The 126,019-nt window shown below is 39.5% G+C and overlaps 1 protein-coding gene, 1 non-coding gene and 3 pseudogenes across 5 annotated transcripts; 1 reads left to right on the top strand and 4 right to left on the bottom strand.

Moving 5' to 3' along the window:
- Nucleotides 6,252-7,141, top strand: PONPYGV1R-PS1878 (vomeronasal 1 receptor ponPygV1R-ps1878 pseudogene; annotated as a pseudogene).
- Nucleotides 8,847-9,956, bottom strand: LOC100447380 (tricarboxylate transport protein, mitochondrial-like; annotated as a pseudogene).
- A 9,735-nt stretch (nt 9,957-19,691) lies between these two features.
- Nucleotides 19,692-68,968, bottom strand: LOC100447016 (zinc finger protein 736-like). 3 transcript variants are annotated; one of them, XR_008514487.2, is made up of 9 exons: nt 63,688-68,968; nt 58,824-58,933; nt 58,124-58,245; nt 57,791-57,983; nt 57,203-57,392; nt 53,899-54,024; nt 37,524-37,650; nt 36,922-37,017; nt 29,145-36,403 (listed from the first exon to the last, which is right to left on the bottom strand). XR_008514487.2 is itself a non-coding variant. In XM_063717281.1 (7 exons), the coding sequence occupies exons 4-7, from the start codon at nt 53,932-53,934 to the stop codon at nt 22,574-22,576; spliced, it is 672 nt and encodes a 223-aa protein (XP_063573351.1). In that variant the 5' UTR covers nt 53,935-54,024; nt 57,203-57,392; nt 57,791-57,983; nt 58,124-58,728; the 3' UTR covers nt 19,692-22,573. The 3 variants fall into 3 exon arrangements, 1 of the variants encoding a protein (XP_063573351.1); XR_008514489.2 differs by having other exon boundaries at nt 58,124-58,180; nt 58,824-68,968; XM_063717281.1 differs by lacking the exons at nt 29,145-36,403; nt 58,824-58,933; nt 63,688-68,968 and adding an exon at nt 19,692-22,986 and having other exon boundaries at nt 58,124-58,728.
- A 15,059-nt stretch (nt 68,969-84,027) lies between these two features.
- LOC100446280 (uncharacterized) lies at nt 84,028-121,109 on the bottom strand. 2 transcript variants are annotated; one of them, XR_010137750.1, is made up of 4 exons: nt 120,854-121,071; nt 105,657-105,957; nt 102,808-102,998; nt 84,028-89,098 (listed from the first exon to the last, which is right to left on the bottom strand). It is a non-coding gene; the product is annotated as an uncharacterized LOC100446280 (transcript). The 2 variants fall into 2 exon arrangements; XR_010137749.1 differs by lacking the exon at nt 84,028-89,098 and having other exon boundaries at nt 97,399-102,998; nt 120,854-121,109.
- On the bottom strand, nt 97,621-98,101 carry PONPYGV1R-PS1877 (vomeronasal 1 receptor ponPygV1R-ps1877 pseudogene; annotated as a pseudogene).
- Nucleotides 121,110-126,019: the final 4,910 nt, after the last annotated feature.

Consider the following 126,019-nt stretch of genomic DNA (forward strand, 5'->3'; position numbering starts at 1 on the left):
TCATCTGATCTTCCAGGCAGGGATGTTGCTGCTTTCTTTAGAGAGGCTGGGCTCTGCCTTTTGCCACATGCAGATGAGTGTCAGCTGTGGTGGTGTCAGTTGGTAGGGTCAGCCTAGCCACAGACCCTGAAATGCATGATAAGGTGCCAGGAATGGTGGACTGGGCTAGGCAGTCTCCCAGTCTTCAGGCTTCTACATGGCCCTCTATACAGCATGAATGAGTCCTGGAGGTCCTTGACCTGAACTGGGCCAATGAACTTGTCCTCAGGTCTTCAGGGTGCAGGTGTTGACTGTGACATGGAGAAGCAGGCTGGTCCCTAGGTCACCAGCAGAACTCTCAGGCAGGGCCAAGCAGAGCACTCAGATGGTGGGAGCTCAAGGGCAGATCATAGGCCTGTGAGGGCTGGGCTCGCAGAAAGGCTCCAGATCATGGCTAAAATCATTACATTGGAGGAGGGCAGCTGTGCTGTTGGCCTGTCCCAGGGAAGGCAGGGCCCCCTCAGGGAGAGCAGTGGAGGCAGGCAGACGCTGGGCACATTGTCCACCCACATTTTTCTCCTACAGGAGCAGCAGCAATATCCTTCATTGAGATGTGTGACAGTACCTGGTCAACCATTGCCTGCCTGGCCCAGCAGTGGCCGTGGCAGTGGCAGCAGTGGTGATGACAGTGGGGGCCCCAGGACAGAATGCAGACCTCTGCAAGGCTGGAATCTCAGAAGACCACTGGGCAGCAGCCAAAATTCCTGGGTGCAGGCAGAGCAGCTGTGCTCCAGGGCTGTCACTGGTGACCCTTGCCCCCACTCCATTGGTGGGTGCAGTGAAGAGTGACTTCTGGGGGCATGTGGTCCACTCACACTTCCCTCTTGCAGAGCCAGCCGTGGATTTCACTGCTGGGTGCATGAAGGTGCCCAGGCTCCATGCTTTCTTGCAAGCCTGGTGGCAGCAGTGGTAGTGGCCACTGTGACTGCAAGGGGAGCCTCAGGGACTATCACTTGCCTCTGGGAGCTGAGCTCTCAGAATAACACTGGGCCAGAGCCAAAATGCTCAGGCAGGAACATGTCAGCTGCACTGTGTGCCAGGCCCTGTCTAGTGGGACTCACTTATCTCACAAATCTCTAAGCCTCTGTTTATTTTTCTTCAAACTTTTATATTTTCCTCAGACTGAATAATTTCTATGGCTCTGTCTATATTTCTTCAGTTTCTAATCAGCTGAGAAGCTCAGCAGTATTTTTTTATTTTGTTATCTTTCTATTTAATTATTTTATAATTTCTATTTCTCTACCAAGGTTCGATGTCTGTTCATTCATTATGAGGATTTGTTTATCTCTTTGAACATATTTATTATTGCTGCATTCAAATCCTTGTCTTCTAATTGCAGCATCTCGGATATCTTGAGGATCATTTCTACTGCCTGTTTTTTATCTTGCGTATTGGTGATACTGTCCTGTTTCTTCATACATCTTCTACATTTTAAGGTTATGTGCTAGAAACTATAAATGACAGCTGTAGAGATTTTGGATTCCATTGTGTTTTTTTGAAGAGTACTGTTATATTTCTAGGATGGAGTTAACTTGGCTGGACTCAACTCCAATCCCCATATCCCCTACAGTGGACCAAGCTAAAATTATCATTCAGTTCTTACCCTTATCATGTCATATGTATTACACATAGGGATGTCTGTATATTACTACATATAATATTTTATCAAGAATTTATGTTTTCTGTGAGTGTATTAGTTCCACAAGTTATTCCACCCTTACTTGAAGACAGAAACTGAATGCTGTTTGCTTTTTGAAGTTTTAATAAATGGGATTAGATAGTATGCATATTTTTAATCTGGTTGAATTTATGCAACATTATATTTGTGATGTTTATCCATCTCATTGCATGTACATATAATTTGTTTATTAATCAGCAATAATAAATTTGGTAATATTATATAAAAATAAAAAATGTCTGAAGTTATGATTATTCTTTAACTTTGGTTTTATTGATGAGGAGTGAGCCCAGACAATGCACCTGGGCAATATTACTGAAGAAAATGAGCTCACTCATTACCAAGTTTAGGACCCAGCTGCTGCTACTCTACTTTTCCAGGAATTAGGTAAGTTCAGTTTTCGCTTTGGTGACTTCCATTTCTACCAATCCCAGAGCCTACTGTCTTACTTCTACAGGTGACATGACAGTAATAAGTCCAGAAAGAAATGAAATGACAGCATTTATTCTTTATACCCATGTCTCAGGGACAAAAATTCATATACACAGAATGACTCCAAGACAAACCTCGGTATCTGTTTCTCAGCTTCATTACTGATGAGTACCCAAGACTCAGGTGGAAAGTTGGAGGAGGCAGAATTTTATCAATGAGGTCTGTAATTTTCTCATGATTTTGCTCTCATATCTCATTGAATTATAACTAACTGGTAGGTGTTTCTACATATCATATGTTATGAAAACATAAACTTAAAGATTTGTGTAAGAAAATGTGTAATTTTGTAATGTTATACTCTACTTGCAGTTTTATTTGACTACTTCTCATTTTACAACAAATTGTGTGTTTATGAAAATTTTTATCTTGACACTAAAATATGAACTAATTTATAATGATTTGATAGTATTTTAATTTTAATTTAATTTTATTTATTTTTTTTTTGTGACAAGGTCTCGCACTGTCACCCAGGCTGGAGTGCAATGGCTCGATCCTGGCTCACTATAACCTCTGCCTCCTGGGTTCAAGCGATTCTCCTGCAAGTAGCTGGGACTACAGGCAGCCGCCACCGCACCCGGCTAATTTTCTAACTTTTTGTATTTTTAGTAGAGACGGGGTTTCACTATGTTGGCCAGACTGGTCTAGAACTCCTAACCTCATGATCCGCCCGCCTTGGCCTCCCAAAGTGCTGGGATTACAGGAGTGAGCCACCACACCTGGCCATATTTTTATTTTGTTAAGTTTGAAGATACTTTAATATATCTCTAATACTTAAGAACTGTTTGAATAATTATGTGATAAAACAAAATTTTAAAATATTTTACAATAATGATATTTTAGCAAATGGCCATAAGGAACATTATGTTTAATTGTACTAGAGTAATTGCTAATAAACAGGTCAGTTTTTTTTTCTACCACAAAACTATCTGAAAACATTACCTTCTTCTGTGTCTGTTATAACTCTGTCAAGTGACTGAATACCTTGTATGCATGGAGGCTGGTGATATTAAGAATGATTTCAAAAATTTTCTTTTCTTTTTTTTTTTTTCCCGAGATGGAGTCTTGTTCAGTCACCCAGGCTGGAGTGCAATGGCATGATTTCGGCTCACTGCAACCTCCGCCTCCCGGGTTCAAGGGATTCTCCTGTCTCAGCCTCCCAACTGGCTGGGATTACAGGCATGCACCACCATGCCTGACTCATTTTTACATTTTTAGTAGGCACAGGACTTCACCATGTTGGCCAGGCTGGTCTCGAACTCTTGACCTCGTGATCTTCCCGCCTCGGCCTCCCAAAGTGCTGGCATTAAAGGCATGAGCCACCAAATCTGGCCCCAATATTTTCTTAAGTTCAGTTTAATATTTTGTGTTTTGTAAATAGTCTAAAACTCATAAAATGTTTTATGTATTAGCTTGTATGAGATTGTTTAGTGTTGAAAGAATAATAATTTGCAAACTTGAATGACAGTATTTCCTCATAAAAATTATCCTTGAAACTTAGTAACTCTTTTTCTCAAATTTTCAAATCTTGCTTAGCTCAACAAAACACGTATTTACAAAAAGTGACAAGTGTATTATAATTTAAATGTTTGAATTCACAAGTTAATGTTTTCTGACTTCAGTAGGCTTACTGCCTTCTAGTGTCTATATGTTCTAAAATGGAAGACAGAGATGATGAAATTAGGATACTATTAAAAACAAAAAGGAATAAAATAATGATGATAGAAATTGTCCATTTGTGGCTCATGTGGGCATCAAACCTTAAAAAACTTTATTAGTAGAAAACTCCTCTGTTCCTGAACACAAGACAATTTTAAGTTTGTCTTTAAATATTTCGTGTTAAGAGCTCTACATTTCATGTAGAGGAGAAATGTCTGAGATGATGAGTCTGAACCGATCTTGCTCAGGGTTTCTGAGCAAGAAGGACATGCCCTCCATTCCTTTCCTAATACAATATTTTACACAGTTCACATGACTCTCATCTTCTTGTTACTTTGATACACACAGGTGTGATGGTAAAAGACGTCCATGACTTTAGAGAAAAAAGGTGTTCTATTTTGCTCATATGTTTTGGGTTTTGTGGTCAGAAAAATGTACTTGCACACAGGATGTTAAGGTTTCCAAAAATTTGTAGCACAAGATTTGTGATGAAGCCCCTCCAGTGTTTTTCTGTCTGCTACCTCTGCAGCCACGCTTCTGCCTAGGCTTTTCTTACATGAGCTGAGAATAAAATGTCTGGAGATCATGAATGCTGTTAGTAAGCATTGTGCTTTCAGCTGCACCTTACTCTAAGTTAAATTTCCAGTGAGTAGTAGGTGCATTTCAGTTTGTCAATGGTATCTGGAACTTGTCATAATAATTATTTTACCATTTGTACATTATACAAACGATTTTCCTGGAAGTGTTCGAGCTGGGAAAGATTATCCCCTTTCCTGACGATGCTAGCTGTGTTTCTCAGGTTGCCAACTATTGTCACTGAAAACAAACCTTCCTCATTCCGAAGAGATCATCTGCAATTCTCACAATCACTTTGTGCTGTTGATGAATGGTCATATGTTTTATAATGCAGCTCATAGAATATGGTGAAAGTGATGATAAATATGACACTTTGATTACTATAATAAACAAAACATAGGATGCTATTTTGTGATCTATATTCATACTTAAATGTATGTCAGGCAGAATGCAAAGACCTATATTAAAATGAGATCACTCATGAAGTAATACAATGCTAAATATTAAATAGTATTATAAAAATGAGGAAATGGGTTTTATCAAACTTTATATTGTTCAACATAACATTTTCTAATGCAAAACAGCATTGGATTTGTATTGTGCCTTTTTGTCTTACTTTACAATTTTTATTCAGACATCAGATCTTAGCCCATAAAGTCTATGATGAGTCTGTGATGCCTGTTCTATTTAGTGGTGTTGTTTTCTCTAACATTTCTGTGACTGTGCACATGACGTAGGGTTTCTACTACTAAAAACTAAGATGAAGTGAGAATAAGGAAGATGAACTTGATCTGCATTATCTGTCTCTAAGAGTTCTCAGGACCTTCACCCTAAGTCCAAGGACAAACTCACTGCTCCTAGCAATCTGAGGGGTAAATTCAGATTTGCACATATTGATGGTGTTAGATAGGACCCAATTCTTTTCTACTTTCAAACAACCCATATGACTTCTGTGAGTTTTTCTTCTGTTCAATTTCTCCCAAGTCTATGTAATGTTTTTGGATGTCATGATTATTTCTTTGGTGAGGTTGTGAGATTCATAAAATAAACATACAGGGCAAAAAAAGTTTAAAATTTAAAAAGACAAGAAAAACTTTTTTAGTATAAAGTACTTAGATTCTTAAGTATATGTTAGAACCGTAGTCCTCCCCAGTCCAGGCTCAGCACCAATGCCCTCCAGCATCTCACTGGAGAAGGAGGCCAAATGAAGATCTGGCAGAAACACACCTTTTTTAATAAGCAGCTGAAATTATAATAGAGAAATTGTCCTGCATTATCAAAGTAGGCCCTACACAATTGCAAGTGTATTTAAATGAGGGAGAAAGGAGAACAATTGTCAGAGTACTATGATATAAGATCCACTTAATGGGTCATTTTTTCCAAAATGCTTTTGGTTATTCTTCCTCTATTAGCATAAAATTTACTTCAGTTCACTTGCAGAAACACACCTGATTTATTTTTACATGCACTCACTATTCTTTGTCATCAACATTGAATAAAGGAAAGTAAAAACTTAAAGTTTTCTAAATGAATGTTTCTTAGGCAGTATAGGAGTATAGATAATGTGACTATACCTCTAATTGTTCACATGTGGGTGCTTGATGCATTGTATTAATAATTGGGTGTATAAAATAATTTCCAGGCCATATTTTTAAGAAATTATATGAGATACTCAAGATTAATCAAGATAAATGATTGGAATTAAAATAATGCTGGTGATAATTTTTACTATGGAATAAATAACATTGATGATGGGAGTTTTATTTGTTTTTCTTTCAGATATATAAAATGCTTCCTATTTTCCATTAAGATGAACACATTTGCTACCTATATTATCATTAAAAATGTGTTCTTTTCCCAAGTTGGTATTGGAGTCTCAGCCAATGCCTTCCTCCTTTTCTTCTGCATTTTCACAGTTCTTGTGGATCACAGGCTTAAGCCTACTGACCAGACTACCAGTCACTTGGCCTTTGTCCATATCATGATGCTGCTCACCATTGTGTTATTGTGTCTGAAGACATTTTTGAGTCACTGAATTTTCAAAATGACTTTAAGTGTAAGATGCTTTTCTACACGAACAGGGTGATGAGGGACCTCTCCTTCTGCACCACCTGCCTCCTGAGCGTGCTCCAGGCTGTCACCATCAGGCCCAGCAGGTCCTGGTCTGTAAGGATTAAGTAGAAATTCACATGTTACATCTTTCACTCCTTCTTCTTCCTATGGGTTCTCAGTTTGTCTCTCAGAAGTAACCTGCTCTCCTCCACTGTGGCTTCTTCTAGTGGGACCAAGACCGATGTGCTAAGTATTAGTAAATACTGCTCACTTTCTTCCATAAGCTACATCATCCGGAGCCTGTCTTTCATGCTGCCACTGCTTACAAATGTCTTCTTTGTAGCAATCACATTGCTCTGAAGTGCATACATGGTGATTCTCTTGTCCAGGCATCAGAGATGATTCCAATACCTTCACAGCACCAGCCTCTCTCCAAGAGCCTCCCAAGAGAAAAGGGCCACCCAGACCATCCTGCTGCAGGTGAGTTGCTTTGTGGTCATGCAATGGATGGACCTCATCATCTCATCCTCCTCAACCCTGTTATGGGCTTGTGACTCAGTCATCGTGGGCTTCCAGAGGCTTGTGGGTAATTCCTATTTCACTGTTAGCCCTTTTATACTAATTAGTTCTGATAAAAGAATAATCTAAATTTTGCATAATGTGCAATATAAATATCACAGATTTTAACTAAATTATGAAAATAATTACCTGAAAAATAGATTTTTGACATCAAATTATTCAAGAAACAGATAATTTGATATATAATTTGATTATACTTTTATTTCATCTAAATGCTTTTGAAACCTATGCTGCCAAGGACTTGGTGATTTCTTTAGTTCCATGTCCAGCATCATAGTCTCCTGTGTCCACGAGTTCCTTATCTTTAATTTTGGTTCCCTAAACTTTATATAACAGAACTTTTCTATTTTCTGGAAGTGTACACTTAAGATACTCCCATTGGTAAATAAAATTTCTCTCTCTCTTTTTTTTTTTTTTTTTTTTTTTTTTAAGATGGACTCTAGCTCTGTCACCCAGGCTGGAGTGCAGTGGCACTATCTTGGCTCACGGCAATCTCTGTCTCCCAGGCTCAAGTGATTCCCTTGCCTCAGCCTCCTGAGTAGCTAGGATTATAGGCACGCGCTACCATGCCAGACTAATTTTTGTATTTTTAGTATAGATGGGGTTTCACCGTGTTGGCCAGACTGGTATCAAACTCCTGGTGATCCACCCACCTCAGCCTTCCAAAGTGCTGGTATCACAGGTGGGAGCCACCGTGCCCACGTTTACCATTATTTGAAGGTAGTTTTGTTTACCATTATTTATTAAAAATATGCTATCTATGTATCCATGTTCATGCCTGGCTTTTAATTTTAGAAGTTGGTAAATAATTATTTTATTAGTGAGATTTATTATTTGTATGAATTCAAGTGAAATAGTTGTGCTCTATTCCTTGTCATTCTATTATTTACATATGGATAATTACATTCATATTGCTATTATTTTGTTTCTCTTTATTTTATTTGTTATATTCATTCTGCTCAAGATTCCTGTTCACTAATCCAGTTCTCTAATTCTCTAATCAACTCAGCCTAATTTTATATTTAACTCACATCTTGTATATGAAATTTGCTTAAATTATTTATTTCTATTTGTCTCTTTTCAAAATGTGCCTGCTCAGTTTAGTTTCCTGCTCTTCCAAAATTATTGTTTTTTGAGACAGAGTCTCACACTGTTGCTTAGGCTGGAGTGCAGTGGTGCAATCTTGGCTCACTGCAACCTCTGCCTCCCAGGTTCAAGCGATTCTTATGCCTCAGCCTGCCAGGTAGCTGGGATTACAGGGGCTTGCCATCACATCCAGCTAATTTTCGTATTTTTAGTAGAGATGGGGTTTCACAATGTTGGCCAGGCTGGTATCGAACTCCTGATCGCAAGTGATCCGCCTGCCTCAGCCTCCCAAAGTGCTGGATTACAGGCGTGAGCCACCATGCCCGGTCTCAAAATTATTTTGATATTCTATTTTCTCCATTTGTTTTTACCTTAACATTTAAAATATATTTCCAATATGCAAAGTTTATGTGATGTCTAATTTCTTCTGACCCCTTTTCCTCATAACTTATTTTCTTCTGTGCTTCATAATTTTCCATTTTTTTCAACGGGATTTGGTTTATTCTGCCTTGGCAGGGTGGTCCTGAGAGTCGTGGGTGCCACCCTGTCCTGGGCCAACAGAAGCCCAGAGGGCCAATTAAGGCCAATGGTGGGTGAAGGTGGGGGGTGCAGCCCCTTGAATGCAGTGAAAACAGGCCGAGGCCTGGAGGCAGCTGTGATAGGCTAGGGCAGGGTGGAAGGCACCGGACTAGGACCGGGTCAGACCTACAGAGCCAAGGACCAAGGCCACACAAGTACCCCCGGCAGGCGGGGCGCAGTGTCACATGACACAGAACATGAAACACAGGCCCAGGCTCACAGTAAGCACATGGACAACTGGGCACAGATTCCCAGGCCAGATGGACAGCCAGCCATGGCTGGGCCAGACAAGTGTACACAGTGGTGGTGTCACACACAGACCACAGGGAAGACATGGCACTATAGGACACAGGGACTTGACGCCGCAATGCACACAGCAGGCCGCAGAGCTCAAGGGATGTGGGAAGGGGACTTTTGGTACTTCTGCCTTGGAATCCTGTGAGACAAGGGTGGCGGCCACTCTGGAGGTGCCTGGAGCGTCCCCTCGCAGCCCCTCTGGGCTTAGTCGGCTTCCACACTTTGTTGAGCGGCTTCACCACCTCATTGTAGATGCTAAATGCTATGGCCACATCCAGGCAGACCCAGTCAGTGACTGGCGGGGGGCAGTGCCCTTGTGAAGGCATTGAGCCCCTCCTTCCTCGGGATCTGCAGCTGCATTCCACTGTTCCGGTGTTTGTGCACTTCCACGCCCCGCATCCGGGTCTCGATCCTGTCCAGAGGGGCGTTTCCGAAGACGCTGTCTGCGCCCACAATGGCTCAGAAGACCCCAATGATCAGCGGGTTCATGGGTTTGTCCCTTTGGTATCAGTTGCTGCGGGGAGGTCAGGACGAAGAAGCAATGGCCTGGTTCCAGCCCTGCTTCAGCGTGGAGGCCGTGAGGCCCTGGTAAATCCCCTCAGCTCTTGTTCCCGCACAATCTCCCTAACCCCAAAGAATTCTCTGTTCTTGGGTTTGGGGAGGTCTGGTCGTGGATGAACTTCACTTTGATGGTCTCCATGGGAGGGACAACCACCACGGCCTCGGCCACGCCGGCGCCCAGGCCGCACAGCAGCCCGCGCCTGCTGTTTAGCAGTCCCTGGGCATCCCGCATCTGGGTGCCGAGGAACTCCAACGTCCTGAACCTGACGCTGCCTCGGGGATGGAGCCGCAGAGCAGGGAGTTGAGACCGTGGTCCAGGCCCAGGAAGCTGTGGCTGTGACTGTGCCCCACAGGCCGCCATGCCCGGTACCTGGCGGGGGCGAGTGCTCGTCGGTCCTCACGTGCTCGGTGGGAAACGGAATATAGGTGTAGATGCCGCTGGCCAGGCCGCCTGCCGTGATCGCCTTCCCCGGGAGCGTCCCCTAGGCCTTCCCGGACTCGGCACGGCCATGGCGGGCGGGAGGGGTGACGCCCGGCATTGCCTCGGTCCGAGCCTCCTGAACTCCCCGCTCCGACCTTAATTTGGTTTTGACACAAATAAAGATCTCACAAAAACATAAAATGGGATGTTTTGGCTTGTAATTTTTGTTGAAAGCAATAGTATTGTTGCATAGGATAGTGTATTTGGGGTAAATAGGTTATTATAATTTTTTTCATCAGCCCACTGACATTGATAGAGGGTAGTTTTTAGGTTATTGATGAGCAGTTTTCCGTTAGATATGCCTTAGGGTAGAGGTTTGTGGTAACAGTTGAGAGGTAGGCCAGGATTACGGCAGCAATATCCTTCTGAGAACCAGGGGATTCAAATCCTTCTCACGATACTTTGCTAGTATGGCCCCGGTTTGCTGTGCCTTCCCTTTATGCTGCTTACCAGAGATGGTCCCTCGCACTTGGCCTAGCTATAATATGTTCCACTGTTCTTTTTATTCTGTGCTTCTTAGCCTGGTAGCAGGGGTGAGGGAATGAGGAGATATCCGATGTTCTGAGGAAGCCTCACACTCAGCACTGTGAACTGGGATGTGAGGTTACTGCCCTTCACAGTTTCCTGCCCCTCCTGTAGGTGCAATGCCAGGACAAGAGCACATTCCCGTCCTTCCCCCAGTGGTAGAAAGGCTCCTGGTCCATGTTCCTAGCTTCTAGTTGAAGTGGGAGTGGGTCTGCAACAGTGCCCTGTAAATTAATGCTTTAGTTTCTTTATGGGAGATGTATCTGGGCAGAGACGTGGGTGTTGACCTTGTTTCTCCACCATCAGCTACAATGAGTTTTTTCACAGTTTCCTCTGGCTCAGGTTTGGATGCTCTTTCCCTGCAGATCCGGCCTTGTTGTTCTATAGGAGAGGTGGGAAAGCTATGTCTCCAGAGCTGTAGCAGTGGGTGGGATAGTGGTCCCTCCCTATCAGCACCGTGAGGGAAGCATTCTCAAGATTGTACCCCACCCTCCCTGACAGGCCTTGTAGGGTTCCTAGAAAAATTATCCACAAAGGTGTAAACCCTATGTCTGTAGACTCCAGGATTTCTCATTCCCCTTCACCCACCCACCCACACACAGCCACCAGGAACTAGTTCAAAAGTCCTGCTTTGATTTTACTAGTTTCCATGGTCTTCCAGGTACACATGAAAGCCTGGGGCCTGTGTGACCTGCAGGCTCCTGCATGCCTTGATGTTGGGTTTGTCGTCTCCTCTGTGACCTCAGTCCTCCAAAGGGCTCAGAACAAGCCATTCATTCATTTGCATTTTCTCCAGCTTTTTTGTTTGTTTATTGTAGAAGCAACTCTGTCAGGTCTCTACATCTATAAACTTAACTCAGAAACTAATATTTCTAAATACATTTCTTTCCTATCATACTTTCAGTGCTGCTCTACCTATGCTAATTGTTCTTCAGTATTTTTCTTGTTTGTATGTCTTTATTTTAAAACCAGGTTTAATTCCTTCTTAAACTAATTTGTAACTTTTCTATTTTCTTCCATTTCATTTATTTCCCTCTGTGACTTTAATTCTTTTCAGACATTTAAAGCATTGATGCATAATTCCAGTGTAGGAGGTCAGATTATACACTGACATTTCTCCTTGACCACGGTGATAACACTTCAGCCCTGATGACAGTTATACCTGAAGCCAGAGCCACTCTTGACATGTATTTATTTTACTATTCAATAAAAATTAACTCATCATGAACTGTATTTTATTAATATTTGTAGGCTTTATGGACCTGAAAATACAACAAATAAAAACCAAATTACATGACCTCAGGGGGTACAATTTTTTTGATTAAAACATTTTTGTCTTTCTGTCATTTGCAACCTGGAGTGATCACCTTGAAATAGGAACCAGAGTTGAAACTAAAGTAGTAGATGTTGGTGAGATTTGATGGCTAAGAACATAGAGCTCATTTTGTAATTGAAAGGGAAATAAGAATATGTGTCACCAGTTCCATATGATCACAATGCATGTGGAATAATCATAATGGCAACAAGTGACTTACATTTTGAGAGAGAATAATTGGAAATAAAATGACCAAGTATAAAGCTGACCCAAGGGCTGGGTGCGGTGGCTCATGCTTGTAATCCTTTGGGAGGCCGAGACAGGTGGATCACCTGAGGTCAGGAGTTTGAGACCAGCCTGGCCAATACGGTGAAACCCCATCTCTAATAAAAATGCAAAAAATTAGCCAGGCGTGGTGGTGGGCGCCTGTAATCCTGGCTACTTGGGAAACTGAGGCAGGAGACTCGCTTGAACCCGGGAGGTGGAGGTTGCAGTGAGCCAAGATTGTGCCACTGCACTCCAGCCTGGGAGACAGGGTGAGACTCAGTCTCAAAAGATAAATGAATGAATGAATGAATGAATGAATGAATAAATAAATAAATAAAGCTGACCCAGTCTGACTTGGATCACTGTCTTTAACATATATCTGCAATACTCATATAGGCAGTGTATAAATAACTTGTCAGCAATATTATTAATGCCCAGGTTCTTCTTGAATTTTCAGGGTTTGGTTTCTCCAGTAGTGAGTGTGTTACTGAGAAAAGGGGCTTACTATCCAATGCACTAAAGTCGATACTATGACACTGAATTTTTCTTTTTAGAAACAAAAAAAGCTTTTTGTTGTAATTTTTGTTTTGTTCTAAAATGTTTTTATTTCAATATCCTTTAGGGTACAAGAGATTTTTGGTTAAATGGATGAATTATATAGTGGTGAATTCTGAGATTTTAGTGCACCCATCACCTGAGTAGTACACATTGTACCCAATAGGTAGTTTTTTGTCTCTCATCCACCTCTCACCCTCCCCTTCTGAGTCTCCAAAGCCCGTTATATCACACCGTATGCCTTTGTATACTCATAGCTTAGCTCCCACTTATAAGTGAGAACATATGGTATTTGATTTTCCATTCCTGAGTTAGTATAATGGCCTCCAGCTTCATTCAAGTTGCTGCAAAGGACATTTTATTTCTTTTTATGGCTGAGTAGTATTCTATGTGTATGTATATCACATTTTCTTTATCCAATCATTGGTTGATGGGCATTTAGGTTGGTTTTCTATCTTCACAGTTGTAAATTGTGCTGCAATAAACATATGTGTGCATGTGTCTTTTTCATATAATGATTTCTTTTCCTTTGAGTAGATACCCAGTAGAAGGATTGCTGGTAAATCTACTTTTAGTTCTTCATACTGTTTTTCATAGAGGTTGCGCTAATTTACATTCCTACCAGCAGTGTATAAGCGTTCCCTTTTCACCACATCCACACCATGTGTTGTTTTTTTACTTCTGATAATGGTCATTCTTACAGGAGGTGCAAGGTGGCATCTCATTGTGATTTTAATTTGCATTTCCCTGATGATTAGTGGTGTTGAGCATTTTTTCATATGTATATTGGCCATTGTATATCCTCCATAAAGTCTCGGCTTACAAGATCAATGTACCCTGTTGGTACATTGTACCAACACCAAGCTGAGAATCAAATCAAGAACTCAATCTCTTTTACAATAGCTGTAATAAAATTAAATAACTAATATTATACTTAACCAAGGAGGTAAAATATCTCTACAAGGAGAACTACAAAACACTGCTGAAAGAAACCATATGTGGCACAGACAAATGGAAATACATCTCATGCTCATGGATTGGAAGAATCAATATTGTGAAAGTGACTATACTGTCCAAAGCAATCTGTGGATTCAGTGCAATTCCCATCAAAATACCAATATCATTTTTCATAGAATTAGAAACCAAAATTTTAAAATTCATATGGAACCAAAAAGCAGCCCAAATAGCCAAAGCAATTCTAAGCAAAAAGAACAAATCTGGAGGCATCACATTACTGCCATTCAAATTATACTACAAGACTGTAGTTACCAAAACAGCATGGCACTAGTATAAAACTAGGCACATAGGCCAATGAAACAGAATCAAGAAAACAGAAATAAGCCAAATACTTACAATTAACTAATATTTGATAAAGCATACATGAATATGAATTGGAGAAAGAAGCCTCTCTTTAATAAATGGTGCCAGGAAAACTAGCTGGCCACATGTAGAAGAATAAAGCTGGATTATTATCTCTCACCTTATACTCAAATCAACTCAAGATAGATCAAGGACTTAAATCTAAGACCTGAAATCATAAACATTCTAGAAGATGACCAGGGGGTGGGGTAGGGGGTGCTCTTCTGAACATTAGCCTAGACAAAGAATTCTTGACTAAGAGCCCGAAAACAAATGCAAATAAATAAAACCTTATTTAAAAGCTTCTGCATAGCAAAAAAAATAATCAGAGTAAACAGAAAACCCATAGAATGGAAGAAAATATTTGCAAACTATGCATCCGACAAAGAACTAGTATCCAGAATCTACGAGGAACTAAAGCAAATCAGCAGAAAAAAATAATTCCATCAAGAAGTGGGCAAAAGGCAGAAATATATATTTTTATTTTTATTTGACTCATAAGTAGACAGGAGTCCATATCTTTCTCTCTGTGTAGGCCTCAAGCCAGTATTTTTACTAGAAAAGGTTCAGAAATTGGATTTGGAGATGAATTGGTGATTGGTGGAAGGAAAGGGGAGGCCTGGAAAGTCCTTGAGCATGCACAGTTATCTTTTCATACTACATCATGGGTTGTATGTCAAATTCAGGGGGAGTTAGTATAAAACATTTGATTGAAATTTGGGCTGTGATGTTAGCAAGCTTGTTCTGTGCAAACTCCAGCCACCTTGGTTCCAACCGTTTTCAGTTAGTTTTTTCTTGATATCACAAGTGGAGGGAGTTCAGCATTTCAGAAAGTTTTTTCCTTTCTTATCTGCTATCCTGCAAACTCAAGAATACCTGTTAGTCATTGGTTTCTTACTCTTTGGGGCACAATTTCAGTTTCAGCTTTTCAGCACGTTTTCTCTGTTATCTGCTATCCTGTAAGCCCAAGAATTTAGTCATATACTTAACTATTTGGGGTATGGTTTCATCTGCAGCCTCCCTGCCCTAGGTACAAAATCTGCCCAGGATTTTGGGCCCCAATAGGGCAGAGTCTGTCACTGGAAGAGCCATGGGATGGGGCCTTTATGGGTAATGGTGGAACACTCGCCTCAGTAAAAGTCTGTCCCCTAACATGGGTCTGGGCAAGAAGGGACCTCATCAACTCAGTCTTCAGCTGTGGTCACTGTGGGACCCACCAGACATGTGGGGACCCCAGTCTGGGAGTGGGGAGCCCTCTGCCCTCAGACATTTGTGGACAATAAAGGAGCCCTGGAGGAATGGCTGGCAGGCGAAGGTGCCCTTCCCATTGGTCAGGAACAGGGGCTCCTTCTGCATGGCCCTCTCTGTCCCATCCTCTGGAGGCATCATTCTCCCTCTGCCCTGAGTGGTCCCTGAAGGAACAGTGTCTCTGGGTGTTCTTGAGGACCACACCACTAGAGCTCATTTGCTTCCTTCTGGTAACCTGGGCAAATGAAGCCCCTTCCTGTACTGACAGCCCAGAACTGGGGAATCTGTTGTCCCTTTAACTAAGACATGATCTCCATGAATACAGAGGCTGGTTTGGAATCAACAGATCATTTCCCCTAAACCAAACATTTTCTCACTCAACTGGTTTTATCTCTTAAGCTGATTCACCAGCCACAGGGAGCTTTGAGTAGACCAAAGCTGTCATGAGATTTCTTTTCTTCAGAAAACTGGGCATTTTGTGGTCCCTGAATGATCCCAGGAGGCTGATCATATAGAGGTCTCTGGCCCTTGACCCCACTGTGCCTCCAGGTGCCCAGAACAGCCCATCATAGGCCCTTTCCCCTTGGGAGGTGGACATTGTTCATCCTCCTGAAGCAAGCATGTGCCCACCTTGGCACATTTGAAGACAACAGACCTTGCTGTCCAGGCCCCCCGTTCTCATACCCTCAGGCAGGAACCCACTCTTGGACAGGGGCAGAGACTCCAGAGACCCTGGTGGGGGGAGAAGACTGGGTCTGGGCTTTTGTTCCTGGTGGTAGAACATGGTCACCTTGCTGGCTTTTGAGACCCAGGCAGGACCCTGGTTTGGGGTGTTCTCTGAAGTTCTCAAATGCAGTGTAATATTTTTTTTTCTTGCAGGTTGGACATGGAGGAGGATGTGGATACCCTCTTACCCAGAATCAAGGGGAACATTATTGCCAAGTATGAGTGGGTACAGGACAGGCTGCTCCTTCGAAGGGGCAGAGGGATCACCACTCCTTCTGTGCTGTAGTCAGAGAGTCCTGGGCCCACTTGGGACAAAGGGCGGGGAAGGGCCGCACACACCCCCATGCCTCTACACTCCTCTGCTTGGCCCCCCTCACCCTGACCCCTCTGCACTGCAGGGATGCCAGGCCAGGGTGCCAGTGGACATAGGGCAGGAAGATTCTTTAATCTAGAAAATCAGCAATTATCTCCAGATTCTGTAGTGTGTCTTCTGTCTCCCGAGCCCCCACTCCCAGCAATCTCATCTCAGTGATAGATTTTATTTTGAGAAAGGCCTCTCTGAGGAAGGACATGTCTCAAGTGCACCTCCTTCCCAGGACTGGAACTCCTCCCCAGGTGTCCTGCAAATCCAGCCCAAGGTCAGTGTTATGCCAGAGCTGAGTATCCCACTGTGGGGGAGAGCCCGGCCTAAAGTGTGCTCTCTTAAAAAAAAGGAATTTTTTTTATTACACTTTAAGTTTTAGAAAAACAAAAAGGAAATTGAAGTCAATGACTGCAGAAAATTTGGGAAAATTACATCTCTGCGGAAATTGAACAACACACTCCTAAATAACCATAATATCAAAATAAAATAATTGGATAATATTTTCAGATAAATAATAATAAAACAACATATTAAAACTTATGAGATGCAGCAAAAACCTGCTCAGATAAATTTATAGCAATAAACACCTATATTAAAAATGAACAACTATAACTTAAAATCAATAAACTAATATTTGGCACAAACATGTAAAGACAAATTAAATACTACACATCAAAACTGGAGGAAAAATATCAGTTGGAAAATACAAGTCATGTGGAATAGGAAGACTGGAGAATAAAATGCCTGGGGATAAGGGTTCTGAAAACTGTCCACATATTTCTAAGAATCTAGAAGCCCATATGCCTGCTCAGGACTAGGCACGGGTAAGATCAGTGTTCGGAAAAGCTCTAAGGAGATCTTAGATCTGCTTCACCCTCGAATATGGTTTGGCTCTGTGATCCAACCCAAATCTCATCTCAAATTATAATCCCCACGTGTTGAGGGAAAGAAGTGATTGAATTATGGTGTGGTTTTTCCCATGCTGTTCTCAAGATAGTGAGTGAACTCTCACAAGATCTGCTGGTTTTATAAATGGTAGTTTTTTCTGTTCTCTCACTCTCTCTCCTGCCACCTTGTGAAGGGGGTACTTGCTTCTCCTCCACTTTCTGCCATGATTGTGAATTTCCTGAGGCCACCCAGTCATGCAGAACTGTGAGTCAGTTAAACCTATTTCTTTTATGAATTACCCCATCTCAGGCATTTCTTTATAGCAGCGTGAGAACAAACTAATACACATTCAAACCCAGCATAAACGGGGAAAAAAAAAGGAAAAGATCTAATTTTCCTGGTTTGTAAGCTGAGCTGCAATAATTAAGACGTTTTGGGCAAGCAAGCATTTGAGAAAATCTCCGTCAAATTACTAGCTCATAAGATAATGAAACAGAGGCTTTTATTCCATACACAACAAAGAACACAATATTTACAAAAATATCTCTGAAAAGTCATTAAACAAATATAAATAGTCATGAGAAACAAAAACCCAAAGGATTAAAAATATGATTTCAAAGTTACCATATTATAATATCAAAATGTAGTTTTCAAAACAGCAAAACACAAGGCAGGCAAAAAAATATCACTCATTAACAAGATAACAAATTAAAAGAAACAGTCCTAGAGATATCCTAGACATTGAAAGACATTAAAAAGTCTTTAAATCAACGGACTTAAATATGCTGAAAAAGAGAGTAAACCATAAGAAAGAAAAAAAATTGGGAAAATGATGTCTCATCAAATAGAAAGTATCAATAGAGATAGCAATTATAAAATAAACAAAACATTCTGAATTCAAAAATTAAAATCAATGAAAGAAAAAATTTTAACAGAAAGCCTCTACAGCAGAATGAGTAGAAAGAAAAAAAAGAGAAAAGAATTAGCAAAGTTTAGTCTGTTCAATTTTAATGATTTAGACTGACTAGGAGAAAGAGAATTAAGAAAAATTAGAAGGCCCCAAGATACTAATGACAAATCATTACAATACCATCACAAGGATTATGGAAAATCAAAGAAGAGGGAGATAGTAAAATAATCAGAAAAAAAAATTGAAGGAATAGTGGCTGAAAAATTTCTAAACATGATAAAACTCATGAATCTACACATCCAAAAATATAACTGAGCTCAAAATTATCTACCCTCAAAGACCTCCACCAAAGACACATTACAATCAAACTTTCAAAAGTTACAGACAAAAAAAAAAGAATCTTAAAAATAGTAATAGAGAAAAGGCCCATCACATACAAAGATATCATAGTAAAATTAACAGCTAATTTCTTGCTAGAAAAAAGTCATGAGACAGCAGGATGACATATTTAAAGTGATAAAATTTAAAAAAAAACAACAAAGAAGTCTATTTCCAGCAAACTGTTCTTCAAAGACAAATGAGATATCAACACATTTCTATATTTTAAAAAAATTATACAGAATTTCTCACTAATAGATCCACTCTGCAATACATGATAAAGACTATCTTTTTGGCTGAAATAAAAGCACACACTATGAAGTAACTTAATGCCATATTAAAAGAACAAATAACACCAGTAAAAGTAAATATACACAAAAATTAAAATGCCACTAAGAAAATATTTTTATTTCATAACATTTCATCTTCTAAAATTCTTTTATATATGATTCAGAAGACTAATGCATAAAAGTAGCTATAAATCTGTGTTAATTTCAGACAATGCATAATTATATAAGCTGGAAACACATATAGTTGCAGAAACAAATCTGTGTGGAGTCAACTGTTTTAATAAAACCAAATTTCAAGTGGTATTGATTTATTATACATGGGCATACATTCATGAGATTAGTTATAATCCTTAATCACTAAAACAATAACTTTAAATAGTCAAAAAGGAATTTAAAAGGGCATAAAAACTGTAGACTTGAAAAATATCAACAGAATAAAAATGTCAGTAATAGACTAAATTTGAAAAAGATATATGACAGAAAAATAAGTAGCAAAATGATAGAATAGAATCTTTTTAAAATACTTTAAATAGACATAAACTGTACAATTACAACGCAAACATTGACAGAATGGTTTAAAAAATGTAAATATAATCCAACTTTGTTATCTACAAGAGACTCATTAGTTTCCTCTTTAGGTCGTTAAGTAAAAGAATTCACAATAGCAAAGACTTGGAACCAACCCAAATGTCCAACAATGACAGACTGGATTAACAAAATGTGGCATATATACACCATGGAATACTATGCAGCCATAAAAAATGATGAGTTCATGTCCTTTGTAGGGACATGGATGAAATTGGAAATCATCATTCTCAGTAAACTATCGCAAGAACAAAAAACCAAACACCACATGTTCTCACTCATAGATGGGAATTGAACAATGAGAACACATGGACACAGGAAGGGGAACATCACACTCTGGGGACTGTTGTGGGGTGGGGGGAGGGGGGAGGGATAGCATTAGGAGATATAACTAATGCTAAATGACGAGTTAATGGGTGCAGCACACCAGCATGGCACATGTATACATATGTAACTAACCTGCACATTGTACACATGTACCCTAAAACTTAAAGTATAATAATAATAAAAAAAAAGTAAAAAAAGAAAAAGAAAAAAAGAATTCCAAAAGATACTTTATACAAACAGTAGCCAAAAGAGCTGGGGTGGCTATACTTCAGCAAAATAAATATTAAGACAAAAGTGTTACAAGTGACAAATGAGGACATTATATATTGAAGAAATGTAAACCTATCAATAAGACATAACAATTGTAAATATGTATGCACCCAACAAAGATCCCAACATATGAAACAAAAAGACAGTTAATGACAGAAGTAGAAAGTTATACAGATTTGTTGACCTAAATGTACCAACTAGACCTAGCAGTCAAATACAAGTACATTTCTTCAAAAAGAAATTAATTTGGTTTTCAGATTTTGTGAATTGTTTTTCAGAAATTAATTTAGCAATCTTATTCTACGGAATGCTTATTTTTTAAAAGCCATTATTTTAAACTTTGCATAATATCACACTCAATTCAATGTTTCTAGTATATTTATCATTATAAAACCATAAAAGAATAACTTTAAACTATTTCCACTTTCATCAATAGACCATGATGAATCTACTCTCAGACTCTATTGATTTGCCTTTTATGAATATTTTTAAAAAACTACACTCTTGTAGTATAACTAACATTTTCTCTCTATACAATGGTACATTTGGCCATATTTCAAGCTGGTTTCTTTCACTTACCGTAATTTATTTGAGATAGTCTATTCTTCCTTTCATTATGTATTAGGAAATGTATTTAGGAGAGAAAAACAGAAACTACCTATGTTGCTTCATATTTTGGCCTCTTTTTCTTTTCCTTAGAAATGTTAAGTCAACTACTAGCAAAAATACTAATTAAGCATTAAGAATTATAAAGTTGGCCGGGCATGGTGGCTCATGCTGAGAAGCCAAGGCAGGTGTATCACTTGAGGCCAAGACTCTGAGAACAGCCTCGCCAGCATAGTGAAATGCTGTTTCTACTAAAAATACAAAAATTAGCTGGCATGGTAGTGTGTGCCTGTAATCCCAGCTACTCATAAGGCTGGTGCATGAGAATCTTTCAAACACAGGAGGTACATGTTGCAATGAGTCAAGATCATACTATTACACTCCAGCCTGGGTGAGAGAGTAAAACTGTCTCAAAAACAAACAAACAAACAAAAAAAACAGTTAAATGAGATCTAGGATTTGGTAACACAATAGAGTCAACAGTTAACAATAATTCATTGTATGTTTCAAAATAGCTAAAAGAGAAAATTTGGAATAAATACTTGAGCTGATGAATATCCCAATTACTAAGCTTTATTACACATTGTATGCTTATATGAAAATATTACATGTACCCTGCGTATATGTACAATTGTTACATATCCATCAAAATTAAAAATAGGCCAGGCATGGTGGCTCATAGGATTTGTCACATAGGATCTGCCACAGTCTTCACATTTCTAGGGTTTCTCTCCAGTATGATTTCTCTTATGTTTTGTAACGTCTGAGGACCACCCATAGGCTTTGCCACATTCTTCACATTTGTAAGGTCTCTCTCCAGTATGAATTCTCTTATGTTCAGTAAGTACTGAGAACCACCTACAGATTTTGCCACATTCTTCACATTTGTAAGGTCTCAGAATAGTATGAATACTCATGTTGAGTAAGTTCTGAGAAGTTTTTAAAGGCTCTACCACACTCTTCACATTTGTATAGTTTCCCTCCAGTATGGATTCTCTTGTGTTTAATAAGGTTTGAGGAGCGGGTAAAGGCTTTGCCACATTCTTCGCATTTGTAAGGTCTCTCTCCAGTATGAACTCTCTTATGTTTAGTAAGGTCTGAGAAGCTATTAAAGGCTCTGCCACATTCTTCACATTTGTAGGGCTTCTCTCCAGAATGAATTCTCTTATGTTTAGTAAGCTCTGAGAAGCACCTACAGACTGCCACATTCTTCACATTTGTAGGGTTTCTCTCCAGTATGGATTATCTTGGTTGAATAAGGTTTGAAGAGCAGCTAAGGGCTTTGCTACATAATTCACACTGGTAAGGTCTCTCTCCAGTATGGATTCTCTTGTGTTCAATAAGGGTTGAGGAGTGGCCAAAGACTTTGCCACATTTTTCACATTTGTAAGGTTTCTCTCCAGTATGAATTCTCTTATGTTTAGTAAGTTCTGAGAAGCTTATAAAGGCTCTCCACATTCTTCACATTTGTAGGGTTTCTCTCCAGAATGAATTCTCTCGAGTAAGCTCTGAGAAGCACCTACATATTTTGCCACATTCTTCACATTGGTAAGGTCTCTCCATAGTATGAATTCTCTTATGTTGAATAAGGCCTGAGAGGCTTTTAAAGGCGCTGCCACATGCTTCGCATTTGCAGGGTTTCTCTCCAGTAGGAATTCTCTTGCGGTGTCTAATTTGCCACATTCTTCACATTAGTAAGGTCTCTCTCCAGTATGAATTCTCTTATGTTTAGTAAGGTCTGAGAAGCTTCTAAAGGCTCTGCCACATTCTTCACATTTGTAGGGTTTCTCTCCAGTATGAATTCTCTTAGTCTAATAAGTTCTGAGAACCACCCACAGGCTTGGCCACATTCTTCACATTTGTAAAGTTTTTCTCCAGTATGAATTATCTTATGTTTAGTAAGGTCTGAGAAGCATTTGAAGGTTCTGCAAAATTTTTCACATTTGTAGGGGTTCCCTCTAGTATGAGTTCTCTTATGTATAATAAGGCCTGAGACTCACCTGCAGGCTTTGCCACATTCTTCACATTTGTAGGGTTTCCTTCTGCTATTAATTTTCTTATTTTCAGTAAGAATTCTGCACCGCTCAAAGGCTTTGCCATATTTATTGCATTGGCATGTTTTGCTATGGGTTGCTGGTAAACATTGATGAAGGCAATTGTAGCTACTCTTCTGTCCCTGCAATTATTCACACCTTGCCAGTCTTTCCTTAAGTATAAATTATCCAGGTAACAGCCTTCACATTTTCTCAGTATTACCTTTTTATGTGAATCTTCTATGTCCTGCTTTGGCAATATCTCTGCAGTGAACAAAAAAGAACCAGCTAAAAAAACATAACAAATCATCTCACTTATTAGACTAAGGTGAATATACTTTACAAATATAAAATTATACAGAGCACATTAAAATGGTGACACAGGGTCGCTTCCTAGATGACCAAATGGGAACAGCTCTGGTGTACAGCTCCTAGTGAGATCAACAAAGATGGGTGATTTCTGCATTTCCAACTGAGGTAGTACTTGATTCATCTCATTGGGACTGGTTGGACAGTGGGTGCAGCCCACGGAGGGCGAGCTGAAGCAGGGTGGGGCCTCACCTCACCCAAGAAGTGCAAGAGGTTGGGGGATTTCCCTTTCCTAGCCAAGGGAAGTTGTGACAGACTGTACCTGAAGAAACGGTACACTCCTGACCAAATACTGTGCTTTCCCCAAAGTCTTAGCAGCCAGTAGACCAGGAGATACCCTCTTGTGCCTGGCTCAGTGGGTCCCACACCCACGGAGCCTTGCTCACTGCTAGCACAGCAGTCTGAGATTGACCTGCAATGCTGCAGCCTGATGGGGGGAGGGGCATCCACCATTGCTGAGGCTTGAGTAGCTCACAGTGTAAACAAAGAGGCCAGGAAGCACGAACTGGGTGAAGCCCACCACAGCTCAGCAAGGCCTATTGCCTCTATAGATTTCACCTGTAGGGGCAGGGCATAGTAGAACAAACGGCAACAGACAGCTTCTGCAGACTTAAACATCCCTGTCTGACAGCTCTAAAGAGAGCAGTGGTTATCTCGGCACAGTGTCTGAGCTCCAAGAATGAACAGACTACCTCCTCTAGTGGGTCCCTGATCCCCGTGTAGCCTGACTGAGAAATACCTTCCAGCAGGGGCCAACAGACACTTCAAACAGGCAGGTGCCCATCTGGGATGAAGCTTCCAGAGGAAGGATCAGGCAGCAGTATTTGCTGTTCTGCAGCCTCCACTGGTGATACCAATGCAAACAGGGTCTGGAGTGGACCTCCAACAAACTCCAACAGACCTGCAGCTGAGGGGTTTATAAGAAGGAAAACTAACAGAAATGAAAAGCATCAACATCAATAAAAAGGACATCCACACCAAAACCCCATCTGTAGTTCACCAACATCAAAGACCAAACGTAGATAAAACCACAAAGATGAGATAAACCACAGCAAAAAAGCTGAAAATTCCAAAAAACGGGGTGCTTCTTCTCCTGCAACGTATCGCAGCTCCTTGCAAGCAAGGGAACAAAACTGGATGGAGAATGACTTTGACAAGTTGACAGAAGTAGGCTTCAGAAGGTCGGTAATAACAAACTTCCCCAAGCTAAAGGAGCATGGTCTAACACATTGCAAGGAAGCTAAAAACCTTGAAAAATGGTTAGATGAATGGCTAACTAGAATAAACAGTGTGGAGAAGACATTAAATGACCTGATGGAGCCGAAAACCACAGAATGAGAATATCGTGATGCATGCACAAACTTCAATAGCTAATTCCATCAAGTATAAGAAAGGATATCAGTGATTGAAGACCAAATTAATGAAATAAAGCAAGAAGATTAGAGAAAAAAGAATAAAAAGAAACTAACAAAGCCTCCAAGAGATATGGGACTATGTGAAAAGACTAAATATATGTTTGACTGGTATACCAGAAAGTGACGGGGAGAATGGAAACAAGTTAGAAAACACTCTTCAGGATATTATCCAGGAGAATTGCCCCAACCTAGCATGGTAGGCCAAAATTCAAATTCAGGAAATACAGAGAACACCACAAAGATACTCCTCGAGAAGAGCAACCTCAAGATACATAACTGTCAGATTCACCAAGGTTGAAATGAAGAAAAAAATGCTAAGGGCAGCCAGAGAAAAAGGTTGGGTTACCCATAAAAGGAAGCCCATCAGACTAACAGCAGATTTCTCATCAGAAATCCTACAAGCCAGAAGAGAGTGGGGGTCAATATTCAACATTCTTAAAGAAAAGAATTTTCAAGCCAGAATTTCATATCAACCCAAACTAAGCTTCATAAGTGAAGGAGAAATAAAATCCTTTACAGACAAGCAAATGCAGAGAGATTTTGTCACCACCAGGCCTGCCTTACAAGAGCTCCTGAAGGAAGCACTAAACATGGAAAGGAACAACTGTTACCAGCCACTGCAAAAACATGCCAAATGGTAAAGACCATTAATGCTATGAAGAAACTGCATCAATTAACAGGCAAAATAACCAGCTAACATCATAATGACAGGATCAAATTCAACCATAACAATCTTAACCTTAAATGTAAATGGGATAAATGCCCCAATTAAAACACACAGACTGGCAAATTGGATAAAGACTCAAGACCCATCAGTGTGCTATATTCAGGAGACCCATCTCATGTGCAAAGATGCACATAGGCTAAAAATAAAGGGAAGAAGGAAGATCTACCAAGAAAATGGAAAGGAAAAATAAGCAGGGGTTGCAATCCTGGTCTCTGATAAAAGAGACTTTAAACCAACAAAGGTCAAAAGAGACAAAGAAGGCCACTACATAATGGTAAAGGGATCAATTCACCAAGAAGAGCTAACTATCCTAACTATATATGCAACCAATACAGGAGCACCCTGTATTGCTTCATAAACCAAGTCCTTAGAGACCTACAAAGAGGCTTAGATTCCCACACAATAATAATGGGAGACTTTAACACCCCACTGTCAATATTAGACAGATCAACGAGACAGAAGGTTAACAAGGATATCCAGAACTTGAACTCAGCTCTGGACCAAGCAGACCTAATAGACATCTGCAGAACTCTACACACCAAATCAACAGAATATACAATCTTCTCAGCACCACATCACACTTATTCTAAAATTGACCATATAATTGGTAACACTCGTCAGCAAATGTAAAAAAAGAGAAACCCCAACAAACTGTCTCTCACACTACAGTGCATTCAAATTAGAACTCAGGATTAAGAATCTCACTCAAAACCACACAACTACATGGAAACTGAAAAATCTGCTCCTGAATGACTACTGGGTAAATAACGATATGAAGGCAGAATTAAAGATGTTCTTTGAAACCAATGAGAATAAAGACACAATGTACCAGAATCTCTGGGACACAGTTAAAGTAGTGTGTAGAGGAAAATTTATAGCACTAAATACCTACAAGAGAAAGCAGGAAAGATCTAAAATCAACACCCTAACATCACAATTAAAAGAACTAGAGATGTAAGAGCAAACAAATTCAAAATCTAGCAGAAGGCAAGAAATAACTAAGATCAGAGCAGAACTGAAGGAGGTAGAGACACAAAAAACCCTTCAAAAATCATGAATCCAGGAGATGGTTTTTTGAAAAGATCAACCAAATATAGACCACTAGCAAGATTAATAAAGAAGAAAAGAAAGAAGAATCAAATAGATGCGATAAAAGATGATAAAGGGGATATCACCACCAATCCCACAGAAATACAAACTACCATGAGAGAATACTATAAATACCTCTACATCTAATATCCAGAATCTATAAGAAACTTAAACAAATTTACACACACACAAAAACAACCCCACCAAAAAATGGGCAAAGGATATGAACAGACACTTCTCAAAAGAAGACATTTATGCAGCCAACAAGCATGAAAAAAAGCTCATCATCACTGGTCATTAGAGAAATGAAAATCAAAACCACAATGAAATACCATCTCATGACAGAATGGTGATCATTAAAAAGTCAGGAAACAACAGATGCTGGAGAGGATGTGTAAAAATAGAAAAGCTTTTACACTGTTGGTGGGAGTGTAAAGTAGGTCAACCATTGTGGAAGACAGTGTGGCGATTCCTCAAGGATCTAGAGCTAGAAATACCATTTGACCCAGCCATCCCATTACTGGGTATATACCCAAAGGATTATGAATCATGCTACTATAAAAACACATGCACACGTGTGTTTATTGTGCACTATTCACAATAGCAAAGACTTGGAACCAACCCAAATGTCCATCAATGATAGGCTGGATTAAGAAAATGTGGCACATACACACCATGGAATACTATGCAGTCATTAAAAGGGATGAGTTCATGTCCTTTGTAGGGACATGGATGAAACTGGAAACCACCATTCTAAGCAAACTATCACAAGGACAGAAAACCAAACACCGCATGTTCTAACTCATAGGTGGGAGTTGAACAACAAGAACAACACATGGACACACGGTGGGGAACACCATACGCTGGGGCCTTTTGGGGGGTAAGGGGGCTGGGGGAGGCATAGCATTAGGAGAAATACTTAATGTAAATGAGGAGTTGATGGGTGCAGCAAACCAACATGGCACATGTATACCTATGTAATAATCCTGTATGTTGTGCACATGTACCGTAGAACTTAAAGTATAATAAAAAAAAAGGTGACACAATATAATACCATAGGCTGTAATTTCTTTATAGACATATAAACTTAACAGAAATATACCAAACAAAATGCTTTTTTGAGAAATATAAAAAGCAGTTAAGCATTTGCAGCACCACAAGTGAGCAAAATGCCAATTTTGCTCTATAGTTATAGAGAAGTGGAGGAAAAGTATATTATATTTACCCACTACAGCCATTCTTCATCCCCAATACAACATGGTGCCTTTAAATATAAACTCCCAACTCCTGGCTACTCCTTCCAAAAATAAATAAAATAGTGCCACATGTGTCCATGCTTTTGGCTTTTCGCGGCCTTGCCAAAGACTAATTTCTATGTTCCATGACAGAGCTAAAAGAAATGGTGGTATACTTTTAATGACAGGTTGGGTCAGCTGAGGTAAATGACTGTTACAAGAGAACAAAGACTTCAGTACCATAGACAGACAATGTACAGAAAGTGATTATAGGATCTCAATAAGAAACATGGGAATCTTCTTTAACTGAAAAACAAACACACAAGCCTAGAGAAGACACATCCATAGAACAGGTTTGAGAGACTCCAAGAATTTCTAGCCTAAAAACCTGGTGCCGGGCCGGGCACGGTGGCTCACGCCTGTAATCCCAGCACTTTGGGAGGCTGAAGCAGATGGATAACCAGGTCAGGAGATCGAGACCATCCTGGCAAACACAGTGAAACCCCATCTCTACTAAAAATACAAAAAATTGGCCGGGCATGGTGGTGGGCACCTGTAGTCCCAGGTACTCGGGAGGCTGAGGCAGGAGAATGGCGTGAACCTGGGAGGCACAGCTTGCAGTGAGTCGAGATCGCGCCACTGCACTACAGCCTGGGCGACAGAGAGAGACTCCATTTCAAAAACAAAAAACAAAACAAAAAAACACACCTGGTGCCATATTACCCCAGGTAAAAGCCACTTCATAAATATTTTGACATGTGGCTTTTTTTTGCACAAATCACAATCAAACATTAAAACGTACACAAAACATCAGGATGAGATGACTGAACCAAAGAAAAAAAACAAATATCCGGAAATCAATCCTAGAAAAATGGAGATGTTAAAATTACCTGAAACAATGTGAATTCAGCTAGATTTTTTGAAAGAAAAATATAAATCACCTTAAAAATTTAAATTATCATTTCAATGATGCTCATTGGGTGAAATGGGGACACAGAAAACAATATGAAATAACAAAAATGAAACTATCAGCAAGAAGATAAAAAGCACAAAAAGAAATGAAAATTATGGAGCAGAAGAATAAAATAAGACTGATATTCAACTGACACTTCAACATTTAAAAAAAATTCAACAAAATCAAGAAGCTCAGCAAATTTCAACTAAGATTAACACAAAGACATCCCTAAACAGACACAATATGACAAAGTTTTGAAAGTCACAGACAAGAAGAGAATCTGGAATGCAGGAAGAGAAAAGAAAGGTGTCATTTACGTGCATGCTCCTGCAAGACTACCAGCAGATTTATAAACAGAAATCCTTCAGGGAAGAACAAAGTTGGATGATGTATTTAAAACACTAAAAAACAAAACAAAACAAAAATGTCTTAGCATGAACACTATATCCCGCAAAAGTATTCTTTAAAATGAAGAAAAAAACAGACTTTCCAAGATAACCAAAATGTAGGAAAGTGCATCAACAGTAGAACTTTTCTATAGGACATGCATAAGAAGTCCCTCTCATTGAAAATAAAGTGTACTAAAAAAAAAAATTAAACCAAATCATGTAAAAATACATAACTCTCTGGAAAAGATATGCACACACTCAACTATAAAAATGTGTAGTACTATTATCATGGTTCAAAAAACACTTTGAATTATGCTCTAAAATTTAAGATATGTTTCCACTAGTCCTTGATTTGTGAAACAGAGAGAAAGAAATGAAATTAGAAGGATAAAAGCATAAAAATAATTCTAAAAATTTGTTAATGTATATGCAATACAGTATTAGTGACATCGATAACAAAGATGAGAGCAAATATAATAATTTTAAGAGACTTTCTGTAATCCCCATGTTAACCACATAGAAAATACCTATAGACAAACAAAAAGTTAAGTGGGAGTAAAGGTATGTCACTAAAATATCAACTAGATAGTACACAAAGAAAGAGAGATAGAGACAAAATAGCTAAAAGAGCCAAACAATAGAATGGTAATAGTAAGTTCTTTTTCTCAGAAAATTATTTAAATATTCATGTACTAAACTTTCTAATCAAAATACATATACTGAATAAAATGAATTTTTAAAAATTAAAAAAAACACAAGATCTAACTGTGTCATGTTTCCAATAGACTCACTTCAGATCCAATTTAATAAATAGCCTGAAAATGGCAGGATAGAAAAAACATTCCATACAAGTGTTAACCAGATGAGAGGAGGGGCAATAATTACATTAAGTCAAAAACTGTCATATTTCATATAATTTAGTTTAAGTCAAAATTCACAATAGACTAAACAGGACATTAAATTATAGGAGAGTTCAATAACTGAGAACATACAAATATATAAATACATCTGACATTAGTTTTCCCAAACACACAAAGAAAACATTGACAGAATTGGAGCAAAAAATAGAAAGCAATGTAATAATGGTAGGATACTTCAATATCTCACTTTCAGTAATGAGTAATAAATCGAGACAAAATATTAACAAGGGAACAAGAAACTTCAATGCACTATGAAATAATTACACCTAACAAATGTAGACACAGAGCAGAATACATTCTTTTTAATAGCTCATGAAACATTTTTCTAGATAGACCACCTGTGACGCCACGAGTCTTAACAAATGTTTTAAAATTAAAATTTCAGGCTATCATTTGTACCCCGAATATAATGAAACTAGAAATCAGTAACAGAAGGAAAAGTGAAAAATTTACAAACTATGGAAATTAAAAATCATATTATTGAGCATGCTCTTGTTCAAGGGCTGCAAGACATAATACTGTGAAGATGTCCATGCTGCCCAAGGTGACCCACACATTCAACACAACCCTTCATTCCCAATTTTACTTTTCTGAAAATAGAAAAAAAAAACCCACAAAATTATATGACATTTTAAGGGACCATGAAAAAGCCTGACAATCTTAAAAAAGAAGAAAAATATTGGAGGCATTACACTTAATAATTTGCAAACACAAAATAAAGCTTTAATAAACAAGGCACTTTAGTACTGGTATAAAGGCAGAACACTAAAGCAATGAAGCAGAATCCAGCACAGATATACACTCTTGGTATATGGTCAAGTGAGTTATTCGCACACAGTTTATTGAAGCATTATCCACAAAAGCCAATACGTGAAAGCAATTTGAACTGCTTGTACCAAAAATATGGATAAATTTAAAATATAAAGAAAATGAAATCTTAGTGTTTAAAAAGCAGTACATTTTCTAATATCTACCATAAAGACAAATTTTGAAGACATTATGCTAAATTTAATAAGCCAGCCACACACACAAAAATACTGTATGAATATGCTTACATGGAATATCTAAAGTAGCTACACCCTTAAAAAGAGAAAATAGAATGATGTTTTTAAACGGCCAGTCAATGGGAAAAATCAGTAGTGGATGCATGTGTATTACATATTTTTTTGCAAAAATAAAAATGTTCTAGAGATGTTGCTAACAATATAATTAACACAAACTATATAATTGAAAATATGAAAGATTATAAATTTTAATATGTATTTTTTACAATTAAAAAAAAACCAACTATTGACCACCAACCAAAAAAAGCAAATATACAAGTCATAAAATAGGGGCAATATTTATACAAGCAAAGAAACACACAAATAATTATATTGGCAATAGATGTATGGCTGATTCATATCTGACTTCTGCCCAAACATTGTCTTAATGTGTACAGAGTTGAATATTGGCATATAAAATTTTATTTAAAAAATGTATTTATAAATAAATAAAAACAAAAACACAATTAATGTGACATAGTCTGCTCTAAAATATGAAACACAGGAATGTAAAATCGCAGAATTTTTTTTTTTTCCAGATGGAGTCTAGTCTCTGTCACTCAGGCTGGAGTGCAGTTGTGCAATCTCAGCTAACTGCAACCTCCACCTCGTGGGTTCAAGCGATTCCTCTGCCTTAGGCTCCTGAGTAGCTGTGATTACAAGCGTGTGTCACCATGCCTGGCTAATTTTTGTATTTTTAGTAGAGACAGGGTTTCACCATGTTGGCCAGGCTGGTCTCGAACTCCTGACCTCAAGTGAACCACCCACCTTGGCTTTAATCACGGGATTACAGACGTGAGCCACCGTGCCCGGCCCAGAACAAAATTTAACAAAAAAAATGGAATAAACGTAGTGTACTACTAAAAAATAATTCTAGATAGCTACAATTTTCAACTATGACTGCACATTCATAAAGAGCACATATTTTGGTGTTTTGTTTTTATTTTTAAATTTCAACTTTTACTTTAGGTTCATGTGTAGGTTTGTTACATGGGTATATTATGTACTGCTAAGCTTTTGGGTACTACTACTACTCAGGTAGTCAGCAAAGTAACCAATAGGTAGCATTTTAGCCTTTGTCTCCTTCTCTCCCTTCCTCCTCTAGTGGTCCCTAGTGTCTATTGTTTTCATCTTTTTATTTATGTATACCCAGTATTTTGCTCTCACTTATAAGTAAGAACATGCATTATTTAGGTTTCTGTTTCTGTATTAATTTACTTAGGATAATGGCCTCCAGCTGCATCAACGTTGCTACAAAGAACATAATTTTGTCCTGTTTTTATGGCTATGTAGTATTTCATGGTGTATAAGTACCATATTTTCTTTTTCCAATCTACCATTAATGGGCAACTAGGTTGATTCCATGTCTTTGCTATTGAAGGCCATGAAGCTTGAATCATTAGTGTACAATAAAAGCAATAACATTTCATAGAAAATGCATTATTATCATTCATAAATACTTTGATAGGAAAATTTGAAGAACTTAAATAGTCATTATTATTTTGATGCTATTTTTACACAAAATGTAAAGGTTATAATGCAACCTTTGGAAGCAAAGCAAACTTACATTTGTAAATAATATGAACAACATAAATATTGTACAATACGGTATGAAACACTAATATACAAAATGAACAATTAGAAACAAATGTATACGATCATTTAGATTGTATAGTTTGAGAAAAGTGAATGAAAATGCTAATAACTGTTTATATTTAGTAAATTTAAACATATAAAAGATTTTAATGAATGTGGGGTGCCTATTAATTATTTAATTCACTTTTTATATAACATATACATTCAAGCACATTACCTCAGAACTTGTGAAATTAAAGCAAAGTTAGAATACAGCAAATCAAAAAGCAAAAAGAAAAAATATAAGACACAGTCCTAGTAATCTTCATAATAAAGAAGATAAAATTACAGAATGATAGTTATTAAAAATAGGTAATAATTGGGAGTTTACTATATGCTGGGGCAGTGTTCTAAGTAACCTATGGTATTAGTGTTTTCAAGAAATCTGTGAGGTGAGTAAATAAAATCAACTATTCAATCATAGAGTTATTTGTCATACAGCATTTAAATTTCTAAGCTTAGTTCCTACTAAGAAAAAAATACTTTTAAAGTGAAATAGATGTTTAGATTTTCTTGTACTCAATCAGATGCTTTGTGCTCTGATGAAAGTTCTCAGTCTCATTTTCCTTTTTTTTTTTTTGAGACGGAGTCTTGCTCTGTCGCCCAGGCTGGAGTGGAGCAATTTCGGTTCACTGCAACCTCCGCCTCCAGGGTTCAAGCAATTCTCCTGCCTCAGCCTCCTGAGTAGCTGGGATTACAGGTTCGCACCACCACGCCTGGCAAATTTTTGTATTTAGTAGAGACAGGGTTTCCAATACAAGGGTACATTGTGTCATTTTTAATGACATTTTTAATGCTTCTGTTTTAACATAGTACTGGTAGTACTAGGCAGAACAATTAGGCAGGAAAATTTTTGAAAAGACATCCAGCCAGGTGCAGTGGCTCATGTCTGTAATCCCAGCACTTTGGGAGGCTGAGGTGGAAAGATTGAGCTTAGTAATTTGAGACTTGCCTGGGCAATTTAGTGAGATCCCATCTCTACAAAACTTTAATATATTAGCGAGGTGTGGAAAATGCACACCTGTAGTGTCAGATACTTGCGAGGCTGAGGTGGGAGAATTGCTTGTGTCCAAGGGTTAAGGCTGCAATGAGCCACGATTACACCACTGCACGCTAGCCTGAATGACAGAATGTGACCCTGTCTCAAAGGAAAAAAGGAAAAAAAAAAGGCATCCAAACTGAAAAGAAAGCAGTAAAAATGTCACTGTCTTTAGGTGGCATTATCTTATATATAGTAAACCATGAATAGTACGCCAAAAGACTGTTTCAGCTAATAAACACACTCAGTAAATTAGAGAAATACAAAATTAACATACAAATAATTTGTGTTTCCATACACTAACAACTGTCAAATGAAAAAGAAAAAATTATAATCTCATTGAAATAGCATCAAAATAATAAATTTCCTGGCAACATATTTAACCAAGGTGAAAAATCTTTATATTGAAATATTTAAGATAATAAAAAAATTGAAGATTACACAAATAAATGCAAAAATATGTCATGTTTATGGATTAAAAATAAATATTGTTAAAGTATCATATTAAGTAATCTATAGATTCAATACATGCCCTATCAAAATTCCAGTAAAATTTTTTAAAGTAATAGAAAATGCAATCCTGAAATTTATATAAAACTACAAGAGACTTGCTTTGAATAGTCAAGGCAGTTTTGAGGAATAAGAACAAAGCAGGGGGCATTATACTTTCTGATTTCAAACTACATTTGAAGAGTATTGTAATAAAAACAAGATGGTCTGTGCATACAAATGCATATGACAATCAGTGGAGCAGAATGGAAAGCCCCAAAACAAATCAATTCATCTAAGATCAACTTATCTTTAACACTGAGGCACTGAGAATACACAATACAGAAAATATAGTCTCTTCCATACTTGTTGCTGGGAAAACTGAATGCTCACAAGTAAAAAAATAAAATCAGACAATTTTTCTCACGCTATACTTGAAAATTAACTACAAATAAAATAAAGATTCTGATTATGTAAGACATAAATCCTTAAAAATTTTTAAAGAAAACTTATGAACAAACCTTAATATTGGTCTGGAAAATTAATTTTTGGACACAAAGCAAAAGTACAACAATAAAAGCAAATATAAACAAGTAGGACTGCATCAAACTAAAAAGCTTCTGCACAACAAGAGAACAATAAAATAAGAAAACCATATCTGATAAGTTGTTAGTATCCGAAGTATTTAAGAAACTCATACGAATCAAAGGCAGAAATTATAATAATGATGGTAATAATAACAAGATTGAAAAATAAGCCAAAAACTAAATAGATGATTTTCAGTGAAAGCATATAATTGGCCAACAGGTATACAGAAAGGTGCTCAATATCACCAACCTGGCAGTTGCAGATTAAAACCGTGGTGAGATATTACTTCACACACATCAGAATTGCTAATATCAAAAAGAAAAGTTATAACATGTATTAAGTATATTTTTTAAAAACACTGTACACTCTTGGTGATTTGTAATCTTTTAGAGTCATGATGGAAACCACTATAAAGGTTCTTTAAAAAAATTGAACAGTACTACTTTACAATCCAGCTGTCTCATTTCTGCATATACAATAAATTTAGTATCTCAAATAAACATCTGCACCTCCATGTTCCTTGAATCAAACAATTGCCAAGATATGAAACAAACCTAAAATGTTTGTGGACACTAACTGGATAAAGAAAACATGGTATATATACTGAATAGAATATTATTCAGCCATAAAAAAAATAATGAAACCTTGCCATTTTGACAACACGGATGGACCCAGATAACATTATGCTAAGTGAAATATGCCAGACACAGAAAGACAAATACTGTACAATCTCACTTTTATGGAGAATATGAAAAGGTTGGACTCCTAGAAGCAGAGTATAAAGATGGGTGCTAGGGCCTGGCTGGAGGTGGGGAAAATGAGATGTTGTTCAAATGGTACAAATTTTAAATTATAAAACAAATAAGTTATGGTGACCTAATGTATAGCTTTATGACTATAGTTAACAATACTCTTATGTATGCTGAAAATCTGCTTACAGATCTTAATTGTTTTCACTACACAAAACATAACTATGTAAGGTGATAGATGTGTTTGTTCATTAATTTGATTGTACTAACCATTTCACTATGTATATACATATAAAATCAATACATAGTGTACAATAAATATATACGGATTCAGTTATCTGTGAAAAGATCCACATGTTACAAACATGTGTGCATATATGTATGTCTGTATATATATACACATATATATGAATGACACAGTCCCAGTAAGCCTCATACTAAATAAGACAAAATTGTAAAATGATAGTCATTTAAAAATAAAATTAAAATTGAGAGTTTAATATATGCTCAGCAATGTTTTTAAGCTCCTCAATGACACAGTATGTTTGATAAATGTATGAAGTAGATACACTGAACTATATTACAGTTGAGGCATTTTGGGCATACAGAGTTTAATTTACAAATATTAGTTTATATAAGAAGTATAACATTTTCAAGTAACATAATTTTAGACTTTCTTATATTTAGGGAGATGCTTAGTGTTTTGATTAAATTACTGAGTATAAATTTCTATAAAATCACATTTGAAACCTCTGTAGGATAGAAAATCATAAAGCAGCTGGGCGTCTGTAATCCCAGCACTCTGGGAGGCCGGGGCAGGAAGATCACCTGAGTTCAGGAGTTTGAGACCAGCTTGACCAACATGGAGAAACCCCGTCTCTACTAAAAATACAAACTTAGCCGGGCATGGTGGCTCATGCCTGTAATCCCGGCTATTTGGGAGGCTGAGGCAGGAGACTTGCTGGAACCTAGGAGGCGGAGGTTGTGGTGAGCGAAGATCGTGCCATTGCACTCCAGCCTAGGCAACAAGAGTGAAACTCTGTCTCAAAAACAAAAAAAAAGAAAGAAAGAAAGAAAGATAATTATAAAGCAGAAAATGCTGCTGAGCAGAATGTTTCTTTTTGCGGTGTTCCTGGGATTTCTGAACCAAATCCCAGTATCACCAAAACTCTCATATATTTCAGACATTATCCTAAAAAAGAACCTTAAAAATTGTTTAACATAGTTTCTCAAAATACAGGTATTACTATTTCTCCCAAAACAATGGAAGAGCATTCAGATCACACATTCTTTTAAGTTATGAGTAAGACTTTCATTATCACTGTAAACTAAGAAACAAACGAAGAAACTATAACTGAAGCGGAAGTACAGTGCTTAGAAAGTTAATGAGAATAACACAAAAGATGACCTTATGTCAAAGCAAGAGAAAGAAATGCAGGCAACTCAGAAAATATTTCCACAGTGAGAGAGCCTTTCAAACCATGTTTAAAAGTCTGGCTCCCTCCTTGACACTGGGAAGTCTCATTTGTGTCATTTGCTTCATTCACTCCTACCTACCTGAGGGTTTGGCTACTCTCTTCTGGCTCGTCACATCCCAGGGCTCTTTTCCATGCTCCAGACGGGTAATCAGGTCTGGCTTGGAAACAGCAAAACCTGTTTTATTGGAAAAAAAATAACATGACTCTTGCTAGAATAGTCCAATTACCAATCCAGTACTGTGCTCAGTAGAGAAGAGTGAACTTTATAGAAGATTCTAGAAAATTAATCCCAATATACTGTTTTCTAACAGGAACTTTAGACTATTTAGAAAGTATTTTGAATTTGTGGGTTCGTAGCTCTACTACTCAGTAGTAATTACTGACAAACTGGTGGTGAAAATTTGATTTCAAGATGTGGGCAACAATATTTTATGCCACTAAATTTCTGGTGTTACCACTAATTTACACTGAAGTATACAGATCAGCTCAAAAAAGGGAAAGATTATTGTTAAGATGAAACATCTTGAAAATTTTATTTTCTACCTCAACAGATACCCGTTTTCTTTTTTCTTTCGAAGCAGGATTCTGAAACTCATTTATGCAAAGCAGAAACTCCCAGAAAACAGAAGAAAATAAATTATTCAGCATGAATTGTGAATTGTATATTGAAGTTATTCTCACCCAGGAACACCAGATTTCTGTAGTTCTCTAACATCACATCCTTATACAAACGCTGCTGAGCAGAATCAAGGCATTTCCACTCTTCTGGACAGAATTCTATGGCCACATCCCTGAATGTCAACGCTCCCTGAAAAACATATTTAGCAAGTGGTCATAGGTAGAATTCTCGATTTTACATCAGGTAAACTGAGAGCAGAGAGAACTTGTTCTGACTTATATGAGTGACTGAAGTTATCCAATACGATATTTATAACTAGAGGCCAGGCGCAGTAGCTCACGCCTATAATCCCAGCACTTTGGGAGAGCGAGGTGGGAGGATTACCTGAGGTCAGGAGTTCAAGACCAGCCTGGCCAACATGGTGAAACCCCATCTCCACAAAAGTACCAAAATTAGCTGGGCACAATGGCGAGTGCCTATAATCCCAGCTACTTGGGAGGCTGGGATTTTTTTTTTTTTTTTTGAGATGAAGTTTCGCTCTTGTTGCCCAGGCTGGAGTGCAATGGCACAATCTCAGCTCACTGCAACCTCTGACTCCTGGGTTCAAGTGATTCTTCTGCCTCGGCCTCCCAAGTAGCTGGGATTACAGGCATGTACCACCACGCCTAGCTAATTTTGTACTTTTAGTAGAGACGGGGTCAGGCTGGTCTCAAACTTCTGACTTCAGGTGATCCACCCACCTCACTCTCCTAAAGTGCTGGGATTACAGGTGTGAGCCACTGTGCCAGGCCCAATAGATACTTTCTAGCACAGAAATATTCTCTAATGTATTCTTTAATTCTGATATAAGAAGATGGCATAAGATCCACAAAATCAGTGCATACACAATACTTTTCTTGACAATACAGTATAAATTGAAGGACACCAACAAAGACATGCATATTTTTGAATGCTATATTTATATGATACAAGATAAGTTGTCTAGACAGTTAATAAATGGAAACTTCATGGTGAGTTAGAAACATACTTCTCAAATCTTATTGTATACAACAATGAACAGGAACTCTTGTTAAAATGTAGACATTGATTCTGGAGATTTAGAATGAAGCTTGAGCTTCTGAATTTCTAGCAAGTTTGCCAGTGGTGTCATTGCTTCTGGCCCAAGGAGAATTTTGTCAAAAAGCTAGTAAGTGGCACAGCCTAGGTTTTCAGTTTATTTGACCAGTAAACAAAGATGAGAGTCTTCATTTTTTATAGCAAGCTAAATGCCAAGAGAATCTACAAAAGAAGAGCTACCAGATTCAATTTGGTTTAATCTGGTTTTTTTGCACATCAGTTGATAAATCTCCCAAAGGTAACTGTTAATAATAAAAAGAAAAATAATTAACTCCAGAGTGGAAAAAAAAAATCTGTCAGAGAGCATATTTACCAAGCGAATAAAATTCACATCAGGCCAGGCGTGGTAGCTCACGGCTGCAATCCCAACACTTCGGGAGGCTGAGGCGGGTGTATTACCTGAGGTCAGGAGTTTGACACCAGCCTGGCCAACATAGTGAAACCCCATCTCTACTAAAAATACAAAAATTAGCGGGGCGTGGTGGTGTGAGCCTGTAATCCCAGCTACTCGGGAGGCTGAGGCACAAGAATCGCTTGAGCCCGAGAGGCGGAGGTTGTAGTGAGCTGAGATCATGCCACTGCACTCCAGCCTGGGTGACAGAATAAGAATCCCTCTCAAAAAAAAAAAAAATTCACATCAACTATAATAAAAAAAAATTGTGTCAGGTGCTGATGCTCACAGGGGGATACAACACTACTGTGCTCTTATTAACTCAAAAAAGAGTCAACTTAATCTGAGTCTAGTCATAAAGAAACATTAGTTTTAAGCAAACTTTAAGCAACAAATATCTCCCATGTTCTGTAATCTCTAATGATGTCTATAAATAAGTTTATTTTTAGCATCCTAGAGAGGCTACTTCTTTTTTTTTTTTAGACGGAGTCTAACTCTGTCACCCAGGCTGGAGTGCAATGGCACGATCTCTGCTCACTGCAACCTCCGCCTCCCAGGTTCAAGCAATTTTCCAACCTCAGCCTCCCAAGCAGCTGGGATTATAGGCACCCGCCATCATGCCCAGCTAATTTTGGTATTTTTGTGGAGATGGGGTTTCACCATCTTGGCCAGGCTGGTCTTGAACTCCTGACCTCAGGTGATCCTCACGTCTCGCCCTCCCAAAGTGCTGGGATTACAGGCGTGAGCTACTGTGCCTAGTTATTTCTTATTCAGTACTTTCTGAGTTTTCCTGGGCTATAAAGGCCATTCTCACTAAATGTGCATTTTTATAATTTGCTTTGCGTAGAATTAACAGAAGCTAATAGTATATTGTCTCCTTCCTCACTGATATGCAAGGACCTGATCCCATCTCTAACAGGGATCTTGGGCATCCACAACTTCCCATGTTCAACAGCCTCAAAAGGAAAATTTGTAATGTTGCAGGTCATAAATTCATGGTGACAACTTTTCTTGGCTTATTAGAAGCTGGGATGTAGAGAATGAAGAGAAAGCTCTGGTATCTAAGAAAGAAATATTTCCCAGAGTCTGTTGACTATTGTAAGAAGAAAAGAGGGAAAGTAGTTAAACTGATTAGGCAAGAACATCACAAGTAGAGCAGTGAACATTTCAAGTTCTTCACACGGCATTTCAGAAGGCAAAGTGGACACAATCCTTGACCTGAGACACATTCACCTCAGAATAAGCCAGTTCTTCATTTTTCTCCTCCTTCTGTGTGATCCCCTGCTATGTGTGATAATCTGCACAAATTACTCCTGCATCTTGAAAATATGCCTTTAAAGCATCAGCAAAACTCCTTCCCCTGTATCACCAAACCCACAGGCAGAAGGACCTAGACTTGCAGATAAAGTCTACCTTTTTCTGTCCTTTATCATAGGAGTGGTTCAGAAACAACAAACCCATATACAAAACAAAATGTGAGCTTCCCCTTTCCAACACTCTGGTGTTCTCCTCTGCCAGAGACACCAGCAATTTCTGCTGCAGCCATGGGAATATGGACCTCCCTGACCTGCCCATATCAGACCCAAAAAGAGCAGTCCCTATGATCTTTATTTGGAACTAAAGCTAAACTCACCTCTCGTGAATGTATCTGGAAGCACTCATGGTTGACCCTGGGCTCACCTCAGCCTCACATATGGCACTTAATTAAAACAACATGGCTGCAGAGAAGTGGAGCAAGATGACTACATAGAACCCTCTAACAATTATCTCCTGGATGGAACACCAAATTGAATGACTATCCAAATAAGAAGCATCTTTAACTTTTCCTTCTTTCTTTCTTTCTTTTTTTTGAGATGGAGTCTCACTCATCACCCAGGCTGGAGTGCAGTGGTGCAATCTCGGCTCACTGTAACCTCTGCCTTCCAGGTTCAAGCAATTCTCCTGCCTCAGCCTCCCAAGTAGCTGGGACTACAGGCACGTGCCACCACACCTGGCTAATTTTTGTTTGTATTTTTAGTAGAGATGGGGTTTCACCGTGTTAGCCAGGATGGTCTTGATCTCCTGACCTCGTGATATGCCTGCCTTGGCCTCCCAAAGTGCTGGGATTACAGGCGCGAGCCACTGAGCCTGACCAAGAAGCATCTTTATGAGAATCAAAACTCTAGAGAGTGATCATAGTACCCGATTTTAACATCACATGAAGGAAAGAGGAACTGAAGATGGTTAAAAAAAAAAAAAGCCTGGAATTGCCAGCAGCACCTCTCCTCCATCCCCTGGTAAATCAGCTTGGCAAGAAGGGCAACCCTGTGTGCTTACAGAAGGAGGAGTGCAATGATGGTGAGACTCTGCAGTAAAACTCAGTGCTGCCTGTCATAGCAGAAAGCAACATGGGGAAGAGTTCAGCCAGTGCCCACAGAGGGAACACTCAGAATAGCCCTAGTCAAAAAGTAATTGTCCATTTTAATGGTCAAAAACTGAGTTTCATGTAGCCCCAACACCACGGAGCCCTGAATAAACTTGAAAGGCAGTCTAAGCCACAGGGACTGCAATTTCTGGGAAAATTCTGGTGCTTTACGAGGTTCAGTTTCAGAAAATCTGAAGTGCATGTGACCTTGTGAGATGCCAACAGGGATGGCCACGGACGTGCTTACATCACCCTTACCCTAGACACAGGCGGTGCAGCTCAAAGTTCCGAGAGAAACTTTTTCCTTCTACTTGAGGAGACAGAAAGGAGAGTAAAGAAGACATTGTCTTGCAATTCAGATACCGTCTAAGCCACAGTAGAATATGGCACCAGGAAAAGTCCTGAGGCCCCCATTCCAGGACATAGCTCCTGGGTGACAGTTCTAGACACATCTCGAGCCAGAAGATAACACAATGCCTTGAAGGGAAGAACCCAGTTCTGGCAAGATTCATCACCTGCTGACTGCAGAGCCCTTGGGCCTTGAATAAACATCAACACTGACCAGGTAGTACTTGCTGCAGGCCTTGGGTGAGACCCAGTGCTGTGCAGAATTCAGGTATGACTCAGTGCAATCCAAGCTGTGGCAGCCACGTGGAGACACTTCTGCTTGAGGAAAGGAGAGAGAGGAGTAAAGGGGACTTTGTTTTGAAGCTTGGTTACCAGCTCAGCCATAGAGAGGGAGAGTAACAAGGGCTCCTGAGGTCTCTGATTTTAGGCCTTGGCTCCTGGATGGCATTTCTGGAACCACCCTGGGCCAGAGGGGAGCTTACTACCCTGAAGCGAAAGATGCAGGCCTGGCAGAGTTCACCATAGCTGACAGAAGAGCCCTGTGTCTTTAATGAATATCAGCAGTAGCCTGGCAGTACTTGCTGTGGGCTTTGGGTGGGGGTGGCCACAGGGAGTGGCTCCCTATGCTTGAGAAAAAGAAGAGAAAGGATGTTGTCTCGTGGCTTCAGTGCCAGTTAAACTACAGCAGAATAGGGCACCAAGTAAATTTCTAAGGTTTCTGACTCCATGTTCTGGCTACCAGATGGCATTTTGTTACTTTCCAGCCCAGAGTGGGTATCAAAGCTGACTGCCCTGGAGGAAAGGACATGGCCTGCTTGGATTCACCACCTCCTGATTGAAGAGAACTTCGGCCTTGAGTGAACATCAGCAGTAGCTAGGCAGTGGTCATGGTGGGCCTTATGTGAGACCCAATCCTGTGCTGGCTGGGTCTGAAACAGTAAAGACCCAGTGATGGTGGCCACAGCGGTACTTGTGTCACCCCTACCCCAGCTCTAGGCAGCCCAGTATGAATAGATAGAGACTCCATTTATTTGGCAGAATGTAAAAAAAGAGAAAAAGAGTCTCTACTAGTCTGCAAGCATCACAGTGTTACTGGGGTTGAGGATTCCCCTAATGCAGATGTGAATGCAATGACCAAAAACTTAAATTACAACAACTCCATTCCCTTTGAATTCTTGGAAAGCCTTTCTAAGAAGGACAGGTATAAAAAAAGCCCAGATGCAAAGACAAAAATAAATACCTAACTCATTAATGCCCAGACATCGATGAACATTCACAAAAATTAAGACTGTTTAGGAAAACATAACCTCATTTAATGAACTAAATAAGACACCAGTGTGCAATTCCTCAGTGACAGATACATGTGACCTTTCAGACAGAGAATTCAAAACAGCTGTTTTGGGAAAGCTTGACAAAATTCAAAATAACACACAAAAAAATTTCAAAATCTTATCCAATAAATATAATTAATTAAAATGATTTTGGAATATCAAGCAGAAATTCTGGTGCTGAAACACTCAAATGACACTGAAGAATGCATCAGAGTCTCTTGACAGCAGAACTGGTCAAGCAGAAGAAAAAATCATAAGTTTGAAGACAGGACATTTGAAAATATACAGTTGGAGGAGACAAAAGAAAAAAGAATAAAAAACAATAAAATATGTCTATCAGAGCTAGAAAATAGCCTCAAAAGGGCAACTGTAAGAGGTATGGCCTTAAAGAGGAGGGATAAAGAGAGTTCAGGGTGGAAAGTTTATTCAAAGGGACAATAAGAACTTCCCATACCTAGAGAAAAATATTAATATTCACGTACAAGATGTTATAGAATATCAAGCACAATTAACTTAAGTAAGACTACCTGAAGGCCTTTAATAATAAAACTCCCAAAGGCCAAAGATAAAGAATCCTAAGAGCAGAAAGAGAAAAGAAACAAATAACATTCAAACAAGAACCTATATGTTTCACAGCAGACTTTTCAGTGGAAACCTCATAGGCCAGAACATGGTGGCATGATATACTTAACATGCTGAAAAAAAACACCAACAACAACTTTTATCCTAGAATAATATATTCAGCAAAAGTATTCTTCAAACATGAAAAACACATAAAGATCTTTACAGACAAACAAAACTGAGGGATTTTATTAACACCAGGCTGGTCCTGCAAAAAAAAAAAAAAAAAAATGCCAAAGGGAGTTCTTTAATCTAAAAGAAAAGAACATTAATGAAAAATGAGAAAACACCTGGTACAAAACTCACTGATAATATTAAGTACACAAACACAAAATTTCATAGCACCGTTCATATTTTCAGAAGATTAAAAAATTATTCTATAACTACCTATAGTTATTAAAAATAATAACTGTTTCTACCTCCTCTTTAAGGCCATAACTCTTACATTTCCTTTTTGAGGCTGTTGCTGTTATTAAAAATACTAACTACAAATTTAAGACATTGACAGTATAAGACATAAATAGAAACAACAAAAACTTAAGAAGTAGGAGAATGAAGTTAAAGTGTAGTTTTTATTGGTTTTCTCTTTGCTTTTTTGTTTATTTTTAAAATAAGTGTTAAGTTGCCATCAGTTTAAAATGGGTTATGTTATTTGCAAACCTCATGGTAACCTCAGATTAATAAACCTGTAACACACACACACACACACACACACACACACATACACACAAAAGCAAGAAATTAAAACATAGAACAGATAAAATCACCTTCACTAAAAGGAAGACAGGATAAATGGCAGGCAGGGAGGGAGGAAAGACCACAAAACAACAAGAAATCAGGTAACAGAAAGGCAGAAATAACTCTTTACTTACCAATAATAACATTAAATGTAAATAAATTAAAGTCTCCAATTAATCAAAAGATACAGATTGGCCAAATGGGGGAAACAAAACAAAACAAAACAAAAAAAACAAGACCCAACAATCTGTTGCCTACAAGACACACATTTTACCTATAAAAACACACAGAAACTAAAAGGAATGGAAAAAGACATTCTATGCAAAAGGAAACCAATTAAGAGCAGGAATAGCTATACTTATATCAAACAAGACAGATTTCAAGACAAAAATCTATAAAAAGAGACAACAAAAGTCATTATATTATGACGAAGTGGTCAATGCAGGAAGAGGACATAACAGCTATAAATATATATGCACCCAACACTGAATAACTCAGATATATGAAGCAAATATTACACCTAAACAGAAAAATCAACCACAATACAATAATAGCTGGAGACTTCAACACCCCACTTTCATCAATGAACAGATCATCCAGATAGTAAAATCAACAAATAAACAGTAGACTTAATCTGCACCACGGACCAAATAGACCTAACAGATTATTTACAAAGCATTTCGCCCAACAGCTACAGAATACAATTTCTACACCTCAGCACCAGGATTATTCTCAAGGATAGACCATATGTTAGGCCACAAAGTAACTCTTAAAATATTTCCTCCCAAAATTAAATTATATCAAGTATTTTTCTCTGACTATAATAGAAAACTAGAAATCAACAACAAAAGCAACTTTGGAAACTATACAAACACATATAAATTAAAATATGCTCCTGAATAACCAGTGAGTCAAAAAAGAAATTAGAAGAAAATTTAAAATTTGTTTGAAACAAATGAAAATGGAAATACAAAATACCAAGACTATGGATCAGTGAAAGCAGTACTAAGAACAGTTTATAGCAATAAGTGCCTACATAAAAAAAGTGAAAACAAAACAAAAAACTCAAAATAAACTACTGATGTATCATAAAGACCTAGAAAAGCAAGAGCAAACCAAATTCCAAATTAGGAGAAAAAAATAATAAAGATCAGAGCAGAAATAAATAAAAATTTAGAAAATATTTAAAAAGAACATTAAAAAGTTAGTTTTTTGAAAAGATAAACAAAACTCACAAAACTTTAGCCAGCCTGGTTGGGATTCAGGGCCCTATAGTGCTTGAATTACTTTCAGATCTGAAGATGCCAAGTGCATTGTAAGATAGAGCCGAAATGACAAATTGCACTGCTGTGAAGTTATTTTTCTAGAAATCTGGTTGAACTGCTCTGGAAGAGACTGTGTATCACAAATAGGCAGAGAAACATTCTGCCTGTAGATTTGGGTACAAGCCAAAGAGAAAAAAGCCTCTCTGAACTAAAGCCTTGTGGGCACCTCATATGTTTACATCCTGTCTGGTAATTCTGTACAGTGTTTGGGAAATAGAATTAAAAACAAAATTATCTGGCCAGATTCAGTGGCTCACGCCTATAATACCAGCACTTTGGGAGGCCAAGGTGGGTGTATCACTTGAGGTCCAGGGGTCAAGACCGGCCTGGCCAACATGGTGAAAGCCCGTCTCTACTAAAAATACAACAAAATTAGCCAGGCGTGGTGCCGAGCACCTGTAATCCAAGCTACTCGGGAGGCTGAGGCAGGAGAATTGCTTAAACTGAGGAGGTGGAGACTGCAGTGAGCCGAGATTGTGCCACTGCACTCCAGCCTGGGCGACAGAGATAGACTCCGTCTCAAAAAATAAAAATAATAATAAAAAAAATTATCTCCAAACTCAGAGACACTCTACAATGGTAGAAAAGAAAGAAATTTTTTTAATTACATAATTAAACCAGAATGTGATAGGCAACACAGGCAATCGGCTAAGAGATTACAAAAACAGAAAAATCACCATATTTACTCCTTAGGTAGAAAAATTAACAGCAGAATTGTCATATATAGTTTATAACTTTACCTGGTAATAGAGGAGGCCATCTGTATATTGGGCATATTCAATGAGAACATAAATTGGCTAAATTCAATGAAAGAATAACCTTTCTTTGTCTTCATTAAAAAAGATAGTTTTGCAACTTGAAGCCAAGTGTCTATTGAATGCAGGTACCTACTGTCCAACAGAAACTGTGACATAGGGTACTATCTTTTTTGCTATTTACATTTCAAAGCAATGTTTCTAGATCCTAATGAAAGACATTTCTAAGTTAAAAAGTCTGCCAAAGTCCTATTTAACTATTAAAATGATTTACATATATTGCAAAGAGACAGAGAAAAAAATTACATATCAAAATTTTCTAAGTTAAATCATTTAAGGAAAAGGAGAGCAAAATCTACTTCTTTATTTTCAAGTTGGAGAATTATATCTGTTATTTCTAATTTGTACTTGCCCTTACAACAGCCAAGTCTAAGGCTATAACCTTGAACTCATGGACATCTGAATTCCAGTAGGCATTGGAATCAAGCAACTGAAGAGTGGTGGCAGGTACAATGTGTGCACATGAAAGGGGATTTAGTCAGAAAGTAAATTAAGGCAGAAGAGAGAAAGATGCTATGAAGGACTGTCAATCTGAAATAATCAAAAGGCTCAAAATCCAGTTTTCGAGTTTATTCAAGTGAAAAGCTAGGAATAGTCATCTAGGAGACAAAGGCTCTAGAGAAATGGGGTCAGTGCTCCTTAGGTCAAAGTTAAATTCTTGCTTCTACAGGCAAAAAAAAAAAGTAATTTAACAAGATTATCACATTTTCTATACAAGTCTGGTTTAAGATTTACAACGAATTAATCAGATATAGTCTATTTTTCCTACTTCTTGTTTTTGTTTTTGTTTTTGTTTTCTTACAATTGGTTTTCATTTTCTTTTCAACCTAAGAGAGTATTTAACATTCCATCTTAAGACAATGTAATGGGCATAGGTAAGAAGGAGGTTGATCAATAATGAAAATCAACAGTGAAGGGAAGAGGTCTTGCATGGGGCACTTCAGCCATTTACAACACTTTACAAAAGAATGTAGGTGTGGAAGTAGGTATAATTCATAAACAGAAAAACAAAGGTTACAGCTGCCTTGGTTATTGCTGCTGTCATATGACCCAGATCTTGTATTCACATTCCTTTACGGCTCAGAATAATTTAGAGTATCAAACAGCTTAAATTTTCAATTAGTTTCACAGGACTTATGGGCCGAAAATTGTGCAGAGTTCGTGGAAGGACTAATTTGTGCTACAGATATTGGCCTAGAAGGGGTTATGCTCTGGCTTATTTCTTTGTCCATGCAGGTAGACGAGACTATGATCAAGTGACTCAGAAGCTGAGGTGAGTAAATGGACCATGTTGTTCCCACAGATTCAGGGTCTGGGAATCTGCCAAACACAATAAGCCAATTGTGTTTGGCTGAAAACTCTAGGAGCAAACGTAAAGTGAATACAATTTGTGGGTGTGGAGCCTGGTCCTAAGAGGGGTGTGAGCACATTATCATTTAGTGTGCATGTGTGCACATGGGCAGAATCACATGGTGGTAGCTAAATGGGGGGAGGTCTGCCCTCAGAATTCATTCCCTATGTGTCCGTAGTTCCTTTTGACCCTGGGAGAAACACAGAATCACAGAACAATCTAAAGTGTGGCAGACTGGTGCAGTAGAACAGAACTTCCCTTTTTTGAGACACCTGGGGTCTCCCTCCAGCCCAGGGCCTGCCTGACACGTGTGGAGTGATTCACAGGCACACACATGCCCTTGGCTCCTCTGATGTTATTTGCTGGAGATACTTGATCCAAGTTTCAGAAACATGAGAAAAACAAAAAACTCCCTTTCCTTTTGGGTAACTCAAGACATATTGTCAAAAATTATTATAGCATGAGCATTAAGGTATTTTCATTCTAGCTTTGTATTAAAATGAACAAATCAGCAACAATGGATGTGCATTGGGAATAGATGGAAAAGCCTTTGACAATGATGCCATGAATCCATATTTTATAATGTGTAAGTAATAGAGCAAAATATAACTCCATTAAGAGATCAGGTTCTGTTTGTGTGTTGTGTGTGTTTTCTATGAATTATTGAACCACAAATACCACCACTTTTAGTTTTTGGTTTTTTTTTTTACTTTTTAAAATCAACTTTGATTTGAAGCTCTGGGGTACATGTGCAGGATGTATAGGTTTCTTCAATGGGTAAACGTGTGCCATGGTGGTTTGATGCACAGATCAACCCATCACCCAGGTATTAAGGCCAGCACCCATTAGCTGTTCTTCCTGATGTTCTCTCTCCCACTGACCCCCAACAGGTCCCAGTGTGTGTTGTTCCCCTCATGTGTCCATGTGTTCTCATCATTCAGCTTTTACTTATAAGTGAGAACATGCAGTGTTTGGTTTTTGGTTTTCTCTTCCTGCATTATTTTGCTAATAATAACGACTTCCAGCTCCATCCATGTTTCTGCAAAGGACATGATCTTGTTCCTTTTTATGGCTGCCTAGTATTCCATGGTGTATATGTACCACATTTTCTTTATCCAGTCTACTGTTGATGGGCATTTGGGCTGACTCCATGTCTTGGCTATTGTGAATAGTATTTTTTTTTAATTTTTACAACAGTGTATTGCTTAAGGTAAATTGAAAAAAAAATACATTTTAAAAATATAATTTGATAGTCAGGCATGGTGGCACGCAACTGTAATCCCAGCTACTTGGGAGGCTGAGGCAGGAGAACAGCTTGAACCCAGGAGGTGGAGGTTGTAGGAAGCCGAGATCGCGCCACTGCACTCCAGCCTGGGAGACTCTGTCTCAAAAAAATAAATAAATAAATAAACCTATATATATATATATATATACTTTGAGAGCACTGACTCTATTGAAGTGTAATCTCAAGTGTTTCATGCTCAACAAACAACTGTAGTTTAATATGTGTTATAAATAATTCCTCTTTGTTGGCTTTGTTTCAAAACTTTTTATCTGGTACTTTTAAAGAAAATGTTTATTCGTCCAAATGAGTGCCCATAATATGGTAAACATGGGAGATCTCAAATAAATAATCACAGAGTTCACGTTTTGAGGAAAATCTCACAGCAATAATTGGTAAGATTTACATAAAGGCAGATGTCTATACAAACACATAAGACAAACAGAAGCAGAGAACAGCTGCGGTTTGCACCAGGCAAGGTAAGGAGAAAAGGGCGGAGCTAAAGGAGGGAATCCTGAGGAAGAGTTTGTTTAGGGACTAAGTTTAAGTTGCCCTAGAAAGGCCTTACTAAGAATTAGGAGGTTTTAGTAATTAAGCAACAGAGAGCGACTAAATAGTTTTACAAAGAGTAAACAGAAAGATGTAGGTTTAATTTTTTGCAGGATTAAAATGTCGACAGGCCTGCTAAATAAATTATTAAATCCAGTCCAATAATTGCCATATTCTTATTACTGTTATCTCAGTTAACTGCACTGATAAATATTTTAACTTCCAAGTCAGAGTATTTCTTCCGTCTTTCAACATGCTAAACAATAAAATAAATCATGTGTTATTATTATTGTATTTATTTATTTTATTTTGGAGACAGAGTCTCGCTTTGTCACCCAGGCTGGAGTGCAATCACATGATCTCAGTTCACTGCAACCTCCGCCTCCCAGGTCCAAGCGTTTCTCCTGCCTCAGCTTCCCAAGCAGCTGAGATTACAGGTGCCCACCACCACGTCCAGCTAATTTTTGTATTTTTAGTAGAGACGGGGTTTCAACATGTTGGCCAGGCTGGTCTTAAACTCCTGACCTCAGGTGGTCCACCTGCCTCGGCCTCCCGAAGTGCTGGGGTTACAAAATTGAGCCACCACAGCTGGCCTCATGTGTTATTATTCCTGTTTCTCAAATGAGATCTATGAGACACAAAGAACATGAGTAACTAGTCAAAGTTGACTTTGTAGTTGTAAGGCTGAGCTTCCAGCCCTTCCTCAAGCCAACTTTCTTCTCTATTAAATGTCTTTTGTCACATTCCCAGACATAATTCTAGAAATGTCTAGATTTTCAATCCTGCTCACACTACATTTTGATGTCATGTGTTACTATCTGAACACTTTTTAGAAGTGTCTTGCATATTGTATACAGCATTATTAAACATGATTCCCCAGAAAAATTACAAACATAATTTCTATTTGCAGATAATATAATATACCTAGAAACCCAAGACATTCAACAAATACAAAGATATAGCATAGTGGCTGGATAGAAAATAAACCCATTTGTAAAATAAATATAAAAATTAATGTTCTATCATATTGAGATACCAATTCATACACACATTAGAATGGCTAGTATTTAAAAAACAACAACATAACCCCTATAACAAAAATAGGTGTAAAGTATGAGGAGAAATAAGAATGCTTTTTTACTGCTGGTCCAAATGTAAAACGGTGCAGCCACTATAGAAAACAGTGTGAACATTTCTTGAAAAAAAGAAGCCATAAAATGTATGTTCCATATTTAGAACACAGAATTATATGATCCAGCTATTCCACTACTAAATATATATCCAGAAGAATTAAAAGCAGGGGAGTGAAGAAATATTTGTATGCTTGTGATTATGGCAGCACTATTCACCATAGCCAAAAGCTGGCAGCAACCCACATCTTCAATGAATAAATAGATAAACACGATGTGGTATTTACATGCAATGGAATATTATTAAACCTTAAAAAGGAAAAAAAAATTCTGACACATGCTGAAGCTTGAGGATGTTATGCTAACTGAAATAAGCTGATTCCAAAAGAAGAAATATTGTATGACTCCACTTATATAATGTACCTAGAATGGTAGAATTCATACAGACAGAAAGTAGAATGGTGGTTCTCAGACACAGTGCAGAATGGGAAATAAAGAGGTGTTGTTTAACAAGAGATATGGAGACGGATAACAAAAGTTATGGAAACAGATGGTGGTGATGGTTGCAAAACAATGTGAATGTACTTTAACATCACTTTATGTACACTTCATAATGAATTGAAATGATGAATTTTATGTTATGCATATTTTACCATAGTATAATTTTTAATGATTTTCATATAGATTTTCATATAGAAAACCAATAAAAATTTAACAAATATAATGGAGGAGGAGATGACATAAAAAAAGCTACAATAAATACATTTAGGAGGAAATTTTCAAGAAATATGTAAAACATTATTTAAGAAAAACTTTAAAAGACTTTAAAAGACACAAAAATAACCTAAAATTTTTTTGCAACATCCTAAAGACATCAATTTTAACACGATTTCAGGTATTCAACACAATAGACAAAAAGTTGATGAATAAAAGCAGGTAGCTCATAAATTTGAAAAGAAATGGAAATGTACACTTGTCAAAAACCCCACAATATTTCATGATGCTGTAAGAAACAAACACTCTTATGCAATCAAAGTAGAAGAGAATGTACAAAATATCTAAGCCTTAACTCTGGATCCTAGAAACCCAATTCTATGACTATACCATGCAATAGAGCTTTACAAATATTAAAGAAATATTTAAAAGGTCATTCCCTGTGGCTTTGTCACAGCAAAAAAAAAAAACCCAGAAAGAGCAGCTATGCTCATTTTTCGGGCAAAGGGTGAACAGTCCCATGCCGCCATCATCTTAGAACACTCAGCAGCCATGAAGATGAAGGAGAAAGCCCTCTGTGTGCCTTTATGGAGCATTGGTCATGGTATATTACAAAGGGCTGTGTCAGTGAAAGAATGCAATTATATTAAGAAACGTATTGGTCTCTACCCCAGCAAGCTCAATTCCTGAGGTTCTAAGCAACCTCATCTTTTTCTCCCGTTGAAAACAAACCTGAAAATGAGTTTTCCTTTCAGAGCACAGACCAACCAGAAACTAAGGTGTGCTTTCAGACGGGTGGGCATTGAGGGAAGGCTGCCCTTACATTCAGGGAAATCTGCATGACCTTCCTTGCAAGCAGAAGCCAGCCCAAAACAGCTACTTACTGAGTGAGTCTCTGCTACACATCTATGCCTCCTCCACTGAGCCTGGCAGCCAATGGTTGGGATATTTATGTCCAGGTGGGTGTTACAGGACAGCCTTCTTTTCAGACTCCTACCCAAAGTGCCAGGGTTACAGGTGTGAGACACCATACCTGGCTTAAATTGAAGCTTTTTTTTTTTTTTCTTTCTTTCTTTTGCTTTGAGATGGAGTCTCACTCTGTCCCCCAGGCTGGAGTGCAGTGGTGCAATCTCAGCTCACTGCAACCTCCACTTCCAGGGTTCAAGTGATTCTCCTGCCTTAGCCTCCCAAGTAGCTGGGATTACAGGCATGTGCCACCACACTCAGCTAATTTTTGTATTTTTAGTAGAGATGCGGTTTCAGCATGTTGACTAGACTGGTCTCAAACTCCTGACCTCCAGCGATCCACCCACCTCAGCCTCTCAAAGTTTTAAGATTACAGGTGTGAGCCACCGTGCCCAGCCCAATTGAGGCTTTTTTTAAAAAAAAGAGAACGCATAACATTTTTCCTAGAGTTGCAGTAGAGTTTAAAATAGTTTTACCTTGAGCTTTATAGGAAGAAAAAGAATAATTAAGAATAAAAAAGAGGCCAGGCACAGTGGCTCATGCCTGCAATCCCAGCACTTTGGGAAGCCGAGATGGGTGGATCATCTGAGGTCAGGAATTCAAGACCAACCTGGCCAAGATGGTGAAACTCTGTCTCTACTACAAAAATACAAAAAAAAAAAAAAAATTAACCAGGAGTGGTGGCAGGTGCCTGTAGTCCCAGCCACTCGGGAGGCTGAGGCAGAATTGCTTGACTCTGGGAGGTGGAGGTTGCAGTGAGTCAAGATCACACCACTGCACTCCAGCCTGGGTGACAAAGCAGGACTCCATCCCCCCCACAAAAAAAGAAAGAATAGAAAAGAGCCAGGCATGGTGCACACTTGCAGTCCCAGCTACTCAGGAGGCCAAGGTGAGAGGGTGGCTTGAACCCAGGAGTTCAAAACCAGCCTGGACAACATAGTGAGACCCCCATATCTAAAAACCCCAATACACACAAAAAATAAAAAGATACAGATACTCCCTCATTCAGCACAATGGAGAGGGGGAAAGCCCAGGTGGGGGGCTTAAGGCTGAGCTCTACTGGTTCTCAAGCCCCAGGCAGCAATTTCATTTCTGAGACTGCCTCCCCATCTGTGAAATGGAAGGATTCTGGCACCTTCCCCAGGGACTGAGTAAGCACTATGAGCCACACCCTGGGAAGCCCTGAGCCAGCCTGACTGAGCAAGTGCTGGACCCACATAAGCACTGATGACACCTCTGACGGCACAGGGAGAACAGAACAAGAGCCTCATAAGCACTGTGGGGAGGGACAATGGTAATGCCCAAGCCCAATTGTGGCACCCAGTGTGGAAGAACCAAGCCCCGCAGCCCACTTACCCGGCACAGGACATCAAGAGGCAGCTTTGAGTTCATGAGGACTGACTGGACTTTGGCTCCAGAGAGCAAACCATTGATGGGTAAGACACTTTCAAAAATCTCATCAAGTTTTGCCTTTTCTTCCACCTAGTTAGAAAGAAATAGCCCAAGTGAGTAAGCGAGCACACCTTGTGAGTGTCTAGACCGAGCTCTAACCCAAAGCTGAGTGAAAAGGGCCACAGACACATCATCGCCCTTGGCTAAAAGCACAAGATGATCTTAGAACAGTCTCGGGACCCTTGGTTTCCTGAAGGAAACAGCGCTCCAGCAACCTCGAATCTGGGAGCCAAGGTCCTCAGGAGGGAGGCCCTGGCCCAGGTCTTGCTCTCCATCCCAGCCACTGCCTGAGTGGGGCAGAGGCCCCAGCACCAGGGCAGTGTCTCTGCAGGAAGACAAAGATCACTCTCACCTTCCTCCAAGGAGCCCACTAGTTCCAGAAAGACAAAAGCCTGAGTAGATGTTAGTGCTTAAGCAAATAATTATCAAAATCAACTTTAAATACAGGAAGCCCTCAGTTTCTACAGTAAATAAATGAATACATAAATAGGAAAAGCTCCTCATGAACAGAAAGAAGGTGCATGATTTATGATGCGGAGTCACAGCTCCTGCCATTCTGAAAGACACAGCACAGACAGCACATAAAAGGAACCCTGAATGAGTGGGGTTGAGGCAACAGCTTCCAGTCTGTTCTGCCCTCCAAAAGAAACAAGGCCCATGGCAAGCGGGAGTGAGGGAGAGCAGACCTCCCACCACCTGCTCGGTGGGAGCACTAAGAAAACATCCTCAACAAGAGTCCATCGACAGATGAATACTTAAGCAAAGCGAGGTAGATCCAGACAGTGGATCATATTATTCAGCCACAAAAAGGAAATGAGTTCTGACACATGCTACAATGTGGAAAATCTCTGAGGACATCATGCTAAGTAAAATAAGCCAGACACACACACACAAAATACTGTATGAGGCTGGCGTAGTGGCTCACACCTGTAATCCCAAAACTTTGATAGGCCCAGGTGGGAGGACTACTTGAGGCCAGGAGTTTGAGAACAACCTGAGCAACATGGCGAGACCCCATCTCTAAAAATATAAAACAAAAAAAGGCCAGGCACAGTGGCTCACACCTGTAATTGCAGCACTTTCAGAGGCTGAGGTGGGCAGATCACCTGATGTCAGGAATTCGAGACCAGCATGACCAACATGGTGAAACCCCGTCTCCATTAAAAATACAATTTTTTTTTCTTTTTCGTATGGTGAGTGTGGTGGCGCACGCCTGTAATCCCAGCTACTAGGGAGGCTGAGGAAGGAGAATCGCCTGAACCTGGGAGGTAGAGGTTGCAGTGAGCTGAGATCGTGCCACTGCACTCCAGCCTGGGGGACAGAGCGAGACTCCATCTCAAAAAAAAATATTGCATGATTCTACTTACAGGAGGTCCCCAGACTGGGCAAATCTATCAAGACAGAAAACAGAATGGTGAGTGCCAAGGGTTGGGGAAGTGGGGGGTTCACGTACAGAGTTTCAGTTTGGGAAGATGAAAAATTTCTGAAGGTGAATGGTGGTACTGGCTGCACAATGTAAATGTACTTAACATTCCTGAACTGCACACTTAGAGATAGTTAAGATGGCAAATTTTATGTGATGTGTCTTTTAACCACAGTAAGAAAACGTTTAATTTGTAAAAGAGAAGAAAAAGACAGTACCCTCTTCACTGGCAGACACTGCATACCCTCGCAGCTGTCAATGCTGAGAAGCTGAGCACACCAGGTCTGCCGAGGGTGCCTAGGATTCTCTCTGGCCATCAGACTTGCTGACTCAGTGCTGTGAGAGGCCCAGGAATGTTCACAACAGAAACAAACACTTGGCCCTTCAGGCTTGTTCTTTTTGACTGTGGCTGTAGATGGAATGCAGAATCTCTCTTTACCACAGTCCACCCCAATTACAGCGCCTGGTCCCACGCTCCCTGACTCCTCTCTGCAAGGTCCCCAGTGCTCTCAGTCTCAGTTCTTTCAGTGAGGCCTGGACATAACCCCTGCTGGAAAAGTGCCAGCACATTTTCAGGAATAAGATCTCCTGGACACCGTTTCCTGTGACAAATCAGCTCTTTTTCAAAGTCTGCATGATGCCGCTGGCTGACAGGGAGAAATACTTCACCACCGTGATTGCCACTGGCAAAATGCTCAATTACAGAGGTGACTTCATGATTCCTCAGTCACATGACACCTCTTCATGCCCTCTCCCTGCACAGATGCCCCCACTCAGCCCACGATCTTTCCAAGAAGAAAACAAGCCAACCGTGTAAACACAAGACGAAAGTGCTTGGGGTAGGGGGTAGGGGAGGTAAGTCTGCCTGTATTTTATAGCAAGAGTGTTAATAATGTCAGTGAAGTGGAAATTAAGAAAATAACAGAATAATAGTATAAGTAATATAATAAAGATTATAGTAAGATAAATAACAATAGCTCATAGAACGAATTGCTGTATTAACTAAGGCTGAAAAGAATTTAAGTAGCTGCACCGAAGTTAAAGTTAAAGGAGAATATTAACTTCCTGTCCTAAGAAACACTAACTGTATCTACTCTCCACTTATTTTGTAGGCTCTGTAAGCTCCTGTTCCTTTCTTCCCTGCACAGCTGCAAGGTCACAAGACAGATAAGCATAAGCTGCAAACCAAGTTTTCCCAGAGATGTAAAACATGTTGCAAAAGTGTCACAGCAGCCTTTCTTGATTCTGTAAGCCTGCTTCCTGCTTCACGTAGTTCCCACCTCAAGAATGCTTAAAAGGGACTCGTTTTCTTTGTTCTATGCTCAGACTTTCTGGATGTAAGTCCACTGAGCAGGTGTACAGCTTAAAAGAATAAACTTTCCTGCATTCCATTCGGTCTCTCCGGTCCCTTAATTTCCCATAACATCAGGATTTAAGGCACTTAACAGTGAGAAGATGTGACAGTCCTCTGAAAATAAAGGGAGGGTAAAGAGGCCTCACGTTATCTGGGGAGACCACGCTCACTTCCTTTAGAAGGAATTCCATACTTAAGAGAAGACAGCCCTCATTTTTTATCTTTCTGGAAGCAGTGGCACATCTTTCCAGCCACAGCATCCTCTGTCTTAAAAGTAACACTTCAGGCTGGACGTGGTGGCTCATGCCTGTAATCCCAACACTTTGGGAGTCTGATCACCTGAGGTTGGGAGTTCGAAACCAGCCTGAACAACATGGAGAAACCCCGTCTCTATGGAAAATACAAAATTAGCCGGGCGTGGTGGCACATACCTGTAATCCCAGCTACTCAGGAGGCTGAGGCAGGAGAATCTGTTGAACGTGGGAGGCGGAGGTTGTGGTGAGCTGAGATCGCGCCATTGCACTCCAGCCTGGGCAATGAGAGCTAAACTCCATCTCATCCTGAGAGAAGGTTTCCACAAAGCAATCAGAACATCAGGAAGAATAGTAATGTGCAAAGTGGCTGGAAATAAACAAGAAAGCAAGGAACATATTTGGGGGTCCATGTGCTTGCAAGCTCTCACCATTTCCTCTTCTATTCTGAATAACCAACACAAGCACCAAAACCACAGAATGTGACCTAAAGATGCAAGACTTAAACTTCAGCCTTCTAAGAATCCAACTTCTGACACTTAGCTAACTGTCCCGGTAGGCAACTCCCAATTTCAGTGAAAGCCCACAGCCTCTTCAAAAGATGTTCATCCAGGCAGGCATGATGGCTCACGCCTGTAATCCCAACACTTTGGGAGGTCAAGGCGGTGGATCACTTGAGAACAGGAGTTCAAGACCAGCCTGGCCAACATGGTGAAACCCCATATCTACTAAAAATACAAAAAATTAGCCGGGCGTGGTGGCACATACCTGTAGTTACAGCTATTCGGGAGGCTGAGGCAGGAGAATTGCTTGAACCCAGGAGGCGGAGGTTGCAGTAAGCTGAGATTGCACCACTGCACTCCAGCCTGGGTGACAGAGTGAGACTCCATTTCAAAAAAGAACAGAAACAAATGATATTCATTTGAAGAGGTGTTTCATCCAAGTTCTGTGGCCACTCACACTGAGACAGAAGAGAAGACACAATCATCCTATAAAATGCTCTGAACAACATCAAAGTAGAACAATTCCAGAACAATTCTAGAACAATTGCTAGACCAATTCTATCTGGAAGACAGCCAAGAAGCTGTCCTGTTCACTTACCCTCACAGCCCAGTGGGCCTCTGCAGAGGGGGGCGTGACCATCATGCTGGTGTCATACTGAGAAGAGAGAGAAACATTCCTTTGTGGCTGGCTCAGAATTAAATCATAGTAAGGTGGGTTTGCTGAAAAGGATACACATTTCAAAGTGCTTGCAAAAAAAGTAACACTTCAAAAAGTTCAACACAGAATTACCACATGACCCAGCAATTCCACTCCTGGTACTGAATTAAAAACAGGCGTTTTTAACTAAAAGAATTAAAAACAGGCGTTTCTAACTAAAAGAATTAAAAACAGGCATTTCTAACTAAAAGAATTAAAAACAGGCGTTTTTAACTAAAAGAATTAAAAACAGGCCAAGGCAGGTGGATTGCCTAAGGTCAGGAGTTCGAGACCAGTCTGGCCAACATGGTGAAACTCCATCTCTACTAAAAATACAAGAAAATTAGCCAGGCATGATAGTGTGAGCCTGTAATTCCAGCTACTCAGGAGGCTGAAGCAGGAGAATTGCTTGAACCAGGGAGATGGATGTTGCAGTGAGCAGAGATTGTGCCACTGCACTCCAGCCTGGGTGACAGAGCAAGACTCCATCTCGAAAAAAAAAAAAAAAAAAAGAAAAAGAAAAACAGGTGTTCAAATACTTGTACATGAATACTCATAGCACATTCTATTCACAAAAGTCAAAAAGGTGGACAGAACCCACCTGTCCATAGGTAGATGAATGGATAAAGAAGTGGTCTATCCTCAGAATGGACAATGATTCAGCCACAGAAAGGAAGGAAACACTGATCCATGCTGCAAAGTGGGTGAACCCTGAAAACACAATGCTGAGTGAGAGAAGCCAGACACAAAAGGCCATTTATATGATTCCGCTGATATGAAATGTCCAAGATAGGCAAATCCATTGACAGAAATAAAATTAGTGGTTGCCAGAGACTGGGACAGGGAAATCAAGGAGTGATGACTTAATGCAGATAGGGTCTCCTTTTGAGGTGATGAAAGTGTTCTGGAAATAGAGGTCATGATTGTATAAAATTGTGGATGTAGCAAATGCCACTGAATAGTTCACTTTAAAATTATTAATTTTCTTTATGTGAATTTCACTGCAATAAAAAGGGAGGGCTAGAGGAAACATGGAGATATACATGCATATGCACATGCACACACACATGCTATTAGAAGAATGTGAACCTGAAGGACTTGGACACTCACTAATTTAAGTGGCGACATGCTCAAATTCAGATTGCTCAAAGTAACATCGTGGCCACTCTGTGCACAGGCCACCAGTCTCAGTGCAACACAGAAACCCTGCAAGTCCAAAGAAAAGGAAGGGGTAAGCAGCACACTGCCACTGAGGGCAGGGGAAGCTGTCTCCAACAGCAAGCTTTAGGGAAAGAGGGAGTCCCCTTCAACAATGAAGACTGCACAAAAGCCCCCGGGAGAGTCGGGCTGAACTGGACTCACCTTGGGGACACCGTTCAAATGAACACACTAAAATGCACTTATCCCATTGCATCTGGAACTCTGTAAAATTTCAGATGCAGGTATTTTCCAAAAATTATGAGTTCACAACATTTAGGAAATGTTAGATTGTATAAAGCAACAAAGTGAACATGCTTAAGGTGACAAATGAGTGGCCAGATATGTGTGGAATTTTTGTTTGTTTCTTTTAAAGATGGGGTCTTGCTGTTACCCAGGCCCAGAGTGCAGTGGCACAGTCAAGGCTCACTGCAGCCTCAAACTCCAGGGCTTAAGTGATCCTCCTGCCTCAGCTGGGACTACAGGTGTGCACCACCATGCCCAGCTAGGTTTTTTTTTTTTTCTTTTTGAGACAGAGTCTCTCTCTGTCACCCAGACTGGAGTGTGGTGGCGATCTCAGCTCACTGCAACCTCCACCTCCCGGGTTCAAGTGATTCTCCTGCCTCAGCCTCCTGAGTAACTGGGATTATAGCCGCACGCCACTATGCCTGGCTAATTTTTGTATTTCTTGTAGACACGGGGTTTCACCATGTTGGTCAGGCTGGTCTCAAACTCCTGACCACGTGATCCACCTGCTTTAGCCACCCAAAGTGCTGGGATTACAGGTGTGAGCCATCATGCCCAGCCAATTTCTACGTTTTTTTTGAGACGGAGTCTCGCTCTGTCCCCCAGGCTGGGAGTGCAGTGGTGTGATCTCGGCTCACTGCAAGCTCTGCCTCTCGGGTTCACACCATTCTCCTGCCTCAGCCTCCCGAGTAGCTGGGACTACAGGTGCCCGCCACCACACCCGGCTCATTTTTTGTATTTTTAGTAGAGACAGGGTTTCACCGTGTTAGCCAGGATGGTCTTGATCTCCCGACCTCGTGATCCACCCGCCTTGGCCTCCCAAAGTGCTGGGATTACAGGTGTGAGCCACTGCGCCCGGCTCTATTTTTTTTTAAGAGATGGGATCTCGCTATGTTGCCCAGACTGGTCTCGAATTTCTGTTCTCCTGCCTTAGCTTCCTGAGTAGCTAGGATTACAGGTGTGAGCCACTGCACCTGGCTCTGTGTTGAATTTTTTAAAAAGCGATCTGAAATACCCATGGTTGTTTGAAAATTTATATCTGTAGTTCACCACGATCCTCTCAGCCTTGCTAAACAGAGCATTGCCTGCTCATCTCCAGTGGCCTGATGTGGACCCCACTCCCCACAAGGGACAAAGAACCTGAACTAGACCATCAGGTGCCTCCACTCCGAACCCAGAACCCACCACACCACAGGCTCAGGGGACTTGAGGCATCACCTATTTTGTTTTTAATTAATTAACTGGCCTAAGAACATGGATAGTTTTAAAGCTATAAATAAATACAATTACAGTTTTAAAAATGTCTTCCAAGTGATATGTGCTAGGATCAGCCTTTCGCAGCCTGCTGTGCTCAGAAGCCCTTGTAGAGTGTAGAGGCTCATACAGGGGTGTTAAGGAAGAGGGACCTTTCATTCCTGCAAAGTCTGAGAAAAGAGAAAAATTAATACATAAATACTTTTTAAAAAAGAAAAAAAAAAAGAAAAGGGTTGGCCAGGCATGGTGACTCATGCCTGTAATCCCAGCACTTTGGGAGGCTGAGGCGGGTGGTCAGGAGTTCAACACCAGCCTGGCCAAGATGGTGAAACCTCATCTCTACTAAAAATACAAAAAAATTAGCCAGTGTGGTGGCAGGCGCCTATAATCCCAGCTACCTGGGAGGCTGAGGCAGAGAACTGCTTGAACCCGGGAGGTAGAGGTTGCAGTGAGCCAAGATCACACCACTGCACTCCAGCCTGGGTGACAGAGCGAGACTCCGTCTCAGAAGCAAAAAGAAAACAGTTATGGGGAGCTACGTTAAGCAAAGTCAAATTTCTTTTCCACAGGAATTCTCAGAATCTTTAACATGCAGTAGTGATGCTGGGTGCAGTGGTTCATGCCTGTAATCTTAGGGAGGCTGAGATGGGAGGATCACTTGATCCTAAGAGTTTGAGACCAACCTGGGGCAACATAGTGAGATCTCATCTCTACAAAAAATAATAAAATATTAGCCAAGTGTGGCAGCGAATGCCTGTGGGCCCAGCTACACTGGAAGCAGAGGCAGGAGGATCACTTGAGCCCAGAAGGTGGAGGCTGTAGTAAGCCTTGACTGTGCCACTGCACTCCAGCATGGGCACCAGAGCAAGGCTCGAAAAAAAATTAAAAAATTTAAAAAAGAATACAAATGTGCACCATGAATCTCAAAGAAGGGAGGTACAAGTGAAGGTGCCTTCCTCAAAGACTGGATCATAAGCCACGGCACAGCACGAACAAGGTCCCTTCCAACAAATGGCCATCTATGGCCACCTAAAATCACTTACAAGTACAGGCTGTGTATTCCTCACCCAAAATGCTTGGGATGTGAAAGGTTTCAGATTTCTCATCTTTGAATACTTGCATTACACTCACCAGTTAAGCATCGCTAATTTACAAATCCCAAATCCAAAATGCTCCATCCTTTGAATGTCGTGTCCTCACTCAAAAAGTTTCAGATTTTGAAGCATTTTGAATTCTAGAGTTTTGGATTTGGGATGTTCAACATAAATTTCCATTTAGAGAAAATTCTTGAAACAACAAAATTATCATAATGGAGAACAGACCAGTGAGTGCTTGCCAGGGGTTAGTGAGGGTGTGACTGTGAAGGGGGAAGCAGAAGGGCATTGATCTGGGTGCAAAAACAGTTCTGTGTCCGGATTGTGTTGGTGGTTACACAAATCTATGCAAATGACAAAATTTCATAGAACTATACACACACATACCCCCCAAAATGAGTGCATGTAGGGCTGGTCAACTCTGACTAAGGCCTTTAGTGTTACACCGATGTCTACTTTCTGTCTCTGATCACTGTGCTGTTGTTATTTAAGATGCCATCTTTAGGGAGAGCTGGGGAAGGATACACAGGAACCCTCCAAGCTATTTGTGCAACTTCCATGAGAGACTAAGATTATTTCAAAACAAAGAGTCTGGACAACACTTTAATCACATGTAAGGTTACAAAATATTAAAAGATACGCTAGCTATGAAAGATGGCTGCAAGTGTTTAAAAGATGTTTATTTTAAAATAAAAACTTCCTGTGTTAAGTTTGATAGCTGTGCTCCTGCCTAGTAATACCTGACAATGGAGGAACATGGAAGGAGGCACAGAGGTCACCCAGCCTGGGGGCTCTGCCCAGCCCCTCCACTTGCTCTATGTACACGTGTATATACCTGTTTGTCCAAGAACTATTTACCTTCTGGGTCGGCCAAATCCCCTATCTGCAGAAACACAAAAATGCTCATAAGTATGACTGCTGATCTTTGCCCGTGTGTTAACAAAAACAGGAGCCACCACCACCATACCACCAGCCTTGCAAATCAAGCGCCTTGTGGGGCAGGAGTGACTGTTCCCAGGTTGCGCTGCAGATGAAGAGGCCAATTTAGAGCAGGTGAATGATCTGCCCAGGGGCGCACAGCCAGTCGGTGGCAGGGCCTGGAGGACTCAGCTCCCAAGCCAGTGGTGTTTATGACACCCTTATTTCCCCAACAAAAGTCTACAAGCTATCAAGACCCCAAAAGTACTCAGGTCTCTTGTCTGCTACCTAAGTAGTTGTGGGGGCTGCCACCTGGGCATTTGGATCCAACAGTTACAGCCTGAGAGGTCTGCAGTGACCAGGCCACTCCCCAGGTGGCCTGGCCCCATGGAGAAGGGTCTGTACAGGCTGGCTCCGACCTGCCAGGCAGAGCTGTGAGGGTGGCCACAGAAGAGAAATTAGTATTTATCTTCACCTACCTTCCCAAGGATAATGTCCGAGAGGCCACACTTCTTTAGAAAAAGTGCAGCTTCTCTTGCCCCCACCCTCCTTGTATATGCTGGATAGACCTGAGATGGGAGAGCAAGAGGCAGGATAACTGTTCAGCAAATGCAGCAGCAGGTGAAGCAGCACCCGCCACACTGAGCGGCTGGTGACACAGAACAGAAAAGGACAAAAGGCCGCTAAGCTGGGCTTCTACTCTGTACTGTGCTTTCCAGCTCAGTCACTCTCTAAAAAGACTTTGGCTAAACTTACCTTCTTGTAATAAGAAGGGAAATAATGAATTTTCCGTGGGAATCTGTAAACAAAACCACAGATATTGGTCAAAAGTAAACACACCCTGTTAGGGAAAAAAAGGTTACCCCCTCACTTTGTCATGACCAACATATATGACGATAGTAAGAGTCAAAATATATGTATTTTAAAAATCCTCTGAATACAGAACTCAGTTTATATTCAGAAACAGATATTATTATCCTTGGCCGATTTAGAAAAAGTAAACAATGTTCTTTAATCAAAATTCTAGGGCAAACAATACAGTCACTCAGGAAACAGCAACGGCAGAAACCCAGTGTCAATTTCCAATCACTGAACAAGGGGATTTCAGCCCATTGGAGAGTTTAGAGGGAAAAAACACTCTATCCTCTGAGATTGTTCTCTGGCTCTGGAATCAGAAGAAGAGTTTCCACGCACCATCATGAATCACCAGGCATGCAAGCTTGTGACCAGTTTATTTTCCCTGGGTCTCACCCATCCCATCCCTCCTCCTCCAGCTATCTGAGTGGTCAGAGATGCACACAGGCCCTCGCCTACAGAGAGCTGACCAGTGATTGCTCCTACCAAGTGCAAAGTCAGCAGCCAAGTCCACACACTTCTCACCATGTCCTGACCTCAACCAGACATCTCCCAGGGAGAAAAGAGGTATCCAGGAAAGTCTGTCAACCCAGCAGGGAATTAAGCAGCTACTAAAATGCTGACTCTAAAGGTTTAAAGGTGTTGGTGTTTTACTGAGTGAAGAAAAAGAAAAAAAGGCAGCACATGGCTGGGTGCGGTGGCTCACGCCTGTAATCTCAGCACTTTGGGAGGCCAAGAAGGATGGATCACCTGAGGTCATTAATTTGAGACCAGCCTGGCCAACTTAGTGAAACTCCATCTCTACTAAAAATACAAAAATTAGCTGGGCATGGTGGCATGTGCCTGTAATCCCAGCTACTTGGGAGGCTGAGGCAGGAGAATCTCTTGAACCCGAGAGGCAGTGGTTGCATTGAGCAGAAGTCACGCCACTGCACTCCAGCCTGGGAGACAAAGTGAGACTCTGTCACAAAAAAATTAAAAAAAAAAAAAGCAGCACACAAACCTGCAGCTGACTGAAGAAATGATAAAAGTGAAGGATGCACAATTACTCCTAATTATACAGGATGGGTGTGCAAACAGCTAAAGAAAATACAACTGGGAAGGAAAAAGAGTACTATCTGAGGGGCAGGATCACAGTATTTATCCAGTAAATTCCTGGACTGCTGTTGTACGGTTTCTCACACTGAATAAACCTGGGGGGAGGGGGGCATAGGTTCCTTCCAGCTATAGTCACTAGATTCAAACCAATATGTGCCTAATACTTCCATCCTGTTGTGCTGTAAAGGGCCGTTCCAATTAAGAATAATGACCAGATTATGGTCAGCTTCTCTGGGGGGAGCCAACACCTGTGAACATATAAAGAACTGAAGGTACAGAGATCAATACCAAGACAGAGTGAAAATAGAAGGAAAATAGCATGAAGATCTGAAAGAGGAGAGGAGGAAGTCAGAAAAAAAAGAAAAAAAAAGGAGAAATACTGAAAAGGCAGAAAAGTAACTAGAATAATTTGAAAAAACAAGAAAAGCCAGATATTAAGGAGCCATTGTTTTTAAAAAGACAAAAACAACAAGGAAAAGAATTAGGAGGTGAGTGTATAGTGACAGCAGCCCCCAACTGGCTGTTCCCCTCGTGCCTGGAGGCCTGTGACACTGTCCCTGGGGGAGTGGTACAGGAAGCACCCAGAGTGGCCATCACCTTTAGCTTCTTACAACCTCATTAGATGACAGTGTCCAGCATCACACCTGTGTCACCTTCTGGGTTCAAACTCTAGCTTGCTTCCAAAGTATGTCTCCCCAGACGAACAAGACCCAGAGAAACAAGGCCAAGTCAGGCAAGCTGTTTGTCAACTATCAGTAAAGGTGATAGTGGTCAGGTCCAGACAGCAAACAGCACATCACCTGCCACAGGTTCACAGACTCCAGAGGCCCCTGCTTTGGATGACAAAGGTGCCCTCCCTGCCAATGATCAAAGAGGTCCAGAGCTGAAATACATTTCCAGTCAAAGTTTTTTTTTTTTTTTTTGAAACAGAGTCTCACTCTGTCACCCAGGCTGGAAGGCAGCGGCATGATCTTGGCTCTCTGCAACCTCTGCCTCCCGGGTTCAAGACAGTCTCGTGCCTCAGCCTCCCGAGTAGCTAGATTACAGGGGCACACCAACACACCCAGATAATTTTTGTATTTAGTAGAGACGGGGTTTTGCCATGTTAGCCATGCTGAAGCAAAAGCATAGTCCGGAGTAGAGCTTGTTTGATAATCCTTGCATTTCTGCCTTCCCCTCAGAGGTCCCCCATGGGCTTTGCACAACCATCATCCCACATGTACTCAGCCCTCCTGACAGCCCGGCCCGCATCCTGCGGGTAAGGTAACCTGGCTTGGTCATGTGGCAAGCATGTGGCAGAACTGGGACTTGACTCAGTAGCAACCAAAAGGCATCAGAGGCCTGGTGCAGGTGGCTCATGTCTGTAATCCCAGCACTTTCGGAGGCTGAGGCAGGCGGATCACCTGAGGTGAGGAGTTCAAGACCAACCTGGCCAACATGGTGAAACCCCGTCTCTACTGAAAATATAAAAATTAGCCAGGCGTGGCTGGGCGTGGTGGCTCATGCCTGTAATCCCAGCACTTTAGGAGGCCGAGGTGAGAAGACTACCTGAGGTTAGGAGTTCGAGACCAGCCTGGCCAACATGGTGAAACCCCATCTCTACTAAAAATATAAAAATTAGCCAGGCATGGTGGCAGGTGCCTGTAATCCCAGGTGCTTGGTAGGCTGAGGCAGGAGAATCATTTGAACCCAGGAGGCGGAGGTTGCAGTGAGTCGAGATTGCGCCATTGCACTCCAGCCTGGGAGACAAGAGCAGACTTCGTCTCCGAAAAAAATAATAATAATAATAATAATAATAGCTGGGCGTGGTGACACGCACCTGTAATCCCAGCTACTCAGGAGGCCCAGGCAGGAGAATCGCTTGAACATGGGAGGCGAAGGTTGCAGTGAGCCGAGATCGCGCCGCTGCGCTCCAGCTAAAAAAGGTATCAGGGAAACTCTGGGGCATGTCTTACCTTTCTGGACTGGATGGGCAGCTCTCTCCAGCAGCGCCATTAGCGGTTTCTACACCAGAGCTAAGGTAAATGTTTCCAAAAGAAGGAGACTTGGCAAGTGAGACAAAGCTTTTCCAAATCACAAAGAAAAAGACATCTCAACTAAAAATGAGCAAAAAAAGAAGGGCAGTTCAGAAAGAAGAGCTGCAGCAAAGTTAGCAAACGTTCCGCTTTGCTGGTAATTTAAGTATTACAAAACAAACTAAGGTGCCGGGTTCTGTGATCAGCTTGGCAAAGCCAAACAAAGACAGTCACTGTGCAGGGCTGGCAAAGCTGGAAACACACATCCCAGGACCTGCTGGTGGGAACGTGAACCCGCCCAGCCTTTCTGGAGGGCAATGGGGCAATGTGAGTTAAAATGTGTGTACCACTTGCACACAGGTTTAGCATGATTCCCAAAAAATTCCAGCAAGATGTTTTGTAAATATAGATAAGATTATTTTAAAATTTATACAGAAAGACAGAGAGGGTACAAAACATAGAACAAATAAGGCCTACTATTCTGAAAAGTTTGGAAAGTTAGAAAATAAAATGAAATAATAAAAATTTAAAAATACTTATTATTTGTTGTGGCCATTATTCAGTGGAAAAGGAAATCTACTATTTGACAGCACAATAGGGTGACTATAGTAAATAACAACTTAATTGTATACTTTAAAATAACTTAAACAGTATAACTGGATTGTTTGTGACTTAATGGATACCCCTCTCCATGATGTGCTTATTTCACATTTCATGTCATAGCAAAACATCTCATGCACCACATAAATATATACACCTACTATGTAACCACAAAAAGTTTTTTGTTTTTTTCGAGACGGATTCTCTCTCTGTTACCCAGGCTGGAGTGCAGTGGCATGAGCTCGTCTCACTGCAACCTCCACCTCCCGGGTTCACGCTATTCTCCTGCCTCAGCCTCCCGAGTAGCTGGGACTACAGGCGCCCACCACCACACCTGGCTAAGTTTTTGTATTTTTTTTTTTTTTTTTTTTTTTTTAGTAGAGGCGGGGTTTCACCGTGTTAGCCAGGATGGTCTCCATCTCCTGACCTCGTGATCTGCCCGCCTCGGCCTCCCAAAGTGCTGGGATTACAGGCGTAAGCCACCACGCCCGGCCGGATTTTTTGACAAAGGTGCAAAAACACTTCAAGAGGAAGAACAGCCTTTCCACAAATGGTGCTGGAGCAATCAGCATTCATAGAAAAAAAAAATGGGCCTCGACCTAAATGCCTTATGCCTCAAAAATATAATTCAAAATGGATCATGAATTCAAATGTAAAACATAATCCTCAGGATCTAGGGCAAGGCAGAGTTCTTAGACTTGACACCAAAGCCTGATTCACAAAAGGAAAGATAGGCAGACAAACTGGACCTCATCAAAATTAAAAATGTTTGCACTGTGAAAGAGCCAAATAGAAAGATAAAAAGACAAGCTACAGACTGGAAGGAAATGTTTGCAAAGCACATATAGACAAAAGACTACTGTCTAAAATACGTAATAGAGACCTCTCAAAATTTAACAGCATAAAAAAGGAAACAATCAAATTAGAACATGGGCAAGCCAGGTGTGCAGGTACGTGCCTGTAGTCCCAGCACTTTCGGAGGCCAAAGTGGGACAATTGCTTGATCCCAGGAGTTCAAGGCTCCTCCCCATCTCTACATCCCCATCTCAGGAGTTCAAGGAGACCTCCCCATCTCTACAAAAAATAAAAAATTAGCCAGGCAAAATGGCGCAAACTTGCAGTCCCAGCTACTCAGGAGGCTGAAGCAAGAGGACTGCTTGAGCTGAGGAGTTTGAGACCAGCCTGGGCAACATAACAAGATCTGATTTCTTTAAAAAAAAAAAAAAAAAAAAAGGCCGGGCATGGTGGCTCACACCTGTAATCTCAGCACTTTGGGAGGCCAAGGCGGGCGGATCATGAGGTCAAGAGATTGAGACCATCCTGGCAAACATAACGAAACCTCGTCTCTACTAAAAATACAAAAATTAGCCGGGCATGGTGGCGCATGCCTGTAGTCTCAGCTACTCAGGAGGCTGAGGCAGGAGAATCACTTGAACCCGGGAGGCGGAGGTTGCAGTGAGCTGAGATTGTGCCACTGCACTCCAGCCTGGTGACAGAGCAAGACTCTGTCTGAGAAGGCAAAAAAAAAAAAAAAAAAAAAAAAGGAAAAAAACATAGGCAAAAGATCATTTTGAAGGCAAAAAGATATTTTGCCAAAGAGGATATACAGCAGATGGCAAAAAAAAAAAAAAAAAAAAACGAAAAGATGTTCAACATCATTAGCCAATAGGGAAATGTAAATGAAAACTACAGTGATGCCACTACATGCCTATCAGAGTGACTAAAATAACAAATAGTGACAACATCAAATGCAGGTGAGGATAAAGAGAAACTGGACCACTCATACACTGCTGGTAGGAATGTCAAAGGAAGGTACAGAGACTCTAGAAAACAGCTTGGCAGTTTCTTAAGCGCGCGCGCACACACACACACACACACACACACACTAAACTAAATACAACACTACCACATGACCCAGCAATTGACCTAGGCATTTACCCCAAAGAAATGAGCATGTCCAGCCATCGACTTTTAATGTGTTTAAATTAAAGATGAGTTTCTGCCTTGGCAAGGACCCTAATGGCACAAGCTGTGTAAACGAAGAGAGTTTTGTCACAGACAGGATTGTGCTTTTGTCAAACAATATAAACTAGCATTCCTTTAAAATACATACAAGTGGCTGGGCGTGGTGGTTCATGCCTGTAATCTCAGCACTTTGGGAGGCCGAGGTGGGCAGATTACCTGAGGTCAGGAGTTCAAGACCAGCCTGTCCAGGATGGTGAAAATACAAAAATTAGCCGGGGTGGTGGCAGGCGCCTATAATCCCAGATACTCAGAAGCCTGAGGCAGGAGAATCGCTTGGACCTGGGAGGCGGAGGTGGCAGTGAGCCAAGATCAAGCCACTGCACTCCAGCCTGGGTGACAGAGTGAGACTCCATCTCAAAAAAAAAAAAAAAAAACCCACATACAAGTGTGCCCTACCTTGGTGACCAAATCTGCTCCTGAGGGACTGATAATTATGCAGGAGCGGGGAAGGGCAAGAGGGTTTGTTCAGTTTTCCCTTCTTGAGGGCACAGTGCAGACTGGGAAGTGTTAGAAACAGCAGAGGACTGCTAATAACTGCTGTGCGTCCATGGGACAGAATAAATAACTTCTAGAAATAAAAACAGCAGAATGTTTACAAATGGGGTACAATCTTTATCAGTTTGCAAAGTGACAAGGGTACAATCTAGCAAGTACAGCATGACCTGGCTTATATCCTTTTGCCTTGGTATCAAAACCTGGTGGGTCAGGGCCACACTAGCCAGGATTTCTACAGGTGAACTAGTTTGCTTCCTCATGCCTTCCTGTGTTCTCCGGTGTTCTACGTTAGCACGAGCTGCTTTTATAAATCGGACAATAAGAGCAGGATGTGCAAGGAAAAGCAGGATCTGAGGAATTTTCATGGTATCTCCCCAGGGACCCAAATGATAGCCTTGCAAGACCAGCAGAAGATGGACACGCCCAGGGCTTAGGGCCTCCATCCAGCCCAGGCAGAACTAAGGCCCTGCAGCGGAGCATGGCACAGGGGTAAGGCCTGTAGTCCTTGCCCTGGAGAGGAACCAAGGAGCAAGAGAACTGCCCCTGAGAGTTCAGACATGCAGCAAGGCAGCAAGGTGAATGACATGGACCGGGGAGGACTCACAGCACAGAATCAAGGTCTGAAGCTCTGTTGCCCAGGCTGGAGTGCAATGGCACAATCATAGCTCACTGTAGCCTCAAACTCCTGGGCTCAAGCAATCATCCTGCCTCAGCCTCCCGAGTTGCTGGGACCACAGACATACACCTCCATGTGTGGCTATTTTTTTTTTCATTTTTGTAGAGATGGGGGTCTTGTTATTTTGCCCAGGCTGGCCTTGAATTCCTGGCCTCTGGCAATCCTCCTGCCTTGGCCTTCCAAAATGCTAGGTTTAAAGGTGTGAGCCACCAAGCTCACCATTCCAGAAATAAAATTGAGGAAGAAAAAAGGCCACCTAGAGCAGGCTTCCTGCCCTGATGCACTGGCCTGTGGAGGATGCAGGACTATGCGACCCCAAAGGTCTCCAGGAGAGACTGCCCGGCTCTATCTACACCTACAGGCTCTGTTCTCCTATCTTGCTTTGCTAAGAGAAGCTGTCCCATGTGGAGGTCAACAGAACTGCCAGACAGATGTGGATTTGAGTCCTGTCCAACCAATAGAATGCTGTGCAACTCTGGGGCCTGCAATGGAGAGGGAAGGAAGAGGCTCCACCAGAGGAAACACCAGGGAAGCCAGGTTCTGGAGGGAACGAGGGGCAGGCATGCGGGGAAGGGCTCCAGGAAGGTCCTGTGCAGCCACTGTAGAAGGCAGGTGGGGTGGAACTGGAATGGGGCTCAGGCGGGAGGGGAGCTGATTCCAGCTCTTCCTCCTGAAAATGCTGCTTAAGAGCAAAAGCGGCCTCCATCTTTAAACAGCCCTCCCAGCTGCTGACTTGAGTCCCCAGAACATCGCTCCTCCCGGGCATCTCAGAAAACAGACCCGTCCCATTCCATCTGTTTCCTTCCTCTGACCCATCAGCGGTCTCCCAGGAGAGCATGGGAGAGCAGTCACTCGAGACTCAGGGCACCAAAAGGGGATGGCTCAGCATTAAGTAGCTCCTGCAAGGCAGGAGTACCCGCCACCTCCCGTGAGGGCCCACTTCCCAGAGTCTCCCAACTTTCCAAAGTGTACCCTGGGCCTTCCCAACATTTCTTTCCTGCATCAGCTACTCTAGGCTCCAGTGTCCCTGCCATCTTCCGTTGCCTGGCCCACCATCCCCTGACCGAGCACGCTGTCTGGGACTCAGGTCCGGATGTGTCTGGCCTCCTGCCAGGGTGTTCCTGGCTATGGGTGGTGACTTCCTGCTGAGGGTTCCAAGATCCCTCGCACTGAGCCAGGTCAGCACCACTCAACCTTCCTCCTCATCGCTGTAGGTGGCCGCATCAGCCTCCCAGCGCAATGTTATTTTTCTGGTCCCTCTAAACATCAGGGATCCCTTGAGGCTCCCAGATCCCACAGTGAGTAGAAAGATGGTTGCCGCCACCATGGAGCATCACAGTCTGGTCTGAGCACCAACACCAGTGAGCTGGCACACGTACTAACACAGAAGAGCAAACGCAGGGGCAGGGATGGGGAGGTCAAGGACCAGAGATCTGTCCTGATGGGAGGGCCGGCTTTCACCTGAGGCTCCCAGCCCCCTGCTCGCCCCACACATGCCTCTGCAGAGCCTGGCCCGGCCTCACAAAAGCTGCCTCATGCAGGGGTCAGAAGGCAGAGATATCAGGGCGCTGGGACTCTGTCTTTATAACTATGATGCTTGGAGAAACCAAGTGAGGCTGTCCTCTATTAGATACAAAGTAAAATTATGCATGTTGGGGTCAGCGGTTGGGAAGATTATAAGATTTGCAGCCCATAGGAGCTGCCTTCCAAGGCACATGTAAACAACAGTGATTGCTCATCTGGCCCTGTGATTCAGCAGGCTTATGAAGCAGTTAAAAATAGCAGATGTCAAATGACCAACACAGAATCTAATTACATGCCTAACACAATTTATCTTTAGTCAAAACCCTGAATTGCTTTATTTCTGCTATTTCTTTTTTTTTCTTTTTTTTTTTTTTTGAGACCGAGTCTTGCTCTGTCCCCCAGGCTGGAGTGCAGTGGCACGATCTCGGCTCACTGCAAGCTCTGCCTCCTGGGTTCATGCCACTCTTCTGCCTCAACCTCCCGAGTAGCTGGGACTACAAGCGCCTGCCACCACACCTGGCTAATTTTTTGTATTTTTAGTAGAGACGGGGTTTCACCATGTTAGCCAGGATGGTCTCAATCTCCTGACCTCGTGATCTGCCTGCCTAGGCCTCCCAAAGTGCTAGGATTACAGGCGTGGGCCACTGCACCTGGCTCCCACAGCTAGTTTTAAGATAATAAATGCTTCAAAGTCAAATCATATGTATTTATTTAATTTAAAAACTGCAAATGTGCTGAAAATATAAATATATGTTAATTATATTTGTGGTTATATATCTACAAAATTATATAATTGAGGGTGAAACTGCCCAAACTCCTCAAGGTGGCACAGCAAAGCAACCACCAGAGATGGAAAAGACAAATGAAAAGTGAAAGAAAATCAGCAGAAGTCAAAGGCAGATGCTAAAGCAGTGCAAAATGCTTCACACCACGACAGAAACGGAGTTGATGAAGGAGTCTGGAGAACGAATCTTAGTCACAGAAATGTCAGTAGTGAACATGGTAAAGTGCTGACAATTCTGGTCCACTGGATCCCACCATCCCTAGGACAGTAAATACCATCACAGTCACCACCCAGCAAGTTAACACCACATCATCTCCTGTTTGTTCCAAAATGAATAAAGGTGATTTTCAACACAAGTGAAAATAAGAAAGTCATTATTCATTTTTTTCAACTAAACTGTCATTGTTTAGTTTACATTTTTTAAAGTTCTTATATTTTGAAAATGCAGTTAACAGTTGTATGGCTCATGAAGTTTTCAATACTTGAATTTTTAAAATGCAGTATATTTTAAATTAACAAGAGTAAACTGTAGGTATTTGGTTTACGTATTTAAGGTGCATAATACATATACATCACAAATACATACATCACAAATAATGCTCCTGTTTATGATTCAAAAACTTCAAAGTTTGGTTTTCAATCTGTACATACACAGAACAGTTTATCATGCTAAAACATTTGTTTTTTAAAGAGGCCACCACAGTTCCTGTCTGTCTGGATATATTTTGAACTTTTGTATGTTAAATATAACATTAAAAAGACACTTTATTATGTTTTAGGTAATCTAAGATTGGTGTACACATACCAACTTTACAAATTACTGTAGGGTTGGGCAAACTATGTATATAATATGATATAAATAGCTCTACTTTTTGATGTCTAAATCTTTTTTAGAAAAGACTGGTTTCTATAAAAACATCTCCACAAATTCAGTCTTATTTTATAAAATGGCAAAATAGTGAAAAAAAAAAAAAAAAGGGTAGTTTTCTATGATACATGAATACTAGCACTCACTTAAAATACCAAATAATGTAATCAAAATCATTTACACAGTGGATTTAAGTAATTGCTTACTTTTAACTACAGTGATACACATTCACCAATATTTCATGAATCAAACCTATTAGTATTAGGCTTTACTTAGTAGTAATATATGCATTTGATCAAAGATCAAAGATCTGATTAAAAATGAATATTTTTAATCAATAATTTGGTGTTTTCAAGTACTGAGAAGTCTTGTTTTAATCAGATTAAGTCTGGAGCTAATTGACTGATTTTATTTTGTGTATGGTGTGTTTAAAATTTTTTAGTTTTACTTAATATTGATTGATAATGGGTAAACTAATTTTCTGGAAATCCCACTGGCCTATTAAATTGTTGATGATTTTTGTTTGTTTTTTTGTTTCTTTTTGAGATGGAGTCTCGCTCTGTCGCCCAGGCTGGAGTGCAGTGGCACGATCTCTGCTCACTGCAACCTCCGCCTGCTGGGTTCAAGCGATCTCTTGCTTCCCAAGTAGCTGGGACTACAGGTGCATGCCACTATGACTGGCTAATTTTTTTTTTTTTTTTGGTATTTTTAGTAGAGATGGGATTTCACTGTGTTAGCCAGGATGGTCTCCATCTCCTGACCTCGTGACCCACTTGCCTCGGTCACCCAAAGTGCTGGGATTACAAGCATGAGCCACCACGCCCAGCCGTTGATGACGTTTTAAATTAAAAAATATTGTTTACACAGATTTAGATCTACTCTAATCTGCTCAATCTGTTAATTAGTGTCAGGTGACAGATTGCAATTCATTTTCAGTGTGCCTGTATGGCTTTTCTTTTCATATTCTTTGAATCAAATTCTGTTACTTTCTGTTACTTTTTTGAATGTCATACAGCTCAAAAATTTAAAATAAAATTACCAGGTGAAACAAGTTCAGACTCAGTATAAAGGAGTTGTTTACCAAGTTAGTGTTACATATACTGATGAATGTGGCTCAACAAGAATTTATACAAATAAATTAAATTGAGCTAACGTGTTTTCTTGACTCTGCCTCTAATGAGCTTGTAATTCCAGATTTTACCAAATTTATCCAGCTGCTTTCAGTACCTCTAAAGGTGGTATATCAAGAATTCATATGCTACTGTCTGAGAAAACGGATTCTACTGTTACTGAAGAAATCAACTGGAATGCATTTCTATAACCTTCCACCACATAAGAAAAAACTGAAATGTAGTACTAATGAATGCAAACTATATGACATAAAATATGGTATCCAGAGGCTGGGTGCTTTTTTATTTGCTGTAATCCCAGCACTTTGGGAGGCTGGGGGGTGGGGGGGGGGGCGGATCACCTGAGGTCAGGAGTTCGAGACCAGCCTCACCAACATGGAGAAACCCTGTCTTTACTAAAAATACAAAATTAGCCGGGTGTGGTGGTGCATGCCTATAATCCCAGCTACTCGGGAGGCTGAGGCAGGAGCATCGCTTGAACCCAGGAGGCAGAGGTTGCGGTGAGCCAAGATCACACCATTCACTGCACTCCGGCCTAGGCAACAAGAGTGAAACTCCTTCTCAAACAAACAAACAAACAAAAAACGGTATCCAGAATGTCGCTTTCAATGTTGACATATTCGAACTTTTGGTTGAAAAATAATTGGTACAATAAAGCTTTTGGTAAGCTTCATGTACTTTACATCTGCATAAAGGAAGAAAAATATCTTTCAAAATGAAAACAAAAACCTACACCAAAAAAACTAACCTCCACCAATTTGCATTTATTGCTCTTTATGCTGGGAGAGCCTAAAGCAGAACATTTGGTGAACTCGATACTGTTACTTTGACCATATTGACAACTGATAAAATCATTTATATTTAATTTGAGCGAAAAATGTCCACATCTTAAAAATACTGCTTTGTACTATGAATAATAAATGTAAAGTCTTTATCCTCAAGAGGATATGCATTCTCAACCCAACATATATGGCAATGCATTCCTCTGGTTCCTCCAAACTGAGGTCTTATTAAAACTCAAGTATGGAGTGAGAGGGACTCAACAACAGAGCATGCCAAGCAAGAAGGATAAGGTAGGATGGTGAGCTCTAAGGCTCAGGGATTGCCTGGGGAACCCCAACATAATGATGTCAACTATGAAGCACACTGGGTAAAAGAAAAAAAAAAACATAAAAAGCTGAAAACAGCATGGCTGGAATTTGGTGGGAAGCAGTCTCTGAAATCATAAACAGTTGTGCCAAAATGACTGAGCAAGAATAACACATATCTAAGGATTATTAAGAGGAATGTTTACAAACATGTAAGTATTTATTCCCAATCTTATTACAGTAGCAATATCCCTTTCTGTAATGTCCAGTTCCCCAAGCTAGGGGTGTCATAGACAAACTAAGACAAGTGTCCTAATATGTTGTAAGCAGTCAGTTTCTAAATTTAACAAACTTGCGATAATTTTATGAATTTAATTGAACTCTGTTTTATTCCCAATCTTATTACAGTAGCAATATCCTTTTCTGTAATGTCCAGTTCCCCAAGCTAGGGGTGTCATAGACAAACTAAGACAAGTGTCCTAATATGTTGTAAGCAGTCAGTTTCTAAATTTAACAAACTTGCGATAATTTTATGAATTTAATTGAACTCTGTTTTATTCCCAATCTTATTACAGTAGCAATATCCTTTTCTGTAATGTCCAGTTCCCCAAGCTAGGGGTGTCATAGACAAACTAAGACAAGTGTCCTAATATGTTGTAAGTAGTTAGTTTCTAAATTTAACAAACTTGCAATAATTTTATGAATTTCATTGAACCCTGTTTCATGCATAAATCTCACTGAAAGGCAATGTCCAGTAGCTATTTCCCTCAGTCTTTTCTGGGATTTTTCTGTTGCTTGATTCAAAACCAACCTTATTTGAATCCTAGTCATTTCTAAAGCCCCGATGTAATAACAGAAAGAGAGCAGAAATGAAGCTAAGTTAGTCCAAGTCTATTATATTTGCTTTCACAAATGAACCAAAAACCACACAAGATAAACAGTGCATTTAAAATTCAACCTAAATTCAATGGTAGCAGTCAAAACCATATGCAAAAGTAAGCAAAGTCATGATTTAGAAACCCTTAGTCCGTTATTCCGGAAAAAATAATAAAATTCTTATTTTGGCATATTTTAGAAATTATAAATACATTAAATATGACAAAATATAACCCATCGATTATAGTATCTTTTAAACATGAGGGATTTTATTTTTGTTCTTAAATAATTACTATATTTAGAGAAGACATTCGGTGAAAAATACTTGTAGCCACCATGTATGAATTAAATCAGCCCTGGGGGAAATAGTACTTTTATTAATAATAAATATTGAAGTTCTAAGGTTGTAAAATAATTTATTCTGGGGATACAGCTAAGACCCTAATCAAGCTCAAATATGTTTAAGAATTCTGATTTTCTCACTGTTGACAATATTGATGAAACAGTTTAATATTAGTCTCAGAGTTGATCGTTGGAAATAAATCAAGACAAGTACTATTGAGGCAGGATAGGTGGTCAAGAAAGTTACCATGTCCTCAGGATGCAGGAACCATGGTGATTGCATGGTGACTGCATATTGTCAACACAATAAGCCAAAGTATTTGCATTGCATTCCAGCTGATTTAAGCAAAGCTACCTCCAGTAGGAAAATTTCCCTGTAGAGAGCATGCAAACTTTGATTTTACCTGTCAACATACTGATCATTTACTTTTATAATAGTGTAAAACACACTCATGGGTGGAGATTTAAGATGCTATTGAGACATGTGACATGAGTAAGCATGTACACCTACTGTGTATGTGCACCAAGAGGACCACCCAGAACATGGTTACTAGTAACACCTCTTCCCACCTCCTAATAAATATATGAGACTCCCATAGAGTCTCCCTAGTTACAATTTTTGCTGTCTCATTCTTTTTTTTTGTGAACATTACCATTATTTATTTATTTATTATTATACTTTAAGTTCTAGGGTACATGTACACAATGTGAAGGTTTGTTACATATGTATACATGTGCCATGTTGGTGTGCTGCACCGATTAACTCATCATTTACATTAGGTATATCTCCTAATGCCTCCCTCCCCCCTCCCCTCACCCCACGACAGGCCCCAGTGTGTGATGTTCCCTTTCCTGTCTCAAAGTGTTCTCATTGTTCAGTTCCCACCTATGAGTGAGAACATGCGGTGTTTGGTTTTCTGTCCTTGCGATAGTTTGCTCAGAATGATGGCTTCCAGCTTCACCCATTTCCCTACAAAGGACAAGAACTCATTCTTTTTTATGGCTGCATAGCATTCCACGGTGTATATGTGCCACATTTTCTTAATCCAGTCTATCGTTTATGGACATTTGGGATTGGTTCTAAGTCTTGCTATTGTGAATAGTGCCGCAATAAACATACGTGTACATGTGTCTTTATAGCAGCATGATTTATAATCCTTTGGGTATATACCCACTAATGGGATGGCTGGGTGAAATGGTATTTCTAGTTCCAGATCCTTGAGGAATCGCCACACTATCTTCCACAAAGGTTGAACTAGTTTACGGTCCCACCAACGGTGTAAAAGTGTTCCTATTTCTCCACATCCTCTCCAGCACCTGTTGTTTCCTGACTTTTTAATGATCGCCATTCTAACGTGTGTGAGATGGTATCTCATTGTGGTTTTGATTTGCATTTCTCTGACGACCAGTGATGATGAACATTTTTTCATGTGTCTTTTGGCTGCATAAATGTCTTCTTTTGAGAAGTGTCTGTTCATATCCTTTGCCCACTTTTTGATAGGGTTGTTTGATTTTTCTCTTGTAAATTTGTTTAAGTTCTTTGTAGATTCTGGATACTAGCCCTTTGTCAGATGGGTAGATTGTAAAAATTTTCTCCCATTCTGTAGGTTGCCTGTTCACTCTAATGGTAGTTATTTTTTCTGCTGTGCAGAAGCTCTTTAGTTTAATTAGGTCCCATTTGTCAATTTTGGCTTTTGTTGCCATGCTTTTGGTGTTTTAGTCATGAAGTCCTTGCCCATGCCTATGTCCTGAATGGTATTGCCTAGGTTTTCTTCTAGGGTTTTTATGGTTTTAGGTCTAACATTTAAGTCCTTAATCCATCTTGAATTAATTTTTGTATAAGGCGTAAGGAAGGGATCCCGTTTCAGCTTTCTACATGTGGCTAGCCAGTTTTCCCAGCACCACCTATTAAATAGGGAATCCTTTTCCCATTTCTTGTTTTTGTCAGGTTTGTCAAAGATCAAGATGATTGTAGCCCAAAATATCCTTAAGCTGATAAGCAACTTCAACAAAGTCTCAGGATGCAAAATTAATGTGCAAAAATCACAAGCATTCCTATACACAAATAACAGACAAACAGAGAGCCAAATCATGAGTGAACTCCCCTTCACAATTGCTTCAAAGAGAATAAGATATCTCGGAATCCAACTTACAAGGGATGTGAAGGACCTCTTCAAGGAGAACTACAAACCACTGCTTAACGAAATAAAAGAGGACACAAACAAATGGAAGAACATTCTACGCTCATGGATAGGAAGAATCAATATCGTGAAAATGACCATACTCCCCAAGGTAATTTATAGATTCAGTGCCATCCCCATCAAGCTACCAATGACTTTCTTTACAGAACTGGAAAAAACTACTTTAAAGTTCATATGGAACCAAAAAAGAGCCCACATTGCCAAGACAATCCTAAGCCAAAAGAACAAAGCTGGAGGCATCATGCTACTTGACTTCAAACTATACTACAAGGCTACAGTAACCAAAACAGCATGGTACTGGTACCAAAACAGAGATACAGACCAATGGAACAGAACAGAGCCCTCAGAAATAATACCACACATCTGCTGTCTCATTCTTATAAGTAGCCCACCATGAATCCTTTTTCTCTCAGAATGTACTGGCTATTCTGCACCTAACTTTTAAAATAGTCTTTCTCCTTTGCAACAAATTACTCTATGCTGCATCTCCTTTGTTGTGTGTCTCTTGTTTAAATATTTTTTACTAAAAAAAGAATACACCCGAGGTCTCCAATGAACATCATTATAATCAAGCTTCATTTTGTATTTTTTATTATTAACGTTTTTTCTCTGATGTTAGTATTCACATTTTAAACACAACCAACTTGTACTGAAGTCTACTATATAACACTGCAAAATTGAAACTTTAAATAATCAGAAAATGATTTGTCATAAAAGCATGTGTATTTCTTGAGTTTAAGCTTTATCACACTTTCTATTCAAAATTTTAAAAACATTTCTGACACAGTCAAATTCATTTATCAAATGTAATATTTAATAATTTGGGTTCAATTCCAAAATGATTTATATTCAAGTTTATTGTTTTATTACTCTTAACCAAGTTGGCTTTCCAAATGAAGGAAAAACTAAAGCATGTTTTCAAAGGTTCAAGGGACTTAAGCTTACTAGCATCAAATGCTCTGCAGTAAAATAAATAAAACCTCAGCTTTTTATCAATAATATTTTAGTAGCTTTGTGTCTGAGCACTTGAACATCAAGGACAGGACTCTGGAGGATGTTTAGTGCATATTTAAATTGATAAAGTAGAAAATGATCATCAGAGTCCAGTAAGTGATGGATACAGCAACAACATAATACTTAACAAAACCATTCAGGGTATGTTTGACAAACAAGAAGGTTATATACGATCTGCACTGCATTGCACTACTAATGTAAAGTATTCTCTCTCTCTCTCATTTTAGTCTTTATTCTCAACCTTACAATTAACACACACACAGAATAAGAACAATTAACTCATTTTCCTGAAAGGCAGTGTTTTCTCTTTTTTTAACATGTGTTCCACATTGCTGTTGAAATGCATCCTCTTTCATCAGAAGATTACCTGTGTGAATTTGAATAGATGGACACTAGAGAAGACCAGCTCAGCACATTCACTTAACTGTCCCTTTGCTTTTCAGCCAATTAAAATGCGTTTGAAGAGTGAAAATAAAGTGCTAATTAAGCAGATAGTTTTACATGGAAAAAAGTTTGTCAATTGTTTGAAAATTACATTCCATGGACTATAACTTTTAAAATGTAAAATGCATAACATAAATACTGTACAACAAAATGGAATGGAAATGATGGAGTTGGCCACAAAAAACAACCAAAGCTGTTTCACAGTAATATAGAAAAATATATACGTACTGTCAGAGGAAGGCAACTTGAAGTATTTGAGAGATGTTTTCTAAGAATCTAAAATTATTTTTAGTTTTAGTTTCTATAAAAAATGTTTTAAAGTAATTTTAATTTCCAAAAAATTTAAATGCATGCTTTGTAAGCTTAGTTTTTCTTAAGAATTTAAACAGAATAGAGTAAAACAATACATATTAAAATATCGGCCAGGCGTGGTGGCTCACACCTGTAATCCCAGCACTTTGGGAGGCCGAGGTGGGTGGATCACCTGAGGTCAGGAGTTCGAGACCACCCTGGCTAACATGGTAAAACCCTGTCTCTACTAAAAATACAAAAAAAATTTAGCTGGGTGTGGTGGCTCACACCTGTAATCACAGCTACCAGGGAGGCTGATGCAGGAGAATCGCTTGAACCCAGGAGGCGGAGGTTGCAGTGAGCCAAGATTGTGCCATTGCACTCCAGCCTAGGTGACAGAGCGAGACTCTATCTCAAATTAAAGGAAAAAAAAGGAAATTTACTGGTAATAGATTAGTTTAATTTTCAGATCAAAAGAGTAAATTTCACAAAATTCTATTCTGACCACTTTGATCAGAAGTCTCTTTCTCACCACTGGGAGAAATGACACAAAGGGTTGCCTGTTCACTCTGATGGTAGTTTCTTTTGCTGTGCAGAAGCTCTTTAGTTTAATTAGATCCCATTTGTCAATTTTGGCTTTTGTTGCCATTGCTTTTGGTGTTTTAGACATGAAGTCCTTGCCCATGCCTATGTCCTGAATGGTAATGCCTAGGTTTTCTTCTAGGGTTTTTATGGTTTTAGGTCTAACATTTAAGTCTTTAATCCATCTTGAATTGATTTTTGTATAAGGTGTAAGGAAGGGATCCAGTTTCAGCTTTCTACATATGGCTAGCCAGTTTTCCCAGCACCATTTATTAAATAGGGAATCCTTTCCCCATTTCTTGTTTTTGTCAGGTTTGTCAAAGATCAAATACTTGTAGATATGTGGCATTATTTCTGACGGCTCTGTTCTGTTCCATTGATCTATATCTCTGTTTTGGTACCAGTACCATGCTGTTTTGGTTACTGTAGCCTTGTAGTATAGTTTGAAGTCAGGTAGTGTGATGCCTCCAGCTTTGTTCTTTTGGCTTAGGATTGACTTGGTGATGCGGGCTCTTTTTTGGTTCCATATGAACTTTAAAGTAGTTTTTTCCAATTCTGTGAAGAAAGTCATTGGTAGCTTGATGGGGATGGCATTGAATCTGTAAATTACCTTGGGAAGGATGGCCATTTTCATGATATTGATTCTTCCTACCCATGAGCATGGAATGTTCTTCCATTTGTTTGTATCCTCTTTTATTTCCTTGAGCAGTGGTTTGTAGTTCTCCTTGAAGAGGTCTTTCACATCCCTTGTAAGTTGGATTCCTAGGTATTTTATTCTCTTTGAAGCAATTGTGAATGGGAGTTCACTGATGATTTGGCTCTCTGTTTGTCTGTTATTGGTGTATAAGAATGCTTGTGATTTTTGCACATTGATTTTGTATCCTGAGACTTTGCTGAAGTTGCTTATCAGCTTAAGGAGATTTTGGGCGGAGACAATGGGGTTTTCTAGATATACTATCATGTCATCTGCAAACAGGGACAATTTGACTTCCTCTTTTCCTAATTGAATACCCTTGATTTCCTTCTCCTGCCTAATTGCCCTGGCCAGAACTTCCAACACTATGTTGAATAGAAGTGGTGAGAGAGGGCATCCCTGTCTTGTGCCAGTTTTCAAAGGGAATGCTTCCAGTTTTTGCCCATTCAGTAAATGGGATCTAATTAAACTAAAGAGCTTCTGCACAGCAAAGGAAACTACCATCAGAGTGAACAGGCAACCTACAAAATGGGAGAAAATTTTCGCAACCTACTCATCTGACAAAGGGCTAATATCCAGAATCTACAATGAACTCCAACAAATTTACAAGAAAAAAACAAACAACCCCATCAAAAAGTGGGCAAAGGACATGAACAGATACTTCTCAAAAGAAGACATTTATGCAGCCAAAAAACACATGAAAAAATGCTCACCATCACTGGCCATCAGAGAAATGCAAATCAAAACCACAATGAGATACCATCTCACACCAGTTAGAATGGCAATCATTAAAAAGTCAGGAAACAACAGGTGCTGGAGAGGATGTGGAGAAATAGGAACACTTTTACACTGTTGGTGGAACTGTAAACTAATTCAACCCTTGTGGAAGTCAGTGTGGCGATTCCTCAGGGATCTAGAACTAGAAATTCCATTCGACCCAGCCATCCCATTACTGGGTATATACCCAAAGGACTATGAATCATGCTGCTATAAAGACACATGCACACGTATGTTTATTGCGGCATTATTCACAATAGCAAAGACTTGGAACCAACCCAAATGTCCAACAATGATAGACTGGATTAAGAAAATGTGGCACATATACACCATGGAATACTATGCAGCCATAAAAAATGATGAGTTCACGTCCTTTGTAGGGACATGGATGAAATTGGAAATCATCATTCTCAGTAAACTATCGCAAGAACAAAAAACCAAACACCGCATATTCTCACTCATAGGTGGGAATTGAACAATGAGAACACATGGACACAGGAAGGGGAACATCACGCTCTGGGGACTGTTGTGGGGTGGGGGGAGGGGGGAGGGATAGCACTGGGAGATATACCTAATGCTAGATGACGAGTTGGTGGGTGCAGCGCACCAGCATGGCACATGTATACATATGTAACTTACCTGCACATTGCGCACATGTACCATAAAACCTAAAGTTTAATAATAATAAATAATAATAAAAGAAAAAAAAAAAAAGTAAAAAAAAAAAATAAAAAAAAAAAAAAAAAAAAAAAAAAAAAAAAAAAAAAAAAAAAAAAAAAAGAAATGACACAAAGGGGCAGCTTTCATGTTAGGTAGAAGAGAAAATAACTACCGGGGCTAATTATTATTTCACTAATCAATGTTGATTTTCATTACCGTTTTGTCTCAAATTATGTTACTAATGAACTAATGGCCTTAATCCAAGTATTTTTTTAAACTTATTTTTCAATCAGTCATATTATTAACCAAAAAGAAGGCATAGAAATGAAGTTATTTAACAATTATAATTTATATTTTAAAATTAAACTATTCTTGGAAATAAAAAAGGGTAGGAAAAAAGTTAAACACAAATGAAAGAGAAGGAAGTGGATTATTCACAATAGCTAAGATATAAAATCAAGTTAAGTATCCATCAACAGGTGAATGGATAAAGAAAATGTGATATATTTACACAATGGACTGCTAGGAAGTCTTGTTATTTGCAACAGCGCTGATGAACCTGGGAAACATTATGCTACATTAAATGAGCCAGCACAGAAAAAAAATACCATATGATCTCATTTCTATGTAGAGTGTAAAAAAATTCAAATTGATAAAGGCAGAAGGTAGAATGATGACTGGGGTTGGGGGTGGAGGAGATATTGGTCAAAAGTAACGGATCCTCTCTACAACTCTTACTTTAACAAATAAGTTATTCTCCTCTCAGTTTTGATTCACCAGGGAATTAAATCATATCCTGAAGAATAAAAACTGAAGAAAAAATATATTTGTTAAAGCAATGCAGGTTGTATACTAATATTTCAGAGGCTTAGCAAAATAATATTTTTTTCTGCTGACATAACCATACCCTGCTTTTTTTTTTTCTGGTTAAGATGACTTCTTCATGATATTTTTGGGATATCTTCTTTCATTTTATATCTGCATCCTCCTCTTTCTTCAGCCAATAAATAAAAGAGATATAGAAAAGACTCATTTGCTTCTTATCCACACAATCACTTTCATTCACTATTAGTCAATGTGGGTAGAGCTGATAATAGCAGCTTCTTGGCAGAATGGACACTTCTCAGCAATAAACAACACACTGAAAACAAAATTTCACCAAAAGCTAATGTTTGTTAAGCAAAATATTAATATTCATCAGTAATAAAATGCTTATGGTGAAATAAATATTCATTATTGAGCTCAGGTAATATTTGACCCAAAGCTAGCAAATATACAGGAGAAAAAGGAATAGTATCTGAAATAAGAATATTGTGAATGAAGTTATTCTGTTAGTAAAAATATAACTTCATACAAATAGTCTCATCTATAGTTCTACAACAAATGCTTCTTATTAAAAATTGTATTTTGTAGAAGCATTCAATTTATATTACCCTCCTTCACTATTTCAATGCACTCACCACTTTACATAAGTGAAAAACAGGCCAGCTGGTTCCAAGAAAGCACGCGTTGCTATTGCTACTTTAACGATGATGATGACGAAGAGCATTTGTTTGGGGGGTACTGCTATGCCAAACACTGTTACTTGGCCCAAAGTATTGGTTTTTAATTTTTCTCTAAATTTAGTAATAAAATTCTCACCTAAGACTTGATCTCATTCAAACATATGTTTTATAAAATTTGGTTGACATTTTAGTGTCTCTGACTTACCTGGAATAAATCTTCCATGAATCCAAATTGAGCAATAAAAATAAACGATCTTTTACTAAAAGCCTTTTTGAGGAGTCATGAATTTTTTTTTAATATGGAAGAAATGCATTAATCATATTCCTAGCAATCACTCTGCACACAGCATTCTCAGTTCCCAGTATTTACCCTGAGTTACTCAGGGATAACTGGTATCTCTGTAAACAAGCAGAAGAAGGTGCTAACTGGAGATGCAGCACATTGCACATAAATGCTTTTCACCTGCACATGTTGGGGATTTAATTTAATTGGGCTGTCAATTGCAAGGCTAGATACTTACTGAATATAGTCGTACTATTTTTTTTTGGCAGCTAATGGCATCTGTTACCCATTAGTTTTATAGAATTATTTGCTTGACTGAAAAATAAATATTTTTACTGCATGTTGAGATACTAAATTTTCAATCTTCAATTTTAAATGTTAAAGCAAATCAGAGAAGAGAAATTTGTGTACATAGAATGCATTTTTTTGGCCTATCAAAATTCTTGTATTGCATTGGAAACCCTAAGAAGCCACCTAAAAAATATTCCCTTCAAACCCTTTTGGCAGTATTTTAGATTTAGAAGGTCAAAAACTTAATGACTGAGCAAAACCAAAATCTTTTCTTTGCTTTTTATTAGTAATCTAGCCATTTTAAAAAACATGGCAATTATGCCAAGCCATTCAAACATGTGAATTCGATTAATTTTTTAAAACATTTTTTATTTGTATACAATTATAAATTACAAACATGTTTTATGGTTTTTCTTATTTTTTTAAAAAATTTACTTTTAATCAACTTACTCCCTTTTATTTATTTACCATCAGTTTGCTCTGACAGAATAAATTACAAAATATTGTTTTGCTTAATCCTTTTAACCACCATGTCAGGCAAACAGGTTGGAGGATATTAGCTCCCATTTTATAGACAAGAGTGGAAACAGAGTACCCATATTTAGTGTAAGACAGAGCTGGGATATAAGCCTTGGGTTTCCATAGTCACAACTGCTTCTTCCATAAGTTTGTAATACATCATTTTAAAGTAATCTGATTTCACAATGTTTTACAGTATTAGAGTAACATCTATAGCATCTCTTCTTGGCAGGTTACCTCGGAAAGAACCAATCTAATTACCTCATAAGTGGGCATATTTTAAGGCAGTTACGCCTCTAACTTGATTTCCCAGCTGTGCTTGAGGGTCTCAGGAGCCAAAATTGCAGCCAAACTGATCTGAAAGGAGCAGGGAATAGAATGGTCAAGCATGTTTCCAAGTTTAACCTAGGCCTGGCACATCCTCACCAACTGCTCAGATGGCAAGTGGGGGGTAACTAAGTGAAGATAGTAGCAGGAAGACCCACTTGGGGTGGACACTGATAAAAAACACAAGCAGTATCAGACCCACTGTTTTCAGGATGAAAATCCCCAGATGCCCAGTTGCTGGTCTACTAGCTACTATGTCATTATTAGCAGGATAAGGGGCAATACTTCTGGAGGCTAGAATATGCAAGGAAATAATTAAGCTGCCTGCCTGTCTGGGGCCTACAAAGCCAAACAGTACTAATTTCATTCATGCCAAATGAAGAAAATAGTTAATTCCTTCCTGATTTGTGTTTTAAGGGAGAGTGCTGATCATCAGAAAAAACAAGTAATTCTATCCTGAAACCCAGGGGGAGAAATGGTGGGTATAGACGGTGCAGGGGGCAACACTATCTGCCACCATGAAGGGAAAAGGCTATCTTGGTGAGCTTTGGTCTTCCATAGGACATGGAACCAGAGAAGCAAGATCAGGGTCTGCGTGACAGATCCTGATTAAGAGCAGGACTTCCTCACATAAGGTACACAAGGGCCGGGTGCGGTTGCTCACGCCTGTAATCCCAGCACTTTGGGAGGCAGAGGCGGATGGATCAGTGGGGGTCAGGAGTTCGAGACTAGCCTGGCCAACATGTTGAAAACCCTGTCTCCGTCTCTACTAAAAATACAAATATTAGCCAGTCATGATGGCACACGCCTGTAATCCCAGCTACTTGGGAAGCTGAGGCAGGAGAATCACTTGAACCCAGAAGGTGGAGGCTGCAGTGAGCTGAGATCACACCACTGCACTCCAGCCTGTGCAACAGTGTCTCAAAACACAGACAAAAACAAAAAACAAAACCCGTAAGGTGAGAAGGGTCTAAACACCATAGAACTGCAAGCAACATTTTCAGTTTATACATGTTTTTCTGGTGAAGGGGTCCACATTCTCAAATCTTGAGCTTTTAGGAAAAAGTACTAAGCCAGTTTCAGGTTAGAATACAAAAGCCACCAGATACACTTAGAGCCAGTCAAGTCTGAGAGCTCTCAAAGCCATCACTGAAAAGTTGGAGCATAGTCTCACAGCAGAGACAAGCGAATATTTATTTTTGTGCCTTTCTTCCTATGTGTATTTCATGTCTTTTTCAAAACAAGTCCCCAGGAATCTCCAGATTCAATTACGTCCCTGTGCTTGGTTGCCTGCTGCAGGAGTCTTAGGGAGCCCTGTACAAATGCTAGAGTTACTCGTTTACCAACATTAAACCCTAGAATAGAAGATGGAACAAAGTAGGATTCCTTCCTCCATAGAATGTGCTGCTTTCAGACAAGGTGGCAGCCAATGTAGAAAACTCTGGAAATTTTCCTTGGAACTGGACTGTGATGAGAGTTACTTGCCATGAACATAAGCTACTGTCTTTTCTTTGACACCTCCTTTCCAGTTTTTGAAGATAAACCAGGAAATAATCTTCTCTGAAGATACTTGATAAAAATTCTCCAAAAAACCAAAAACACGTTGCCACTTCATTGATAAAAATTGACTGCAGTTTTGGCACTGGGTCTAGTTCAGCTGGCGGGTATGCTGCTTGATGCGTTCATCTTGATAGCCAGGTGTGCCGATCTCCTTGAGGAAGCCTATTCTATTTTTGGTAGCATGACAGCCTACTGAGAGGAGGAAAAGGCACAAGAACCATGAGATCTCCTGGAAATGCTTCTCTGGAAAGGCAATTTCATGAATAGTCTTCCAAGCAAATGACACCAAACTTCCCAAGATGCTCCTCAATCACTGTGTTGTCTGTCAGAGGGATGGTCTTATTCTTGACCTTGGCTTGTCCACATTTCAAAATGAGTTCCCAGACAGACTTCAGATTTGGAAATACCCAGGTCCCATAAGGTTCCACTATATAAGCTTCCACTATAAGCAGATTTTTAGGTTCTAGGGGGTGACTTTTACAAACACACCTCTAAAAATTTTCTTTAGGCGAAGGCTTGCAATGGTTCTCTGCACCAGTAAACTCATGCCATCAATCCTTTCAACGAATACAACAAAGGCCAAGGAATGTTTATCTGGCAATTCCAATGCATAAGGTTTCACTTCCAGTCATCTGAGACACACCTGCATTGACACGAAATATCCTTAAATAACACACGATTTTTTTAAACCAATAGATGAATATATTAACATATATAAATTAGTTTTCTTAAATGTGGTATAGATACACAATGGAATACTATTTAGTCTTAAAAGGGGTAAATCCTATTATTTAAAACAATATAGATAAATTTGGAGGACATTACGCTACATGGAATAAACCTGACAAAGAAAGACAAATACTGCATGATCTCATTTATATGTAGAATCTAGCAAAGTTTAACTAAAAAAAGTAGAAAGTGGAATAATGGTTATTAGAGGCTGGGAGTGGTGGGAAAAAAATAAGAAGTTGTTGGTCAAAGGGTACAAGTTTTCAAATAGACAGGGAAAATAGGTTTTGAGATCTATTACACAGCAGCAAGACTATAGTAAACTGTAATGTATTATATATGTCAAAATAACCAAGAGTAAATTTCAAATGTCTCACCACAAAAAATGATTGCTAAGTGAGCTGATAAATATGTTATTTAACATGGCTTATTTCATATTATATACCTATATTAAAACATCCCATTGAATCCCATAAATGTATTCATCTTTAATTCGTCAATCTAAAATACTAGTAATTAAAAAAAAGAGAAAACTTTAAGAAATTAGGCTAGAGAAAAAATGTTTTTTCATCTTAAAATTCCAGGAAATGTACACATATATATTTTTATTTCAACTGGCTTGCTCATTTCATGATGTAGGTAAGTAAGCTTCTAATATCATGAATAGTCTGAACCCAACACTCAGGAATAAAATATTGGTTTTTAATATTCAAAACAATATAATACTTTAAAAGACTCTAAAGCAACTGTTTAAAATTCTCTAAATGTCTAAATAAATAATTTCCTTCACTTTTTAGAGAAGAAAAGTTATTTGAATTTATATTTTTAAACTACATTTAAATTTAACAAATGAACATAAGAAATTTATTAAATAGATGAAAAAACAATTTGCCTCCTCTAATTTTAAAATTGACAAACACCCAGCATTTAAATGCTTATTTATCTAGTGTTACTGGAGTGTGAATAGTACTCAATAAGAAATCTTTTCATATTTATATCCATGCTGTATATGAATATATGGGAATTTGCCAAACTCTATTTTACCACAGACTGAATGATAAGAATGAAAATGAGTTAGAAATTACTAATGTGGCCACCTTGTTTTCAGGACTAGTATTTATCATGATCTAACAGAATCAACAAATAAGAGCTTATAAATTGTCCATACACTTGTTATGTGCTGAGTGGTCTTCTGGCACCTTTATTTGCATTAATTGCTTCAATTTTACCAAAACCCTAGCATTTTGGCAGTATTATCCTCAGTGTACAGCTGAGGATTCAAGCACAGAGAGGACATAAAACTATTCAGGTCGTTCAGCCCATAAGTGGCTGACCTGGGACGCAATCAGGGCCCACCTGATACTTAGTTTCAATCCTAACCATTATGCCAAACACACTCTAATCCAATGCTTGTTTCCATTCCTGACCTCGCATTTTGGCTTTAAGTTTTCTAATTTAGTAGAAATAAAGAGAAATTTAAATACTTTTTTTTTTTTAACCCTTAGCTAGTATGTAGAACTTGATTTTCAGTTTACTTATTATTAAGTCTAAAGCAAATAATTTGGTAGATGAATTCTAACAATGATATCCCTCTTCTGACTTAAAAAGGCAATAATTTTACTTTTAAAATATATTGAATTTTTATATTAAAAGCTAAAATGAGCCTATTATTATATAGAATATTTGTGGTCTGCATGCACATCATCATCCATTGAGTTTCTGAAAGTTTCAAAAACAGTAATATAAAAATACTTTTGTTGAATAATTAAATAATATTAAGTTTTCTCAGTGACTAAAATAAAACAGATTGAAATGACTGGTCAGTCACTTACAACGTGGTTTTAAATGTTATTTACTGAACACACGTGAAGTTTTTTAAAAAACTCATTTTAACAACTTATTTTCATTGCTTTTTCACATTATTAAAAACTCAAAATTTCTGTTACTTGAAATCTATAAATTTTATTCAGATATAATCGTAGTGTTAATCTTAAAAGAGCTGTTTACTTAGGATTATGGAAAACCTGCTCTCTATTTATACTTAGAAAATAAACTACTGCTTTCAGGTAAACCCAGTGAGGCAACTGTGACTCAAAATCACATGCTATTAAAATATCAATAATATCATGCAGATGAAATTTTATGTATCTGCATGTTCAAGTTGTTTAATAACTCAGAAACTAAATTTTTATAAAGTATAAAATATAAACTAAAAATATAAAGAATTGTTTTTTCTCAGTTTTTAAATACTATCATTATTTCTAGTTGACAACACTAGATTTTAGATGCTGTCACTGTAGAAACTAGAAATGTCATGATTGACTCTGCTTTACTTTCTGCCTTCCTATTTCACACAAACAGCAGCACAAGAAAGGCCAGGAGTGCTACATTTTTGTTGTTGTTGTTGAGATGCAGTCACTCTTGTCACCCAAGCTGGAGTGCAATAATGCAATCTTGGCTCACTGCAACCTCTGCCTCCTGGGCTCAAGCTATTCTCCTGCCTCAGACTCTCGAGGAGATGGGGTTACAGGTGTGCATAACCATGCCAAGCTAATTTTGTATGTTTAGTAGAGATGGGGTTTCACCATGTTGGCCAGCCTGATCTCATTGACCTCAGCTGATTCGCCCACCTCGGCCTCCCAAAGTGCTGGGATTACCTGCATGAGCCATTGCGCCTGGCCAGAAATGCTACATTTCGATTCAAACACATTAGTACCCTTCTAGGGAGAATATATGTGTGAGCATATTAATTCATGACATTCATGAATTCTGAATTCATGGCATCTTTTGTTTAAGTACCGACTTCTCTATAGCAAATAATAAAAACAGAAATCTAATACTGCAATTGAATCAGAAAAGTATTCTAAACCTTCTTAACCCATTGTTCCTTTTTTTACCAGAATGATTGTGATGGAGTGAGAATTTGCAGCAACGTAGGTCTTGAAAAAGATGAAATGATGTCCATTTCATCATTTTTGAGCTACGGCAGTAAGACTTTTATGCGTTTTTTAAAAATGTTTCATTTTCCTAATTCAGCAACTGAGCATGATTTTCACAGCCTCACATTTTCAAAAATGGTTCATTGTGAAAAAAAATGGGATTAAACATACAATTTTTCCCTAAAAAGAGTAGAGTTACAAATTAACTCTATAGTCTACAGTACAGAGAATAAATGATAAAGATGTAGTCATTTATTTTAGCTTCATACTTAGGAATAAAACACTTCTCAGGCTATAGGCCAAGAGCTTTCAGATATAGTAGCTTATAGAATAAAGAGACCTGATAAACAAACATTCATTCCTATGCCTTAAGGAGTAAATAATTCTTTCACCACTAATTACAACTATTAAACCAGAACTAGAGAAATCTAACATGTCATTATACCACAAAGCATTTTATTATTTTTATTTTAAATTCAGAAGGTACATATGCAGACTTGTAACATTGGTATATTGCATGATGTTGAGGTTTGGGCACTTAATAATCCCATTTCCCAAGCAGTATATATCATATCTGATAGTTTCTCAATACTTGTCTCCCTTCTTTTTTTCTTTTTAAAATTCCCAGTGTTTCCATCTTTGTTTCCATGTGCATCCAATGTTTAGCTCCCACATATAAGTGAGAACATGTGTATTTGTTTTTCTGATTTGTGTTAATTTGCTTAGAATATAGCCTTCTGCTGTACACGTGTTGCTACACAAAAAATTACTTTATTATTTTCTGTGGCTGCATAGTATTGCATGGTGTATAAGTACCTCATTATTCTTATCCAATCTAAGATTTCTAAGTACCTAGTTTAATTATATGTCTTTGCTTTTGTAAATAGTGCTGCAATAAACATGTGATTGTTTAGTGTCTTCTTGGCGAACTACTTCATTCTCCTTTGGCTATATACCCACTGATGAGGTTGATGGGCAAATGGCAATTTTATTTTTAGTTCTTTGAGAAATCTCCAAACTGCTTTCCACAGGAGCTGAATTAATTTGCATTCTCACCAAGTGTATAAAAATTTCCTTTTCTTCAAAACTACAACATCTGTTTTTTCTCTTTTTAATAACAGCAATTCTAACTGGTGTAAAATGGTACCACACTGTCATTTTGATGTACATCACTCTGATGATTATGAATATTGAGCAATTTTTTGCATGTTTATTGCCAGCTCTTAGGTCTTCCTTTGAGAAGTGTCTATTTCATTTGTCTTTTTTCTTATTAAATTTCTCATAAATTCTGTATGTTAATCCTTTTTATATGCAGTTTACAAATATTTAACTCCATAATGCAGATTGTCTGTTTACTTGGCTAATAGTTTCTTTTGCTGTGTAGAAGCTCTTTAATTAGATGGAATTTTTTTGTGTGTTGCACTCGCTTTTAAAATGTTAGTCATAAATTTTCTTCAGGGGCCAGTATCTAGAATAATTTCTAGGTGTTCATCTAGGATTTCTATAGCTTGAAGTCTCACAGTTATTAATCTATCTTTAGTCATGGTTTTTATATGGTAAGAGGTAGGGGTCCGGTTTTCTTCCACACATGACTAACCGGTTTTCTCAGTACCATTTATTGAACAGGGAGTTAATTCCCATTCATCTATTTCTGTTGACTTTGTCAAAAATAAGTTGGTTGTAGAAGTGTACCTTTATTTCAGGGCTCTCTCATCTGTTGCAGGGGTCTACATGTATATTACTGTAACAGAACCATGTTATACTGGTAAATGTAGCTTATAGTACAGTTTGAATTCAGGTAATGCGAGGCCTCCAGGTTCTTACTTTTTGCGTAAAGTTGCCTTGGCTATTTCCATATAAATTTTAGAATAGTATTTTTTCCTATAAAAAATGGCATTGATAGCGTGATAGAAATAACACTTAATCTGTAGGTTGCTTTAGTCAGCTTAGACATTTGAATTATATTGATTATTCAATTCAATGAGCATGGAATACTTTTCCATTAATATTTATGTTGTCTCTAATTTCTTTCAGCAGTATTCTGTGGTTCTCCTTGTAGAGATATTTTACTTCCTTGATTTAACGTTATTTCTAGGTATTATTTTTTGTTAGTGTCTATCGTAAATAGAACCATGTTCTTAATCTTGTTCTCAGCTTCAATGGTATTGGTGTGCAGAAATGCTACTCATTTGTCTATATTGATTTTATATTCTGAGACTTTGCTGAAGTCATTTTTAGGCTTAGGAGTCTTCTGGTGAAATCTAGGTAGAAAATTATGTCATCAGTGAAGATAATTTGACTTTCTTTATTGTTATATAAATGCCTTTTATTTTGTTAGATTGCTCTGGCTAGGACTTCCAGAACTATGTTGATAGGAGTGTTTACAGTAGATATTCTGGTCTTCTTTCTATTCATATGAAGAATGCATCCACACTGACTTGTTCAGTATGATGCTGGCTGAGAATCTGTAATAGATGGCTCTTACTGTTTTGAGGTATGTTTTGTCATTGCCTAGTTTGTTGAGAATATTTTCATAAATATTTGATTTTCTTGAGTGCTTTTTCTGCATCTATTTTGTTAATCATATAACTTCTTGCTATTATTTTTACAAGGTAAATTGCACTTATTGACTTGCATATAATGAAACATTCTTGAATACACAGAATAAAACTCATGATTGTGGTAAAATACTTTTTTATTTGCTCATGAACTCAGCTTGCTGGTATTTCATGGAGAATTTGTTTTAATGTTCACAGGAATATTGTCCTGTGTTTTTCTTTTGTTATTGTTGTGTCTTCACTAGATTCTAGTATCAAGATAATACTGATTTCATATAATGAGTTAGGGTGGAATCTCACCTTGATTTTCTTGGAATACATTTAGCAGAGTTAGTACCAGCTCATCTTTGTATATGTGGTAGAATTTGGCTGTGAATTCATCTGATCCAGGGCTTTTTATTATTATTATTATTCTGAGACAGAGTTTCACTCTTGTTGCCCAGGCTGGAGTGCAATGGCGCGATCTCAGCTTACCACAACCTCCACCATGCGGGGTTGAGGCAATTCTCCTGCCTCAGCCTCCCAAGTAGTTGGGATTACAGGCATGTGCCACCACGCCTGGCTAATTTTTGCATTTTTAGTAGAGACAGGGTTTCTCCATGTTTTTCAGGCTGGTTTTGAACTCCCAACCTCAGGTGATCCACCTGTCTCAGCCTCTCAAAGTGTTGGAATCACAGGCATGTGCCACCATGCCCGGCCATCCAGGGCTTTTTATGATTGGTATGTTTTGTATTACTTATTCAACCTCATTATACATTTTATACATTTTTGCTCTGTTCAAGACTTCTGTTTCTTCTGGTTCAATCTTGGAGAGTTGTAGGTATTCAGAAGATTATTTATTTCCTATAAATTTTGTAATTTGCATGCAGTGGTATTCATAGCAGTCTTTAAAACTTTTTTTAATTTATGTAGGATTAGTTATGATTTCACAATTCTAAAATTTAAATAGATGCAGAATAAAAGTTTGACATAATTTAATATCCCTTTATGATAAATCTTTGAAAAAATTAGGTATAGAAAAAATCATCTCAAGCCAATAAATCTCATGTATAGCAAAAAACACCTAAGAACATACTAAGCAGGAAAAGTTGTAAGCTTTTACTCTATGAGCTAGAACAAGGATGTCTACTTTCTTCAGTCCTCCTAAACAGGGTACAAAATGTCCAAGACAGAGAAATTAGAGAATAAAATCAAAGGAATTCAGATTTAATAAAACAAGTTAAATTATCCTGTTTGAAGATGACATAATCTTATGTATAGAAAAGTTGAACACTTTACTAAAAACTATCAGAACTATTAAACAAATTCATTAAACTTGCAGAACACAAAAGCAACATCCTAAAGTCAGTAGGACTTCTATACCCTAACAACTATCTCAAAATGAAATTTAAAAACAGTCTTATCCACAATAACTGTAGTAACTATATTTTGAAATAAACTCAACCAAAAAGTTGAAACACTTTACATTATACTCTAAGGAACATTAAATAATACAAAAATGGAAATATTACTCATTCATGAACTGGCATTAATATTGTTAACTATCTGTATTACACAAAATGATCTACAGATATAATGCAACCTCTATCAAACTACCAGTAACATACTTAAAAAGGTGACAGTTTCTTAGGGAAAAGACAGTATCTTCAATAAATGGTGTTGAGAAAACTTTATATCCACATTCAAAGCAATAAAATGAGATCCTCATCTCAGAATTCAAAATAAATTAGTTACTTAAACGTAAGACTGGAAACTCTAAAACTACTATACAAATATAGACTAAAAGGCTCACAACATTGGTCTGGACAATGACTTTAAATTTAACCTCAAAATCCCAGCGAACAAAAGAAAAAATGGAAGAGTCACATTATTTCAATTAAAAACCTGCTGCACAGAATCTAATACAATCAATGTTACAAAACAACTAAACAATGGGAGAAAGTATTTGCAAATTATTGAGTGACAAGGGGATAATATGAAAAATATGCAAGAAACTCAAATGACTGCACAACAAAAAACAAATAACTATGAGCAAAAGGCTTAAATATTTTTCAAGAAAAGACATGGCCAAGAGATATATTAAAAAATGCTCAGTGTCAATTATTGTCAGAGAAAGGCAACAAAAAGTACCTATGAGCTATCAAATCACTCCTGTTACAATAATTCTTACAAAAATGAAAAAGAAAAAAGCATTGGTAAAGATGTAAAGAAAATGCTTGCCCACTATTGGGTTGAATGTAAATGAGGACAGCCATTAAAAAAACAAGAGAGATTTCTGAAAAAAATTTAAAATCAATCTACCATATAATACAGTAACTGCACTTTTAGATATATATTCAAAATAGAATAAGAATGAACAAATACTTGCACTTCTCTGTTGTTTGCAGCACTCTTCACAATACCCCAAATATAGAATCAACAGCTCAACATCTAATACATAAATGAATACAATATGGTATATATACAAAATGGATTTATCTTTAAAAAATTATATTATTTTCAATGACATGGATTAACCTGGAAGAGATTAGTTGAATTAAGCCAGTCACAGAAAGACTAGTACCTCATGATTCCACTTACACATGGATTCTAAAAAACTTAATCTCATTGAAGTACAGAGTAAAACAGTGACCACCATGTGCCAAGGTATTTAGAAGAAAAGGGGGGTCGGAAAAATGTCTATCAAGGAATACATAACTATAGTGGCACAGGAAGAATAAGTTCAAGAGATTTATTGTACAGCATGGTGACTATAGTGCATAATAATGTATTTGTATTTTTGAAAAATACTAAGACAATGCCATGTGGTCTCACCACAAAAATGTTAACTCTGTGAGTTAATGCATTTATTACATACGACTAAGCATTTGACAATGTATATATACTTCAAAATATCATATTTTAAAGAATACCCTTTTCACCTATCAAGTTAAAATAATATTTTGAAAACTTTATAGAAAGTTAACAGTATTTCAAATATGGTCTCTATTTGTCATAAACTTGCCTGAATAGTACTAACAATATAGAGCTTTGTGCTGTTTTGTCATTTGTCAATTATAACCATAGAAACTCTGATAGTTAACATCATGTTTTGGACACAGCACAGTGCCAGAGAGAAGCCAATGTACTTTAGGGCTTTTACTTTAAGTTTGGAACACCTGGAGTTTCTGGTGGTGATGGTAATGGAATGAAAGACAGTAAAAGTGCAGGCATCGCTGATGGTCCTATGACTGGCCACTCTGTGAACACAGTAAACAAGTTTGCAAGCAAAATAACAGAAAATCTTTTAATTCAAAAACTGGCATAATCTTCAAGTTTTCCAGAGAAACCAGCCAAGGAGTTGGCTACAGTTAGGTGACTAAGTATAAAAACTCTATGCTAAACTTCACCCAATAAAAAAAATTATACAAAATAAGTGAGAAATTCCTTCAAATTGTAATATCAAAATCAAACATTATTCAAATTTAAAATCTACACAGGCAATTTATTATTTTGCAAATTTTAACATTCACACTTAAATACAGAAAATTCTGCATGGAAACATAAGTTGTGCTATATCAGAAAACATTAAAAATTCCTTATCATTAACTGTTAGAAATTTAATTTTGAAGATATGTTTTGTATTTGACACACTTTGTGTAAGAATCTTTTAAAATTTTTCTTTTACAAACAAAGAAAAACAATGCTAAATGATTTAATTCTATCCCCTGTGGATTGTGTATGCATTTATCTTTATCTGATGTCAAAGTTATATTGATAATCAAACTCTCCAGTTAAAACCAACTTTTAGTACATTAAAAATACCAACTTTTGGGCTGTGAGCAGTAGCTCATGCCTGTAATCTCAGCACTTTGGAAGGCTGAAGTGAGCAGATAACCTGAAGTCGGGAGTTTGAGACCAGCCTGACCAACATGGAAAAATCCCGTCTCTACTAAAAATACAAAATTAGCCGAGCGTGGTGGTGCATGCCTGTAATCCCAGCTACTTGGGAGGCTGAGGCAGGAGAATCGCTTGAACCTGGGAGAGGCAGAGGTTGCAGTGAGCTGAGATCGAGCCACTGCACTCCAGCCTGGGCAACAGAGTGAGACACCATCCAAAAAAAAAAAAAAAAAACTAGAGAAAAAGTCTGAGCTATCTTTATTATTCGAATGTAGAGAAGGATTTCTTAAACAGACACACACACACAAACCTTAGAGGAAAAGGTCAATGCGTTTGACTCATTAAAAGTCAAAACTAAATACAGTATCATAAGCAAAGTGAAAGTCAAGCTACAGGACTTCTGGTTCTGGCCAAGATGCAGTAGTGTCATTCTTCCCAGGTCCTCTCTCTTACAACTGATAACTCACAGACATAACACAGCAGACAAGCATAAGGAGATTCCGAAAGGTGAAAAGGAGAAGACATACTACCTCTGAATCCTGGAACTTTAGTCACTTGTGGCAGTGAGCAGCCTGAGTTTTCTTATTGTCTTCCATATACCCCAACATCCCAGGCACAGTATAGGAAAAGCCTCTGACCTGGAACCACTACCAAGCTCAGAAAAAAAAAAAACACTCTAAGAAAAGCCAGTTCCCCTGAATCAAAAGAAAAGAAAGAAAACCAACAACAGGATTTTTTATTCATTTTTATTTTTAAGCCATGGTCTCACTCTGTTGCCTAGGCTGGAGGGGAGTGACACAATCATGGCTCACTGCAGCCTCAACCTCCCAGGCTCAAGTAATCCTCTTGCCTCAGCCTCCTGAGCAGCTGGGACTACAGCTGTGCATCAACACAACTGGCTAATTATTGTATTTTCTGTAGAGCAGGAGGTCTCACTATGTTGCTGATGTGGTTTGGCTCTGTGTCCCCACCCAAATCTCACCTTGAATTGTAATTCCCATAATCCCCATGTGTCAAGGGCGGGACCAGGTGGAGGTAACTGAATCATGGAGGTGGTTTCCCCCATGCTGTTCTCGTGATAATGAGTGAGTCTCATGAGATCTGATGGTTTTATAAGCGTCTGGCATTTCCCTTGCTTGCACTCATTCTCTCTCCTGCCACCCTATGAAGAGGTGCCTTCCACCACAATTCTAAGTTTCCTGAGGCCTCCCCAGACATGCGGAAGTATGACGCAATTGAACTTCTTTTCTTTATAAATTACCCAGTCTCAGGTATTTCTTCATAGCAGCATGAGAACAGACTAATACAGTTGCCCAGGCTGGTCTTGAACTACTAGCCTCAAGCAATCCTCCCACGCTGGACTCTCAAAATGCTGAGATTATAGAGAAATTTTTTTTAACCATATCTGCCCTGTGAGCGAAAGACTGATAGAAAAACTGCAACCCCTTCCCTGTCATTTCAGCAAGGCCAACTGGGGATCTGGTCTTGTAGCTTCCACATGACAGAAGCAGGTGGTGATGCTCTGATTCCCCTGCTGGGGTACATAGATGGGAATGAGTGGGAAGCTGATCCTCTATCCCCCACCCAGTGGAAGAAGGTGGTACTCTGATTTTCCTGCCACAGCCCTGTCATCAGGGTCTGGTGATGGGTCTCCCCTGTCTCTCTCCCCTCCCCTTCAACAGACTTAATGAGCTGGTGCAAGGTGAGGCTACTCACCATGACTCTTCTTTCCTTCTCACCCTGGTGTTGGCAGAGCGCAGCAGAGCCTGAGTCTCCACTCCAATCAGCATCACCAAGATTGGACAAGTGGTGCAAGTCATGGCCAGCCAGCCCTGCATTTTCCACCTACACTGGTGTCAACAAAGCTCACTGTGAAGCTGAACCTCCACACCCACCTGGCAGCAATAAAAGTGAATGAGATGTGGGCTGGGCACAGGGGCTCACGCCTGTAATCCCAGCACTTTGGGAGGCTGAGGCAGGTGAATTGCCTGAGATCAGGAGTTCGAGACCAGCCTGGCCAACATGGTGAAACCCTGTCTCTACTAAAACTACAAAAATTAGCCGGGCATGGTGGTGGGAGCCAGTAATACCAGCTACTCAGAAGGCTGAGGCAGGAGAATCGCTTGAACCCAGGAGGCGGAGGCTGCAATAAGCCAAGATCACGCCACTGCACTCCAGCTTGGGCAACAGAGCGAGACTCCATCTCAAAAAAAAAAAAAAGTGAATGAGATGTTACGAAGTAGGGTATGCAGTAACGAATTTAAACTTCAGCTCCTGGGAGGTCATCTCTCAGCCTTTGGAATGTCCTGCTTAATAAAAGTGTATTTGTTCACAGGGGGCGGGGGGGCTTTAGGCCACATCAGAAAGTCAAGTGATGTGATTTAGGATGGGAGCTTTGGGTCACATGGCATCAACTCCACCTTCAGAGGGGCTGGAGAATGAGGTCAGCAATGTGGGCAGCCAACCAGGTCTACATGACTGAACCCCAATAAAAACTCTGGACACCAAGGCTTGGGAGAGCTTCCCTGCTTGGCAATACTTTGTGTGTATTTTCACACATCATTGACAGGAGATTAAAGTTGATTTTCCAACTCCCATGTGGCAGAAGCAGGTGGTAACAGTCTGATTCCCCTGCTGGGGTAGCGTGGGTGAGAACAAATTGAGAGCTGATTCTCCATCCCCCACCCAGTAGAAGGAGGTGGCACTCTGATTTCTTTCCCCATCTTGCTCCTGATCAAATGACAAACAAGGACCCTCATCCTGGTTGACACACATGGACATAGAACTAGGCTCTCTGCCTTCTGTTTTCTCTTGGAATTCTCTCACCTTCATCTCTATCCTGACTTGACATTCCTTGTGCCACGTCTGTCCCAAAATTCCTCCACTTTTGAATTTCTCAGCCAACACTTGACATTTTCCATTCAAATTCCCAGTCCTAGAAAATAATCCCCTGGGAAAGAATCACATCATCTCTGCCCTTACGTGACTTTGGAACCCAACTCTTAGGGAGACATGATTCCAATTATTTACTTTTCACAAGAACCAGTCTGTCTACTAACATATACAGATAGGTGAAAGAGGCTTAGCGTTTTATTTTATTGTATTTTATTTTATTTCTGAGACAGGGTCTTGCTCTGTTGCCCAGGCTGAAGTGCAGTGGCACAATTATGGCTCACTCTAGCCTCAACCTCCCAGACTCAAGCAATCTTCCCACCTCAGCCTCCTGAGTAGCTGGGACTACAGGCGTGTGCCATTATGCCCAGATAAGTTTTTGAATTTTTTTTGTAGAAAGGAGGTTTTGCCACATTGCCCAGGCTGGTCTCAAACTCCTGAGCTCAAGCAATCATCTTCCTCAGCCTCCCAAAGTGCTGGGATTACAAGCATGAGCCACTGTGCCCAGCCCAGGAACACTTTAGAATGTCGCACCCACTGCCCAGTCACTATAAGGGATCTGAGTGTTATCATAAAGGTGAAAGGTTTGAAATCTCACATATTTGAACATGGGCCTTTCTCCTCCCATCCCTCCCTCCTTCTCTTCCTTCCTTCCTTAGAACGATGGTTCTTAATTTCTTAATCATCAGTATGCATGATGGTAATATACAAGGTCAGGTTATATGCACAGTATATGACAAAAACAGCAATTACTTTTGTGCCTGTCTAATACCTTGTGGGTTAGTGTTTTTTTGTTTTTTTGTTTTGTATTGTTTTGTTTTGAGACAGAGTCTTGCTCTGTAGCCCAGGCTGGAGTGCAGTAGCGCAATCAATCTTGGCTTACTGCAACCTCTGCCTCCCGGGTTCAAGTGATTCTCCTGCCTCAATCTCCTGAATAGCTGGGACTACAGGTGTGCATAACCACGCCTGGCTAAGTTTTGTATTTTTAGTAGAGATGGGGTTTCACTGTGTTGGCCAGGCTGGTTTTGAACTCCTGACCGCAAGGGATCCATCCACCCCAGCCTCCCAAAGTGCTGGGATTTAGGGACGTGAACCACCATGCCTGGCCAACTACCTTGTTTTTAATGAGTAGTTTAATGAGTTTAAGGATATTTTGATTTTATGTCATGTACACCTCACTCACTGACTCTAGAACACAGCTCCCATGTAAGCAGTTTCCAAAAGGCAGCGTCAGTGAGAAGAGCACCCTTTGCTCCCAAGACCTATCTATCATCAAGGCTGTAGGTTCCTGCAAGGGGCCTGGTACTCAGAGCTGCCAGTCCTTAGAGGCTGAGAGAGCAGCATTCTCTCCTGACCTGGCATCACAGGACACTCCATCAAAGAAGCAGGTCACCAGCAGCTCCTCAGCAGAATAGCTCATGTTGATTTTCTTCTCCAGAGGCACCTGTGCCATGATGTTCATGTAGTGCAGCTTATACCACTCCTGAATGGCACTGATTCCCCAGCTGAAGGTGTAGGTGGCACAGTCGGAGGTGTCATTTGAGCACTGTGAATAAGAGGAGATGCAAGGCTGAAGCCATCGGTCCTATCGCTACTCTTCAGAAGGACCATAAGAATGAGGGACTGAGACTCCAGGCAAGATACTCAGGGGAACAGGTTGGATATCTGGGGCAAGGATGGGTTTCCTCTCACTTCTAGGGGTTGGGAGTGATCATCCTCAAGCCTCCAGGACCAAAAAGGGGCTGAGTGAGAAAGGACACAGAGTCCTACTCCTGCAACTCTGCACTACTTGCCCACCAAGGAAGAAGCAAAACCAGTTTCTTCAGGGTCCCTAGGCACCTAGGGTTCATCCAATTGATGCTACTACGTTCCTAACAACCTTTCCCATTTCCTATCATATCAACAGTCAAGACATCTGGATTCCAGCCCAGACTCTGCAGGAGGAGGAGAGACTACTTCTCTGCAGGATCTCAGGCAAGTTATTCTGTGCCCATTATCTCACCCACAAAATGTTGACTGAAACACCATCCTTCCCAACCATGTGTGGTAGCTGGGAGGACCCATGTTTGAAATATACAATGAGAACTTTATAGGGAAGCCATTGTACATTCCAAATGTTCTCATCACACAAAGCTTGGAAACTTTTCTAAATGGACAGATGTCAACTGATTTTGGCTGGTTGCAGTGGTTCATGCCTGTAATCCTAATGCTTTGGAAGGTTGTAGTGGGAAGACTGATTGAGGCCAGGAATTCAAGACCAGCCTGGGCAACATGGCTAGACCCCATCCCCACGAAAAATAGAAAAATTATCCAGGTGTGGTGATACATTCTTGTAGTCCAAGCTACTTGGGAGGCTGAGGTGGGAAAATTGAGCCCAGGAGTTCTAGGCTGCAGTGAGCTATGATTGCACCACTCCCACCTGGGTGACAGAGTGAAATCTTGTTTCTAAAACAAACAAACAAACAAACAAACAAACATATATATAAAGAGTTGATTTTGGTATCAAGAAGAACCTTGCAGATATCCTGTGAAGGGACCCAAGAAGACTTTGAAATCTCAATGATTTAGAAGAAGGTCCATTTTTCAGGATTTGGGACTATAGCTACAAGGTCACACAATTGGCAATCAAGCCTATAAGGTATGGACATAGCCCCTGTCCTCCAGAGGTGGCTGGGGCATGGAGAGGGAGGGTGGTGATAGAGTTTGCCCAGGAAGGTACTAGAATTCATTTTCAGTGAATGGCATTTCTCAAGAGCCCCTCAAGCCAGGTGCGGTGGCTCACGCCTGTAATCTCAGCACTTTGGGAGGCCGAGGTAGGGGGACCACCTGAGGTCAAGAGTTCGAGACCAGCCTGACCAACATGGTGAAACCCAGTCTTTACTAAAAATACAAAAACTTAGCCAAGCATTGTGGTGCATGCCTGTAATCCCAGCTACTCAGGAGGCTGAGGCAGGAGAATCACTTGAACCTGGGAGGTGGAAGTTGCAGTGAGCCGGGATCACACCACTGCACTCCAGCCTGGGTGACAGAATGAGACTCTGTTTCAAAAAAAAAAAAAAAAAAAAAAATCCCCTCAAATGGGACCAAAAGGGAAAATGTAGTCAGGCCAAGTACCTCATGAAGGCAAGTACTGCAGGAACATTGATGTTTCTGCTGTTTATTGTCCGTCTTTTTCTTTCGGGTGCCTGCACCTCAATTTTGCTTTGGAAGAATTTCCTTTCCCCCTCTGGATACAGCCTGGTAAGATTGTCCATGAAGATACTCCACCATCCATTAGCCAAAGGGTGATTAGGTGACCCAAGCTTCACCAACCAGATAGTCCCAAGATGGAATTTGACTCTTAAGCATTAACAACACCAACAAAAACTGAACATATTTGATGCTTCTTTACTCCAGCAGCAATATCTGAAATGACTTTTCATCATTTCTTGCTACCCAGATCTCTGCATCTGCCCTAATTTCTGCCCTTTGAGAGGCCTCCAAGAGTTACTGGTTGCCTTCTAATACATTTCCCCCCACTACTTAAAATTACCTGAATCAGTTTCAGTTGTTTGCAGCTGAATCATCCCAGCTGGGTGTCTTTCCTTTCTTTTCTTTCTTTCTCTTTCTTTTTTTTAAAAATAATTTTACTTTAAGTGCTGGGATACATGTACAGAACATGCAGGTTTATTACATAGGTATACATGTGCCATGGTGGTTTGCCGCACCTATCAGCCAGTCACCTAGGTTTTAAGCCCCGCATGCATTAGATATTTGTCCTAATGCTCTCCCTCTGCTTGCCCCCCACCTCTCCCCCCGCTTTATTTTTTAACAGAGTCTCATTCTGTCACTCAGGCTGGAGTGCAGTGGCACCATCTGAGCTCACTGCAACCTCCACCTCCTGGGTTCAAGCAATTCTCTTGCCTCAGCTTCCCAAGTAGCTGAGATTACAGGCATGTGCCACCATGCCCTGCTAATTTTTGTATTTTAGTGGAGACAAGTTTTACCACGTTGGCCAGGCTGGTCTCGAACTTCTGACCTCAGGTGATCCGCCTGCCTTGGCCTCCCAAAGCGTTGGGATTACAGGCATGAGTCACTGTGTCTGACCCCAGCTGGGTGTATTTCTTCAGTTGGACCACAGGGGCTAGTGGCCAAGGAGAAGAGTCCTGGACCCAGCCCATCCCATGCCCCTAAGCAGTGAAAGAATAAGAAGGTGAAATCTTACCAGTTGGAATCCCACCACCTGCTTGGACTCGATGTGCATGACATTTGAAGCCTTGTGAATGATGCTACCGCCGACTTTCCGCTTCCTCCCTGTGAAGAAGTCCCTGGCCTTGCCCTTCTCATCCTGATCAAAGATCAGCAGCGGGATCCGGTGGGAGAATCTAGGCTGCTTTCCCTCCGAGACGGAGCTCCAGGACTCCGCCTCTCGGCACTTCCGGGACTCTGGAAAGCCATACAGGGACTTCAGGGCCTCTCTGGTCTCCTGTTCCAAGTCAGCTAGAAGGTGGCGCACGGTGCTGTACCTGCCAAAGTGGGGAGGAAAAGTCAGGGAGAGGGGAGGCGGCCCTGGCAGAACACTGGTGCTCCTCCAGGCTGTTTTCCATCAACATGTGTCAGCCTCATGCCCACCTTTCCCAACTCCTTGGCAGAGGAGACCACGCCTTTCATGACTTGACCCAACCAAAGTGACCCCTGGCTCCAGCAAATAGGGAAAGGCTCATGGGCGACCCATATGTGACTTCCTGTGGCTTCACCTCTGCCACCACTGTCTGCTTGCTCTCGGGGTGTGTTGATGAGTTTGTCCCGACCAGCATTTCTGGAGTAGTGACTGTCAGGTGCCTCCCATAAACCAGCCACAGTGAGGACAAGTAAATAACTGCCAATCAGGAGTCTACCTAATGGGCAGGCTCCTTCTCCACCCAGCTCACTCTGCCTCTGCACACTGATTGTCCTCAAATCTGTGCTGGGGGGAAGGAGGGTATAACTGTTACCTCAATGACCCCCAAGAACACAAAATACTTATAAAGGAGTTGCCTGCATGAAGCACAATATACCATCTTTTAATTTTCACAAATCAAATGGTTCCAGCCTCCTCTTAACTCTCTCCTCTCTCCTTTCTCCCACTTGCTCTAGGCATAGGCAGCAGAGCATAGCAATTGAGAATAGAAACCCCTGGGTTTAGCGAAACTGCCTGAGTTTAGGTTCCCCATCCTGGTACTGGCTACCTGACCTTGGACAAATGTCTTAGCCTTTCTGTGTCTTAGCTTTCTCCTTTGTAAAATGGGATTTGTTGGGAAAGTTCAATGAGTTTATTATATATAATAAACACACACAGACATACATATAGATAATTAAATGGCCTCTATTATTGTTAATATTTTAGAGACAGGGTCTCACTCTGTTGCCCAGGCTGGAGTACAGTGGTGCAATCATGGCTCGCTGCAGCCTAGAACTCCTGGGCTCAAGCAATCCTCCTACTTCAGCCTCCCAAGTTGCTGGGACTATGAATGTGTGCCATCACACCTGGCTAATTTAAAATAAAACGTTTTTAGAGAGGGGGTCTTGCTCTGTTGCCCAGGCTGGTCTCGAATTCCTGGCCTCAAGCAATCCTCATGCCTTGGCTTCTGAAAGTGCTGAGATTTCAGGCATGAGCCACTGTGCCTCTATTGTTAATTATATTAGTGTTATTATATTTATTAAGACTTTATTCCTCCACTACAGTATAAGCTCCACTAGGGCAAATACTGTGTTTGGGTTGTTCAGTTCTCTATCCCAGAACCTGGTGGAGCTCCAGAACCTGGATCACCTGTCCTGACTAGCTAGCTCTTGGGTAAGAGGAAGGAGAATACTGTACTCCAGAATCACATTTTACAGGTAGGTATAGTTGTGATCATGCTGTGGATACTTTGTGGTCTTGATCTCTCACTCCTAAGATGCTTGTTTACACTTGCAGAGTTTCCCTTCAGATTGTTCACACCTGGAGCCTCTCACATAACTACAGCAGGTCACTGGGTAAATTCTGAAAAGCTCAAAGAGCCACACTCTCAAAAAGAAACTTTAAGATGTCAATGTTGACATCTCACAATGCAGCAAATGCCTCTTGTTGGTTTTCTGTACATCATTTTCAATCCAAAGTCTAACCCTGTCTTGTAATCCCAGGCAGAGGCCAGAACTTAGGTGCAGATTCTAGGTGGGATCAGCCTGGCTCTACATTCTTGGGTGTTACAGCAAGTGAAGTACAATCAAAGGAAGAAGCCCCTCATACGGGCTGCCCTAGCATTCTAAGTGATATGTCTACCTACAAGGAAAAAGCTGAAGAAACATGAATATGAGTAGACAACTTTATTTGGGCCAAACATGAGGACTGTAACCTGGCAGCAAAGATTCAAGTTGCCTGGTATCTACACTTTAATTAGCAGTAGTTACCAGTGGATTTGCAAAGGTAAAAAAAAAAAAAAAGGACAGAGAGTGGGCTGATACAAAAATTCTTATTTATTTACAGAAATAACATTAATTATTGGTTGGATATACATTGTGAAGGTTTAGGGTATGGGTTATAGTGTCCAGTGTGACATTAATAGTTTAATTTATAGCTACTAATGGCAACAGCAAACAGTTTTAAGAGATGAATATACTTTAAAGGGGAAAAAAGACATAATTGTGCTCTAATTTTAATGTCACTCTGAGTTTGACAACTGAAAGAATTTGTATTCCTCAAATAAAAGGTTTTTTCCCCCAAATCTCAAGACCTAGCTAGATTCAGAATATGGAGCTGCAGGTTTACATCCTGGATTGTTGGAATAGCAACAGATGTTACCTGCACCTTTGCGGGCATAAAGAGGAAATTTGTGAGCATTTTAGCAAGAGGAGGAAGGGGAAAGTGGAGAATATCATGTCTACATGTCATTACTCTGACTGGGTTTTTGGGCCCCATGGTCTGTGAATTAGTTTCAGGTATGAAAACACAAGAGTCACTGAAAGAGGTAAAATGATTGATTGCTGCCCTGTGAAGTTTGTAAAAATCTGATCTAGCCTCTCTAGAAGTGACTGTACAAGACTATATATAGCAAATAGGCAGAGACACAATTCTGCCTGCAGATTTAGGAGACAGCATGCACTTTGTAGCACAATTATGAGTTTACTGGAAGGCTGAGGGGGAAAGTCCTTGCTAGAGTAAAGCTCAGTTGGCACCTTATATATTTATATCATGTCTAGTAATTCTAGACAGTGTTTGGGAACTATAATTAAGAGAAAAATTCCCTTCAGCCCCAGAGAAACTCCACGATAATAGAAAAGAGAAAAAACTGTTTTATTACACAATTAAACTAGAACGTGACATATATAAAAGTTAATCTGCTTCAGAGATTGCAGACAGAAAAACAGTCACCATAATTAGTCCACAAGTAGAAGAACGTATAGCATCATGTCACACATAGTTCATTCTAAATTCATCTGGTAATTAAGGTGGCCATCCATGTATGCTAATTGGTTATATTCAATGACAAAATAAACTTTTCACATCTTCATGACAGAAGGCAATTTTGCAACTTGAAGCCAGGTGCCTGCTGAAGGTAGGCTCTCACTGTCTGACATAAATGGTTGAATAGGGTGCTACCTTTTTGGCTATTTACATTTTAAAGCAATGGCTCTCTATTCCTTAGGCTATAGCACTCCTGCTTGCCCACTCCTGGTGGCTAGTGTCCTCTCTTGACTCCTACCATCCAACACACAGGCACAGCTCACAGCACAGAGCTTACAGCTGGCAGCTCACATCTTACGTGAACCTCAATTGCCAGAGCAGCACTCCAGTGCCACATTAGAGAGTGAAGCCTGAGCTGCAGGAGAGCCTGCAGGCCTCCCAGGTAGAACTGTAGCTTCAAAATAATGGGAATAGGAGCAGTGTTTCAGCCTAAGTTTCTATTTATAATGGTGTCACAGAAAAAAATACTGCTGGATTTCTAGCATGAGTCCAGATAGAGACAGATCCAAGAGCTCTCACTGTGACCACCCACCTCATTCACAGACGCCATCAATACTAATATGGCTTCTGAAAGACACCCAAAGCATTAAAGAGAAAAAACAGCTTTCAGTCTAAGCAAGATTACGTTGAAAAAAAAAAAAGTTAAAAGCATCTTAAGAAAAAACTCAGATTACATATAAGATTAAGCCAGCCAGAAAATATTTTCCTAAAAGGAATTTCTCTCTAAAAACCCAAAGTGTACAGCTACTCTAAGCATGAGAAAACTAAGCACTATGAAGAAAGGGGTCAAATTCTCAGCAGAATTTTTAAGTTTCTCTTTTATCTCTGGTGCTCTCTCATCTCCTGCCATTGAATTGGGGGGTCTATACTGGAATACATCTGACAATTTCCACGAGCACTTTTTGATGAAGAATTGGAATTGGACTTTATTCATATAGTGGAATATATTTGAGCTTGGAACATAGCTAACTGAAGACCTATTATAGTGTTTGAGCGGCCACATCACTTGTGTTTATTTGTCCTATAATAGCGGCATTCAAATTTAGTGAAATAAAAGACACTAAACTTATGCTTACCTAGAGTTATCCCTATTGGATAAATTAATAAGCATGTCAGACTAATATCTCCTGTAGCAATTTGGTAGTAAATTTACTCTGGATACTAGATATAAATATCTAAGTATAAATAATTTTAATGTAGTAGTCATAACGTATGTAGGATTTTAAAAAATTGTCTGTAACCATAATTCAATTAAGACAATTTATATTTCAAAAGTATTAATAACAATATTAACATAACTATATAAGAAATGTATTCAGGCCAGGCAGGGTGGCTCACGCCTGTAATCGAGCACTTTGGGAGGCTGAGATGGGTGGATCACCTGAGGTCAGGTGATCAAGACCAGCCTGGCCAACATGGTGAGACCCTGTCTCTACTAAAAATACAAAATATTAGCCGGGTGTGGTGGCAGGAGCCTGTAATCCCAGCTACTCAGAAAGCTGAGGCAGGAGAATCGCTTGAACCCAGGAGGTGAAGGCTGCAGTGAGGTGAGATCGTGCTATTGCACTCCAGCCTAGATAACAAGAGCGAAACTCCTTCTCAAAAATAAAAAAAAAAGTATTCAAAGTAAATATTGTGACCTTATATTCATACTATTGTAAAAAATACTGTTTATATAAATGCATGTTGTCTATAAACACTACACATAACCATGCTAATTGTTATAAAGTAATAAACAGAAGCCAAAGTACACTGTTCAATTTATAGACTGAACTGCTTTTGCTTTTGCAGTGTAAATAATTCAGCCTGCAAATATTCAATAATTACCTTGGATAATCAGTTTCCCATCAAACAAACTTAGTATCTTTTAGTCTTTATCATTCTGCAATGCTAAATTTAATCCTATCTTTGTGCTCAACTTTCGTGTGCTCTTACAATGAGCTTTAATCTAAACAAATCTGTGTCTACTTTAAAAGACTAAAAACATGAAACATGGGCCAGGCAAGGTGGCTCACGCCTGTAATCCCAGCACTTTGGGAGGCCAAGCTGGGAGGATCACGAGGTCAGGAGTTTGAGACCAGCCTGGCCAACATGATGAAACCCCATCTCTACTAAAAATACAAAAATTAGCCAGGTGTGGTGGTGCACACCTGTAATCCCAGCTACTCAGGATGCTGAGACAGGAGAATTGCTTGAACCTGGAAGGCAGAGGTGGCAGTGAGCCAAGATTGTGCCACTACACTCCAGCCTGGGCAACAGAGTGAGACTCTATTTAAAAAAAAAAACAAAAACAAAAAAAGAAAAGAAACATAAACCTTTGCCAAAGCAAAAATAAAAAGCAATGAATCTGAGGTCCTAAATGAATACAATCTTGAGTCAGTAAGAATAAAAAAAGGTTTATTTAGCTGTTACAATTATTTACACATATTTTTTAAAAAGCACCAAAAAAAAACCTACATATAAACTAAATGCTTTAAGGGAGATGAAGAAAATATCCTCCCTGATTTTCAGGTAGGAGAATAAAGCCACTTATTTCTTATTTATATTTTCTCCTAAAGCAGCCAGGTCTCTGGACATGTTTTTGAACTCTTGGACATCTGCATTTTAGTAAACACTGGATTCAGGCATCTAAGGAGTAACCCTGGGCACATGGTGCACTTGGAAGAATGTTTATGGGGTAAAAGGCTGAAGAGGAAAAGTGTTATAAAAAGTCCATGGGTGCCTATGAGTAAAGCAAGTCCTCAGAGTCCTATAAAGAGACTTAGATTCTGACACAATAACAGTGGTAGACTACAACACCCCACAGACACTATTAGACAGATTATTGAGACAGAAAATTCAAAAAGATACTAGAACCTAAACTCAACACTTGACCAAATAGTCCAAATAGACATCTACAAAACTCTCCACCTAAAAACAATATACACTCTTCTCATTACCATGTGGCACATACTCTAAAATTGACCACACAGTCAGAAATAAAACAATCCTCAGCAAATTCAAAAATCCCAAAATCATACTAATCACACACACAGACTACAGCTTGATAAAAATATAATTCAATTTAAAAAACCCACTTGGGCTGGGCATGGTGGCTCACGCCTATAATCCCAGAACTTTGGGAGGCTGAGGCAGGTGGATCACCTGAGGTCAGGAGTGCAAGACCAGCCTGGTCATCATGGCGAAACTCCGTCTCTACTAAAAATGCAAAAATTAGCTGGGTGTGGTGGCACACACCTGTAATCCCAGGTACTCATGGTGAGGCAGGAGAATTGTTTGAACTCGGGAGGCAGAGGTTTCAGTGAGCTGAGATCATGCCACTGCACTCCAGCCTGGGCAACAGAGGGAGACTCTATTTCAAAAAAAACAAAAGAAAAACAAAAACAAACAAACAAAAAAGCGACTTGATACCATACAATTACATGAAAATTAAACAGCCTGCACTTAAATGACTTTGGGGTAAATAATGACATTAAGGCAGGAATCAAGAAGTTCTTTAAAACAAATGAGAACAAAGATACAACATAACAGAATCTCTGTAACACAACTAAGACAGTGTTAATGGGAAAATTTATACCATTAAATGTTCACATCAAAAAGGCAGAAAGACCTCAATTTAACAACTTATATCATCAGCAAAGAATGAGAGAAGCAAGAGCGAATCAACTCTTCAGCTAGCAGAAGACAAGAAGTAACGAAAATCAGATGTGAAATGAAGGAGATTTAGACAGTAAAAACTACACAAAAGATTAAGAAACCTAGGAGTTAAATCCTTGAAAAAAACTTCTAAGTTAAATAAACCACTAGCTAGATTAATGAAAAAAGAAGATCCAAACTTAAAATGACAAAAGAGATATTATTACTGACCCCACAAAAATACAAATAACTATTGAAGTCTACTATGAACACCTCTACGCACACAAACTAGAAAATCTAGAAAAATGGATAAATTTCTGGACAAATACATCCTCCCAAGAGTGAACAAAAAAGAAATTGAGTCCCTGAATAGACCAATAACAAGCTCCAAAACTGAATTTGTAATAAATAGCCTACCAACCAAAAAAAGCCCAAGACCAGACAAATTCACAGCTGAATTCTACCAGATGTACAAAGAAAATCTGGTACCATTTCTACTATAACTGTTCCAAAAAAATTGAGGAGGGACTTCTCACCAAGTAATTACATAAGAACAGCATCATTCTGATACCAAAACCTGGCAGAGATAAAACAAAAAATAGAAAACTTGAGGCCAGTATCTTTGATAGACATTGATGAAAAAATTCTCAACAAAATACCAGCAAACCAAATCCAGCAGCACATCAAAAACCTAATCCACTATGTTCAAGTAGGTTTTATCCATGGGATGCAAAATTGGTTCAACATACACAAATTAATAAATGTTATTAATCACATAAACAGAACTAAAGCAAAAATCACAAGATTATCTCAATAGATGCAGAAAGAGCTTTCAATAAAATTGAACATCTTTCATGTTAAAAGCCCTCAACAAACTATGCATTGAAGGTACATACTTCAAAATAATGAATTATCTATAACAAATCCACAGCCAACATACTGAATGGAAACAAGCTGGCAGCATTTCTCCTTGAAAACTGGAGGAAGACAAAAGTGCCGTCTCTCATCACTCTTCTTCAACACAGAATTCGAAGTTCTAGCCAGAGCAATCAGGCAAGAGAAAAAATATAAGGCATTCAAACAGAAAGAGAGGAAGTCAAACTATCCCTGTTTGCAGACGACATAATTCTGTATCTAGAAAATCCTACAGTCTCAGCAGAAAAGCTCTTTAAAGTGACAGGCAACTTTAGCAGAGTTTCAAAATACAAAATAAATGTACTAAAGTCAGTAGCATTCCTGTACATTAACAACAGCCAAACAAAAAGCCAAATCAAAAACAATCCCATTCACAATTTCTAGGAATACAGCTGACCAGGGTGAAAGATCTCTATGACAAGAATTACAAAACATTGACTAAACAAGTCAGAGATGACACAAACACATGGAAAACCATTTTATGCTCATAAATAGAAAAGATCAACATCATTAAGTGGCCATACTGCCCAACAAAATTTACAGATTTAATGCTATTTCTATTAAACCACTGTTAACATTTTTAACAGAACTAAAACAAACAAACAAAAAAAACTACTTTAAATTTCATGTGGAACCAAAAAAAAAAAAAGCCCAAATAGCCAAGGCAATCCTAAGCAAAAAGAACAAAATTGAAGGCATTATATTACTGACCTCAAACTATACTACAGGGCTACAGTAACCGAAGCAACCTGGTACTGGTACCAAAAAAAAAACAGACTTATAGACCAATGCAACCCAGTAGAGGCCTAGAAATAATGCAACACACCTACAACCACATGACCTTTAACAAAGCTGACAAAAGGAATTTGGGAAGAAATCCCTATTTAATAAATGGTGCTGAAATAACTAGCTAGCACTATGTAGAAGATTGAAACTGGACTCCATCCTTATACCACATACAAAAAAAGACTTAAGATGAATTAAGACTTAAATGTAAAGCTTACAGTTGTTAAAAAAAAAAAATAAAAACACTGACAGATAATCTAGGAAATACCATTCTAAACATAGAAACTGGCAAAGATTTCATGATGAAGGTACCAAAGCAATTTCAACAAAAGCAAAATTTGACACATAGGACCTAATAAAGAGCTTCTTCACAGAAAAGGAAACTATCAACAGAGTGAACAGACAACCTACAGAATAAAAAAAAAAAATTTGCAAACTACACTTCTGACAAAGGTCTAACATCCCGAATCTATAAAGAACTTAAACAAGTTTACAAAAAAAAAACCAAACAACCTCATTAAAAAGTAGGCAAAAAACATGCACGGATGCTTTTCAAAAGAAGATATACCTGTGGCTAACATACATATTTTTAAATATGTTCATCACTAATTATTAGAGAAATGCAAGGAAAAACCACAATGAGATACCATTTCACACCAGTCAGAATGGCTATTACCAAAAAGTCAAAAAATAACAGATGCTGGCAAGGTTGTAAAAAACAGGGAATGCCTATACACTGCTGGTGGGAATGTAAATAGTTCAACCATTGTGAAAACCAGTGTAGTAATTCCTCAAAGAACTAAAAACAAAATTATCATTTGACCCAGCAATTTCATAATTGCTGGGTATGTACCCAAAGAAATATATTCTGTCAAAAAGACACATGTGCATGCATGTTCATGGCAGCAATATTCAAAATAGCAAAGATATGGAATCAACCTAAATGCCAACCAATGGTAGGCTGAATAAAGAAAATGTGGTATAGACAGGCATGGTGGCTCCTACCTGTAATCCCAGCACTTTGGGAGGCCAAGGCAGGTGGATGTCCTGAGTTCAGGAGTTAAAAACCAGCCTAAACGACAAGGCAAAACCCCATCTCTATAAAAACTGCAAAACCAAAAATTAGCTGTGAATGGTGGTGTGTGCCTGTACTTATAGCTACTTGGGAGGCTGAAGTAGAAAGATTGCTTAAGCCCAGAAGTTGAGGCTGCAGTGAGCCAAGATTATGCCACTGCACTCCAGCCTGGACAAAGAGTGAGACCCTTTCTCCAAAAAAGTAAAATAACATAAAACAAGATTTAATAAAAACAAAATATGTACATAAACATTATGGAATACTATGTGGCCATAAAAAATAGCAAGATCATGTCCTTTGCAGCAACATGGATGGAGCTGGAGACCATTATCCTTAGAAAATTAATGCAGAAACAGAAAGCCAAATGCATGTTATTCTTTAAAAGTAAGCTAAATAAGAAGAACACATGGACACAAGGAAACAACAGACACTGAGGTCTAGTAGAGGGTGGAGGGTGGGAGGATAAACAGGATCAGAAAAAAACACCTGTTTGATTCTATAGTAACTCAGTATCAAACTAATCAACACGCCAAATCCCATGACACAATTTTACCTCACAACAAACCTGCATATGTACACCTGAACCAAAAATAGAAGTTAAAAGGAAAAAAATACATGGGCAGGGGAGAGTGCAATGTAGGTGGAAGAAATGGTTTGTGCTACTGATAGTGGCCCAGGTGGAGCTGTACTCTGGTTTATTTCTGTGTCCATGTAGGCAGATGAGATTATAAACAGATGGTCGAGAACCCTAGGCTGGTGGAGAAAACAGCTTGCTGCTGCAGATTCAGTGTCTGGGGGTGGGGATATGCCAGGAGACTTGTAGATACTTTAGTAGGTTTTTGGCAAGAAACACTAGGATAAAAAACTCTGGTGAAATTCCTAAGGGTGGTGTTTAGTTCCGGGAGGGGTTTAGACACATCATGTCTAGTGGGTATGACTGTGAGTGGGTGGCAATCCCGTGGTGGCAGCTGTGGGAAAAAGGCGTCTGCTATCAAAACTCCTTTCCTCTAAGTTTTCAATCCTCTCTCACCCTGGGAGGAGACATGGAATCACAGGACAATGGGCAGTGTGACAGCCTGTGTGCAGGATAGCAGAGCCTACCATTCCTGGACACCCAGAGTTCCATCCCAAGTCAGGCCAGGCCTCTGTGATATCTTTTTTCTGGCATCAATTCTCTAAAGTTTGCTGAACACCAAGCAATTCTCCAATACCAACTCACTGTCTAATATTTTAATTCTGACACCACCCAGAGTCAGCACAGATTGATTCAGGGCTCAGTCCCACAACATGGTCCTTACTGCAGATGCCAGTCACAAACCCCACGGGCCCATCTATGCTTCTGAGCTACTGTTTAAAAATTGGAGACTTTCATAATCTCCCTCAAGTTCAATAATTTGGTAGAGCTACTCACAGAACTCAACCAAACACTGTAGTTATGTTTACCAGTTTATTAAAAAAGATACAACCCAGGACAAGTCAAATGGAAGAAATGTATAGAACAAACAAAAAGGTGGGGGGAAATGAAGCACATAGATAATCCAGCTGAATAGCTGTGATTAACAAAATTCTACATCCTTTATGTTCCCGCTCCAGGAACAGTTCATGGAAAGAAACACCCTTCCCATTATGACTTAGATGGTGCTCTCTTTGCTTACCGTTCACATAGCCAGACACAGGCTCTCCACATTTTCTTCTTTTTCTCATAAAAAAATCAGCTGAATTTGTTTTCAGTGGTCAAAATAAAATACTTCTTAATCAAACTTTACTTAAGTTTATCTCCTTTTCACAGGCTCCTGAACTTTGAGCTATCTCAGTCTGAGTCAACATACAAATGTATTTTATGTTCCTCCTAAGAACATGCTGACTTCAGGGTAAAACATTCTCTGACCTAAAATCTGATTATTCACCCTCCATTTGCCATTCCCCTCGCACCTTCTTTCTAATGGGCTTTGATCCTCCCTATGATAGAAAGCCCTTGTCTGCCTAAATTTTGCAATCTTTATAGCTCTTATAGTTGGCACTTCCTCCTGTTGCAATACTCCTTTGGAATTCAGTTTTTACTTTTTACTTAAATATAACTGTTTTATTTTACAAAATCTAGAAACTGCCTCAGAACAGTAACAACTTCATCTTCAGTAAGACTTTCCCAGTCCCCTTCCATCTGCCTGTGGACCCCCAGCTTTCCAGGGCTCAGAAGCTTCTCTCAGTATAAAGCCTTCTTCCATGGCTGGGGTGAGCAGGCTGAGACACCTGCACCGGAGGCTTCCCAGAAAGAACTAATTGGGCCTTTCATAACCTCTTTTTGCAGGCTCAGTATTAGCCTTAGCTCAGAGTAAATGGGCTCAAGCTTTAATTTTCATCTCAGAGTTATTCACCTGGCTTTTGAAACTGTAAAATCCAACAAAATTACTCAAACACAGTATTCATATAAGGGAAGGAAATTTTAAGGTGTCTACATTTCATACCTCAATAAGAAAACCAAAAGTATCTATTCCTTTCAAACAATAAATGTATTATTGAATTATTTCAATTAAAAATCATGTAGTAAACAATTAGTCACATGGGAACACTTCTAGGAAGTACCAAATTTCATCTAATAAAATTTAGCATGAAACTCAGAAATCAAGATAAAGAGATACAGAACAGAGATAGTCGCTGTCACAAATGTACCCTGCAAGAAGACGAACTAACGTTTTCATGAATCTATGTAACTCAGTTATCTACCACATTTTCTTGTGGAAATGTATTCATTTTCTACAGCCAAAATAGAAGATTTTTTCCTGTTCTTTTCCTTCATAGCTAGCATTCTAAAAGCTAAGCCTTAAAATTACATTTGAAATCACCAAGCCATAAAAAACACACCTGAGAAAATTTCAAAACTCAACGTTGGGAAAGAAAAAGGTAAGTGAGAATTTTTAGCAAATATATATATATTTTTTATCTTTCAAGCTCTACCAATACAATGCAACTTACAATTAAAAACTGAGGTCCAAATAAGTGAACAAATCTTTTACAGGTGATAAGCCTAGAGAGTGGCAGCGCTGATTAAAAAACAAAAGTGCCTTCCTTACTTATGTGTCAAGTAAGGCCATTCAATCACTTGAGAGATTCTCCCACCCCATCCTGCTCAATTAAGTGCTCAATAACCACCCTCTCAGGAGACACTGCACTATGTATGCCCCAGTGAGTGCCCCAGATGCGTTTTATTTCCAAGTTCTTGCACCATCTCACTGGGGTCAGGTTGTTTTTGACTTTTGGGATGCCATAATTTTTTTTCACAAATTGTTAACTATTTTTCTTTAACTATATTTATTTCACTATTTTTCTGTCCCCTTAAAAAAACCCAGCGGGCAGAAATTATTTCTATGTTTTTCCCTCAATACCAGCATCTGATTGGCTGACCAGCAATGTGTCTCCAAGAAACGGAAGCTGGGTTGGGTAAGGACAGTTTTAATGTCTCAAGGGGTTAGCTTTTCAAAAAACTAAGTACACTAGGAGATTCCTGTCAGCCCTAGGGCATCCACCTGCTTCCTTGAGAGGCTATACTCCATACCTCAGGTTTTCCTATGAGAGAAAATAACCCAGGAGCTGATATTTCCTAGACACTCTAGCAGACATAACCATGGTGGGTATCTTGATTTATCCCCAAACAATATTGAAACCCAAGACCAGGAAAAACTCAAGGGTGGCTGAAAGCAAATAATCCCAAAAGTTTCTGAAGGGAAACCTTGACCCAAAAACATTCTGATAAGACCTCTGTACATAGAGAAGATAAAAGAGAGACAGAGTTTTTTTTTTTTTTTTTAAACAATAGAGTGTCAGGGGATTATTCTTCACTTTCTTCTCAGGGGAGATATTTTTCAAACACATCTTTGTAAAAGCCCCATCCAATGCTTTGTCAAAAAATGATTAATTCATGGCCGTGTGCAGTAGCTCACGCCTGTAATCACAGCACTTTGGGAGGCCAAGGCGGGCAGATCACTTGAGGTCGTGAATTCGAGATCAGCCTGGCTAACAAGGTGAAATCACGGTTCTACTAAAACTACAAAAATTAGCCAGGTGTGGTGGCACGCGCCTGTAATCCCAGCTACTCAAGAGCTGAGGCACGAGAATCGCTTGAACGTGGGAGGCAAAGGCTGCAGTGAGCAGAGATCCCGCCACTGCACTCCAGCCTGGGTGACAAAGTGAGACTCCATCTTAATTTTTAAAAAATGATTAATTAAAATACGATATCTAAAATGTACACTAAAGGACAAACAGTTGATAATGTGAATTAGGGATGGGAAATTGGCATTTGGGAATGTCAAAAAGAACCAGAAATTTAGTATTTTACTGCAAGCCAGAGTTAGGAAGAAGGAATGCAGGGTGGTGGGGGGTTAACTTGAGAGGCTGCTTGGGACGCATGTGAAAAACGCAGGGAAAATCATTCCCCTGTGGAGTGTGAAAATAACTAAATGGCAGGCAATGAGACTGATGTGGCTCTAGTTTTTGGATTTTGACTTAAAAAAAAATCTAACTCAAGAGCTTTTTTTTTTTTTTTTGTAAATTAGTACATTGCGGGAAACAAAATTCAGACCTAACCAACTATAAACTGCCAAGTAACCTCTGATTGCATAACCAGGCAATTTGTACGCTCAGAGTGGAAATTAAGAAACTACCTAACTGTGGCAGGGCGCGGTGGCTCACGCCTGTAATCCCAGCATTTTGGGAGTCCGAGGCGGGCGGATCACGAGGTCAGGAGATCGAGACCATGCTGGCTAACACGGTGAAACCCCCTCTCTACTAAAACTACAAAAATTAGTCAGGTATGGTGGCACGTGCCTGTAGTCCCAGCTACTCGGGAGGCCAAGCCAGGAGAATGGCGTGAACCCGGGAATAGAGCTTGCAGTGAACCGAGATCGCGCCACTGCACTCCAGCCTGGGCGACAGAGCGAGACTCCATCTCAAACAAACTACCTAACTGTATCTAACCGATTAATGAATGTGGGTTTTTTTTTTCACCATGCACCTTATAAAAGTCTTCTCTTAAACCCTCTCCCATGGACCACAAACTACAAGCCATAGTTGGGTGCTCTACAATTTTTGAACCACTGTTTGAATAAATTATTTAATATGTTTGCGGTGACTGCTATAAACTTTTCATAAGAGAAAAGAGGGACCAAAAGCTCTTCCGATTCATGAACCCCGCACCCCGAGTCAGGATTCTCCCCGGACGGTATACCCTACCGTGGTCCCTGCACAATCGGGGAGAGATGCGGCGCGGTGGGTGCAGAGCTGCCCAGAGAGGGCTCCAGGCCGGGCACCGTCACTGCGCAGGGAAGAGACAGGACGTCCAGGGTCCCGCCTGTCCTCCCAGCCGCCATCTTAGGGCTGAAGGGGATTGAGGGTCGAGCTGCACCAAGGTGAACTCGGCGCCTCATATTTTGGAGCTGACTGCTGGGAGGCCTGAGTCCCACTACAGCCACTTCCGACAGCTTTCAACCAGCCCCTTCCCCATCTCTGGAGATGTCGGACCCGGCACTCTCACCATTTCTAGGTTTCCTAGTGGGTCCTGGCGTCTTAGCCGTGGATCTCCCAATACTTGCAGGTCACAGGGCCACACAAACTGGGCCTCCAGAAGCGGAGGACACAGACCAGTGAAGACGACACCAGGAGCTCTGGCTGCAGGAAGAGACAAAGGACCCGCCAAATCCCGGAAGCCGTCCCGTACTTTCCAGCTGCGTGTCTTACTGGACTGTTCCTAGTTTAGAGTCTCTGACTGGATAACGCTTAAGGCCCGCCCCTTCAGTCCCTGAGTGACAGAAGATTTGACCAGACACTGGGCTGAATGAAGAAAGAGTGACAGCCTGGGCTGCAACCTTTTCAGGCAGGGCTTCCTCGTTGAGCTGAGCTAGGACCAACTGGGAGTGTATTTGCATTTAACCTTGTGTACAAGGTGATGTACATTTATAAATAACATATTATATGGCTATTCGCAAATGAAAAGAATATAATAACGATTATTTAACAATTGCAGATTTTATGAACTTCCTGGCTTCTGGTCCTTTGAGCAGGCAGCCTGAGATTTTAAAAAGGAGAGAATCCTCTGGAATAAAATGTGAGCCAAATGTAAATTTTAAAATTTCAAGTAGCCAGACTTTTTAATTTTATTTTATTTTATTTTATTTTGAGACTGAGTCTAGCTCTATCACCCAGATTGTGTGCAGTGGCGGCGATCTCGGCTCACTGCAACCTCCAGAACTCCCGGGTTCAAGCGATTCTCCTGCTTTAGCCTCCCAAGTAGCTGGGATTACAGGCGCCTGCTACCACGCCCGGCTAACTTTTTTTGTATTTTTAGTAAAGACAGAGTTTCACCATGTTGGCCAGGCTAGTCTCGAACTCCTGACCTCAGGTGATCTGCTCGTTTTGACATCCCAAAGTGCTGGGGTTACAGGCGTGAGCCACCATGACCGGCCATCCCAGTCAGTTTTCTAATAGTAACAAATAATAACCATCAACAAAGGAATTATTTTTTAATTCATATTCTTATTAGTCAAAAAACATGTCCTCAGAAAGATGATAATTTTGGAGTATTCTTATGGTAGCATCTTACTAAACAATACAGAACTGTTTTCCTCAATACCTATAAATAATTGTCAGTAAATGAAAAACAAGATGGCCTATTCACTAGAATGAATAGAGAACATTTCTTTAAAACACAATTAAAATGTTATAAAAGGGCAGTGATGTGTTTCTTAAATTCACTTACATGCCATTTTACACAATTGTAGTTTTTTTCTTTTTTACTATTCTTTTGATATTATAACAATAGGAACATATTGCAACTCTTCCCTTGACATGTTGGAGGAATGTTTACATTAATCTCAATCTTGAGCTAGGGCACATTTTAATGCTTAAAGATATTATTTTATCTGCTTGAAAAGAAAAAACCTGAGTTGTAAAAATTAAGAAGTAGACCTTAAAATTTTTCACTATCCTTTTTTCTTCCAGCACCTTTTCTTCATGTTTCAAGAAAGATGGCTTTACATAATAACTTAGAAATAATACCTAATGATTAACAAAATGACAGATGTAATGAATCACCTTTTTCTTGAGAAATAATACATCAACATATTCCTACTCACACATTTTTTACTGAGACATGTAAAATATTAGCATCATATATTTATCAAAGTGTCATATACAAAAACTGTTGACAAAATGTCGTCAGAACCTACAGAATACATTTAAATGTTATGTTCCTTTTTTGGAAACAAAGTCATTCAAATGTAATTCACACTTTCTAAAATATAGTAGTTTTTGAATTCTCATTTACTCTTTTATTTTTATTTTTTCTTTTTTGAGATGGAGTCTCGCTCTGTTGCCCAGGCTGGAGTGCACTGGCGCCATCTTGGCTCACCACCACCTCTCCCTGCCAGGTTCAAGCGAATCTCCTGCCTCAGCCTCCTGCGTAACTGGGACTACAGGCACGTGCCACCATACCTGACTAATTTTTGTAGTTTTAGTAGAGACAGGGTTTCACTATGTTGGCTAGGCTGGTCTTGAACTCCTGACCTCGTGATCCACTCAGCTTGGCCTCCCAAAGTGCTGGGATTACAGGCGTGAGCCACCGCACCCTACCCTCATTTGCTCTTTTAATTATAAACATAAGAATAATCTCTTTGAGCACTAGCAATGCTATACCCCAAGGTTAACAGTAAAATATTCCCAAACTAGAATATTTTACTCACAAAAATTTTGGTTAAACTTTAAGATTATAAAAAATGAGGCCTGGCACGGTGGCTCATGCCTGTAATCCCAGCACTTTGAGAGGCTGAGGCGGGAGCATCACCTGAGGTCAGGAGTTCGAGAGCAGCCTGACCAACATGGAGAAACCCTGTCTCTACTAAAAATACAAAATTAGCCAGGCGTGGTGGCACATGCCTGTAATCCCAGCTACTCTAGAGGCTGAGGCAGGAGAATCGCTTGAACCTGGGAGGCGGAGGTTGAAGTGAGCGAAATTCGCTCCACTGCACTCCAGCTTGGGCAAGAGAGAAACTCCGTCTCAAAAATAAAATAAAATAAGAAAAATAAGTAAATAAATTTAAAAAACCTAACCGATATATATATATATATATATATATATATATTTTTTTTTTTTTTTTTTTTTTTTGAGACGGAGTTTCGCTCTTGTTGCCCAGGCTGGAGTGCAGTGGTGAGATCTTGGATCACTGCAACCTCCGCCTCACAGGTTCAAGCGATTCTCCTGCCTCAGCCTTCCAAGTAGCTGGGATTCTAGGCACGCACCACCACATTTGGCTAATTTTTGGTATTCAGTAGAGACGAGGTTTCACCATGTTAGTTAGGCTGGTCTCAATATTCTGACCTCAGGTGATCCACCCGCCTTGACCTCCCAAAGTGCTTACAGGCCTGTGCCACCGTGCCTGGCCTTATGCAGCACTTTTAAAATGAAAACCTTCCTATGGTTTTGTTTTTAGGCAGACTTTATATTGAATAGTGTTTGGATTTTTTTTGGAAGCCTCTTTGAAGGATGAATTTGTGATTGCATTAAAAGGTTAGTTGGTTGCCAGTTGCACAACCAGTTTGCTTTATTTTCATTTTGGGGGTATTTTCCCTAGAGCAGCCATAGTGTACTGTGGGAAGTGGAGTTGGGCAGTGTCCTTCCCTGGCTGTATTAATTTGCCCTTGGGCTGTGTGCAGTGCTGAGAAAACCTTGTGCCTTGTTGATTATCTACACAGTGTCTCTGGGCGCATTATTGACCCATTGCTGCTGACTGCCTATGACTCTTGAGTTTTAACACGACATCCATGACATCCATAATAAAACATGCTTTCTTATTGCTACTCAGCTCTGGGAGCCAACTGATTCAGCCTTGGAACACCACGGTGTTTCTGGAGAACGTTTATTGCATATGGGGTAAAATGTTATAGCAATTTTAGGATTCTGTCCTGTGTCATTTTAATAGCTACCTCTATAGCAAGATTCTACACACAGTTAAATTTTTATTATCTTTAAAAAAGCCTGTGCTAGCTTTGCATATATTGTCAACAAGAAATTTAACATAATATAAGATCTTATACTTTTAAAATATTGGGCTACTGAAAAGAGTATTTTGTATTAGCATTAGACTTGACATGTTGCTATAACATGTATTTTCAAAATTAAATTGTAAAACATTTCCCAAGGATTATGCTGTGATTAGCTACTATGCTAAGTATTTGTTACAGTGAATGGGGAGGATCTGGGGGGGTTAAAGTTTCTGATTGTATTTGATTAGTATGTTTCTAGTTTGCCATTGTCAAAATGTCTTTCAAGATACATTTTAACTTCTCTATATCAAGTTACATGAAATCAAGTAAAACCTTTCATTAGTTACCTTGAAAGATTTAATTAATTAATTAATGAAAAATGGGTTTCTTTGAGTATGTATCTTTTTGTTTTATATTGGAGGCTTCATATATTTTATTAATATATATTTTAATTTTTATTATTTGCCATATATTTCCTAACCCACAATTAGCATTAATAGGGTATGATAATTTGTACCCTAAGTGTTGATGGAAATTATAGCACTTCCATCCGAGCTCCTTTGGAGCTCAGAGATCCTAAGAAACAGGCTTTATTCTGTTGATAGGCTGAATAAAATGTACATGTTTCTTAAAGATAGTTTAAATATTTTAATGTATTTTAACTACTATTACTGTAGGAAAGGCCATATAGCTCAAAAAGGGCAATTAATGCTTGTGTTGGACAGTTTTATAGAAAAGATAGGTCACAAGATAGGTTAATATCATTGTTGCTTTTTAGTAAAGTTGTGTAGAGTGTTTTCATTAGAACAAAGTTTTCTTAGCAAACCTTGCTTTCAATAAATTGACTTTGAGGATTATAATAGAGCTAATTTCTGCTTATTAGTATATGTTCAACTTCATGAAAATGGCTACTATGCCATTGATAGTAATATGTTCAAATGATTAGTAGCTCACCTCTTTAAAATATTTAAAATTTGACAATTTATATCAGTGAATTTTGCAATTTAAAAAAAGAAAAAGAAAAGGATCTTGCTTTTAAACTGTCATGTTATCAAACTACCAACAGTCTTCAAAAGCATTTTGAAATGCTCATTCCTTTGTTCTGGTTTACAGATTTAGTTTTCATGTTTTATCAAACTTTAGTAGGTAGATTTTATGTTTGAGGGATATATAGTTTTCTAAACGTATGCTTTTAAAAATATCAAACCATTATAAAATGAGAATTTTTAAATTACATATTTTGCAAGGATGGCTTCAGAGGGTGGGGTGGTAAATAGTGCAGCCTTATTGTGCTACCTCTGTTTGACAGATCTGTACAGAACCCCAAGCAACAAAGTTGCTTCGAATTTGAATCTAGTTGTTTATCAGCTCATTTACTTTCAATTTAAGTCCACTTGATGTGAATAGAACCCAATGACAAAAAACAAACAAACAAACAAACAAAACAAAGGAAAGGCATTCCACTTCTCATCCTTCCAAATTAGTGTTGTTCTTTTAAATTAAAAAAATTAATCTCCTCTCATCGTTTATTATGCCAAACTCAAGATATTTGAAGACACAGGATGACAGTAGATGCCACTAAACCTCTCTAAGTCTCAAGCAGAGGCCTTTGTAAAATCAAGGTATATAGGCTTAGGCAGCAGTTCAGTAACGTTTAGGAAAG

Source organism: Pongo abelii, chromosome 18, assembly GCF_028885655.2.
Source record: "Pongo abelii isolate AG06213 chromosome 18, NHGRI_mPonAbe1-v2.0_pri, whole genome shotgun sequence".
Lineage (NCBI taxonomy): Eukaryota > Metazoa > Chordata > Mammalia > Primates > Hominidae > Pongo > Pongo abelii.

What these genes read in the sequence shown, in the direction of transcription:
- LOC100447016 (XM_063717281.1), bottom strand. Translation starts at nt 53,934, where the DNA reads ATGAACTCAAAGCTGCCTCTTGATGTCCTGTGCCGG. An exon ending in CTCTTGATGTCCTGTGCCGG is followed by an intron (nt 37,651 to 53,898) that starts GTAAGTGGGCTG and finishes TATGTTTTTCAG; the next exon opens with GGAGCGTTGACATTCAGGGA. An exon ending in CAGAAATCTGGTGTTCCTGG is followed by an intron (nt 37,018 to 37,523) that starts GTGAGAATAACT and finishes CCAATAAAACAG; the next exon opens with GTTTTGCTGTTTCCAAGCCA.